This window comes from Polyodon spathula, chromosome 14, assembly GCF_017654505.1.
Source record: "Polyodon spathula isolate WHYD16114869_AA chromosome 14, ASM1765450v1, whole genome shotgun sequence".
Classification (NCBI taxonomy): domain Eukaryota; kingdom Metazoa; phylum Chordata; class Actinopteri; order Acipenseriformes; family Polyodontidae; genus Polyodon; species Polyodon spathula.
Window position 1 is genome coordinate 28664180 of NC_054547.1, and position 126166 is coordinate 28790345.

At 38.0% G+C, this 126166-nt stretch overlaps 5 protein-coding genes across 39 annotated transcripts in view; 2 read left to right on the forward strand and 3 right to left on the reverse strand.

Annotated features, from left to right (window-relative positions):
- The first annotated feature begins 27362 nt into the window (after window positions 1–27362).
- On the forward strand, window positions 27363–76196 carry anos1b (anosmin 1b). The gene is made up of 14 exons (XM_041269971.1): window positions 27363–27682; window positions 39583–39630; window positions 57294–57356; window positions 59230–59437; window positions 59702–59886; window positions 62158–62287; window positions 65356–65561; window positions 68691–68826; window positions 69334–69489; window positions 70198–70286; window positions 73194–73362; window positions 73887–74116; window positions 74500–74641; window positions 75132–76196. The coding sequence occupies exons 1-13, from the start codon at window positions 27500–27502 to the stop codon at window positions 74638–74640; spliced, it is 1944 nt and encodes a 647-aa protein (XP_041125905.1). The 5' UTR covers window positions 27363–27499; the 3' UTR covers window position 74641; window positions 75132–76196.
- A 2252-nt stretch (window positions 76197–78448) lies between these two features.
- Window positions 78449–88305, forward strand: LOC121326792. Of its 2 annotated transcripts, XM_041270297.1 has the most exons (10): window positions 78449–78582; window positions 79462–80899; window positions 81011–81116; window positions 81417–81564; window positions 81897–81944; window positions 82462–82539; window positions 85154–85291; window positions 85641–85724; window positions 85951–86001; window positions 87319–88305. In XM_041270297.1, exons 2-10 carry the CDS (start codon window positions 79480–79482, stop codon window positions 87427–87429), a joined length of 2184 nt encoding a protein of 727 aa, XP_041126231.1. In that variant the 5' UTR covers window positions 78449–78582; window positions 79462–79479; the 3' UTR covers window positions 87430–88305. The 2 variants fall into 2 exon arrangements, with proteins under 2 accessions (XP_041126231.1, XP_041126232.1); XM_041270298.1 differs by lacking the exon at window positions 85951–86001.
- LOC121326793 (nuclear cap-binding protein subunit 2) lies at window positions 88222–93992 on the reverse strand. The gene is made up of 4 exons (XM_041270299.1): window positions 93263–93992; window positions 92696–92877; window positions 90672–90810; window positions 88222–90362 (listed from the first exon to the last, which is right to left on the reverse strand). Exons 1-4 carry the CDS (start codon window positions 93332–93334, stop codon window positions 90294–90296), a joined length of 462 nt encoding a protein of 153 aa, XP_041126233.1. The 5' UTR covers window positions 93335–93992; the 3' UTR covers window positions 88222–90293.
- Window positions 93993–100886: 6894 nt separating this feature from the next.
- LOC121327145 (melanotransferrin-like) lies at window positions 100887–116423 on the reverse strand. Its single transcript, XM_041270988.1, has 16 exons — window positions 116152–116423; window positions 114171–114325; window positions 113476–113575; window positions 112289–112474; window positions 111961–112120; window positions 111316–111383; window positions 110808–110995; window positions 110322–110505; window positions 109417–109568; window positions 109067–109163; window positions 106839–107033; window positions 105167–105323; window positions 104884–104951; window positions 104279–104466; window positions 103906–104095; window positions 100887–103248 (listed from the first exon to the last, which is right to left on the reverse strand). The coding sequence occupies exons 1-16, from the start codon at window positions 116198–116200 to the stop codon at window positions 103181–103183; spliced, it is 2205 nt and encodes a 734-aa protein (XP_041126922.1). The 5' UTR covers window positions 116201–116423; the 3' UTR covers window positions 100887–103180.
- Window positions 116424–119770: 3347 nt separating this feature from the next.
- Window positions 119771–126166, reverse strand: part of LOC121327141 (disks large homolog 1-like) — a 187648-nt gene continuing 181252 nt past the window's right edge. For 33 of the 34 annotated variants that reach the window (XM_041270955.1, XM_041270969.1, XM_041270967.1 and 30 more), the window contains 4 exons: window positions 125502–125674; window positions 124959–125068; window positions 124422–124513; window positions 119771–120879 (listed from right to left, as the gene is read on the reverse strand). In XM_041270955.1, the coding sequence (XP_041126889.1) occupies window positions 120773–120879; window positions 124422–124513; window positions 124959–125068; window positions 125502–125674 (482 nt within the window). In that variant the 3' untranslated portion in view covers window positions 119771–120772. The remainder of the gene's footprint in view (window positions 120880–124421; window positions 124514–124958; window positions 125069–125501; window positions 125675–126166) is intronic. The other variant, XM_041270986.1, reaches the window with a different exon arrangement.

Below are 126166 nucleotides of genomic sequence, written 5' to 3' on the forward strand. Positions count from 1 at the left end.
GCTTCTTGGGGAATTCATTGCACTCCAGGATCTTCTTTATCTGTGGTCCGACGAAGACACCGGCTTTGACCTTTGCCTCAGACAGCTTAGGGAAGAAGTCTTGAAGGTACTTGAAGGCTGCCGAGTCCCTATCTAGAGCTCTGACAAATTGTTTCATAAGGCCCAATTTGATGTGCCGTGGTGGCATCACCTTCCAGGGGTCCACCAGTGGCTCCCACTTGACGTTGTTCCTCCCCACAGAGAACTCGGTCCGCTGTAGCCAGTCCCGCCTGTGGTAGTATGCCTTGGTGTCCCTGCTGTCCCAAGGCAAAGATAGCAGGGAAACTTGGTAAAACCGCCTTGGAGACCCATCAGGAATGCTACCATTGCAGCCTCTTGATGCCATCTCAGAAAAATGCAGATATGTATCCACTTAGGCAGCTGGAACTAAACTGAACTGGTAGGCTTAAGGCCCCTGTATTTATACTACTATTTATATTACTGGAAAGTTCTAGAAAGTTCTAGAAGTTACTCCAAGTTTACTCAGCACTGAATCTATCTGGAATGTTCTAGAAAATAGGTAAATTTCAAAATATCACTGTCCTGGTCACAAAAGCAAAGTTTGTGGGGAATAATAGCCATTTTCTATACTTTTGAGGCATAAGCAATTAGGAAATAACACTCACTACCCAGGAACCAAAAAAAAATAAAAATAAAAAAAAGATTGTTACAAGGTGTAACTTTTGACATGTGTCTCTATTGGTGGTACAAGTACTTCAGTGGGGCCAATACCCTCTACAGGGCCCTTTCAGCCTGATCCACATGCTCAGGCCCTAAAAGGTTCAGAAAGAGATTACCAATGAATTTCAGTTAAAGAAATGTAGTATTCTGAGTCATTAATGTTATTATGTAAAACATAGATATAGAATATCCTCAATAATTATTTTGATAACTGTTATGCATACAAAAAAGTACAAGTTCCAAAATTCTATTTGAATTGTTTTCTTGTTTTCAAGTGTAGAAATGTGGACAATAAGGAGGGGGTAGTGGTGTTGTCTTTTCCACAGTGATGAAGAAGCTGGGCTGGTAATCACTAAGTACAGAGCTTGTCCCACTGTCTTGTCCTCTGCATAGTGCTACACTCGATGGTGGCAGATATAGTAAATTAAATGAAAAAATTCAGTGACAAATAAACTACAGTTCATTCTCAATGTCTAGTTTGTCATTGAGTGTTTGACATGTCCTTTAGCATAACTGAATTCTAAAATTTATTTTTGAAACACATACTGTATTTCTAACTTATATGATCATTTCGCATTGTTATTTCACCTTTCAAATTATAATGTGGTATAGGACAGGTCTAGTCCCTGTAGGACATTAAGGTACTGTACTAGTACCTCAGTTAAATGGGTTTGCTAGAACAGAGCATAATATGGTGATTTAGGTCCTCAATTTCTTCAGTTATTTATTTCCTCAAGACAGGTTTCATCTGAAATGCAATTCCTTTGTGTTTATGTGTAATAATACAAAAAAACAAGCAATGGACTAACATTATAGAATAGTCTTTATTTTAAACCCACATCAGTGGCCTTGCATTAAAATAAAATGACTCTAGACATGTATCACAGTTTGTTACTTAGCAATTAAATGGAGGTGCAGGGAATTTAGTAACTATAGCACAAAACGATGAATTGCATTATTTCTGGTGGATGATTTTTTATATGGTTCTATAGTACAGTACTGTATTTTTTTAATGTGTAAGTTTGTCTGTTTATTTTAATTATTTGTTTGTGAATTGTAATTATTTGTGTCTAGTTTTGCCTGGAATTGTGGTTCATAAGAAATTAGTTTCCTCTGAAATGCAAATACCAATTTTGCAAACTTGCAAAATTTAAACTGTTTATCTTGGCATAGTTCTAAAGTATTGTGCCAAAATAGTAATACATTAACAAAGTCAAGTTTTATATCTAATGGAGATACAAAGTTCAAATTTTACATATATGAAAATGTTATTTTTGTAAGAGCCCTGTTGCAAGATCTAGCAACTGCTGGTGAACTTGTCATAAGAAAAGCATTTGAATGCCTGCTGGATACCCAGCTGGTAGATAAGAATAAACCATTTTAATATTAGTGCTGAGACAAACAGGGGACTTTCATGTTTGAATATTATTTCACAATTAAAATATTTAAAAATCTTGATTTTGAATAAGCTGTAAAACAAAAGTTTAATTTGTACCACACTACAGTAAAAAAAAAATGAAACAAGTCTTCAGTACAACAGAATGTGTGTTACTTTCAAATGTCAATGATGCATTGGTTTCCTTTGCATGGTATCTTTTTATGTGCAGGCCTTTTAATTCTGCTATATGAACAAAGATGTATGGAAATGAAAATGTAAAGAGGGGAGCCCAGTTAACAAGGTTTACGTTTTCTATAGGTATCAGGCTTTTAAAGACTGTCACCCACACCTCTGATGTGAATAAATCATGTAGTGGCTTTGACACTGACTCAGGGCAATCTGTGAAATGAATTAAGTTTGTCCTTATCTAAGAGCTGCTGGAGAAGAAGCCTGTTTTAACATTGAGAGAAAAGCAGAAGCAAGCATTTCATTTAATTAAATTAGAAAAGTGTTCGCAGTGACAGTTGTTATCAGAAAGCTACTAACTTTAATTGGAAAATAGTCTGTAAACAAAAAACATGGAGCTTCTTAGATATTGCAAATAAAAAGCAACTCTTTTGACAGGATTATATTTGAAACTAAAAAAGCCGCAGTGTTGCACTTATTTCAGTTTTACTGTAATAGAAAACAGAATTATTTATTAAAGGGAAACTGTTAAGTTTAACATTGAAACAATGTAATACAAAGCTGTAACTTGGGCTCATGCATAAAGCTACAAGCTTTTTGTCGGTAGATTTACTGCAGGATACTCCTCAGCTCTGTCTGCCTGCTTGAAGCAATATTGGCGCATTGAAGCTGGTTTGCTGGCCAGTTGCATTTCCCATTCAGATCCTATGTATAAACTGTTATATTTTACTAACAAAAAGTATTGCATGAGCGAGGCAATAATGGACCCTAACAGATAAGGGAAATGAATCTTGGCTCTCAAGCGCGTCCACAGTTCAAGTTTTTTGCTATGTATAAACTTTTAAATTAACTAACGAGAAGTACAAGAAAAACAAAGTTAATGTTCATTACCTCATTATGTTATAAAATTAATGAGAGCTTGGTAGTTGCTTAAAATTGAGATGTGGACCTCTTATCTGTGGAGACACCGTTCAGAGCCCTCAGATCTGGTCAAAGCATGCAGTGAATTTGGAAAAGCGCTGACAGTAGAGTTTCATATTAATTAAAAGTAAACCACTTAGAAAGTGGGCTTCTTCGAGTCTTAATCTATAAATTGGTTTATTGAAGCAGGGGACTTTTGGCTAAAGAGAAGCCAAGTTTGTTAGACACATTTATACATAGGAAGAAATAAGTTTATACTAAAGGTAATATATTTTAGACCAAGGCTGGAATAATTAAACAAAGTTGGTTTATATATTAAAAATATCTTAATAAGTAATAAGGTCTTTGTGGTACCGGGAAATATGTTATTAATATTACCTCACATATTTTAGAGATTACAAAAGGTGGCAGACGTGAGATCATATCCAATTAATGTTAAAGGAGTTACCGGCACTTTTAAAATATATTATTCATTAAAAAGATAAGAGTTAAACCAAATAAATAGATCTAATTGGGTCTTCTGACACACGAAGCAGAGAAAAATCTATATAAAAGTTGAGGCAAGACTTCAGTCAAGCATCATTCAACTTGCTAACCACAAGCTGATTGGCTATCTGAGGATACTGAAGAATTGCTATTGGGTTGGGAATTTTATTTTAGCTTTAGAGAGTAATATATTGGATGCTTTAGGATTTAGCAGTGGGCGCTTTAGTGTTTTGCATGTCTGGCCTAAGGGCAAAAACTTGTGATAACCATAACTGTATTGAAGTATCAATGCTGTTAAATCTGTAAGGCAATGGATCGCCCCGATTGCCTATTAGCTGGGATCTGACGTGGTCTGTAACCGCTCAATCCATTTTTAAACATTTAATAAACTGGAGGAGCACTAGTGCTGCTCTGATTCATTAAAACTTCAAACCTGAATGAGCCTGTGTGATTTTCCTTATTACTTAAAACTCGGTTGGATATATTGTAAGCTCAGTGCACAAAGAAACCACTTATAGCGCTCCAAAACATCTCTGTGTCCTCCTTAAATGTCTCCCCTGAGATAAAAAGAGTGTGCTCTGAGCATATATATATATAATATCTATATATATCATATATATAGTATATATTATATATATATATATTAAGATAATCATACTCAATCTGACAAGGTGCTTCACGCCTGATATCACAAGTAAATACTGCACTTTTGTTCCTGAGTCTTCCAATGAATGGAGGTATGACACAGGCCCGGTTTTTGGGATGGAACCGCATAACAGACTTGCATTTTGATTGGTCCTTGTCTTACTTTTCTCTTTCAAATAGCATATCTGTAATTGTTAGCGTGATTTACTTTAATTGCAGGGTTCTGGGCCGCTTTGCTTTTCAGATAATGTCCCAAATTCTGGGCTGATTTCCACCTGTCCCTGCAACTGCATTTATTGTAATAAAACCTGGACGCCTGAGTGGCGTTGTCAACTGCATCCCTCTGTCTCTCTCTCGTCATCCAGCGGACGCCCACAACAAAAATAACAGGTACCCAGACCCCCTGTTAGTCACATACATTGTTTTAATTGTGAGTCTATTTAATGGAAGATGTTATACATATGTATTGTAGCGATGTCAAAAAACAATCCAGATTCTTGTAACAGGTCCTTCTTCTCCAGGCTAACCCCGTGGTCCTGATCACAGCTCCTTCTATAGGGTAGCTAGAGGGAGGGACAATACCCTGCCTGACAGTTGGTGATGGAAAGTACAGACTGATGGCGATGGGAAACTCCCCAGCCCAGAGATCCTGGAAAGTCCCTGCCTGGCAGCTGCGGGGAAACTCCCCAGCCCAGAGACCATGGAAAGTCCCTGCTAGGAGAAGTTGGTTGCACCCGCCATATATATAGTACTGTATTTTCTAACAAGAAAAAAATATATTTTCAATAGTTTAATTGGTAACATGTCCCAGTAAGTAAGTTTTCTTAAGAGGAAAAAATGTACGTCAAAGTGTGCTCGCTCACCGGGGGTTCACAGTAGGAGTCACAAATTCCAAGTATGTGGCACATCATAAATTATATCTTTCCAATTCCTGTGACTGGAGGTAAGAAGTATGCTCTGTGTTTGCAAATGTATTACATTTTGCTGTGTAAAATATCATTTTTGCATTAGTCGCCATGGTTGTTTTGACCGCCAGTAGCCTGCTGGGGTCACGTGACTGCAACCCCTCACATGGATTGTTTACATCACGTGGATATGTTCGTTTGTCGTCAGCATTATTCAAATGCTGGGGACAAAGTAGAATGTACAGATTAAACAGTACATTTCTAATAAGATAGTGAATATGGTTTAAACAACTAATGTATGTTAAAGAAATTATTATTTCATATTATTTCATTTGAAATCAGTAGGAAATCATGTGTTACTTACATTGGAATTGCAGACACTTATTTTAAAGTGTTACCCTTTTGTTGTTTAAGTAACTATAAAAATTAATAACAGTGCCTAGTGTGGTAGAGTCTTCTGTGTAATGGGACTGTGACCCACACCAACTGGACAGCATCTTTGCATTGAAACTGGCATGGGATAGTGCTCGAGTAATGAAAAGAAAGACACTATTGAAAATGTCTTTTGAAAGTCGACTTTCAAAATTTCCACGCAACCTCTTAATTAAATGGGGAGAAATTGACATTCAGAGGTGTCATTGCTTTTTACCGTCCTACCCTTTACCAGTTTGCCAATGATGTCAAGTTTGTTTTCTGTCAAACGGCACTGAGACACTGCCCTAATAATAGAAACACAGCACGCATAAAAAAAAACAGCACAAATAACACTATTCCGTTATTGTAAGGGGGTTGAGTGATGTTACTCCCCTAAAAAAATGTTTTAATAGAGTATCTCAAAAAGGATAATAGCACAAATGTTGGTTTGAATGGCACAAACCAGTACAAATGTAGCACAAACAAATGAGACAAATTTGGTTCAATTCCGTTATTGCAGGGGGAGCTGAGTGACGTCACTAAAAAATAATCATTAATATCTTAAAAACCATAGTGGCACAAACTTTGTTTCAAGGGCACAAATGTAGCACAAACAAATAATATACGACTCAACGTTTGTGCTGTTTGTAGGGGCCCCAACTTCACAGAGCTGGGCCAAACTGTATACTCACACCCCCTGTCAGAAAAGTGCAGTGGTCATGGCCCGACTGGCCCCAGTGGTGGCGGCACCCCTGCCATGCATGTCTGTTCTCATGTGTAACAGGTGAAGACCACGCAGTTTCCATGCTAGCATCTTAACCACTGAAAAAAACAAACAAACCAAAAAAAAAACTACTATATCTACCGGTATGATATTTTTGTCAAGTCTAAAAAATGTGAGGTCTTGACCACATACAGTATAGAAATGCTATGAGTTTATAAATTTAAGAGGAGGTAGATACCTGGTGACTTCTTAGCCAATCAGATAGCAGAACCATTCTTCACTGAGGTATAATAGTTTTTACAAACCCGTTCCTGCAGATTCTGTTCAGACTGAACTTGTAGCTGTCCTTTCTGTCTTCATTAATGTAGGTTAAAGCCAATTGGGCTACCCTCTCCACACTTCCAGCATTACAGGGGGCTGGGATAATACCAGGGTCATGAGCCCAATAGCATAGAAGCTGTGTCCATGTTAAAAGATGGGGAAGCATCGCTATGAATAATAACAATTCTGTAGATCGTTGTAAAAAATACATTTACATTTTGACATTTTTCTTTATTCCTTTTTATACTCACTGTGTCAGGAAGGCTCTGTTCATTGACGTTGATGTGGTTTAATCTGGTGCATTGGGATGCTTGCCACCTCTCGCTGCTCTACTTAGTGTCTGGGCTAAATCCCCCCAGAACTGAACAGCTGTGAAATTCTACACATAATTGTAGATCCATATTGAACATAAACTGAATGAAAATGCATGCACTGAGGAATAAGCACCTATGTCTGTGTTAATCACATTACAAAAAATAATGTTCTTGAAAGTACATTTAAAAATGAAGCAGTTGTTTACGTTATTTTAACTGTTTTTAAGATTTTGAGAAAAATGTCGGGACACTGGAACCTTTGATTGAAAAGCGGGACTGTCTGGACCTCTGGTCACCCTATTCTTAGTTCATCTTAGGTTAGTCACACTCAGGTTATGTTCATCTGAGGTTGTGTAAACTCCTCTTAGGTCTGCCGATGATACAAAACTTCTTTGTTCTGTTTACTTTAGGGACCTTTTGTTTGATATCTGAATTAAAAAGCAAAAAACAAGAGAATGATTATTGAATGTTGGCACGGGGACAATATAGATAGAATTTGTGAAGGTTAAAGTTCTAGAACAAAAAAGACTAAACAAAAAAAAGGGCAGTACAGTAATTAAGCATAAATCACTTGAGTGCGGAATACATAGCAAGAGTGTGTGCAAACCTCAAGTTACAGATATGTATAGACCCACATGTTCAAAATTAAATTCTACAATATCGGTAATAAAAACGTAAAAGAGGTAAATGTTGCTGTCCAGTTTCATACACCAGACATGGGTGATATCTTTCATTGTATTTCATTGTATTAATGACTATTGGGTTATCATATTCATGTTGGATTATCTGTTCTGAACACTGGTCTAAACCCCTACTAGGTAATAATGTGTGACGTCCACAAGGGGGCAGCGCTGTCTATTGAGTGTTTTATTTTTGGATGTCAGCTGTACACTGTATGTGTAGACAAACTGAATAATAATTTACTTAAATAGCGGACACATTATAAACTTTAGAAAGTGAACAGCCAGTGTCTTCAGTACAGACTGTTTTAGCAATTTAGAAACAAGTATACTGGAGAACGCTGCAATGTGTATCACGCATAGAATATAGCTACATACATCACTGGTGTCTTTTAAACTAACTGTCCTAGTTACTACCTCAAGTACATCTAAAAATATACATATATTTTTAATTGTGACTATTACATATCTGTGGTATAAGCAGGGTAGTGAATGAAAACTTGAACTGGCAAAATAATTCAATTCCAACTAATTTTTATTCACGATCATCAATTTATTTAATATTAATATGTATAACCTTTTAGAGATCACAAGATTCTTCAGCGGCGAGGAAACCTCAAAAATCAACAACTATGATTCTGGAGCTCATCTTTAAAAACAACTTAGGTAGCCTTTACCGGGTTATACCAAAAAATTAATAAAACTTCAAATTTGAGCAATAGCACTCACAGCTACTCAGAACATTGGTGAGCATGATAAAGGAAAAATAAACTGTTAATCTGGTATTTGAAGCTAATTCCACTTTAAAGCATGCATTCTTGGCAGGATGTTGGGCACAGCTAGAGCTTAACTGCAAGGGCCTCATGAAATTCATGATTGACAGTGATAAGCCTATTAAAGCTACTGCAGGATTGATCCAGCTGGCATGTAACAGTAGCCTTTTACACAACACAGATTCTGTTTATTTATGTATTAAACTTGAGCCACACAGCACCCCCTATGGGACAGTATATGAAGTCTATGTTTTTTTGTGGTTATAAATAAAAACAATGCTAATAGTTTTTTTATTGACACACTTAGTATACAGCTATACACATTTTACTTCATAAAAATAGAATGAAACCTGCCTAATAATGTTATGTTAACATATTGAATTACATGCCACATTGCGGTTTTCCATATACTTGACACACAAATTGAAAAATGTGGCATTTCGAAATCTGACATTAAATAATGTACTATAAGAACAGACATTTCAATAGCGGTTTTGCAATACAATTTTGTAGTTTATCTGACTACATGATGTTTTGTAAATTTAATAAATTATTGTATCATATTATTATTATTTTATTATTATTATTAATAATAATATTATGTCTTAACCTTAACATTCTAGGTGATGCAAAACTTCTGATGAGACCAGTTTCAAAGGAGGTCAGCACCAAACTGAGGGAGTCTCGATCAGGTGACTATAGAAGATAAAATTGTATATTAAGTAGATACCCATAATCCGAGGGATTCTTAAAGCTGAATAGAACACTAGTAAATATTTGAGCAGGCCATTCTAACATTTAATAGTTCAATCAAAGTACAGAAAACAAAGAAAAACTTGCAGTATGGGGGGGGGGGGTTGGAAAGTGAATCTCTTCGGTAGAACTATGTAATTCACCTGACCTAGACAACAATCTTCTTATCATGTATACCCTTAAAACATTATATTAAATTATGGAAAAATGCAGCAGGGTAACCATAGCAGACTGGTTATTAATTCGCTGAAGAAAATGTCTGTTAGGAGTAATATTGTAAACTGGGAACATTACCAGCAGTACCAGTGTTTTGTTTCAATTGTCAAATCTGTATTTTTACAATTTTGCATATTTCTATCAGAATAATGTCTACAAGAAAAGGTTCCTGAGCATGCTGTAATGAACCTTTACTAGTTGGCTACCACATCGTTAAGGAACACACCAGCTACTGGGTTAAATTATAGAAGTAACCAACTTTGTGACATGCCTGTTATAGAATGGAACTGTGGAACTAGGCTGTGCATGGTCTGAAGTATCTGACTGACAAAAGTGGCTCTATACTGCCTTCTGACCTGGATTAGAATGAACCTGTCCATTGTTACAGCTCTTACAGCTTCTTTAGGTCTTTCTCTGGAACCCACTGCATATCAGTTTAAAAGCATTCTTATAAACCAAATACACTATTCGATACAGTATATAAAAACCAAAAGGTTTGAAACAGAAACGTCAATTGTTTCATTTAAACCAGGCTGCAAGCTAAACCTTCCTCATGGAATCTTTGATGTTTTTTTTTTTACTATTATTTTGTTTTTTTGCTAAACGCATTACTGAATACAAAACACTCTGCTTTATATGAATGGTTCTTTAAAGAACCTTAACACTATAAAGGTTCCAGAAAACCCCCCCTAGGACGCATGTGCCTCTATAAAGAAAGTCCAGGATGGTAACCTGTGCTTCTAAAAGTGTAAGCAATCATTTCTTTGCAAACTGTAGCCAGTTCGTATTCCATTACAGAGTCTATAGGGCATTCTTTTGGAAGTAATACATTCACAAGCAGCTGTCTAGAGATTGTAAACATCTCAATCCTGCTTTAGAAGGGTTTCTGTTTTGTGATTTGTTAGCTACAGTTGGTTAAACATTTGGAGAAACATATTTAAAAAGAATCTGTCTTGTATTGCATGCAATACAATATCAAAGCATAACATTTTTCATACCTTTCACACAGAGAGAGGACTAAACATCAATGGATGTAGCCCTGTCATAGCTTTAGAGAGTGCATTCGAAAAGTGAAATTCTTTAAATGACACAAACATACCAAAAATATGTATTAGGTCAGCCAGTACATAAGAAATAATACTATTTTGCACCTCAGATGAACACACAGCATTCTGTAAACTGTAATATTTGTGTACAGTTAACAAAACAATCCTCCCATACCTGTATGAATTACAATGGAAAAAATACACATTCTTTCATTATGAATTTCTAGCTAGTATTCAAATGTGGTAAAACTTTAGTCAGTGAACATCCATAGGCTATTAAACAAACAAGGGTTAGATTAAGGCTTTTTACGTATGCTAGGATACATTTCCAAATTAAACAAGCCTGGATTTACAGAATCTGACCACCAGGTGCCACTGTGTGATGTGCAAACAACTATTGAAGTGTTGCTCCTTTGAAAGTTATGTAAAAAGTTTTTCTTTGTAGATCCCCTAGAGCAGGGTATCCCAACCCTGGCCGTGGGGGACCCCTCTGCCTGCTGGTTTTCATTCCAACCGAGTTCTCACTTAATCAGACCCTTAAGTGAACAAATAGTGTGCTTACGTAATTGGATAGCCTGGTTTTACTATTGTTTTGTACTGAGGTGACCAAAGCTGGACACAGTATTCAGAGTTGGATCTAACAAGTATAATGGTGCAAAATAGTTTCATAAAATGTGTTTGTGGTCAGGTGCAGTGAATAAAGCAGGTCTACACAATCTTTCTCCCAAAACAGTGCTTGTTTTAATGATAACAAAAATAATAACAAAACAACACAAATAAGTCCACCCCTTTACCAGCAATGGTATTGGGGGGTACGCAGCAGCTCTTCTTAGTTGAAAATAAAAAGTAAACAAAAACAGGACTCTGTCCGTCCCCACGTTCTCCGTGCACGCAGTGCTCTTGGTGCTGAGAAGCGTGATGCCGTGAGTGGTGCTGTGCTGTGCTGTGCTGTGCAGTGCAGGGACGTGCTCTGTGTTTTACCGGTCCGCGGCTTGCTCCTCCTCTGCAACACAAAACACACGTAATCCCAAAAACAAAGCAATACAGGCTCCGGCCGTCTATTTTCATTATCAGCGTAAGGGGAGGTTTTAATGTAGCAGCTCCCCTTTGTACCCAGCAAACTCCTCCCCGCAGTCACCGCGTTGCCATGGTTTCCCTAATAGAGGACTGCCCCGCAGCTGACTGCAATGGAATCGTCCCGAGTACTTGCAGCTACGCGCCCCTCCTAATATGGTCACCTTCCGGTTTCCACCTACCACAAAGGTGGCAGCTCTAGGAGGCAGTTTACCTTCCCTCTTACACAGCGCCCTTTCTAATCGGGAGGGAGATTTACAGCATCGATCCTTTCTCTCTCTATCACATATCTCACCCCTCAGAGTGATGCCGAAGGAACACTCGGCCAACACTACATTCCCCAATGGTCTCCCCTCCCTTGGAAAAAAAAAAATCTGCATTTTGATGCTCCACCCGCACGATGTTTCACTGTATACTGGAAGGGTTGCAGCGCTAGATACCACCGAGTTAGCCAAGCGTTATTGTCCTTCATCGTGTGTCGCCACCTTAAAGGAGCATGATCAGTGACAAGAGAGAAAGAACACCCCAACAAGTAATAGCGAAGAGCGTGAGTAGCCCATTTGATGGCTAAACACTCCTTCTCAATGACGGAGTACGTAATTTCACTAGGAGCCATTTTTTTGCTCAAATAAATGATAGGGTGTTCCACTCCGTCAACTTGTTGGGACAGGACCACCCCCAGACCAATGTGGGAGGCATCAGTCTGAAGGATGAACTCTTTGCTGAAATCTGGTGAAATCAGAGCGGGGGCTTGACAGAGTCGCTTCTTAATCATATCAAATGCTTCCTGACACTGCCCTGTCCATTTAACTAATTTTGGAGCAGCCTTTCGGGTGAGATCGACCAGGGGGTTGACTATGGTGGCATACTCGGGGATAAAACGGCGATAATAGCCGGCTAACCCCGAAAGTGATCACACCTGTGACTTGGTTCTCGGGATAGCTGTCTCCACCAGCGCCTCGACTTTCGAGGCGATAGGCTTTACCCGGCCATTACCCATAATGTAGCCAAGATACTGGGTCTCTTGTTTGCCAAATGCACACTTGCCCAGCTTGGCTGTTAGCCCGGCCTCCATTAGAGACTGTAGGATGGCTGAAAGCCTAATAATATGCTCCTTCCAGGTGGAGCTAAAAATCACTACATCAATGTATGCAGCTGCGTACTGATGATGAGGAGCCAAGACCTGGTCCATCAGTCTCTGAAAGGTGGCGGAAGCTCCATGCAGCCCGAAGGGCAGGGTCCGGAAATGGAACAAGCCATCTGGGGTAGAGAAAGCAGTTTTCACTTTTGAGCTCTGAGTGAGTGGAATCTGCCAGTATCCCTTCGTCAGATCCAAAGTCGAAATTAACTGCGCCTTACCCAGTCGGTTGAGGAGCTCATCCACTCGGGGCATTGGATATGCATCAAACTTAGAGATGGCATTAACCTTCCGGAAATCCACACAGAACTGAGTGGAGCCATCCTTTTTGCCCATCATCACGATAGGACTGCACCACTCGCTCAGGGAAGGTTCAATGACTCCAAGCCCGAGCATATCCTCCACCTCCTTGTGAACGGGACCCCTGCGACTTTCCGGGATCCGGTACGGTCTCTCTCGGACCCTGAAACCTGGTGGAGTAATAATAGCATGAGAAATAACATTAGTTCTGCTGGGCAAATCAGAAAAAACATCACTAAACCTTTCCACCAACTGGAAGAGCTCACGTTTCTGATCCGGAAGTAACCGTTCTCCCATTGGAATGTTAGTTGTAGCTAATGGATTGACAGTGGGACCAAAATCCTCTTCTAAACTGTCGCCAGCTATAAACAGGGCCTCCCTTTCGTTCTAGGGTTTTAGCAAGTTAAATTTATATATTTAAATTTAAAATAAATTTCTGGTCTTATTTTGGCGATTGGGTTGTCTAATTTCATAATTCACATTACCAATTCCCCGTATCACCTCATATGGCCCCTGCCATTTTGCATACAACTTAAACTCCGATGAAGGAAGTAGCAGCAGTACTTTATCACCTGGCCGAAAAGTCAGAATTCTTGCTTGTTTATTGTACTGCTGCTCTTGGCGATGCTGAGCTAGTTTTAGGTTTTCTTGTGCCAAACGACCAACCAATTCCAGGCTGTCTCTTAACAGGATTATGTATTTGACTAGGTTTTTGGAAGTTTTTGTTTGCTCCTCCCATCCTTCTTTCACAAGATCAAGAATGCCCCGTGGTTGCCTCCCATACAGCAGCTCAAAGGAAGAGAACCCAGTCGAGCTCTGTGGCACCTCTCTCACTGCAAACATCAGGTAGGGGAGGAGTTTAGCCCAATGTTTCTGCTCTTGGGTGACAAACCGCTTCAGCATCTGTTTTAAAGTCTGATTAAAACGTTCCACCAAACCGTCTGTCTGTGGGTGATAAACAGAGGTTTGAATGGACTTAATTTGCAACAATTTATACAATTCTTTCAAACATTGTGACATGAAGTTCGTTCCGTGATCAGTGAGGATTTCTTTTGGAATCCGTACTCTCGTTATATCGTTATCACCTCACTATAGACTCCCATCCAATAAAATCGAGCCAATACTCATTCCCAAGTCTTATCGCTACCTAAATGGCCCGAACATGGGACATCGTGAGCCAACTGCATGATCTCATGTCGAAAAGACTGAGGAACAAGTAATTGTGTTACAGTCTGGCTTGTGCTCGTGGCTTGAGATACCCTATACAGCAAATACCCGACAATAATGTGGTGAGGATATGCAAGCGGCCAGTTATCCTCTACATCCTTCCCTTCGATAGACCGAACCTGCCCCCAGATGTGTGCCAGCGAAGGATAATTTTTTTGTTCCAACGCTAGGTCCACATCTCTGTCCCAGAACTTCGGGATATTGAGGGAGCTACAGTAGCTTCAGCACTGGGGGCCTCAGTAACCCGCCCCCGCAGGTCACACTGAGTCCCAATCCCCTTTCCCTTACATTTAACAGACTCTGAAGTTTCCCCCACCAAACCCCAGCCTTGTCTCATTGACATTCCTTCCCATTTTTCGACCCTTCGCTCTTTTTTTTGTTTTTTTCGGGCAAAAATCGGGAATGGAACAAATCAGCTTGCAGCGGGAATATTTTCCAAATAGTTTTCCCCGCTGCTCCCATGGTCTTACTGGAAACTGGCGCTACCGTTTTTTTAATCAGTTTCAAAATATGGCCAGTCTCGACCTAAAATAACTGGATATGGCAACTTTGCAGCCACTGCCACGATTACGCAGCGGGTATGACATCCAATCGTCACATCTAATTTAGTGAGGGGGTAATCCTTGTTATCCCCGTGAATACAGGAAATGACCACCACCCCGCATGACCACCAAGGTACCCCCGCCAACAGAGCTTCTTCAATTAAAGTCTGCCCACATCCTGAGTCCACCAACGAGTGGGTACTCACATCACCAACCCGTACATCAACAATGCAAGGCCCCTCCCAATCATTACCCCTGGACTTACCTGGTGCTGTTAGTAAGTAATGAGAGGCCGCACCACATTCCATCGCCGCTGGACAATTCCGCGCGAGGTGGCCGATCTCATGGCACCAGTAGCATGTGGAGTGAAAGGGCGCCCACGGAGCTTGTATGTCCCGCTGCCAATTTGACAGTGGGGAGGGGTTCTCTGCTCTCACCCCGCTGGGGGTCGACCTCGCCCTCCATTGGGGTGGAGGAAGGCCACCCGTGGGGTGTCGATGAGAAGTAGCCCCGTGGAGGGAGGGGGTGAAGCGCTGTGGGGGTCCTGTCCTTGGACTCGCCATCCGGGGGTCGGTTGGAGGGAGGACCGGGGGTAACTGCCATGGGAGCCGATGCCGACGCATCCTCATACCCCTCAGCCAATCAGACTGCTGCCTCTAGCGTGGTGGGTCGATGCCTGGTGACCCAATTCTGGGTGTCCGGCCCCAGCACCTTCAATCCTGCTCTATAGCAATCAGCTCTGTGATCTTCTCTGCACTGTTGGTGCCGGGGCAGAGCCACCGGGTCACATGATCCACTAGTTGCTGGGCCACCACGCGGGGTCGCAGTCCTGGGGGTCGCTGGTACACCCGGAACCAGCGGCGGTGTGTCTCCTCTGTGATGTCAAGCCGCTGGAGAATGGCCTGCTTCACCTGGTCGTACACCAGGGCTTGCTCATGTGTCAGGGCTTGGTAGGGTGCCTGGGCCTCTCCGATCAAATTTGGGCCCAACTGGGTAGCCCACCACTCCCGAGGCCACTGAGCTGTTGTTGCCTGCCTTTCAAAGGCAACCAAGTAAGCCTCAGGGTCATCCTCCAGCGACATCTTCACTACCCTTACCCTTGGTAAGGGTACTGCTGGTTGAACCGCCTGTTCCCTCCCCTGATTGGCCTCCAGGAACAAGCCATGCATCCTCTCCATCATGGCCATCAATGATTGTTGATGCCTCCGCTCCTGCGCCTCCAACAGCGCTGCCAATGCAGTTGGGTCCATTATAATCCCTCTTCTTGACACCAAGTGTGGTCAGGTGCAGTGAATGAAGCAGGTCCACACAATCTTTCTCCCAAAACTGTGCTTGTTTTAATGATAACAAAAATAATAACAAAACAACAACACAAATAAGTCCACCCCTTTACCAGCAATGGTATTGGGGGATACACAGCAGCTCTTCTTAGTTGAAAATAAAAAGTAAACAAAAACGGGACTCTGTCCGTCCCCACGTTCTCCGTGCACGTAGTGCTCTTGGTGCTGAGAAGCGTGGTGTCGTGAGCGGTGCGGTGCGGTGCAGGGACGTGCTCTGTGTTTTATCGGTCCGCGGCTCGCTCCTCCTCTGCAATACAAAACACACGAAGCAAATACCAAAAACAAAGCAATACAGGCTCCGGCCGTCTATTTTCATTATCAGCGTAAGGGGAGGTTTTGACGTAGCTGCTCCCCTTTGTACCCAGAAAACTCCTCCCCGCAGTCACCGCGTTGCCATGGTTTCCCTAATAGAGGGCTGCCCCGCAGCTGACTGCAATGGAATCGTCCTGAGTACTTGCAGCTACGCGCCCCTCCTAATATGGTCACCTTCCGGTTTCCACCTACCACAGAGGTGGCAGCTCTAGGAGGCAGTTTACCTTCCCTCTTACACAGCGCCCTTTCTAATCGGGAGGGAGATTTACAGCATCGATCCTTTCTCTCTCTATCACAGTGTTATATCATTCTTCCATCCCATTGGTGAATGAATCAGACAAGACATCTTGGACATGGGTAGAGTCCAAATCTTCTGGAAAATATGCAAAAAACTGCAGACATTTTAAGTAGATATCTATCTTCTAGGGAGCATCTTATGTGTTTAGTATTTGTATTAATAATGGTTATAAGTAAACATAATCCTATCAAACAACGTCTGGTTAAGGACTTCCAATTTAATATATCAAGCATCTTGGTCAGTAAAAATAACAAATCACATTACGTGTGGCTTCTTATTGGGCCACATTTTCAGATCCTTAACTCCAGTCTTTAGTTAACTCCAACTTTTTGAAGGTGACAAAACGTTAAACGTTAAAATGTTAATAATCTGTTAATTTAACAAGACTAGAACCGAACAACTAAGTTGTATATTTCAGGTTACTTTAGCAGTCTGTTTATGATAATTATGAGAATATGGTGAATCTCTAGAGATGGGTCAACAGAAAGCATGGTCAACATGCTGCTTGTCAAAAGAATACAATAAACTCCAATCGTGTTACATTGCTTGTTTCCAAAATCAACAAAGCACATCTGGACCCACTCGGTGTGGTAATAAAATTAAGAGGACGGTTACATATTTGTGACCCAGACTAAATTTCAGGTCATACACATGTACAGTGTATAGGTCAGATTTACAAGCTTTCTCCCCAGTGCCGAGTCTGCACCTTTTTTCTATTCTCAGGGAAAACCTGTAAAACTGGGCCCTATTTACAAAGCTGTGTTTACCTAAAATCTGTTTTGATGAATTAAAGAATGGTTGATAGACTTCTGTTGGTTTATTTTTGAAAAGGACAAACTGTCACTTGGGTATCCTTATTTGTTTATTGATGTATGTAAAACAATAATGTTTATTTTATCACAGATTAAATTCTCCTTTAAAAATCTGGTCCTAAAAAGTTGACCTTCCAAATTATTTATATAATAGTGTAAACTCCTCTAAAAAATGTTTAAAATAAAATAAAAAATAGACACCACGGGTTGATTTCAAAGCTTGTCTAAGTTCAAGGCTCTTCTAAATGTAAATATATTTTGATTAACTCTCCCTGGACTGGTAAAAACCAAGGCAGTGAATTGAATTTGTCAAAGTGTTTATTCCCTCTGTCCAGTTCAACTTGACTATAGCAAGTCTACGCAGCAGTTTATATTATACAAAATTAAACTAATAATAATAATAATAATAATATAATAAATAATAATAATATTAATATTAATAATAATCGTGTTTGAGGGTAGAAATTCTGGTCGCTGTAATTCATGAGGTAATAGTTATGAATATAGTCATCAAGACGTATACGGAATAGGCTTATTTCTCTCTACAGCAGTTGCTGCATAGTGTAATATTTCTTAATGCTTGTCATTTAAGGTTTAATAATAATTACATAATGACTGAATAATAATCAGTATCAATGAATTAGTTATAATATCATAGTTTTTTAATGCTTATTTTGTATTTATAAATTTATCGTGTGCCAATATGTATACATTTTTTTAAGTATTTATTCATTGGCACTCAAATTGTTTCAATTTTTAAAATATTTACACCCAGCTGTGTATATGAGTACCTGTACTTTTTTGTTGAGAATGTCACCCCTAATAATAATAATAATAATAATAATAATGGCAGACACATCGAAACAGCTATTATAAATCCAGCAAATTCGAAATGGATTTGGACCGGGTCTGGATGGGATATGTACTTGGACTGGCTTCACAACATTAGACTGGTTCAAACTGGAATTCAACAGCCCTTGATTTGGAATACGCTTTAAAAATCCAGGGTCAGACGTAAAAGTCCACATTCTTTTACTCGGTAGAACAGGTTAAATTGTTAATTTACTATCCTAACCTACGAGGGCAAAAAGATTTATCAGTATCTGACACAAGTCATAAAAAGCACAGGTCTGTGTAAGCCATTAGAATGGTTTGTGTTGAACCCCAGAATGTACTCTGCTTATATTATTCTTTAGGTGAATTCTGTTGGTGAATTATGTAATGGAGAATAGGACTTGTTAACGTTGGTGCGTCTTGTGATTTGAAGCAATACAACAACCAGGACATTTAACTTAATCAGATTTTTTATAGATGTTTCTCACGGGAAAACGGCTGAAAAGTGTAGTGTTTACATGGATGGTGAAACATTTAATAGCATTTACAAAAAAAAATCCATTTAAAATGACATTAACCATCTGCTAACTGCTTTATGTAGTACTGCTGACTTTCACTAAATGTCTAATATATTAAACGATTTGGCCTTTTGTACCCATTAGGAAAAATAATGTCAGTTCTGTCTTCTTCTGTTGGATGTCTCATTACATCTTACTCAGGTTAAAAACACTGAGACAATTGAAGCTGTAGGCTTTGAAATGAGAAAATGATAATCCATTAGGGTAATGTAATTATGAATAGGGTAGACATCAACACAACCAGATGCAACCTTATTTTTAAATTCAGGTTACAGCTTACAAGGACCATAATCAGTCATACCCATCTATGAATGCTTTGATTATTTTAAACACGTTTCATTTAAAGCTAGGCTTCTATAGGGTTATTTTTTTATTTAAAAGGATCTTTAGAAAGCAAAAAGCTGCATTTTAAATGTTGGAAAGGATCCTGCAGACTTAACATCATCAACTAAAATCTAATTAAAATCGAGGGACAGTGAAAGTAAAGTGGTCCCAAGATTTTAAGGAATATGCTGTGGACATTGGAGTCATAAAACAGAAAAGATATAAAGGAGAATGACCATTTGTATATTCAAACCAAACGGTGATCTGTCTGTGCACTTTGCCTTTTCAGACAGCAGAATGTTTCCTCCCAAAATAGCTGTAGAAAAACAAGCTTCCTCGCTCTTGAAATCTGCTCGCCCCGTGCATGGGAAAAGCACAATGAATTTCAGTTGAGTATAAAAGGAACTGCAGTGCTTTGTCTCTGTACACTCTGTAGAGTAAGATGCATCCCAATCGACAATCAACAAACAAAGCATGTGTGCTCTTTAAAACCAGTCTGCACTGGTTAGGAAGTATAATATACACCAATATAAAGGCCTGCACACGTATTGCCAAACAATTCCTTATTGCTTAAGCCAATACTTCAAAGTTTTCCATAGATACAGAATGGAAACTTTTAGATTGATAGTGTCTTATATTAAAGAGTCATAATTGCAGGAAAGAAAAATGAAAACATAGCAACCTAGCCCAAATGACAGAGTTCACAGCTGCTTGTTGATTTGCTTCATTTCCTTCATATTTACTTTCAGTGTGTAATGCAATTATGAAACCAATTCTCTTTTTGTGTTTTCATAATGCTTAAAGAGTTATACTGTAATGCAGCCTGCGGCACGTTCTGTTAACACAGCAGATGCAGAGGATTAGATAGCATGCTGATGTTTCCTTCCTTTCAAATAACATTGCACCTCTGCTTGAATTGCTGTACTACACTCAATTTGCTCAAAGGTTGAAGGGTTGCCACCTGTAGGAAGTGTTCTTCATTGAATTATGTTCTTGAACAACTTGATTGTGTTCCTTATTTTCAAAGCATGCCTCAGGCAACTGTGAGAGCACAGACTGAGTACAGTTACAGGTCAGCCTTTTAAAGGGTCAATATTGCACCAATTCTACCAATTATATAACTCACACTTGCTTTAACTTACCTCAATTTAAAAAAAGAGGTACAAACTATATTTAAAACAGTGGTGAAGGTATTATTATTTATCTTCTTGAGTTTCTCCTAGCTTTACCTCAGTGTTTATCATTTAAGTAATGACTGAATGACTGTTGCATTCCCTCTATTCGAACTGTAAGGATCTGTCATCTATATACAAAGCGATGTTCAGCTTCTGAGAGGCAGTCTTCTTAACTCCAGACCCCAAATATTCCATCTATTCCATCTAGTAATTAATGTAATGGCCAGGGGTAATGTCATTCTTTACAAAGGGGGGGTTGTTAGAATTTTCCATTCCACTATTGTGATTTGTCAGCTGACCAGGTGTTCCTTATTGTGGACCTCCAGAGGTGGAAGCCATATTATAACAGTCAACAAAGAAGATTTAATGGGTGTCTCTTGTCATCAAGCAACTTTGCTTCTTGGTGGTATGAGAATCAAATTAAACTTGAACATCATTAGTGGAGGGATGAATCAACCATGTTTGATGAACTCCCAGATTGGAGTTCCCTTTCAATTCAAAGATGACCACCAACCAATACTTTTGGGATATGCCTGCCTCAGGTCAGGTACTTGCTGAGCATTTTATGTCAAAACTGTCGATAGGCCCCGCCAGAGAGTGACGTCCTCGGTCCCACCTCCCGAGGGAACAAACAGTCACTCCACAGAGGTCACTTCTTCTTTTGCTTCTCACATCAGGTAGGTAAGGTGGGTATACTAACCTCTCCAGTTGCTGTGATTGAGCCTGTGTGAAAGAGCTCTCACTCCAGTTTTTCTGGAGTAATTGCAATACTCTGCAATATTTCTATTGCTAGAAGTCACATCCCCGGAATCAGAAACTTGGCATCTGTGAATTGAGCTATAAACGCTGCAAAACGGTGCTTCGTTAAATATATTTCTCTCTTTGCAACAGCCTGCATTGCTTTGAGATTGTAGTCTGCTTTCTAACTCCGCAGCATCTGCTGTTGTGTGTGTTTTTTCTCCTGCTATTGCAGCTAAAAAAAGAAAAAGAGATGTGTGATTTCCTCCGCTGGATTGTCTCGAAATGCTTGGCGTGGTGACTGTTCTATACCACTGCTATAAGAAAATATAAGAAAAAAAGTCACAAGCAGTAAATTCGCTCTACTCTACTGCAGCTCTTCAGCCTGTGCTCCACCCCGGCGTATGATACACACTGCACCTGGTTGTGTGTGAGTGCACGCGGTCCAAATCATTTGACCATGCTGCACCCTGGTGCAGTACCGTGCTTTTCTGTACTGCTCTCCTGTACCGAACCGCAGCCACTCGAGCCTGTGTATCCACCTTTTGTTCCGAAGACGGAGTTGTGAGTCGTGATGGGTCCAACCATTTGGCGTATGCGTGCTTGCACTGTCGCAGGTTTCTGACCATGGCAGTTAAGGACAGGGCAGCCTGCCAGTCCACCTTGTCCGTATGCTTACACCTTGCCTGTGGCTCGGTGCGACACGTATAGGGCATTGGTGCTCGGCATCCCCCTGCTCTAGATGTTCCCCTGCCTACAGTTCTTCGGTGCCCTTGGAGCATCATGGCCTCGGTGACTTGGTGCGTCGCCGCACTCAGTGCTTAGACGCTCTGTGACCTCATACCCTCACGCGCCCTTGACATACGTGACCTCGGTGCTTCAGCGCCCTCAGAGCCTTGGTAGCCTCGTGCCCTCGGTGCTTTGGCGCCCCCTGTGCTAAGACGTTCCGTGCCTTGGTGCTTTGGTACCCCAGCACAGCGATAACCATCTGCATTTGGTGCCCCAATACTTAAGTGCACCAGTGTTGTATTCCCTGGTTCCTCTGTGCTTCGGTGCCTTTCGGAGCCTAAGAACCTCAGTGCACTTGGTGCCCTCGATCCCTCTGTGCTTCAGCTCCTTGGTGCCTTAGAGGCTACCTGCACTCAATGTCCTCTGTGCTTCTGCACGCTTGGTGCCTGAGTGCTTCAATATTTGGGCAGCTTTGGTGCCACTATACTCCAGTGCTCCACTGGTTAACACCCTCTGGTATTTTCAATCCCCCTTGGCCATATAGACATCAAGCATAGCTAAATTACATGCTTGCACATCTTGCAGAGTGAAGCTTCCTTCAGAGGACAAGCACCTCCTCTGCATCCGGTGTCTGGGCATGCAGCACGCTGCCCTTGGAGATGAGACGTTCTGTGCTATTTGTGCCGCAGGTGCTATGCAGGTGACTTGATAAGTTTACAGGTGCAACGTCCCCTGCTAGCACAGCTGAGTCGTCCGTGGCACTTGGAGCCCCTCCCTCCCCCCTCCTCAATCTGTCCCTGAGCCCTTCACAGAGCATTCCCTGCACTCAGGCTCAGGAGCCTCGGTCTCGCACTCACTCTCAGTCATCTACATGGAGTGATAAGCGGGCCAGACACTCAAGACAAGCACAGTGTAGTACGGACTTGAAAAACTAAATGGCCAAAGACCTTGAGTATTTTGCCTGGCAGCAGGCTCAAGCCCCTGCTCTGGCCCCGGCTCAGCTTATATACCGGTCACGGAGCTGACCTCACCTGCACTCATCTGATCCTGCAGGTACCTTGGAAGGTAATGCCAAACAGCGCTGATCATTTTTTAACATTGAGCCTCCTACCCCTCCACCCCCAGCCCTTTCCATTGTTCCTGGACTTCTTGGAAGAAGTACAGTGCAGTTGGAACCACCCGGCCTTGGTGCCGAGCGTGCTTAAATGGGCAACCCTGCTTGCTTCCTTAAAAGATGCGAGGGCACTGGGCTTGGCGGAATTTCCACCAGTGGACTCGACCATCACGGCCCTGGTGCAAGCCCCTCGAGTAGGGGGTCTACCTAATGACCCTGCATACCCTAATGGTCAATGTAGGGTAACAGAGACCCACTTAAAGAGAGCATATGCGGCGGAAGCACAAGTCACACGTCTGGCTAATGTGGCAGGCCTCTTGATGGCATACCAAGATGGAGTACTGCTGTCAGCACCCATACCTGAACTGGTGGCTTCAGAGCTGTGCCTGGTTTCGAGAACGCTACTCCAGATCTCTGGCTTCCTAGGACAAACCCTGGGCCGGAGCCTGGCAAGCCTCGTGGTAGCTTGCAGCAGCTTTGGCTGAGCCTAGTGAGGGTCCCTGATGAGGACAGTCAGTGTTACTTTTTTGGATCAGCGGTTGAGGAATTGCTGCAACGCTCCTACCAAGAATGCGAGGCATCTCGGCGGGTAGCCTCAATGCTCCCCCCCCGTACTGTGGTATGGGAGAAAACAAGACACTGGCGTCCACCTGTGACTCATACTGTGACTCAGATGGTCCCGCTCCCCACAGCCCCACGTGATGACCTGAGGCACCATCTTTAAGCTTCCACAGTCGGGCCCACCTGCAACAATTTCTCATTAGCAATACAACTCATTAGAGTTCTCATTAGCAATACAACTCACAACACAATAAGCAGCAGATCCAGCATGTGCGCGGTGAGGGAGTAATTCCACAGACGGAATGGCGGCAGGTCCTGAGTCAGAGACGGTGCAGCGCCGGTGCGGATCTCATCAGCAACAAGATGCAATAAAATAATATAACTAAATACACCACATCCAACAATGATATCACACGACACAGCCCCAGCAGAGCCCCTGAAGGCTTGCGGCCTCAGACCCAACCCTTCAAACAACATAAGCTACAGTATTGGCGCATTTGCACCTCAGACAACTAGGTGCTAGCCACCGTATACACTGATTACGTGCTTCTGTTCCATGCAGGTTCTCCTCCCTTTCGAGGGATCATGGTTATATCTGTGAGCAACTCTCTCCAGGTCTCAGCCCTCAAACGAGAAGTAGCTTCATTACTTCTCAAACAAGCCATCTGCCTTACAGAACCCATCTCCCAAGATGAGGTTTTTTTTTGATGCCAAAGAAGGATGGAGGTTTTCACCCCCACCTCAACGGGTTCTTGAGGGAGAGGAGGTTCCAAATGGTCACACACCATCACATTCTCCAGTCTGTCCAGCCGGGCGACTGGTTCACTACTGTGGACTTAAAGGACATGTATTTTCACATCCCTATTCATCCTGTGCACAGGAAATATCTCTGCTTCACTTTTTGGGGAAGCGTCTTTGAGTTTTTCGTGCTGCTATTCAGCCTCTCCTTAGCCCCTCACGTTTTCAAAGTGCATAGATGCCATCCTGGCCCCCTTGCGCCTGCAAGGGATCAGGGTGTTGAATTACCTGTAAGACTAGTTGATCTATTCCCAGTCACAGGAAGGAGAAGTGGCCCACATGGCAATCGTGACGGAGCATCTGTCGAGGCTGGATCTCGCCCCCAACGATGCCATATGCTAATTGATTCCGGTACAAAGTACGATTTACCTGGGACTCCAGCTGTACTCCCTCACAATGTGGGCCTACCTGTCAGATGACAAAGTGGCTGCCATTCAGAAGTGTCTATCCCTGTTTCAACAGGGATCGATAGTGCCTCTGGTGTTGTGTCAGAAGTTGCTGGGTCTGATGGCTGCGGCTTCATCCCAAACGTGACAGACACCATCAGCTGCGCTGGTGGAGACAGACCTCTCAAATGCGTGAAGGTGTAAGGATGGGAGTGATCCACAGTCGTCAGCTGGTGATGCCAGACGCATCCAACTTAGGTTGGGGTGCAGTCTGGGCAGGCAGAGGAGTCTACGGGTCCTGGACAGGCCGTTGGACATCTCTGCATATAACTGTGCTGGAGGTGCGAGAGGTTCACATTGCTCTCCAACATTTTCTTGTGTTGGTAGTGGTGTACATGTGGGTAGTGGTGTATGTCAACCGCCAGGGATGACTTCGGTCCCCAGCGTTGCATCACACAGCCATTAAATTGTTATCCCTCTGGGCTGTTCATCTTCCTGGAGTGGCGAATTGGGCAGCGGACCTTCTCTCCCAGCTGTCAGAATGGCGACTCCACCTTCAGTTGGTAGAGCGCATATGGGAACGTCTCAGGAAGGCCAGGGTCGATCTCTTTGCCACGGCAGAGACAACTCACTGCCCCTATGGTTCTCCCTCCATCCACCTTTCTTAGAGGAAGTCCGGAGAGAGAAGGCGACAGTTCTCCTGATGGCCCCAGATGGCCCAGGAGAATCTGGTCTTCAAACCTTTGCCAGCTACTGCAAGGCCAGCCATGGGAGATCCCACTACACCTGGACCTCCTCAGTCAGACGAAAGGCATTCTCCAACTATGGGTCTGGCCCCCAACTCAAGATTGGTGTCTGACCAAGGTCATGACCCTATCTCTTGCCCTATATTGGTCATTTTACAATCCCTGCAAGAACTGCTAGAGACGGGTAAATCCCCTACTACGCAGAAAGTGTACTTGGCAGCCATATCTGTGTGCCATGTCCCCGTAGACTTGATATCTGCAGGCACTCATGTCCTGGCAACCCGTTTTCTCAAGGATGTTCGGCTGTCACATCCTCCTAGAAAGGACACCCTCCCCGAGTGGAGTCTAGATGTGGCTTTTGGAGGCTCTCACTAAGGCCCCTTTTGAGCCATGCATTCCATAGAGTTGAAATATCTCTCTAAGACAGCCTTTTTGTTAGCCATCATTTCCACTGAGCAAGTCAGTGAGCTACAGGCTCTGTTGGTGCACAGCTCCTGAATGCATGTTTGGGACAATGGAAACAGGGTGGCTTTCCACTTGAATCAGCCAGTGGAACTAGAGGCTTTCCATCCCCTTCATTTTCTTCAGAGGAGGATCAGAGACTAAACTCCCTCTGCTGGGTTCGGGCATTGAGATGTTATGTTAGCAGAATGAGAGCTTGGCGTCAGTCGGACCAACTCTTCGTCTGTTATGCTGTAAGGACCCTGGGTCAAGCCCTCTCAAAGCAATGACTGTCTAACTGGATTGTGAACACAGTTTCGACTGCATATAGTATTGGTTGGTGGTCGTCTTTGAATTGAAAGGGAACGTTAGGTTACAGATGTAACCCTGGTTCTCTGAAAGAGAATGTAACCACCAAACCTTGCAAGGTCCCATTGGTTGCTTCCATGGGTTCGATGCAAAAGAAGAACTGAGCTCCATGGAGTGACTCTTTGTTCCCTCGGGAGGCAGGACCGAGGACGTCACTTTCCGAAGTGGCATAGAGGGGCATAGAACTAAATTAAGTCTCTAATTCTTATGTTTGGGAGTTCATGTCTCTTAGTTACTTTTGACATTTGTTTATTCTTCAGGTTTTTTTGGGATTCTTTTTTTTTTTTTTTTTTTTGCTCAATATAACCCTTTCTTGGCTTTCAATATTGTATGAAACGTTTAGCAACTGCAGTGTAGCAACTTCACTTACACCATGACACAAATCTGAACCTGTCAGCTATCAGAAATACATTACAGCTAGGTGCCATTTCTATCATTCTAACTGGCTGGTTTAACAGCTGACGAAAAGTATAAACTTCCAGCATAACACCGTACAGAAATATAAAAGTTGGGCTATTAAATAGGTAACATTTCAAAATCTGTCTCATAAAAGGTAACATGCTCCTGTTTCTCCTGCTATTAGGCATTTATGGGAATAAGAATATATGACTGCCTGTTAGTGCTTTAATATAACTGCATTAAAGCATTAACTACCACTCATATATCCTTATTGAGCATTCATTAAAGCAGGATGTTAAAACTGACTCTGCAAATTAGTTATTGAAATTAGCGTCCATTAGTCATTGTGCATTGATTTTAAATGTACGTTTTTTATTAGGTAGCTGGTGGTTTGCGATAAATCACCATTGCGCACATGCTTATCACGGACAGTTAATTGGAAGAGTTACGGTTTTATTGTATGAGTTGTTACAAACCACCTAGTCCCAGCACCACCCTTTCCTTTTATGTGTACCTTTATGCTTCAAAAATAGATGTCCTACAAAAAGTTTTTTCTCTTTTGGCATCTGACAGTGACACACGTGCTGATGGGGAGGAGTATCCGCACTCAAACAGGATTGCTCCTCAGAGGCCGAGCCACAGCGCGGCTTTTAAACTGACTCTACTCAAAGAAAGCCCAGAGAGGAATTGCAATATAGAATTGGACGCAAAAGTACCACTCCAGATTCAAAAACACGTTTTGAAGTGAGACGTGCATTATATCTTGCATACAGTATTGTAATATGGCTAGCACTTCGTGGACTGCGTTTTGTTTTTCAATGCTTTGCTTTTTTGATGCCACCGCTGCCCGTAGATCAGCTGCTGAGGACGGCGAAGTTCTGGAGAAAGTAAGCAGCGCCAGATGCACCTCCCGCTGCCTAACCCTGCACATCACACAGCTCAGCGCTTCTTTCAAAAATCTACAGGTAAAGCAAAGCTGCAGAGTAAAGCTGCAGTCAAATTTCGGCGAAAAATATATATATATATATATATATATATATATAATATATATATATCTATATATTATATATATATAATATATATAGCCATTTCATTTTTCGCAGAATATCATATAATATATTTTAATTATTATGTAGATCTATTTATGACCCTTACCATGGTTGTACAGTTTGTAAAAAATTTTTTATCATCGGCGAAATTTTTGAAAAGCATGCTCATTTATATTGTGACGTTTGTCTAATACTGTTTGTGCCAGATTAAAATATGTATTATTATATAAGTACAGTAATTAATTAATATATACATTTATTTATTTTGAAAGAAAAAAAACTTTAAAAGTTGGAAAATGCAATCAAGTTTGTCAATCTGGTTATCAATAGGGCAATGCCCAATCCCCTTCCAAAAAGTTTTACAAACATTTTAGACTCTAGTTTGCTAGTCTAAAATTAAGCATTTGTGGTACCGTGTGATTTATGTTATCAGCTTGAAATTACATATTTCTATAAAGCATTCACTATGCATTGTTCCCCTAGAGATTTCTCCCAATAATATAGTAATTGGGAACCACGTCAGAGGTGTAAGTAATTGCAAAGGATTAAATAAGTCATTCACCATATGTGTGTGTTTTATGTCCTGTTCTCCTTTTTATTATAAATGCATAGGCGTGTTTATCATTTACCAACTTTTCCTTGTGACATTTGAGTGCCCAAACCTATAAAGTTTATTTTTAAATTATTAGTGTATCATGTATGTGTTTTATTTTTAAACATAATACATATTTACATAAATATACATAATAATCTTTTGTACAAATGTATGCAATAAAAAAAAAGAAAACAAGGAGTAATTGGCTTATAAAACATCTGTGTGGTTTGGAGTGTCTTCTTGTGTCTGTTATTCCAGATATTGTAGTTTGTAATTAACAGGAACAAAATGTGTATTGTATTCTTCCTTGTGTCTTTCCAATTCATATCTCTTTACAATTTGTAGATTATTTTTTTTTTGGAGTGGGTGGGAAACTAGTCCTTCAATCACATCCTGACTGAAAGGAATTTAATTGTGGGTTCATGTACTGTACAGTACTTGCAAAATTATTGTACACTGTACCCTGTAGCCTGGTGAAAACGCAGTGTACGACAGTTAGGTGGACATTGTATTTCATATGCCCAGGGAATTATGTTATATCACAGATTTGTATAAAATATTGTCAAAACCCTTCTAGTACAACCATTAGTAGAGAGTGGGTGTGAACAGAGGGAAGATCTTCAGATTATTCTCCAATTGAAAGGGTCTGAAAGAGTGGTCGGAAAGACAAAAACTGCAGTTGAGGGTTTGAAAGCAAGGGAACTTATTTAAAGCTCTAAAAGCTCTTAATAGAGGTACTGCTAGCAAATTTTTTCAATGTTGCTGCTCTAGTTTTCATTGATAAGGCTGCTGTTTGTTTGTGATAACCTCGAGCAAGGCAATCAGGCCAGAAACTTTGATTTGTCGATTTGTATCAAGATTGACTTCTGTGTCACGGGTGGGTGAAAGTAAGTTCAGAGGTCACAGCCACGGAGTGTTTCTATTGAGAGCTCAGCTGGCAACCCTTTCTTGATCATATTTTCTGCTCAGTTTCCATCTTGTCTGGGGTTGTTGATTTACTTCTTGATTGAAATTAGTGACCCGTGGGGATAAGAGGGCAGAGTGCCCACAGGTAAACCCCTTTACTTGAAAATCCAGGTGTGAATTTATGTGCGTTGTATATTATTAAGCAGTGGAAATATTATGTATGTATATCAGGTATCAATGTTTGCTCTACCCTCCACCAAGTACTGTGACAGTACTTGTTGTAGGCAGTCTGAACCTCTATTAATTAACCATAACTGTGTTATTTTGAAGTCCCTTCATTAAAATTTGCAACCATTTTAGATACAATTTTCTTTCAATATGTAATTTTTCTGAAGTAAAAGCCATGGGGAAAACATTTATATATATATATATATATATATATATATATATATATATTATTTTTTTTCTTTTTTCTTATATTGTATATACAAAAATGATTTTTTTTATTTGCTAAAAGCATGTCCTTTTATATATTGTATATAACTATATTCATATAATCATATATATTTGGTAGTGGAAAGTACATTTCTGAATGCTTGTAATATTGTATATACATAATCTTTGGTGTGGTCTTTAAAGCCAGCGAAGCATGTCCTTTTCCACAGATGAGTTGTAATAATAACGATATTCATAGAGCAGTTATTTGAGGTAGCTGGAAAGTCAGAAAGCTCATGAGCAGTAAGAATAATGAATCCGGTGTGGCTAGACTGCGGGGGCGAGATAGAAGGCAGCCATCCCTTCATTTTTCTGTTTCCGGGAGAATTAAACTCCTACATCCCTCTCCTTTGAGTAGGAAGCCAACAAAAGTAGCACTGTAGTACCAGGGTCTGGAATCACTGTCTGTCAGTCTTGGTCTGTAAAGAGCCTTTAATGATGTATTATTTCTCGTTCACGCTGTAGATGTCAAACATTCTTGAACATGAACTCCCCAAATGAGAACTGTTGTGCCTTTACTGATAACATGATCTGCTACGGCCGTACACAGCAACAGTATATCACTGCAGAATGAAGGCTCCCACCAAGTAGCTCACACATGGTAGTGCTGCATGCACAGCTCATAAGCTACATAGTGCTTCATTGACCCTCAACACCCCTACCACACGACCAATACCCCATGAACTTTAGGTTTAGGGTTAGGTTATTGTTATGAAATAAACTTTGTTTTAATACCAAAATGTATCACCCTTATCATCTGATCAGGCTGTATCATGTAATGACGTCTATCACGAGCTGCGCTCGCAGCATTACCCTGTGTGAGCTACCCTGTGTGAGCTACGCTGTGGGAGTCTTCGTTCTGCAGCAATACCTCTCTCATACACAGAGGAACATTAGTTAATTGCATTGTACCGCAGTAACTTCACATATTAACAAAAGACCCATGAAGAATCCATGTGCTCTGCACTCTTACACCTGTGAACCAACGGAGCATTTTGGGGAGTAAAGAATTAGAGACAGCTCTGTTTCTTTCAAACAAGGCTTTGCTTGCAAACAGATGGTGGACGTAGGTTAAGATGAATTCCCATTTTGTCTGGAGTTTGATCAGCCTTATTTAGCATGAAAGGGCAATTCTTGATTACAAGAAATTGAAGCTAAAGAAACTTTTTAAACCAGTAGACTAATTTTTCAACAATTTTGAACAACCGTTGCAAATTTTGATACCAGATTCCTAAAACATAATCCTTTTACATCGTGGACAACATTTTTAGTAATTTTTTCATGATGGTTGTAATCATGCTGAGTGATGCTTAATGCAATTATTCAAATAATGTGGTTTTTGTATCTGTATTAAGGTGCTGTGAATATGAGCCCAGGAGCTGCCCCAATTCTAGCTGCCTGTCACAGACATGTGCAATATATGATAAAAGTGTCTTTATATTGATAAACTGTCTAGTGGACAGCAGTGTTTTGCCAGAAAACAAACATACTGCACTCCGAAGTGGCAGATCACTGGTTGGAGCTAGCGCTATCCTATATCTCTTTCAGGTCCTGGGTCCACAAATGTGGATATAAAATTGTTAAAAAAAAAAGTCTAATTATTATTTTTAATTTTAAGGACAAATAAAATGAATATAAGGGATATAAAGACACACTGGTTAATTTGGTCTGTATTACTTACCGTATCTATGGCAGGCAACTTCAACTGAAGAGTGGAACGTGGACTAAGATGAAAGCATGTCAACACAGGATAAAAAAAATCATTTTAACCCAGTATGTGACTCATTGCAATAAAGAACAATTCTGAATGAAAATATCACACAATGGCAAGGGCTCAGTAAAAAATAAATAAAATGAAGGTACGTACTCTTTAATACGTATAATGTAGAGATTGATGTAAGTTGACTGGTGGTTTCATGTTTACATAGGACCGATCTTGAATTGATTTGTACTTCATGTAATTCAATAAGATACTGTATTATTCAGCGCTAATATTTGCCCACTGCTGGAGTGAAAAAAACAAACAAAAAAAAATGTTTATCATAGAATGGAACATGCTTGTCCTTTCAAAACACAATTACCTCAAAGAAACTGCCATTTGAGAGTCCTATTATCAAGGAAGTAGGCAGAGTCAGTCACTCCCTAGGGACCTCCAACCTCACCTGGATCATGCTTCATTTAGCAATGAAAAAGATTAAACAGGATTTTATGTGGGCTGCGTCTTAATGTCAGGAGCACCTCCTCCTAGAATTAATAGGGTTTCAACGTATGGAAATACAACACATGCGACTTTCACACAGATGTTCAGATACAGTGCAAGTCATTTTAAGATCCCATGCCATCTTTAATGTTGAAGGTTTTCTTTTCAGGAGTAAGGGATCTGTAGAAAAGGGACTGAAATAAATCCATTTGCATCCATCCCATTTGGAATCCACATAGGGAATGATTTTAAGTGGCTGAGTTGTCATAAAGGATTCTTGCCTTTGCATTCAGGTGAACTTCAAACACTTTGGGATATTTTTTTTTTGACGACTTTCTAAGTTTACAGCTGGCAGATGTTTTGTGTGTCTCTTTTCTGAAGGTGCTTAGCAGTTAACTCTTTGAAGGTGTATGATCATGCAGTATTTGAGGAACGGTTTAATCCATGTACTAGTGTGGGTAAATTCAGCTTTTTGAGTCAGTAAGTCCTGGATATCAAGAGCCATTCTCCTGCTCTTTTTGAGCTAATGATATTGTCAGTCTTAAGCCCACCGTTGCACATCCTCAAATGACCCTTTTTTGCAGATCAGATTGAATACCCTAGGCAGTATAATGTTTTGGGACAGAATAAAGTCAAATAAATAATTAAGGTTCTCCTACCAGCTTTGATTAATATAGATTTATTTTTTCTTACTAAATAGTGTGATCCTAAACACACACAAACAGGTAGCATCTCCAAATCTTGTTTAAAGTATTTTTGGTAATGTTAAGTACATTTACTAGTAATTAAGCGTAAAAATTTTTCAGGTATCAATGTTTGCTCTACCCTCCACCAAGTACTGTGACAGTACTTGTTGTAGGCAGTCTGAAGCTCTATTAATTAACCGTAACTGTGTTATTTTGAAGTCCATTTGCAACCATTTTAGATACAATTTTCTTTCAATATGTAATTTTTCTGAAGTAAAAGCCATGGGGAAAACATTTATATATATAAAAATTTTACTCATACAAAATCACATACATCAAGCTACTTTGACATTAATTGTTAAAACAACCTACTAAATCTTATTAAACGGTTATATTTTGAAACTGGCATAATAAGAGATTTTATAATATTCCAGTGCACATGTTTGTGTGTCGGATCCAATAAAAAGGAGTATATACTCAGTTCTTTATATCGTTTTCATTTCGGTGTAACATTCTTATATACTCATTAGTCATACAAGGTAATATGAAATGTGTGAAATGGGTGTTCATTCAAGGTGTGCCGTGTTAGACGACACGCTGCCTTAGGTTGCTTCCTTAAGCAATTCATTTAGTCTGCCTCTGACATCCCTTGTGTTCTTGCTTTGTCATGCATTTAAATCCTTCCTCACATGTTTGGGCTACACAGGTGTGCCAAGGCTTAGAAATGAAACATTTAAAAAAATGACTTTGATAACAGCATGCTGAAATCCTAACACAAGCAGATTATTCCAGATAAAGCATATCACACTGTCTCATTAGGGGTGAGAAATAGCCAGATAATGTATTTACGAACTGCACCTCCCTACTAGATTGTGTTGCGTGCTATCAGAAGAACAAAGACTCCAAGTGCTGTCATCACCCCTGAATTCCAAGCTGCGAGTATTGTGAGACCATGTGTTTATCTGACAGAACAGGAATTCATGGATTTGATAAGAAATAGAGAAGCTGGGATTGGATGGTGCAGCAGGTTCCTTCACTAGTCTCTCCTGACTTTCTTTCACCTTTGGCCTGGGTTCAAATCCAAGCTGTCCTACTATAGCCAATTACCATTGTCTCCTACCTTTGATTATCTGTACACAAGAAATACAGTCAAAAAATGTTTTACCAGTCTTTCAGGCTATCCATTGAAGTACCCCATTTTGGGAGGGTTAGGGTTAGGGTTAGGGTTAGGGTTAAAGTCATTCTGCTGAATTGGTAGTAAATGTATAATGTTTGGGATACCGCTGCACTGAATGTGCAGGGATAGAAATAAGACTCCTACTGCATAGCAGTTTGAGTCATCTCTGATTTTACCTGAGCTTGTTACCTATACACTTTGGCTAATCAAGATCGTAGTAAAACCAGGATTAAACTGCTATACAATAGGAGACTTATTTCAATCCCTGATGTATTTGAAGATTAAACAAATATTAATCCAGGGATACCAACGATGTACAGTATATAAATTTCCTATTCACACTTCCTAAATACAGCAATGCACCCTTATCACGTTTTGAATGTGAACGAAATTAATGCAATCAGGTGCAATATTTATGTGTGTGATACAGGTATTATGGGGGGTGGGGGGTGGGGGTAATTAGTGCTGGGACGAACACATAATTTCCATGTTCGGATATTCGCGCATAATTTAAATATTATATAGTTCGGATATTCGTTAGTTTTTCAAAAAGTCATTATATTGCTCAGAACGCAGGCGGAGACCGCATAGAAGCAGTGGCAGGGGACGTGGCCTATGTGTGTGCCTTTATTTTATAGCAGGACCTTACAATATGAAACACATTAAAATAGAAAAATATCCCAGGAGTAAAGAGGAATTACTTTACCCCCAGTGAATTAACTACAAAACAACGGATGAGGTAAAATGGGCGGAAAAGACTCCTCCCATTTGTGATCTTTGCATGTAGTTAGCAGGGAAGTAAAGTAAGGTAGCACTTTACACATGTGTGTATAACTATTCCAATTACAATGGGAAACTACGACCTTTTAAAATAGGGATTTATAATTGGATGTTCATAAATGCCTTTGTAATTGACAGCTAATCAGCCATTCTGAGTTTCTCCAGTTCAATATAAATGGATTATTCCTATAGAAACAGCAATACACCCAAATACACACTTCAGAGGCTGAGATAAAATAAAATACATGGAAAGCCGCCTGCCATTGGTTCACAAAAGCCAGGCAAACACCATTATAAGCAACTTATCCCATTTACTAATCTAGATAATAGTGGAATTATAAAGTAAAGGCTATTAACCATATTCCCAGGAGACAGATACTTTGTATTGCAATCCTTATGTCTCCCGGAGACGCACATCCAGTATATTTCAGCGTTTTTGCTGTCAAATGCCATCAAGTCTGTTCAGATTTGTAAGATTGTAGTTTGCAATAGAAAATGAGTTTGCCTTAATTTTAAGTACCTAAATAGCTATGCATTTAAATTGAGCAGAACACAGGGAGACTTTCTGACTGACTGGCAGACCGAACAGACCGACAACATTTGAATTGAGATCTCAAATCTATTATAGTTGGTACAATGCCACCAGAGAAGACCCTGTCTCTAGTGGCTAGTTTGTGGTGTTCTTCTGTTTGCATTGGTATTACTTTGTTGCTAGAAAGCTTCAGGACTTCCTGTTTATATAGTTTAAATAGCAGAGGATGCATTCCCATGAATAATATTTAAACATTTTGAACTCAAACAAACCACACACACACACATACAATATCACATTTGACTCTTTCTCCAATCTCCAAGTACCCTGAAGAAATAGAAAAGGCTTCAAATAGTAGCCAATAAGCAGAGCTGACACTGACAAAGATATATATATATATATATATATTATATATATATATATATATATATATATATATATATTAGCTCAAAGAGCCAGCTGCCCAACGTTTCGATATGTTGTACATATCTTTCTCAAGGGAGCCTGTGTTTGAATCAAAACATTGGAGGTATTTATAGGTGTTTGACGGCATGACAACTACTTGTTATTGTTTATATTCAAATCCATGATTTATTCTTACATGATGTAATGGTGTTCTATATGTGACATCACTTTTACTTATATCTTTAAATCTATATTAATTCTAATTAACATTATTTTATATAAACTTATATTTATATTATCATGCAATGCTGGCTCTGAGGATCATATATATGTAATATGTGGTGGTAGAACACATAACATATAGACTATATATATATATATACGAATATATATATATATATAATATATATATATATATATATTTATGAAGGACTTATAGTCCGAAACACCCTGATAATTGATTTGTAAATCAACTATTCTACCTTTTTAAGTACCTAAAATATCATTTTCTTTTTTTTGTTTTTCTTATTGATCATGTTGGTACACAGCACTCTTCCTTTTTCTCAAAATATATATATGTACAGATATATATTACTAAGTTATTTTTAGTATTGCTGTATATTTTTTACTTAAATTTATGCATGTTGTAGATCTGCTGTATTTGAAAAAGGAGTTGTATTTTTTTGTGATTTTTAAATCCATATGTCTACATGTAGGTTGAAAACCTCATTCTGCATATATATATATATATATTGGAGGTAACATTGGAAGTATTTATAGGCATTTTGATGCCATGGTAACCACAGGTTTATTTCTCTTTAAATCTAATGTCTTTGTGATGTCATTCACTATGTAGCTAATGATGTAACAATCAACTGTTCCTTTCTATTTAAACAACAGGGTGTGTGGTAAGACAATTATTACCACACGCCCTGGGCGCGTTGTGAGGCCATAACCCTTCAACCACCAAGGAAGTGTGGTGATAATTGTCTTACTGCATACCCTGGATTGAGTTATTTCACTTATAAAATGGCTAGATTTTTTTTTTCTTGAAAATTATTAAATAAACTAGCTTTTTTAAGGAAAAAAAAAGAAATGTATTTTGTATCCTTCCACAAAAATCAATCCCTAAGGACCGTTTCATTGTGACATATTTTTAACTTTTTTTATTTACCATCAAAACATTCAATTGAATATTGCCATTTATAGTAACATTTCGAGATCAAATAGCATTTGGAATTGAAAGCAGACTGATTTCCCACATCTGAGGGAGGATTCACAGAACAGCCAAACACTGCACTGGCACTTGGGGCCGACCTAAAAGGTCAGAATGAACTTGTGGAAAGTCACTCATGCTTAATTTTTATTATTAAGACGTAGTAATATTAATAGATCCGGTAAGTGAGTAGGTCTATGATGTCATAGCTGTACAGTAAGACAATTATTATGGCACAGTCTTGTGATCTTGTTCAGCCAATCATAGCACTTAATTTATCTAAGTCTATTTATCTATTTATTTTCTTTTATTCTTCTATATTATACATTATCTAACTTATTTTTTTCTAAAACCACAAACTTTAGGTCAGCCATGGTGTGTCTGTTCCTCGTAAAGTTCTGAACTGTTGGTTCATTTTCTTTTGTATTTCTTATATTTGTATTTCCCACTGGTTATCTTTACTGATGTATCAATACTTCAGCCCCTTGCATAGTAATGCTTTCTGTGAGGCTGTTAATGTTTCATCAGATAAATTAAATACTGTGTCCACTTCATAACCCTTAGTCATCTTCTCTTTGTTTGTTTAAACTTTGATATTGTTGTGATATTATGTGTTTGTTTTTTATCATGATTCTGATTCCTTGCAGTTAATATATTTGATATGTATCTTATGCTATTACATTTAAATATAATTCATTAAAAATGATTATTTTTGTATAATAGATTAATTGGATCTCCTGTACATAGAACTGAAGTTTCTGTTCCATCATATCTAAAGCATTCCTGGCCTACAACATTTAAGTAAACATGTATTGGTCTATTTATAATATCTACAGCAGCAACAACTTCTGCCTCGTTAGCCCAGGTCTCTGTGTTACCTGTGCTTAATTTCATTTTCTCGATGTGTTCTTTATAATCCTCATCAAGGTAACATTTGTGTCTATTTTCATTTCTGCTCATGTGTTCAGTAATATTCCCCCTTACTAATCTATTATCGACTTGTGTTTCATCCAAAACTCTACTCAAACACCTAAAAAAGTAACTACCATCTTTCTCTGTCCTCAGTATTTTATTTCCATATTCATCATTGTGGCACTGATCTTCAGCTACCATATGAAGGTGCATATTTTCAATTACTTTTAAATATGTATCATTGGTTATTTGACTCTTGTGTACATTATTACATGGCATATTTGAGGAAATTATTTTTGTACATTTTTTCAGATTTCCTGTCATTTAAATACCTTATTTTTCTTGAAATACTCCGCTTATTTTGTTATTTATCTTATTCCTGAAGGCAACAGTTTACAACGTGATTCATCTGTTATTTTTTGGAATTTCAAAACTAATTTCTCGAATTCTTCTAATTGATTTGTTTCCTGCATTACTTTTTACAATGTTTCTTTAAGGATGTTATTTACATTATTTCTTTCTGAATCATTCGTCTTCATGTTTATAGCTAATTTTATCTGAAATCCGAGTGGTACAACGTCACTATGTATCCATCCAAAAAGATATTATGAGGGGTATACTTATCTCTCTCTGCTCTCTTAATCTCTTAATTTTTGTAGTATTGGCACAAACTGGACTGTTGTTGAAATCCAGGCCTCTTTCTTCCTCCGTTCATATCCTTCATTGGAGTTTGTCTTCATATACCCTACATAAACCTACAAATTGTTAAGAGCATAAAGCTCTTAGACACCAATCTGTGTGGTCAGGTTTGAGACAATAGCATTCTGCTAAAGCCAAGACACCTTTTTGAAACTATCCATCTCTACAAAGTCACTGAATTCCTCCCTTAGGCTGTGGATCTGGTGCTTGCATCCAGGTCTTTCCCTGATTGAATACTTCACAGGACAGACTTGGTGGTGGAAGCAAGAGTTGGGAAATAGGAGTTCAAAGTCTTGGCTCTTGTATCACCACTTTAATCAAATGTATTTGTGGTTGGCATTAGCATTGTATTCCTTTACTGAAAAGTTTTGACTTGAAGACAACAACCTGTCGTAATGGCTTCTTGATGGCTACGTAATATTGCAGTGCTTAGGAAACACATTGTATTACTTTTGCTGACTCCTGTGTACTCTACAGAGGTAGATGGAGTAGATCCTGTTGCCCCCCCCCGACATTTTGTTCCACATCACTACTTATTGAACATAAGCTTTTTTCTCACAACAGTAATGGTGGTTGAGAAGGGCTTTTGTTAATTCAGCAGCGCATGGCAATACAGTATTTTGATGGTACAGGTAAACTGTGAAGTATTTGGTGATTTAATGACTCGACATGAAAATACAAATAAAAACATTTAAAAGAGAAATGTCTAGCAAGGCATAGTTCAAAGAAGACAGCCACTCTCAAGCTGAGGGAACACAAAGCCACTGCATAGCACACCAGGAGAGACTTGGGGTTTGATACAGCAAAGTTCCCTCAAACCAGATCTACTGAAATCAGGTTTGAAGCCACTATATCTGAAAAAGTGGCTTTATGTTCCCTCAGCTTGAGTGAGAATGTTGTAAAAGTCAATGGCTGTTCTGCATCACTTAAACATTTTACAAATCTATAAAGATGTCAGTGGCAATGGTATCTGATGGCTGTTATTTATATAATGCAGGATCGTTTGCAGTAGATTGTACAGTAGGTGAAAGCTTTATGGTACATTAACCATTTTTGTTTCATTACAGGCTATAAATGTTATAAATTGTTTTTCATATTGTGGGAGTGGCAACATAAATAAATATATCCAGATCTTTCGAATGTTGTCACAGTTAAAATGTACCCGGTCATTTCCTATGCAGTAGTGACCCATTTCTGTGCTCCTGTCTTTCAGAATGATGAGATTCTGGAATGGTGTGAAAATCACAGACGATGCTCACAGGTGAGTGTGTTTCTCCCTCTAAAGCCACACTGCAGAATGCATCATGTGTGTCTTTCAGGGTGCACATGATGCTCTTTAGGTCCCTGTATTGGCTACTATTTATGGAATCATATTGATTTCACAGTTTTCACTGGTTATGTTCTATGCCCTGCCTGTGCCCCTGGCCGCAATTTCATACCAGTAAACACAAATCGTTTGTTCGTCCCTAAATTAATTATAATTCTAAAACAACAACAAAAAACAGCTTAAGACTAATTAAAAGTCCTTGAATTATATCAAATTGTTTTATTTCCCACGTATTATTTTTAAATGTGTGGTGTGTGTTTTTAGTTGCTGGAAAGACTGTAACAATTACGATTTGTAATATGTAGCCCAATATCTACAAATATCCTTTTTTGTACAGTAGGGTCATCATTTGACCACTATAAATGATTGTGTTTAGCTCAGCTGTTGCCCTGGCGCTATGGCTATACCTGTTTCTAAAATCACCTCTAAAAAAAATGGCTGGGGCATTTAAAAACATAAGAAACCTAATATTTCTCCCCCCCCCCGTATCTACTGAACTCTGTGATACAAGGTATTTATTTGTACTTTGAGTTTGCAGTCCCTTGAAACGTCTACAGCAGTAGTTCCCAACCTTTTTCAATGTAGGGACCACCTTGGTGTTTGGATTTTTCCCACAGTCTACTTGCCGCATATTTTTTCACATCAGCATTTTGAAACTACTTTTTTATATGTATATGTATATGTACTTGTAGAAAGTAAAGTTTTTATATAACATACCTAACTTCATGAGATTCCTGGTTTTGGATCGTCGCTACCAGGTCAGCAAGGAATGTTGTCATTTTGCACATTGAAAGTTGCTGATGGCAAAGTTCCTGTTTCTTTTGTTTTTTTTTTTTTTTTTTTTTTTCACATTCTGAATGCTTTGTAGATAAATGACGTCTCAATTATCAGGTTTAAGAGTTTTGTTTGACAAAACCTCCTGACAAATAATGCAATGGGGCTTGAGTCATCCTAGGATCCAGTAAATGTAAATACGTGCTGGTCCCCGCAAACTGATACCTTGTGTTGCAAATTAATCTTATCCATTTCTAATGCAACTTGTTGCTTTCACTGAGTCACAAACCTCACTCCAATGTACATACAAAAACACTGGAACAGGAAGACTGGAATAGTTTTTAAAATAATGCTAAAGACAGATGTGCTTCATAATGTGTAAGTTGTTTAGTTAGCATTTGTTTCACATTAAAAAGCTGTTTCAGTTAATGGCGGCTTTGAAGGATGCTCGGTATTGCATCAAAGAGATCTGTACTAAATATATTAATTTATAAACACACCCGTAATAAAAGAAAACAGATAAAAGGGAAACATGCAGACTACAAACATATTGTATTATGTACCACATGGTTAAATGAATTTTGATAGTTGTTTGCAAACTATCTGGAGTTTACTCATGGACCACAGGTTGGGAACCACTGGTCTACTGTATTCCCAGGAAATGGGACATCTGTACTCAAAATAAGTGAGGGACTTTCTTTTTTTGCCAGTATAATGAAAGCTGATGAGAATAACACAGTATTGTCAAGCAACAAATCTTCAGTTCAAATATGTTTTTCGACATGGCTCTCTTCCACAAGACAGGGAAAAACCGATTTATTCTAAAAGGCAAAAAACAGCCAACGGTTATATGAAGTAACGGCATTTTCTGTGGATTTTAGTTACATTTTGGGCCATTGCCTTTCTTCTTATGGTATGACACTTTTATGTGGTTTGTGAAAAAAAGCAGGTTCGTGTTTTGTAATTGGTGCTCTATGAGAGCGATAAAAAGCGAGAGTCAAAAATTTAACTGTCTATAAAATATTTAACACACATACTGTATGTTCTGCTAGTCATTAGTAATAAGACAGGTGAAAAAATCCAATATACACCGGATTTAGTAGGATCATATAACTCTAATTTCGAGGTATTACCGTAATAATATAAAAAATGTTTCTTTAAAAATGTGTGGACAAGGCCGTGCTTTCCTGCGTTACTGATAAGCTAGTTTTTCATCAGATACAGAAAGCTAAACAAAGGCAAACCGTGCCTTAGAACAGTTTCCTCAGATAAATAGACTTTGCAGTCTCTCAGGAAAATGTTTTCCGGAGAAACTGATATACTATTCTAACTGCTTTTTTTCCCCTTTTTTTAGTGGCACTAATAAGAGCATAAACATTATTAGCTCATTTACAATAATTGCTTAAACCAGACGTCTTTAGCCAACCCCCCTCCCTTGCCTTCAGGGACCGAGGTTAAAAGTGTCAAATCTAAGAAGCCAGAGTCTTTCCCTATGAAGGCTATAACTCTCACACCATACTCTTAGCTGTTGTAATTGCTTTCAGATGGAAGTTCTCCTCCCATACTCTCAGGAATAATAGGAAACGTAAATGTTGTGCTTCCAGTAAAAAATAGCTACAGTTATTTTACATCCTCTTGGGTTTACCTTTCTGTTTCTTTATATATATAAAAACAACTGCTATTTATAGGACAATCTATCATGTCAACAAGTCTGGCTTTTTTTTTTATCTAAGCAAATGCTTTATAATTATTTTATAAATGACCAGCACCATGAAAATACAATACCTCCTTTTTCTATTTATGCGTCAAGTCACGGATAAAGCATTACACTGTAGGTCTCTATAATATCTTATTATGTCTCTGCATACCAATGATAGTGGTCATACACTTTTCCACATATCCGTGTTTACAATCCATTCCATCAGAGAAGATAATGAAATTGTTCTTTTGCTGGATTGCATTTCAACCTGTCTTTTATTTGTGACTGAAAAAAAAAAAATAACTTAAATAAGTTGTAAATGGGGTCCATTTGGTGTTGATGTATTGCTGTTTTCACATGGACTCTTTTGCTTTAGCCCAGTTGAACCCTCTTTCATAGTCCTCTCCAGCATCACTAGCTGAAGATTCTGGGCAGCTGTGACCCAGGCTCCTCCACACCCCGACTCTGCTGTCAGCATTGTGCACTCTGCTCTGGTTCCTTCCACCCCAGCATGTGACTGTGGATCCTGTGAATTGACCTGTAGCTCAGAGCAGGAGGGCGTGCACAGGACTGACCGAGTCAAGGGTTGGTCAGTCCAGCAGCCGCTTGCTGTCTGTGTGGGCAGAACACTTGATCTCCCAGCTGCGAAACTGTGGAGACGCAAGGGTCCACTCAAACTGAAATGTACATGGTCTCGGTTTGGTCCTTTGGGCCAGATCTTTGAACCGTTTGATCTGGTGAAAGTAAAAACAAAAAAAAAATACTTGCACATGTTACAAAAGTAATGTTAAAATGTATTTTCTGAGTAGATTTTAAACATAAGGGTCCAGATTTATTACTAAAGTCTATATATGAGGACACAAAAAAAAAAAAAAAAAACGCTAGAAGCAACTTTATTGTGCAAGTGAACTTTTTTTCTGAAGGGAATAATAATGAAATAATTTCTACCTGACTAGCACTAGTCTGGGGCAACATTACAGGTAACTTACCAGAGATCATGCAATCGCAAGCGAGCGTCTTCACCACTGTGCAAAAAAGGGCTGTTTTGCAGGTGGGTTATAGCGCTTTTAACATAGTGTCCCAGACAGGCCAGAATCTGCAACAGGCATGGCATCACATAACACTGTCCTACACAAACCGAATTCCTAAAACCGGCAGTGTATTTCTGTTTAAAAATTATAAAAAAAACAAAGCAAAAATTAAAAAAAATATATTTTACTTTGCAACTTCAGGTTCAGGGTAAAAAAAACATGGTGACCAAAACCATTTTATAGCAAAATGAACTTGCTACCCTTCTGTGTGATTTTTCAAATGAAGTGAAGAGAACACCCCCAGCATACTAGAATTATAAGCTCGCTCACTCTCTCTCCTCTCTCTCTCTCTCTCTCTCTCTCTCTCTCTCTCTCTCTCTCTCTCTCTCTCTCTCTCTCTCTCTCTCTCTCTCTCTCTCTCTCTCTCTCACACACACACACACACTAAGGAATGCTTTATAATTAGGAATGCTTTATAATTAATATTAATATACATATGTGGCATGGAGAACTAATCTACTGCTTTGAAAAGATTCACGTGTTACCTCAAAACACACATCGTCTACCCCCAACATAAATCATGCTTAGTTACCTTTTTACATATTGAAAGCATGGCCAGTTACCTTTTACAGCTTGTAAAAATTGTTTATGGTGACCGATTCATTTGAACCATATGAAAGAGGACAAGCTTTGAGCACTGTGCGGTAATACAATATCTGTGGAATAGGTGCTATGCTACTTTCCCTTTGATTTAGTTAAGGAGTTTCGTGTATATTGCAGTTCTGTAGATCTTTGTCTGTTTTATCTCCATTTTAAGGTTATTTGCAGTCATTGTTTTCTTTATGGCTTCCGTTTGCACAGGGACTGTTGTGTATGACAGTGTTGTTTTTGAAAAGTAATACAAATGCAGTTCAAAGACATTCAAGTTCCTTGACCACCTAATGTAAGTCAAACATGCACACATATATACTTATACCATACATGAGTGTATATAAAACTTCAAATAAAAACCCTCAAAGAGAACCGAAGTAGACTTTATTTTTTCTATATAGGTTACTTATGGCCTCAATGGTTACCCTGAAGACAGTTAAAGTTTTGAAATATTTTTCCAAAGCATTACCATTGCACTACTTGTTGCACTACAATAGAAAGTTAGAATATTTATTACTTTGAATTTGGGGACTAAAGAACCCTGTTCTATGCATAAAAACTCTCTATGATTTCTAATCTTCTCATTTAAAATATTGTGTTGCGTCCATGTTAATCAAAGTCCTAATAATAGATAAAGATAACCTGATTAAACAAATGACACAAAAGCATGATACTTTTTCAACATTTATTTAACCACAAATGATTCAACATTCAATATCCATGTGTGAAAAAGTATGTGAACCTTTAGATTCAGTAACCTGTGACACCCCCTTGAGCAGCAATGACTTCAACTAAGCGTTTCCTGTAACTGTTGGTCAGTCTCTCTCGTCATTTTTGAGGAATTTTGGTCCATTCCTCTTTACAGAACTGCATCAACTCAGGGACATTTGAGGGCTTCCTTGCATGGACAGCTTGTTTCAAGTCGATGAGGTTTGGTTCAGAACTTTGACGGCTATTCTAAAATGTGGAATTTCTTCTTTTGCTGTCATTCTTTCGTAGATCTGCTTGTAAGTTTAGGATCATTGTCTTGCTGCATGACCCACTTTCGGTTCAGCTTCAGCTCACAGATGGACAGCCTGACATTCTCCTCTAGAATCTTCTGATACAGTGCAGAATTATTGGTTGTGTCAATGATGGCATCACCATGCTTGACGGTTGGGATGAGGTTCTTATGTTCGAATGCAGTGTTTGGTTTTTGCCAAACATAACGTTTCTCATTGAGGCCAAAAAGTTCTACCTTTGACTTGTCTGTCCAGAGAACATTGTTCCAGTCTTGTGGATCATCTGTGTGCTCTTTGGTGAACTTCAGACGGGTAGCAATGTTCTTTTTAGAGAGCAGTGGTTTCTTCCTGGCTATCCTTCCATGAACATCATTCTTGTTCAGTCTTTTTCTAATTGTTGAGTCATGAACACTCATATTAGCCAAGGCGAGAGTGGCCTGCAGATCCTTGGATGTTACGCTGGGATTCTTTGTGACTTCCTTGATGATTTTCTGGTTTGTTCTTAGAGAGATTTTGGCAGAACGACCGCTCCTGGGTAGAGTGACTGTGGTCTTGAACTTTTTCTATCTGTCTGATGTAGAAATGGTTTTGTAACCCTTTGTATTCCTCAGATTTCTTTTGATCGTGGCATGATGTGTTTCCCCATGATGTGTATCACATATATTTATTAAAGCCCTGGCAGGCAAGGGAGGCCTTATTTGTAGTCCCAGATGAAGTAGAGGATGATTTAGGCCCCTGTATAGGGACATCTAGCACTAAAGACATTTACTGCTAAAGACAGTTATTTCCAGATCAGAAACAAGAGCTGCACAAGTTAATTGAAGAGTTTAATGATGGTTTTTTCTGTCTTGCCAGGTAGAAGGGCTGTTCCATTTCACAACCATGCCATTTGGGCTACATGGTGCGCCCGCTGCCTTTCAGAGACTGATGGGCCAGGTCTTACACCCACATCGTGAATATGCGGCAGTGTATATTGACGATGTGGTCATTTACAGCTCCACCTGGTGAGAGCATTCGGCTAGGATCATGGCCGTCCAGCAGTCTCTTAGGGTTGCCCGGCTGACAGCTAACTTGAGAAAATGTGCATTTGCCAAAACAGAGATGTAATATTCGAGATTTGTAATGAGGAATGGAAGGTTGAAAGCAGTTTTCACCAAGGTCCAGGCTTTGGTGGACGCGGCAGTCCCGAAAACCAAGGCTCAAATGAGGTCTTTACTGGGCTTAGCCAGTTATTACTGTCGATTCATCCCAGATTATGCCACAGTGGTCAATCCCTTAGTTGACTTCACCAAAAAAGAGTGCACCAAATTCAATGAAGTGGTCAGTAGAATGTCAGGGGGCATATGATACTATCAAGCAGAGACTCTGCAAGGCCCCCACTTTCATTACACCACATTTCATCAAGAGATTCATCCTCCACACCGACGCGTCGGAAGTTGGTTTGGGTGCGATTTTTTTCCCAAAGGTAGACGGAGTAGAATACCCAATAGTGTACCTCAGCAAAAAGATGCTCCCCCGGGAGCGCAACTACTTTGTGGTTGAAAAAGTGTTTGGCCATTAAATGGGCTACTCACTCTTTATGATATTACCTTCTGGGACATTCATTTGATCTCGTCACAGACCACATCCCACTCAGGTGGTTAAGCACAGTGAAGGACAGCAATGCCCGAACAACTCGTGGTATCTGGCATTACAACCCTTCATGTATCATATTATTCAAGGAAAGAACACCAAAATGCAGATTATTTTTCCCGGGAGGGGGAGAAATGGGAAAGGTAGATTCAGCCAATTGTTCCTTTAGCTCCACTCTGAGTGGTGGGATATGTGACAGAGACTAATTCTTGGTGATAAATCTCTCTCCCGACCTGTGAGGGTGCTGTGTAAAGGGAACAGAGTGCCCTGGATTGAATGGCCAGACAATTCATTCCCAGGGTTAAAAGGAAGTCAGTCATCTAGAAAGGGGGTGGAGCTACGATACACTAAATTATCGACCCAGAAGGGAAATGATGTGGCAGCCACGGATTGAAGGAACGGTTGTACTAGTTAACCAAGGGGTCATGATTGACGTTACAAAAGGGGGCATAGCAAAGTGATCTGTTCCTTGTTATGGTTAAACGCTGAACTGGAAGGAGACCTGTATTGTAATTATGGTTATTTTATTTGTTCGTTGTGTCTAAAACTGTTTGTTGTTATTAGACGATTAACACGATCCAGAGCTGTCGCTAAAGGCCAGCACTAAACCCGGACAACACTGCACCTTGTTCACGAATAAATTGTATTTACAACACAAGCACTTTAGTGCTCACTGTGGACTTGTGTTTGTGTTTTGTGTTATGTGTGGGTGTTTAGGAACGGGACTATTAGTATTTCGGGAATATTTGCTGCTGCATTCCTGCACCTGTACACTGTTAACCACTTTGCCACAGTGCCTCATCTAGCTATTAATTACATTTTCGTTGTCAGGGTATGAATACTTTTGAATTAGAATTTTTTTAAAAGATTGCTGAAATAAATAATCTTTTTCTTGTAACTTTTTTCCTCATCCACAAAAGCAAAACTTTTGCTACAAAATATTTTTCCCATAATTCTTTGTTTTGGGGTATGTAAACTTTTGACTGCAACTGTATATGTGTATGTATATATTTACAATAATAGCTTGTTTTAAAGCAGAACATATTTACTTAAAATGTGTTTTAATGTTGATACATGTTTTGCTTCTTGGAGTAGCTATTTTCAGGGCAGTTACATTCAGTACCATGAGTGTACAATGAAAATGCAGTTAGAGTGTATCAGTGATGAAAATAAAGTATAGCATTAAAGTCTAAGGTTTCTGACAGTCTCTTGAAATGGTTAGGATAAATTGTTTTAACCTGTTTGGTAAACAGCTTTGTATTTTCCCTTGTATATAAACTGCTGTGTGGTTTGGCTATGTATTAAGTTGAGTTTCACTTGATGTTCACAGAATTTTGAGACGCTGTTCTCAAATGAGGGATACTGCTTCACATATGGTTTCTTTCATGGTGAATTTTCATTCCATGAAAATTTGCATGACAGCATACTAAATCAGAAAGATGGACTCTTCCTTTGATTTGTCTACATGAAGTACAATAAAAATGTTTAAAGTATAACCCTCCAGACATGTCCTTTGTTAGGCCCTTTAATCTAACCCTCTAGAAAATGTATGTTTTTAGAAAACAAATTTATGGGCTAAAGTTAACTCTCAACATATTGGAACCCAGGTGTGTTATTGATTACAGAAAAATAAACTTCCTTACACTTTGATTTCCAGTAGAAACATTGTTCCTGCTGTTATACTAACCAACTGCGATACAGGTGTTTATAACTAAATATTGTGCCTTTTTAGATGTGCTACAAATACAACAGATGTAAACCATCTCTAGTCTCAATATATATTATTTATTAATCACAATGTTTTTGGTTGCCATTGCTCTGCTCTTAGTACAGTATATACTACGGACAAGATTCTCAAAACTATTTACGCCAAACTGTCATTAAAGTTATTAAAACCCCTATATGAAATGTCTGAGTTGTTTTTGGCAACTTTATTGGGTGTGTTTTTGCTTTCTAGAAGTACCTTTTCAATGACATTTTGGAGTAGTCACCTTTGAGAATCTAGCCCAGAGTGAATTAGTGACATATATCAGATTTTAAAAAGATATTATGCAACCTACACTTAGAACTGAATTAACTCACTGCTACCCTTATAAAAGCACCAAATAACAAACACTATGTGCTTGTATTTAACAATAACACCATATACATGCCAAATACTCAGTTTGTCTGTTTAGTTGGCACTTTTTAAAAGCACTATAAGGCTAACAAATGTAGGAGAGCAACAGAAGTCAAAACGCTATTTTAATATATTTTAGAAATGCAGTACTTGCTTCTTTAAGCATAACTTCAAGGAGCCATGATGATCACACAACTCTCAGGACGACACCGTGGTCAACCCAGGTTAACCCTGCGCTCCCAGGTGCTCGTCTCCTTGGCGGTTTTAGAATTTAGAATTACTGTGAAACTTGGACAATTGTAGCTGCTTCGCTCCTTGGTTAAGCAGGCTGTTTATAGTAGCTTTAAACTTTGCTTCTGACAGTGACATAGCAAATCTAATTAAAGGTATCTAAATTAGACACATAGATGACAGGTACTGAGGGGCCTAATGAGACTTAGAACACAATGCTGCCTTCCTTAAAAATACCCCAAAGGTGATGGATGGGTTAGGAGATAGAGTGGACCCAATGGTGTGAAACAGCCTGCTGCTTTTTCAGTTGCACTGCAGAAACGTTACCCTCACCCCCCCAGGCTGCTTCCAATGGTGTGAATAGTCCGAAGTGTTGAGGTGGAATTTGACAGCTGAAACAAATCTCTTTATGTGTGCCTCAGATGTTACTTTAAGAGGTGATGTGCTGAATGTCCAAAAAGAAGGAGTCAAAGTGGGGTCCTTTTTGAAAGACATAACAGGGACTAGTGTCGCAAAGTTATGTGCGGCTCTGATGTGACAGGTTTGTTTAAAAATGTGAGGGTGTTTTTCCTTCCCCAATAAAATGTGTATTCTACAGTTCTTGGGTTAAAGATAGACTGCGCTAACAATGAGAGTCTGGACAGTTCATTTCAAATTTTAACTAATAAGGGAATAGGATATTTGAATTGCCCCTGAATTGAAAGTGTCAAAAATCCTTTCACAGAGCATTTGTGTTTACAGTATCAACAGTTTAATTTGGTGACTGGTTAATTGCAGTAAAATACCATATTGGCATTTCTGCAGTTTCTCCTTGAAAAACTGTTCAATTATAAAGGTACAAGTTTGACCAAAATCCTGAATTTGGGTTACATTATTATTGTCCCCTGCTGTAAATGCAAAAAAACTGGAGTATGGAGTCACCCCATCTCGCTTTCTACCTGTATGTCACACTTATTCAATTATGATTAAGATGAAACTTGGTCTGGACTTAAAGCACAAATTAACGAGAGGATCAATATGTGAGTAGAAGGTGGCATCTGTCTGTGTGTATGTGAAACTTACATCTTTACATGTACAGTGGATGTTGGTCAATTACATGGTTTTAATTCTAGTTCTGAATCCTTTTTTTTTTGTGGAATACAATGTTACCCTGCACGTTCAAATAGCAAGTAACTTAATGCATTTTCCCCATTTAGTTAGAACAGTAGTTTGGAAAAGGAGTGAATATGTTGAGAGAACCCCAACAAAGTGAAGGCCTGAGGCTAAATGAAGATTTACTGCAAAGCATTTTGAGTCACTGTAAAAAATGGTGTGTGCTATATTTACCCTTGCTTGAATTTCAGAATGATAGCACATCTGAATGAAATTACTGCCGAAAGAATCTTTATATACATTGCATGATTAATGTGCATTTCTCACCCCAAGATACAAAACCAAGCAACAGAAAAGAGACCTAAGCACACTGTCTAGAATGTCAGTGTTACTGTCTGCAAAAGAGTTAACCTGTCATAAATTTCGCTGAGCCAGCACATTACCTTTCAGAGGCAGGATGCAGAGACAGATGTATTATACGGTTTGATTGGGATAGTTCTGTTCTTTCAGCAGAGTCCATCTGCAATGGTTTGTTATGTTATGGAAGGGAGACTTTTATCTTTTTTGATCCATATTGCCTTGATAATTTTTTTTTTTAAAGTAAGTCTGGATGTTATGCTAGTACAACCTGTGACACAGCAGGGGTGCTGAAAGAACAGCTTTTTATATGCCTGCCAATTGATAAATATCTAAATCCTGCACTGATGCCTATTACATGACCATTTATCATCCATCAACATTTATATCCAAGCATGGGTCCCTTTCACCAGGGCTATGCCCCACATTGTCACCTAATAGCGCAGTGTAAAACTGTATGTAGCTCAGAATGAACCAAACAGTATATCTATTGTCTAATGTGAGGCAATAGTTTATCAGCATCTCCTCTGTTTTTAGAATACAGTTAATCTAGCAAAGACTCATTTGTTTTCTGTATATTCAAGAAGGTTGTTACTATATAAACATATAGACTTTGAAGATGTCATTCTTCATGAACTACTGTTGTAGTAGCAAAAGCATGTCTGTTTGTTCCACAGGGTAACAGAGTATCAAACAGGGTTCAGATGGGTAATATGTTCCTGACTATGTAATCTGGGCTGTTAACAGTACGTGTTACGGTAAAGTAGAGTGCACAAGAGGCTACACCATGGTATTGTTTAGTAAACTGAGGAAGGGGTTCGATTTTAGTGTAAAATTTCGTTTGATTGAGGGTCACCGCATCTTTAATTCAGAATGTCTACGGTTCTTGAATTAATTGAAACAAAACATGTCAAGCCCGAGGGCGACATTTTAATTAAGGCTCCTCCACCCTAAATGCAGCTTTTCAAATATACAAAATAACAAGACAGTCGGCAATTGTGACAAAGGTAAGTAATGGTTTTTGGCATTTTCTGCAGCATTGTCTCTCATTAAATAATTGCACACAGTTATCGTAGTTTTTGTTCATTGTGCCATCATTGTACTTTAACCCTAGGGAAAATATTTTTCATTACCTACTAATATTCTCCTCCCTCACCTACCAAGCCAGTTCATAATTACTAGTGATTAGCTATTTATTGGGTGTTATTGCTTACAGTATTTATATGGATTTGTATTTTGTATAATATAAAATATGGCCTACATTTCAAAATACAGGTATATTAACTACATAATAGCTATGCTATACTGTACATACAACACCATGATTAAAAAATAACTTAAATTCTAAATACATGTTGTTAATGTACATCATCACAATCACAGAATTTGTGTAAATGCCTGTAATAAATAAATTGTAATACCATAGTTGTTTTACCTGTATTTTGAAGTGTATCCAAAAATGCATATATAATAATATTGTTTGTGAATTTGCTTTGTATTTGCTTTATAAAAGAAATGCTATTAAATAGACATAAGCCAACTGATATATTACACATTGGTTTAAAGCAATGTAAAAAAAAGATTATATTTTTTGACTTTATTCAACTTTATTGAATATTTTTAATTTGCATGATTTATAGTCTAATGTGCCAAGCTGCATTAAATCCAGCTTTTCCAACGAGGGTAACAGTGACTAACCAGATCAAAGTTTTGGTCGGCACCTCCTTTGGGGCTCGTTTGCAACTTCTGTAAGAAGTCACATGGGAGCCATCCCATCCTGCTGTCCATTATTTTGCAATCTATCAATCACATGAAAGTGCGTCTCTTACCAGAAGAATATAATATCCTGTGTGTAAATTGTGCTGACTGTCTGGCACCACCATGCTCCAAACACAAGCAACGGCAGGGAGTCTGTGCTTCAGTGACGTGCAGGAAAAAGAGGACTGTGAAGGATCAGAAAAAAGCAGTAGGGTACTGAAGCAATAAGAGTGGCAAATGATGTACCTCATTGAAATGGAGGATATTGAAGTCTCCACAAATAACATTGAAACAGACTCATGATTTCCATTACATGAGAGATGTTAAAAACTTTCGCTTGTTTCTAAATAAGCTTTAATGCAATAACTGACAATGCTGTAGGACTTAATTTACCATTAACTTGCTTGTTATATAAAATGTCTAGACTGGTCAAATAAAATGACATAATGTTCAGAACAACAGGTCACCTTTTTACAAGCAGCTAGAAGAGACCTCCCATACTGAAAGAAAGGGTTGACCTGTTGAGAGCAGTTGGTCACTTTCACACTGTATTATACTGCAATGTGAATGTAAAATACTTCCCCTCACAGCTTTGGAAATACACTTCAATTCTGACCTGAACACCCCTTACCACTCAGTCCTGGGCAAGCCAAGACATTTTACTAAACTGTGGAGGCAGTGCTTATAAAAATGTCTTTCTGCAAGGGTGACTGCCAAGATATTTATCATGTTTAATCGTGTAGCAGTCTTGGCAGTCGCCATGACAGAAACGCTTTTTTTGGGGTGGTCTGAGTGGGGCTATATATGCTGTCCCCAGGTGTTCTACATGTATTTATTTGTCCCTATTTGTCCCGATACCTTGTTGTATGTATGTGTATATATATATATATATATATATATATATATATATATATATATATATATATACACACACAGTGCCTTGCAAAAGTATTCAGACCCGACCAATTCTCTCATATTACCGAATTACAAATGGTACATTGAAATTTCGTTCTGTTTGATATTTTATTTTTAAACACTGAAACTCAGAATCAATTATTGTAAGGTGACATTGGTTTGAAATATTTTTAAGAAAAATGAAAAACTGAAATATCTTGCTTGCATAAGTATTCAACCCCTGTGCTGTGGAAGCTCCCAGTTTGCACCGATGAAAGAAATTGCCCTAACGAGTACACAGTTACCTTACCATTGGCCTCCGCCTGTGAACCATTACAGTTGCTGTCACAGTTTCTGGATAAAAACCCCACTGTTGAAGGATCATTGGTAAGGCTGTGAATCTGAAGGAAAATGAAGACCAAAGAGCATTCTACAGAAGTTAGAGATAAAGTAATACAAATGCATAGATTAGGGAAAGGGTACAAAATAATATCCAAGTGTTTGGATATCCCAGTGAGCAAAGTTGGATGAATAATCAGGAAGTGGAAGCTGCATCACACCACCCAGGCACTGCCAAGAAAAGGCCGTCTCTCAAAACTCAGCGCTCAAACAAGAAGGAGCCAACAATCACTTTGTAGGAGCTACAGAGTTCAGTGGCTGGGAGTGGAGTAATGGTGCACCAGTCAACCATATAAGAGCTCTGCATAACACTGGTTTGTATGGGAGGGTGGCAAGAAAGAAGCCGTTACTCAAAAAGTACCATCTGAAAGCATGTCTGGAGTTTGCAAGAAAGCATGAGAGTGACCCAACTGCGATGTGGGAAAATGTTTTGTGGTCAGATGAGACCAAGATAGAGCTTTTTGACCAAAACTCAAAGCACTATGTGTGGCGCAAACCTAACACTGCCCATGCCTCAAGATACACCATCTCTACAGTGAAGTATGGTGGTGGCAGCATCATGCTGTGGGGATGCTTCTCAACAGCAGAGACTGGGCATCTTGTTACAATTGAAGGAAGAATGGATGGAGCAAAATACAGGGAAATACTGCAAGAGAATCAGCTTCAGTCCGCTAAAAAACTGAAGCTTTGGAGGAAATTCACCTTTCAGCAGGACAATGATCCCAAGCACAAGGCCAAAGCAACATTGGAGTGGCTCAAGAACAAAAAGGTGAATGTCCTACAGTGGCCCAGTCAAAGTCCTGATCTCAATCCCATTGAGAATCTGTGGCACTATTTGAAAATTGCGGTCCACAAGCGTCGTCCAACCAACCTGAACAACCTGGAGCAAATCTGCCAAGAAGAATGGGCCAACATCACTCCGACACTGTGTGCAAAGCTGGTACATACTTACCCCAAAAGACTTCAAGCTGTTATTGCAGCAAAAGGTGGCTCTACCAAATATTAATGTGTGGGGGTTGAATACTTATGCAAGCAAGATATTTCAGTTTTTTATTTTTCTTAAAAATATTTGCCAACATAAAACCAATGTCACCTTACAATAATTGATTTTGAGTTTAAGTGTTTTAAAAAAAAAAATATTGAACAGAACGAAATTTCAATGTACCATTTGTAATTCAGTAATATGAGAGAATTGGTCAGGGGTCTGAATACTTTTGCAAGGGTCCACATGAACATACATAATATATATATATATATTATATATAAGATATATTATATATATATATATATATATATATAATATATATATATATATAACCTAGCCATGGATAACCTTTATCAAAGTTGGTAGGAAAAAAAAAAAAATCTTAACACCTAATTTTAAAGATAGGGGTTGTTTTCTTTTGGTCAGTTATGGAGATTTATGGGCCAGTCTTTGTTTGCAGTATGGTATGGATTTATAGCAGCAATTTTTCCATTTCATTCTAGTCTGGTCCAAGAATGTGTTGTCACATTGATAGCCCGCAGACATGTGGTAGCTCTTTTGCCACCATTTGAAGTGGTGACTTAAAATATCTGTCATCACTGATTAGATAGAAACTGCATATCCTGGTCTGGCCTGGCCTTGACAACATCACAAACACCAGTGACGAGGGTGCTGGATCATTTGAGATGTCAGCAGGCTGATTTACAGTGACATCATTCTTCTTACCGGTACTTTAAAAGTGTTGAACTGTGATTCACCTGCAGTATGCATGGAAAAAAACAAAAAAAAACGTTTTTGCACTATTATGCTCTTGTTACTTATAAGAAAGGTGGGCTGAACAAAATTATTTGTTGCTCGCTATTATTATTGCAGCTCGTGTATTGCTTATTGTATGTTTTCTTGTAAGCACTTCAATCAATTGTGCTTGAGTAGATAATCTTGTACCAAAGTTGGTTCTTCCACTCCCAGTCTTTGTTCCAACCCTGTTTTAAATTAGTAGTTAATTATTTCATTTGACCTCTTAAACCTGGAGTGGAATGGCCCCTCAGAACGGTGATTGACCACCCCTGATCTAAGAGGGTTATGTCTGTATTTACAAACGTACATGGTCACATTAAGTAAACTTTGTAAGGACATTCTTTAGCACAAGTTACTGAGAATATGAATCTGATGATATATGGAGGAATCTGACGTTCCATGTTTACATACTGTGTAAATGTTTCTAACTCCTTTAAAAGGCATGTGTAATTTTTCTCTTTTTTTACATTTCAGGTTTAACCGGAGCGCTGTCATGATAAATTAAGAGATTGCTCATAAGTAGCAAGCGTTGGTGGTGGTGGGTGCTTCACCACCAGGTGTTTCTCAGCAGTAATTATTAATGTATCAGTCGTTAGGAAAAAAAATGTAAATCCCATTTTGTCTGTCCACGACGCTACTGTTTATAATGAAAACTGGACAAAAGACACTGCATTGCACAAGGGTTATAGACTGCTACTGTAATCACGGTTTAATTTCTTTGTGAAATGGTATCTGCATCTGGTTATACCAGCTCATTCTTTACATCATGAAGCACTGCTCTCTTTCTCTGGGGGAATACAGTATTGGCCTCCTCCTCGTCACACTTCTCATTCAGCTGCAGTGGAACAGATAATATTAACATTAAACATACGTTCACACCAGTAGGAAGCGTTTCGATGAAAATAAAAAATCTGACTTTATTGAAACAAGGTCAGGTCAGGGTTTTGTGATATTCATTAACTTTACCTTGAGCATTCCTGTAGCTTTTTGGTTTCATTTCAAACATATGGACCATGTGTATCTGAGAGAAGCTGTAACAGCATGTAATAGAGGTTGAGAGAGTTCCTGTTCAGCATTCTGGAAACACTGGCACAATTAGAAAGGAATTATTACCAAACTCTTCTGGCTATAATGTGGTTCACTAGTGGGGTCGATTTTAATTACACAGACACGCTTGAAATAAAAAAAGAAAGACTATTTATAGAATTGGTAACCCTAAATAGAAATGGGGAAACAAAATTATTGTTGAAAAACATATTTACATATTTACACTGTCCACAGAATTAGTTAATAAAGCACACATGGTATTAAACAGTTAAGTATCCCTTTGATACTGCCTGGTGTTCTTTTAAACATTTAATTGATTCTCATGTACATGGAAGGCAACAGATGGCTGGATGATCATTTAGGTAACACACAACAGATGTCTTCATATTCTCAAACACATTTAAAAGAATCATACAAATGTACATTCACTGAGGGGGGTGAAGAGCCACGTTGTGAAAAGACACATTTGATGAATTAGCCCAAAGCTGTGTGACAAAGCTGTATTGAATTGGGAAAGGAGAAGCACGAGAGCGCTCTAATTGTAGTTGCAGTGAGCATGTTCAAGTGCAATTATTCACTTCCAGAGCCGATTGTTAACTGAAACCACAGCATGATACATTACTTCCATTGCGAGTTTAAGCTGGATGAGAAATTTTTAAACACAAATTAACTACTTTTAATGTCAGCAAGTATACATTTAAAAAGTCTGTATTTATGAGCAAAGCTTCAGGAAAAAATAGCATTATTTATTTGTATATTGTAATGGAAATGGTTAAGTTTGGTTATGTTGTCTGATCACATGAATAAGTGTTTGGTATACAGCAGGACTGTCCATCGGATAACTCCTGAGCTACATTTGCATACCAAAATACGTCTCTTTTGATTTTTGAGGTCAAATATACCTCCATCTTTCCTTTATCCCTTATGTAAAAACAAATACTGCAGTATACCATGGTAGAAGCATAGGGAAAGCATGTTAAACAATTGACTGTCATGGTAAATCACAAAAAAAGTATGCTAAATCACGATTAACTGTGGTAGAGTACTGTGCATTTAAAGTATAAAACAAAACTGCTTTATACCATGGTTAACAAGCTGCTGCTAACCTGTGAACATTGTCTGTTTATAGTGCTTACAACCATGCAAAGAAATGTGGGAAACCAGGAGAACTCTGTCCAACAAAACATGCGAGGTAAGTTATACAAACCGTTTGCATTGAGCTTGAACTGCATTTTCTGTTTTGAAACCGGTCTGTGTAGATAAATGAGACAACATGTACCTAACAACTAACTGATTGTTGCACCATACTTGAATGGTTGCAAAAAAGAGGAATATTATGTGCCTTTGACAGTTCCATCCTAATGCAAATTACACAATCCCATGATTAGGAGAAGCCTGTCATCTTATCATGTTTCAAATTGTTTTTAACAAAGTATTCTCTTTCAAGTGAAATTATTTAGTCTTTTATCCCTTTTATTTGTAGACTCTCCTCCTAGAAAACCCTTTTGAGCTTGTTAGATGATGACCTTCCACTGGAATGAGGAATGCATTAGAACAGAGACCATTTAATCCCACTAAACCCGTAGTTTACACTTCTGGATTAGGTCGTTATTAGTAGGATATCTAAGCCGTGTAGTCCTGTGCTGACAAGACAAAGTCAGTCTGTTCCATCAAAACATATGTAAAGTTTGAAGCCAAGTATACTTTGGAGTGAACAGAAGCCTAAACAGAACAATGTTGTAAATATACAACAGGTATTTTTATTTTGGGTTTGTGGTTTTAGATTTTAACTGGAAACAGCAATAAAACATCCCTACAAAAAAAAACAAAAAACAGGCGTTTTATAAACACAAAAAAATACTGGCATCTACTACTTCACCTCCAACCATAGTTTATGATGTAGTTAGTGTATTTTGTTCAATACAGGTACTGCGAGCACTGTGATTCCCATATATGCTGTTACTTTATTTGAACCAGTCTCAACATTCTGTAACGCATCAGAACTCTAAATTCCTAGGATACTCTTCGGCAAAACCAGAAAGAACCGGTCAAATAACTTTTTGTTCAGTGTAATAAAAGCCCTGATAAACACATATTTTTCAAAAAAGAAAATGTAAATGGACACAGAGAAAGAGAATAAATAAACAGTGAAAACCAGAAGCCCTAATTATATTATAAAATCTGTGGGCCGGACCCTGTAGCTTTTAAGTACCAATAAGATATTACATTGTGTGTATTAATCTTCAAGAATAGATTTCCTTTTTTCATGTATGTATTATAGTTTGCTTCTGCGCTGTCACTATGTCTTTTTTTTATTAGAGAACTGTGTGGTTTGAATTGCTGATGCTGTTACCACCATTCCATTGCGCATTTGGTAAAGAAGTCTGCAAACCATCTATTACAGTACGCTGGAATGTGCAATGGCACTTTGTAAATGAAACGTCTCTCACCACCTGGTGGGGGTGCCTCTTCTGTTTTACTGCAGGATGCTTCCTAGGGTAACTAAGCTGTCATTTAGGAGATTGCTCTTAGGAACAGGGATTGTTAATGCTCAAGCTGAGGGCTTTATGATCATTCTTAAACTTGGAATTACACAAATAGCATTATCTAGCATCATTTTGCTCTTTGGTGGACGTAAATTCAACCAAGAAATGCACATAACGTCCAGTCTATTAGAACTTAAGGATGGTTATTTTAGAGAGTATCTTCAAATATTTATTGTCCGCTTACCTTTTTATGAGGTTCAAATTCCAATTATTGTGTATATAAAGTCTTTATTAATATGCAATCACTTGAAACTGCTCATTAGTTCTAGTTGGCTAGATTAGCTGAAGCGCCATTTAATGATCTGCCACTCCTGCGCCTATAGTCAAAGCAACTTAACTACAGTTACTCTTTAATCAATTGTTAAGTAACTGGACAATGGCAAAAGCTTGGTTCTATAATACTTGATTAAACCCTCCCCCTGTTAAGAAAGCTTAGACAAGATTTCCAAGGCAGTGCTGCTATTGACAGCAAGAAGTTTTTTTGAATGCCCTGAACATTTTCATACTTGTTTTCCTTAGAAGCACCATGAATGTGTGACAAGCTCGGAGTTCCTGAAGTCTATCTTGAATCTGAAGCAGGGGGACTGCCCGCCGCCTCAGAAGGCCTCCGGGTTCGCGGCAGCCTGTGTGTTGAGCTGTAGTGCCGACCGCGAGTGCCCTGGCTCCAAGAAGTGCTGTTCCAATGGCTGCGGGTACACCTGCCAAACCCCAGCCAACCTGTTCAAAGGTATGTGTATGAGCAAGGACAACATATATAGAATGTACGATGTGGAAAAAATTACCAAAATCAAGTTATATATTATTACACTTGTACCAAAAAGACCAACCCAACCCACCAACAGGCCTACTTGTGTAGGCAGAGGCTGTTCTATCATCCAAGAGCTTTCATTGCCTTGTTTTCCTCACAACTGCTTCACTTTCCAGTCGACTCCCCTCACTCCAACATGCGTCATTTATAGTGATTTTTAAGATTTAAGTTTTGCTTTTTCAGGCGTCCCATTAAAACCCAGGAAAGACTTGGCCTTCCTCGAAGATGAGAGTGGGGTTGTGGAAGTTTCCTGGATGTCAAAGTTCAACGTTTCTGTTGAACCCGTGTTTTATGTCCTGCAGAAAAGATGGAATTACGGCATACACCCCAGTGAAGATGAGTCGACAGAATGGCAAACAACAGCTATGGTAAAATAAATGATATATATATATATATGAGTGTGTGTGTATGTGTGTTAAAATCAGTTATATGTAACATTACATTTGTTTTACAGTTCTGTGAGTAATTGAACAAATGAACAGTTTCCATAATTTGAACTAATGTGTTTTATAAAACACATGACTAACCTTTTGCAGGACACAACTGCAATATACTGATAGAAAAAAAAAAGTTATGCAGAATACAATTTTTAAAAAGCAAATAACACAAGCTATTGATATGCCAGCAGTCAGGGTTCGTGGAAGTGCATCCTTACAACTATTGGTGGTGACTATAAACGCAGTAGTCAGGGTCCACAGGAGGCTAAACCGCAGAAGAACTTAGTCGTTAACTGACACCAGAGAGTTATATTTTAGTGTGAAATTGAACATTGTTAGACTGTGGCAGATTTAATGTTAGACCAAGGCCACCCCCATGACTCAATTAGCTTGCTCTCTTGCAGTCTCATTCAGTGAAAAGCAGTGATTTATTCGTTACAATTAAGCCAGGCTTGATAACTGCAAGCTCTGGAAGCAATCAAAAGCAACTGTGCATGATTTCAGTTGTTTCGGCATCATAATCAATTAGTGGCAATGCAATCGCAGTATGCTGGCTTTCAAACAAGTATATCCGAGAAAGAGCTACACATGCGTAAAAGGTAAGAATTAAGGTTATTAAAGAAACTGGCTTCCAGAAATCTAGAATCCTTTGGTGGATTCTGAAATTGAGACTATAATTAGTTCAACTACTCATTTCAGGTAACTCAGTCAGTGTTAACAATATGGCAACTTGTTTCTTTCTCTCAGCTGTTAAACAGACCCTTTCCTTTCATCCACATACTAAAAATAAAATGAATATTTAGATCATTAATACACACCCCAATATGTATGTTGTGAGATTCAAATTTTTAATTTGAACACCTGTTTCTGTTCTCAAATATTAGCACGTTCGGATTGACCCGTTGTCCTTTACTGATAACGTTTGACATCGTCAAGGCTACAGCTTAAAATGTGGAAGTCTGGCAGTCTGCTAATTCAGTTATCACTTCAGGCTCTACAAAGCAGCCCACCAGGACTTCTTCAAATGACCCCATGCTGACCAGAAACTGTAACCAGCTGCTGTTTTAAAGGAGCGAAGTGGTTTGTTTGGGAGATAGAAAGTGCTTCTGAAGTTTCTTACCTGTGGTACTATGCTTGAAGCCACGACAGTATGAATGAATCCTCAGTATGTGCCTGACTGTATCCAGGGCTCTTACCTTTCATGAGCACTACATTCTAATTCAAATAAATAAATACATTCAATAAAATAGTTTCACATTTTATTTTCTTCCTTTACCTTTTTATAATGTTAACAGTGGTTCTTACTACAATTACTGTTCTTTTTTTTAACTGATAAGTCTGTTTTAAGTCTGTGTTTAAAGCTACTCCTGAGATATCATTGTCTTTCACAGATACGTGTAAGCTAAGCTAGATCAGCCAATGTGTCTTTATAGAAGTTTCCTTTAGTTCTGCTGGTAATACACAGCTGCACTCTAGACTGTGCTGGCTCCTAGGAATATAAAGACACCTGTTGTAATCTCAATGGCATATTCTAAACTATTTTATTGTAATATATTAAAAAGTTTTAAAGGCAAGCAATGATAGGAAATGGGCAGCGACAATGGTCTTAGCCATGGGTGGAATCATAGTACAGTAGTAACATTAGTTGGAGCACAATTATTTTAACTCACACTACTGGTAGTCCATTTCAGTACTATATTACTAAATCCTTACCAGTGTAATACTGCATCAGATCTACAATACTGTGACCTGCCAGTGGTTTTTCCATATATCTATAGCAGGCAGGCAAAGCTCTTAACACAGACTTAGCAAAAACTAAATATAAAAACACAATATTTGAGTAATTGCAATAAGAACCACTAGTGATACATGCACAAATCTAAAAAGATAAAGGAACAGTATATATATATTTTTTTAAATGTAGTTTGAAGCTATTTACTCATATCTAAAGCAGCCTCCATGCTGGCTGTGTTAACATCACAACAAAAATCACCTGGAGTTTATTACAACAAAGGTATAAAGTGCACTGTTTTGATTGAACACTCCTATCTCGTCTGCCAGTTTTGGTGAGATCTATGTTAGTCCTTCATATGCTTGCATGTTTCTTATCACTGGAAACGTGGCATTAGAGGTTATGTAGCGGTGCACATTGAAAACGTTAGCTGACAATTACTCTTAATTTCCCTTTCTTGAAACCCCCAGACAACAGAGGATCACAGTCACCTGAAAGACATAAGGCCAAACAGATGGTACCAGTTCCGAGTTGCTGCAATCAACGCTCAGGGCACACGCGGCTTTACAACCCCGAGCAAGCATTTCCATTCCTCTAGAGGTGAGAAACTGGAGAATCATTATTAAACTCAAAACCCTTACTGGGAACTATTCCTGCATGAGCCTGGCTAAGATATTAGTATATATGCCAGTGCATAAAAGAAGGCAGAATCTGAAAACATACCTTGTATATTTCATTATAATAATGTTTCTTATGCTAGATCTTTAAAGGCAAATATAATTGTATTTTCTTAAAAGTAGGTTGCATATGATTACTACTGATAGGATAGGACTGCAGAGGATCTCATAGACTTATTTGAGTTTACTGACCCTTTGACTTTAAACTCTGTTGTCAGGTATAATAGCTACATCTGCACAAAGTTTGGAGCATGAAAAGCAATTGGCCTGCGCCACTAATCTCATGTACAGAATGTCTCAAGTGCAGTGAAGCCTGTCTAACCCTAAACATTAAGCATTCGTTCTAATTTCCAAACATTGCAGCAGTGCCACAACACTTCTGTGTAGTAAAGACTTTTTGACTGTCCTGATTTGTTTTTATTGACGGCAATGTCAAGTCATATTCAAGTCATCATCTCTTTTACAGAGCAGTCCAATTGGTGGTTTGCAGAGCTTGTGAACAGGGATATTGATCAAATAAACCCCAGTTGCTGGATTGTATAAATCATACACTCACGGTTCCACTTTGTTCGGCTTTGTTTTATGAAGTGTTAACAATCTCCTCGTTGTCATAGTGTCTGGTTTATTGTACCTGTCGGTTCATGTATGAACTGAATAGCAAGTGAACATAGCTATCACTGTATGTTAGATAAGGAGAACCAGCTTTCAGAGCCACATTAAGTATTTATGAAATCATTTTTCTCCATTAGGTTTATTTGTCACTGAAACATCGTTTAATAATGAAACGTATTTATCAAGTGGCCAGTTTTTAGGTGATAAAGAATGTCGGGGTCAGAGGTCCAGACGCCTAGCTGCCATCACATAACGAAAGCGTCAGATGAAAGCAAACTCTGGACTGATAACACCGTGAAGAAAAATCAAAATGACAGCTCTTCAGTCTTGACCAACAACTTGAAGGGTTCTTGCTCTTTTTGTGAAGTTCCTCCTCTTTGCTTTAGAACTTGGAGCATTTTTTGCTATGATGTAGAACGTCACAAGATGAAACATACATACTGCAGTTCAAACTGCAAGATGGAGGCAAAGACACTGCTTTCTGTTACCTTCTGCTGCTAGGTACAAATGTGTGAGCCACTGTATCTGCTGTAAATCTCAGATTGTCAAACCAAGTTCAGGCAGGATATAAACAAGGCTCTTGTCTGTCACTCTCCGTTTTCATGTAGAGAATCGCCATTGTGAAGACACTTGGTACAGACATTGTTTAGTTCTTGAGAGTATGTGAAGCAAGTATTAAAGACACATTTCATTTATAGTTCTGTATTCATAGTTATATAATGCTCTCTTTTTATGTCACAATTTGATAGTGTACAATTAATTTAATTCTCTATCTGACATTTTCTATCAATGGTTTTTATCAGCAATAGTTGTCGGAACAAGATGGCTGAGCTCACAGAATGACACGTAGTCGTGACAAGCAAGTACCTAGTGAGAAAACTGCTGGGGAATGCAAACAAACAAACTGGACTGTCAATAGAACCTGTCAAGCATATTAAAATAGGCTTCTCCTTACACACTAGCATCATATAGAGTTTAATCTTAAGCAACAAGTCTAGTGAATAGAAAACGGGCACACCATGCTGTGAGCATTGGGCAGCATGTGATTGATGACAGGAGCATTCGTCATTTTGCAATCAAAGATTTCTGAGCCTATTCAAGCAATGTATGTGCTGAAGTGCTGGCCTGGCATTATCCCCACCTAATTGTTTTAAGATCATGAAGACCATATCAGAGGAATTAAAGGGTAGTGAGGTTAAAATCAAGAGCAGGACCAAATAGCTGTCTAATGAGGCAGAAATGAATGCATTCACAATAAAGTCTTTCTATACAGGACTCTGCTTCTTGTTTACTGCTGTTTTTCACAGGGGTCCAATTTTCAAATGACTTCACAGTTCATTCCATTTCACCTCTCTTCATGAAGTTCAGTCCTGTTCCGCTTAGCTCATTCCTAGCAATCAGCGAAGGCCATTTGCGTTCATGTGCATTGTCCTGTTTCTTTATTTATTCATCCATGTCGTTCTCCAGTTCTTTGTTTCATTTTGTTCATTCAAAAACGAGTATCAGTGCACAAAGTCGTACTTCATTGATATACTGTAGAAATACAGGAGTGTGTATTTCTGTGTCTATAAATTGTACATACAGTAGATAATCTCTTTCTAATATATAACATATAGTGATTAATACTTAATTATAATTGCGAACACATTTTTTCTTGTGTAGGGCTGACAGAGTTGCTTACATGCTTGTCTTATCTAACCAATGCAGAGCGCTGAATTTTGGTACTGGCACAATACAAGCAATTTTTTTTAAATAAATGCTATTTTTTTTTACCTTAAGCGAGTTGGTGAGTTGAAAGATGTGTCACTAAATGTCTACATTTACTTTTGTGGGGACAGATATTCCTTTAAATCAGTGGTAGGCATCCTTGGCTGTTCCAATCCATTCCACTGCAGGACTTTGACCCTGTTGGAGGTCAATTAAATAATTAAGGGTCTGGTTGGAACAAAGTCCTGCAGTGGGCTGGATTGGAAGAGCCTAGGTTGCCTACCCCTTAAAGGGATAGGTTTGTCATACTTTAGTGTTTCCAAAGATTAACAAAAACACTGTTAGTACAATATAAACCACACCAGGAGGTTCCATAAAGGCTCCATTTAAATGCATTTTAGGTTCCAGAACCCAAAAACCTATAATTTATTCTTAAAACCCAAACATCTATTTATATGGATAAAAGCAACAGAGGAGATAGGGGCACCTGTTGAAGCCCATGTAATATGTTTAATTAACATTTGCATCAGTGGCACATTTTCACTCCTCTCTGCTCTGCACGTGATCTTTTCATTTTAAATACCCTTTCTTAACATAACGGGACATTGAAAACGGGTTGTTAAACTGTAATTAAAACACATGAATTCAGCTACTTATTTCTTTTTGTTGCAGATCCTGTGCCACCAGATATGCCAAAGAACGTAAGAAATGTAAACTTCACAGTCCGACCTGACGGCACTGTAAACGTGATGGTCTCCTGGGATCCTCCTCAGGATGAGGACCTGTCTGTCCACCACTACAAAGTCTCCTGGAGTCAAAGAGTACCGAAAAAACACATGCTGCTGACCAAAAGAGAAAGCTCAAAACTAACTGGAGGAGTAAGTATAGAAGTGTCCAATAAGATGTCAGGAATGGGGTTAATCCGTTCAACACAATGGCACAACATTTGGGTAGTACATGTGCATGTAAATCTAAACATGGAAAACAGTAACCTTTTATTTTTTTAAAATAATACAATCTCTGGTATTGTAACACCATTTGAAAGAAACCACTTTTTTTTTTTTAGTTGTTGCCAATGGTTTTTTACCCTGGTTTTCTCCCCAGTTTGGGGTGCCCAATTATTATTTTAACCCTCCTGGTGACTCGGGAAACAGATTCTGAAACAAACACCCTCCGAAACGTGTTCTTTCCAATCCGTCATTTTTTGCACTGTAGATCCACAGTGAAGCCACCAGACCTATAGCGCTGGAGGACAACACAGATCTGAATGGCTGCACTGCAGACGTGCAGGTGCCCTATCAGCCACAGGGGTCACTGGCTTGCTGTGAACTGTGGATTGCCCTGCTGACCTAAGCCCTCCCTACCTTGGTGGCGCTCGGCCAATTGTGTGCCGCCCCCTAGGAACCCCCAGTCATGGTCGGCAATGACCTGGATTTGAACCTGCGATCTCCAGGCTATAAGGTGCATCCTGCACTCCACCTTCTGAGTATTTGCACTGTAATTTTTATGAAACGATAAACTGGGATATCAAGCTGGACAAGGCAATACATTGCTGGAACATCTGGTTATGTCTGATGTGTTAAGCAGTGGCACTGCTGACAAGCTACAGAACAGAGGTGAGATGTCAGACAGCTCGTTACTGTACTACAGGCCAATATTGTTCGGCCTGTGGATAGGAGACTTATTTTGTTTATAGTAAAAATAAGAAAAGTACATATGTAAAATCTCTAAATCAAATGTGACAGGCATGCTATTGCTGGAGTCTATACTTTGGGAAGAAATATCAAGGTTGGTTCCATGGATAAAGTGGGTTTTCGTGAGATGTCTTCAGTGGCTGTAAATCTAAAGGTTCTGGTCTTAAAGATGACAGAATGGTTAATGTCTCTGATAACTCACATATGACTTATAGTCCTAGCTTTTAGTGGATTTATTTTAGCACCAGTGTTAAACACAAGGCTTTTGATGGACGTGATATTAAAAAGGTTTCAGGTTTTACAAGCCAATGTAGACCTTCACATTTTCCAAAGCAGTAACATACAGTGTCATTTTACATTAGTGTATGCCAAACATGTGTAGCCTATACCTACCTGGCATGCCAGTCATGTATATTATGGACAGATTAATTATTTTGACTTTGTGTAAACTTACTCAATTCAATAATCACTTAATAAACAAAAACAATAAACAAAAGTGGTGTGGATAAGTTTAATGCATCATCTATATTTTCTTTAAAAGGTATTTCAAAACTTAGAGGTCATTAAATTGGTCCTTTAGCATATACATATTTCATTGCAGTGAAGCAATTTGTCTTGTATGAAAGCATCTAGGGAGAAATTCGTGTTTAATTCCAACACATACTGAACTAGATTACCTTTCACTGGCTAACCCAGTGTATATAGTCAAAAACAGTTTGTGTTAACTGAATACAGGTCACATTCTGTTAGGATATATTTTAATGGGGTGTTGTAATAATAAGGGGGGCATATTTAATCTTACAAGATAGACCCCTAGCTTTGTAATCAGAAGGTTGTGAATTCAAATCCCAACATCCCCAGTGCTGAGCAAGAAAATGGCCATTAACTTTATAAGGGAAAGTGGCAAAGTCTACAAAATATAAGCATCCTTGTTTGTTACAAGAGCCAGGACTCCACCACAGGAGTGTGGAGCGGGAAGGTCTTTGTAGTAGTTTGTACCGGACAATCTGTAATTGTTTAAAGGCTGGCATGCACAGATGTAGGGGCTTTGGAAAGTACCGGAAGATGAGGTCTCGCGGGTGATGAATAAAAAAAAGGCAGTGGCTGTATCCAGTTATAATCATTTAACCTGTCATGATTAACATGGCAGTCTAAACGAACATTGTAGGATTAGCAATAATTTTTACAAGGTTCCCACGACATTCTCTCTAATAGGAGCAGCTTCAGCACTCATTTACCATGTTCCAGTTTACCGTCAAGGCAATTAAAAATAAGCCTTTGCAGATTAAGTTAAATGAGGACGTGTAAACCCAGATTAGGGTTCATATTGTATTATATTGTTTGAAACTGTTTTTAAAAGGGAGAAAAACTATTTGCGATAGGTAATATAAATACAGTATGTATTTGCCAACGCAACAGGTGTTTAAGGTATTTTTGGCCATGCTGAAATCTCATTTGTCAGAAAGTCTGTGTTTTTTAGGTTTTTTTTTTTGCTAATTTAAAGGTGTTGGGGGCAAGAAAAGGATATAAAATGATGTGAAATGAAAAAGCCATCTGGTTGCAAATATCTAGTACATGTGTATTTAATTGTAAGTGATAAACAGGTTAACTTAAATCTTGTTTCCATACACTGACTGTTCACACTGCTATTTCTATCTGTGCTTTTAATATGGAAAAGAAACATTTGTAAAGCATTAGCCCACAGGTAAGAAACTTCTTAATCAGCACGCTAATGCTTTAGGAACAGTGTAGAACATTTATCTGCTTGGCAGCTGGCCTTCTGATTTAAGGGCCTATTAAGATGTATCCGGTGACAGATTTGAATGCAGCACTAGCACATGTATTGATGTTGGAACAATGTGAGGTATTACCTGGATTCAGTGGGTTTTAACTAAAATCAAAATAGCTACTCTGATAACCGAGGGTTTAAATTGTCTTACTTCTTAATGGCACTAGCAACAGTCAGTGTTGCTCAGACTTTGTGGTGTGGATATTGACTTGTATCGTACATTCCGGGCTATTAGGCATGATTTGTAATATTGTACCTAAATAGTCCTTTCTATAACACAAGCAGTTAATACTTAGAGAAATTTCATTTGTTTAATTTAAAGCACTGCAAACACAATTAGGGGATGTTTCTATCAAACCCATACAGTTTGCGGTTACCAAGAAACCGGCAAAGATTCTTCCTTTATATATTTATCCTCATATATATATGAAGATAAAGATAAAAAGGAAGAATCTCCCATCCATCACTGGACAATTGGAAAGCATTTTTAACTTCTGTGTTTTCTTTGTTGGTTTAATCTACAGAATGCATCTGAAATACTCATTGAACAGCTCCAGCCCAACATGGATTACCTGATACAGGTACAAGCGATAACGTACTGGGGACAGAAGCGCTTGAAGAGTGTCAAATCGCAGCTCGTCCTCACTACAACTCACACAGGTAAATATGCGTAAAGAGATCGGTGTATTGATATCACATATGGACAATGTGTAGGCATGCATTGTATTCTCATCCAGAACAATAGGGAACGCCCTCTAAGTCTGGAATATTGTTTACTGCACTAAATAGAAAGAATAGTATGTGATTGGTTTTTTTCTGTTTTCTGTTCGCTTGCCTTTTTAATTTTGTTAACTAAACTGTGGTGGTTCAGTATGTTTATGCATATAGTCTGCTACACATGCATACAGTACACATCCCATCTCATCTGTTTCTTTGTAAAGATTTTTTAACATCCATTGTGACTATTACAATTTACAGTAGCCTCATGTAAAACATTTTATACTCAACCTGGAAAGAACTTCATTCTGTACAGTCATCGCTTTGCTAAGTTTGCTCCATTTTACTGTAAAAGGGAAAACAAAACTGCTAATGTTAGAGAGCTTGCAAGAAAGTAATTTGAAGCTGTTTAAATGGATTTTGTATGCCCTTTTTCATAAGCAGATACAGACGCCAACTCTCTCCATGCTAGCTCAACTGGGGAAGTGTCTAATGAATTGCCAAGTACTCATGTCGTACCGAGCATCAGGAGACTGGAAGCTGCAGCTCCACACTATCACAACAACCAGCTACAAGTGAAGGTCTTCTGGAAGAAGGCCCAGGAAGGCAAGCTATATTATTTCATTAGTCAGGCTGATGAAAGAAAGCATTTCCTCTTTAGTTGCTGGGTTTCTCTGGGTCAACAAGTTGAACCATTAAAAGAAAGCTTATTAATTGGCACAAATCAATGCTGACCAGGGGTTTTATGTATCTTAGCTTCTCTGCGGAAAAATAAAATATCAAGGATTTGCATTTCTGAAATAATATGCGAGCGACATCATGGCAACAGGGAAAGTATGTTTAAGAAACCACAGAAAACCATAAATATGGAGTGCTGATTTACTGTTATCTTAAAAAAATATATATATATACGAGAACAGATTTAATAATATCAATATGGTTTATAAATGAAAAGCAGATGTATTAAAAAAAAAAAGACAACCTGGAACTCTGTGGGAGATGTTTGGAGTATGTTTTGTTACTTAAGTACAGAATATACGAAATGTAAAGAATATATACCAAAAGTGAAAAGGAAATGATATATAAGCTTTGTTTGTAGACTTGCCAGTTTTTTTTTTGAAGGGAATGTTTAATAAAATTGTAAAATTTGACCAGAAGGTAGTCAAAGTTTGTCTGGTCCATCTGAAATGCTGGTAGTTCAACTTACAAACCTACTATGTGAGTGTCTTTTCCTAGCATTTTAACTACATCAGTATCTGTTCTGGTTATAACTTTCATCGTCACGTTAACACCCTGAGCTTCTCTTTATTGCAGAAACACTTAAAGAACCATACCTGCTGACCTGGTCCCCAGTCGTCTGCTCGAGAAATAACACAAAAACAGAAGAAAAGGCAAATACACTGGTGGGTGAATGTCTGTTTGCGGTGGTCTTGTGATGTGCATTCATACTTTGTGTCATTTTCAAAGTTGAAAAGAGCTGGCGGGTGTGCTTGCACTTGCCTTGTCACTGCTTTTTTTGCAACGTCTGCATAACATCCACCATTATATATTTATTCAAAGTTTTTAGAAACAGAGGCTCGTTTTGGTTGTAGGGGTGGGTGGTGCTATAGCCCACCTTTGATGATCCCATCAGTGGTTAAATCTAATTACATAAATATAGGGCTAATCTTTCAAAGTTGTTTTGTCCCCTCTGATGTAGCAGTAGCCCACAAATCAGAAGATCTGTGGTTTTCATCACTTATATTTACCTCTCAATTGTCTCCACAGAGCTGTGGCCTGAACTGTACAATACAGCCTGGGTGACATTTTAATTACGGGATGGATTTTCAGATAGCAGCTTCAAAGACCCAAAGAATAAGCAAAAATAAGCTGGTGCCCAATAGGCCCTTACCAACTGAAACTCTTTGTTTTTTGTTTTTTAAGAACATAAGAAAGTTTACAAACAATAGGAGGTCATTCAGCCCATCTTGCTCATTTGGTTGTTAGTAGCTTATTGATCCCAGAATCTCATTAAGCAGCTTCTTGAAGGATCTCAGGGTGTCAGCTTCAATAACATTACTGGCGAGTTGGTTCAAGACTCCCACAAAAAAAATTGTCCCTTATTTTCTGCTCTGAATGCCCCTTTATCTAATCTCCATTTGTGACCCTTGGTCCTTGTTTCTTTTTTCAGGTCAAAAAAGTCCCTTGGGTTGACATTGTCGATACCTTTTAGAATTTTGAAAGCTTGAATCAGATCGTCACGTAGTCTTCTTTGTTCAAGACTGAACAGATTCAATTATTTTAGCCTGTCTGCATAGGACATGCCTTTTAAACCTGGAATAATTCTGATTGCTCTTCTTTGTACTCTTTTTAGAGCAGCAATATCCTTTTTGTAGCGAGGTGACCAGATACAGATGCTTCGCTGTAAACCAGTTAGAATGTCATGCCTTATAATAGCAATGATTTTGTACAGAGCAAAAAAAAGCCATTAGATTTAGTGTCCCACACTTCGTGGAAGTAGTGGAGGCGGTCTTGCCCATGTCCAACCGTCTGTGCAGTAGTATGTCACACTTATGATTTGTACATGTCTAGAGAACAACTCACCCAACTGTGATGAAACTTGGTTAGGACATTCAAGGTTTGAGAGTTTCTGAATCTGGATATAAAATAAGTTGTATATTTAACTTTCATTTTAACTTGTGTAAAGAGGACCATATATCCATTTGTAATATGATTTTCAACATTCTTTCCCACGTGTTACTGAGAGTATTACAGTGGGAATGCATGGAGTGATGCAAATATGTATAACATGTATGTGTATGGCATGTACACACCAGCACAGGCTATGGTGATCTGTTTTTTCATTATATTGACAGCTCTATTGTTGCATTTACATGGTACTAACATACAGTGCCTATTGATTTTTTTGTCAGTGATTTACCTGTGGTAATCATGGGATCACATTGCAATTCCATGTATGATCAAGGCATTTACATCTTGTGTAGCACTATTTCTTTTAAAACTATCTGAAATTGATAGATATCTATTTTTTAAGTAACTCAAAATACGTAAAGTGATGCAGCTTTTTATGCTGTGCAGATTTGGCTGAATAGCTTAAGCAGTCAAATTATACAACACAGTAAACCACATATCCTGCTGTAAAAGTCTGTTTTAAAAAAGAAAGAAAGCAGCGATCACCCTAGAGTAATCTCATTTTTATTTTTTATTATACCAATGGCACAAAGAAATTGCAGTTGTTGGGTTTTGCTTTGTTTTATGGGATCTGATATTTTGAAACTGAAACCTGGCCACACAAGTCTTTTTAAACTAAACCCTGTGTTGTTATGTAGTAATATAGAGGGTGCATTCTGGGGGTTGTGTTCCTAGAGAAATTGCTGTAGGAGTGCTCTCTTCACAACAGTCTGGGCAGGGTTCTGTCATCACCTGTCTTCCTTATCTCACAACTCCATTGGGCCCATCCCTTGCCTTAGTGTGCCTCTATAGATTTAGGTGTAGGATTTCAACTTGACAGACAGGCTTCATAAAACTGTCAGTCTTTGAGACATTTGCACAAAGATCTTTTTTTTATTTTTTTTATAATGCTTCATAAAACCTTCAGTACCAGCTCTACTAAAATAAAGTAACTTTGGTTGACAACACCCAGCTGAAACTTTTATTTACTTGAATTTTGTTCATTTGAGTTTCCATAATTCTAACCCTTACAAACTAAAACATTTTTTTTTTTAAATTTGTGTTCAGTACATTGTCAGCAATTGTAATCCTTACTGTTGTATGAAAAGTAAAACTACACAGTAGTATTCCACTGTAAATAGTGGCACATGCATATTTTTTTTCCAGTTTGCCTTCTTTTAAGTCATGTTACCAGTTAAGGGATAATACGACACAATTGTACAAAAATTGTGATTTATAGCATTTGTGTGACCTTACTAAATCAAATGAGTCATGCCGAATAATTACATAACACTGAAAAATATCTTATGAAACGGTCTGATTTGACTTGATAGAAATCTTTTAATGTTCTATATAATGAAATAATTATTAGTATTCAATTGTAAAATAGTTACCATAAATTAAGTCTGTATGTTAGCTGGAGAACATTCTGTTGTCTGCAAAAATTTGTCATGTATAAGTGCAGTGCTTTAAAGCAGCTCATGAAGATGTGTGGAACATAAAGCATGCTGCCCGATCAGATAAAACAGTCCCTGTCACCCCCATGGTTGCTAGGGATGAGACGTTTGGTTTATTAATCGCTTTGCTTTGTAGCTGCTGTTTGAAGCTGACAAGTTACAGTTTTTTTTCTTTGACTCCAGGGCACACACTTTGTTATCACTGGCCTCGCATTTGCCTGCAAGTACAAAGTGACAGTGCAGCCGATCTCTGTGATGGGCCGAGGAGCAGAGGCTGTGACCTATGTCACCACCCCGCAGTGCAGTTCAGTGAAGAGCAAGGGGGCTAAAGCTCTATCCTGCTTAAGAGACGGTAAGTGAAGTGTAAAAAGAAAACATCTGTAATACATACACGACCAGTACTTTTAACCAGTACTGGGGATTGACTGCTTGTTTCACATTGTATCACACCCCTTGCATACTTGAGATCCCTGAAAAGTTAATTGACTATGGATAGGATTGAAATATTGGGTATACATGAGACCAGGACAATTTTACATATATTTCTATACTACCTCAGACTGTGACCTAGGAGTCCTGTGAGATTCCGTGATTTCCAACAGCATGCGTTAAGGTACGCCACTATGATAAGGTGGGCCCTTGAGCTCCTGCCAGAACTGAAAGGGTTAAATAACTGACAATTGATAACAATCACCTAATTTTGACACCTTGTTGATCTACTTTTGTGCAAACACTACTGTACTTCATAGTTTATTATCAGATATGGTATATTACAGGGTTAAATGTAGCTTTTTAAAATATTTTCAAATAAGTTTATTCCTTCATTTCCAACAATCTTTTTGTTTTCTTTCTTTACATTTTTTTTGGAAATCCCAGAGCGCCATCTTCTGGCCAAAAAAGTAATGCGTAGACCAGAAAAACTGACAGCTGCCTTCAAGACTGTAAATGGGTCGATCCTTGGAGAGTTTCATTGGCAGGTGTTTCAGAACCATCCCTTACAAAAGTCTGTGACTGGTTACCAGTTCAGCTGGACACAGCTCTCCAGAACCAGCAGAACCAGTGCATCACCGGACACAGTCATCTCCCGAACCCAGATACTGTCACCTGTAAGTGCAATAACATATTGAGATGAGACAGAATGTCTAACTGGTATGATAACATACTGAATTTACATTAACACAGAATTAACAGAAAGCTGTGTAGCTAAAACAATAACTTGTAGGTGGCAATTTTAGTACAGTACTCTGGTTTAGGGATACATTTCACTAGCTATTGGGAGGTAAAGGAAGTACCCTTCTGTTACAGCTTTCTTCATCAACAGTTATTGAGAGTAACAAAATCTAGGAATATATGATGGAATGTTTTTGTGTGTCTATACTTATGTCATTTTTATGGTGGATGTAGGTCAGGCTGATCTTTTTCATGATACCTAATATTGTAATTCCAGCTGTAAGTAGTTACTAAACACTATGTTATCTTGTTTCTGCAGGACCAGCCTTTCTTCATAGTTGAACATCTTCAACCAGTGACACTCTACAGAGTCCACGTTCACGTGCTTTCACTGGTTGGTAATGGACCAGCAACTGTCAAGACTTTCCAGACCCCGCAGCTGAACAGCACAGCCCAATGAGGTACACTTTTAGATCAATGTCTTTTTTAATGATAAACTATAGCAAGTTCCTTTAGCTGTACTTAGGTTTTATATCTGTGTGTTTAAAACAATATTTTACATCATGTCCATGTTTCTAATATGTTATTTCTTACCTGACATGCGTGTTCTGTGTGATTTATATTATAGTTTTTTTTTTTTTTTTCTTAAGTCATTATTTGCCATGCTTATTGCTTACTATTCCTGCAAAAAATGCTGAATAAAAGACTTAAGGCAACTGCGGGGAAGCATATTAGCATTGCACAGGTTTGGGTATGCAATGTTTTACCTATGAGCACAGTGTAACCCTAATGTGCTTCCCCACCTCCTTAACAAAGCTGCATCATTTGGTCTGATTCTCCCAGCAACTAGGTCATTGTCTTTGAACTATAAAAGAACTATAACTTTAAGTAGTATAGTGTATATTATATTAAATCTGAAATATGCTGTGTTTTAATACATGCTTTTTCTAGTATTTTTTAGGGTGCCTTTCCCCAAACATCTGAATGAACATTTCTGAACCTCCATGGGAACCTGTCACTGTATTGAACTAAAGCTTCTTTTTAGATACTGATATTAAACTGACGTTGATGATTACTGACATATATACTGTAACAGGGCCATTCCATGAAAACTGTGTGTTTGTTACACAGAGAAATAAATCAATATTTTATCAACAAAAAGCACCAGGGTTGCCAGTAGTCAGATATTGATGATTCAAATGGAATGGCCCAAAATGAAAAAATTATAATGTAGCCAAAAAAAGCCTTACGGGGTCTAGATACATTTTATATTAAAAATGATGTTGTATTAGCACTGAGGAATTAATACTTTTATATTTTAGTCTTGCCAAAAAAAAAAGAAAGAAATACAGTACTTGCTTAAGAAGGTTACACAAATTATCTTTATTGTTCCACAAGATTGTACCTTATTGCGACAAAAGAATACTTTATATATTTAAATCTCTATGGTGTACCTTACACTATCCTTTTCCTCATGGAAATGTATTAGATCGGCCATAACAATTATAGAACACATATGGGTTTTATTATTATTTCAAACATACCCCCACTGGCTTTTAACACGACAGTATCAAAGATAGTTGCTCCCTTTAATGGACTTACCATGGAGTTTACCAGGAAGTGTAATTCAGAAGAAAGTAGCAAACCTCTTTCTATTAAATTTATCATAATGGTTCAGAATCTAAACACAGTTGTCATTTAAATCATTCAAGAGTGTGTGATTCGCTTAAGTGTATTTTAGTGTTCTGAAGTAAAAATGAGAGGATTGGAAATATTTGAATATTTAAATGGTGGGGGTATTTCGATCTGTCATTAAAACGACTTCCAATGGTTCAGGATAAAGTTCAGTTGAAGTCTTTCTCTTTAAGACCATACTGAGAAAAGCCTCTATGCTACTTTAAATTGTCTTACTGCATTTTGTCTAATTGAGTGCATTTTGCTGTGAAAAAGGATCCCACTAACCATCTGCATGTTCTGTAAATACAAACAGTGTTATCTACAACATGAATCTTCACAAGATATTTTGTCAAGAATTATTATACATAAAATATAAAATATATATATTTTAAAACTTAGCTAGTGTCTTTCAAAGAATAGTTAATATAATTTTAACTATATTTAACTAACACTTTTCAAATGTATTTATTAGAAATATAGTTAAAATTGTCCAATACACTGTAGTATTGGTCCAAAAGTAGAGATCGCATGTATTGTCAAAATATATTTTTAAAAAAATGCATCCCCCTTCCCTGTAATTGGAGCTTGGTTGGTAGATGCTTCCATGTCCCAGATTAATTACTCAGGACTCTGTAGAGAACAGACTTTGATGCAGATATCCACCCTCAGCCTCCCTGATGGAGGGGGGTAACCCCAAGGAATAGTCTAGTATCTTATCAGATCACCCCTACAGTTAATTCAGTGCTGCCCTGACTGCCTATGGTCACCCTACACCCTACTGACAATGTTATGGCAGCTGTTTCTGCTTTGTTTTTGTCCAACACCTTTAGATTGCAAAAAAAAAAATAAAAAAATAAAAAAACGTATTTTCTAGTAATGGTGTAATTCTATACATGTACATACATTTTTGCATGCTCTGGTGTAAGACTGAGTGAATTGCATGTATAAGATTACAATTTATGATGCTGCTTGTTGACTACAAACACATCAAACAGGGTTATTTTATGGTGAAGTTATATTCTAAAATGTCTTACATTGTCGTGTTGGATTTTTAATAAATATGTTAATCTGTTATAAGGGCCTTTCATATTTTGTAATACCTCATGCAATTTGTAATATCAAGTATCTCACTGTGTAATAAATAAAGCAGCAGTACACAATGTGACATGGCCTTCTTATAAACATGTTCTGCTTTAAACAGAGCCTTTGAACGCTGGTACAAGTGGATATTGCATCACGTGTTTCTTCCATGTCTCTGTGTTTATTCTGACTTCACATGAAATGGGTTTGTATTATAACACATTTTCTTTTTGTAAATATTGTTTTTGCTGTTATGTATAAAAGTGTACATCGATACCTCAAATAGTAATAATAATAATAATAAAAAAATGAAAAAACCTGGAAATGTCTTATTTTGCATTAACTAAACTACTAGACTGGAGATTAAAGGTGTGGAGTTCTCAATTAGGCAAAGGAGTGGATCATTTATCACAGACATTGTGCTACTGGGAAAGGAAGATCCTATAAAATACAAACCTTATATTCGACCAGAAAGCTATACTGGCTACAAGACAGTGGATTATTGTAACTCTCCTCGCTGATCTCCTTCGGCATTTCGCCCTCTTCAATGCATTCAAAATTCTGCTGCTCGTGTGGTATTTTCCCAACCCCGCTACTCTCACGCTACCCCTCTGCTTCGCACTCTCCACTGGCTACTTATCTCTGCTTGCATCCAATTTGCCGTTATACTGTTCCTTCCTATCTCCAATCCTTTGTGTCTCCTTATGTTCACTCGTCCTCTCTGCTCATCCTCTACTGGCCGACTTCTATGCCTTCTCTTCACTCTCCTCCTCCCGTGCAGTGTTGCTAAGTCTAACAAGCCAAACCAATTTCAGAGGGAGGGGAGTAGGAGTGTTTATACAAATTCCGTATATAGATAGATAGATCTACATTTGTGTGTAGTTACATAATAAAAAAATACTTTTTAAGCGGACTTTGGCAACTGTGCACCCGTGCTCTCTGCTTCTCGCCTCTCGCCCACCACCTCCCGGTTATCATCAGGGCTGTTACAGCATTTCGCCGTCTTCTCAAAACCAACTTATCAACCTTTATTTGTAAATTCCTACGTATATATTTTTGTATTCTCTTTATTTGTAATGGTTTTTAATATATTGGATATAATGTGTTTGTTTTGCATTTGTATTGCCTGTAATTTATATAATTTTATATTTTGTTTAATTTGCTGTAAATCGCTTTGGATTATCTATAATGGACACATAGAACTCAAAACATATTTCAGACGTCATAAGAGGAACTGTAAAACTTCGCCATGTTATAACTAAACTGATTTAAGACATAGGTGGTACACTGTATATTTCAAAACGGCTTTCTACTAAGGACATTTTGGCTATTGCACAACCGTGCAATATTTTCTCCAAATCATCTGTTGCATTCAAACAACCAAAGCTGCAGATGGCGGAATCGGTTTGATCGTTCTCTTGATTCGACTCAGACATGTCTGTGATTTGGACACTTACTGCTAAATGATGTCTATGGTACGCGTGTTCGTTCTGTGACTCTGAGGTATTAAATAGGCGACGGGACGTATGATGAAGGGAGGAGGAGTTACTGAAGACATACACGCTGATTTAATGGCTTGTTCATACTGTATGAACACTGCGTTTACCGTTGTGTGATTTTTGTATTGAACGATGGCAGGATTTTGGTAAGGTATTTGGTGTTTTAAAAAGTTTAGGCCTCCATTGATGTCGTTACAATAAAATGCAAGAACGGAGTTTGTTTTCTTACTGCAAAGAGCAGTTAACATGCAGGGGGGAAAAAGTCTGTTTTTGGTGGTGCCGGGATTGTTATTTTCATGTAATGTTTAGAATATATAATCTCAATAGCCTTAAATCGTACGTTAGTCTTTGGATGCAGCATGTACGAGTTAAGGCTATTGATATTATATGTTCTAAAAAATTAAGATTACGCTGACGTTTGTTTACTTGTTTTGTCTAGACATAAGTTTGTGATAAAACAACGCTTGTTTTAAATTAACAGAACGTCTCTTCATTTGAGATATGTATTGGCATCTGGAATACATCCTAATTCATTCTCGTTTCAAAGGTCATCGTTCGCAATATCGCAAGTGTTTTAGTTTTAGGATGCAAATCATTTTCAGTACAAGTCATTTCTTTATTTTAAATTGTGTTTTTGCTTTCTTTGTTGGTCATAACTGAAAAGGCAGTATACTGCAACACATTTCCACACGATTAAAAAGTGCCAAAATCTAATTATTTCACGATGCTGTGCCATTTGTCCTTTTCAGATCGAATTTATATAATATTAGCGTAAATGATGGTTAACATCCCAGCCAGTCGGTCGAAAAAAAAACAAAAAAAAACACCTGATGTATCTAGCACACTTGTGCTGTTTTCGTCCCAGACATGGAGTCTAGGTTCACGAACTGTAAGGCAACTGTAATTTAAAGTCAATTTATTATCCGTAATGAACACAAGGTTGGCCATTTTGTCAATATAGTAGAGGTTCTGAGGTATGTATTTTGTTTTAATTGACTCCCTTTTGTTTCCCACCCAATCTGCAGCTTTCTTCATGGGTCATAATGCAGCATAAGAATGTGAAAATCCGTCAAAGACCAGTAACTGGGAAACAGAGAGGACTTCCCTTACTTTGTAGGAAGCTTGTGAAGCATAATGGATTTTGGGGAATCCTGAAGCACCTCCGATTTCACCCGAGCTGCGTCTGTTTTTCAAACTGCAATAAAGGAAGAAAGAGCCGCTTTCTGCATAAAAAGAAATGGCAAGGCACCCAATGTAAATGTTTAAAGGGTGTGTTGAACAGAAATTCAACTTCTAAAGCAAACCCAAAGAAATGCAGTACACTGATATCAGCAGGAATTGTCCTAGAAGAGTTAGAAAATGGTAGTACTTTACCTGAGGAAACTTTAACATCAAACCCACAGGCAGAAGTGTGTGCTAAGAAAGAAACTGACAAAGAGTTGTCTGTATTTCCTAATCCACAGATTGAGCGTTCAGCTAGTGATAGACATTTTCAAAGGCAGATCGATATTCCTAGTGAAGACACTTCGCTTTTGTCTGTCCAGAAATGCAAATCCATAATGAATGGGAGAAGCATTCACAGCAACAACAAAGCAGCCAAGGTAGCTAAAAGCAGTTATAAGAAAGCACTTTTAAAGAAGCCACATACTGTCAATAAGAATACAAAGCATTTGAGATCAGGTCTCAAAGACAAAAACGTTCCTTTGTTGATGCGGATTACGGAGTCATCTCTCTTCAGATTTGCACATCGATGTAGATTCAAGAACTTGCCAATAAAAAGGCACAGAAAAGCAGAACGAGCTAAATACTTGTCAAGGATTTCCACCCTCAGACAGAAAAAGCTAAAAGGGATAGCGCTTAACTTCTTATCTCAGTGCAATAGGGACTCAGAAGAAGTAATGAAAGAAACAAATAGTTACCGGCTGCTAAAATTAAGAAAGTACAAGAAGCCTACTTTGAACAAAACTAGGGAATATGGGGTAACTCATTCAGATCTAGAAGAAATGAGTTCACAGGACACCTCAGTCCCTGTAGAGATTGCATTGGTGGAAACAGCTGAAAATGACCCCAGTGTTGAGCCTGTGGATCAGCTGTGCAACTCTGCTAGTAAAGTTAGTAGTGAATGCAAACAGACGTTTGTGAAAAAAGCAGTTTCACCCAAAAGTGGAAAACTAAAAGAAGATCCAGGGCAAATAGCTACTGACCAGGTAGAACACACCTTCGTTAATGGCACAGGTTGCACAGAGAGTAGTAACGCTGCTAAAAACACTGACAAGGAGGTTGGGCTTCCTGTTTCAATCTCTAACCGTTTCCAGACCCAGTTACGGGATCACGTGTATTGTAAGAGTCGTACTTCTATAGCTGGAGATCTTACTGATGAATCTGATGGAAGTGAGAGTATAACAAAAGTGCAGCTGCTGACATCCATGACTGGTGATGAAGAAATTACTGAACTTATTCATGGTACAGTGCTTTCACACTTTTTTTTTTTACATTTTTTTTTTCAATAAACTCAGAGGCAGTGTATTACTGATTTCTAAATACAGTTTTTTTTTTTTTTTCTTTCTGTTGCAGATTATCTGGAGGAGTTTTATGGGAAATATGGCAGTTTCATTCCTCTTAGCGAAAATGATGTGCTGGAAAATCTACAACAGGTTTTAAATCAAGATGTTTCTGAAAGGTAAGCTGCAAGGACAAAGATCGTTCTGTAGAAATATCGATTTTTGTACATTCAGCAAAAATACTTTAACTGCAGTAGTACCAAGTGAGCCAGCAAATTTGACAAGATGATGCTATCCTCCCTCCATCAAGTGCAGATTTTTGTTCCAGTGTTTCCAAACTGTAATACAACTGCATATTGTAAATGCTGCAGATCAAAATGTAACTTTGACCTCCCAAAATCTAGTTTTCAGATGCAGGCTGAGAATATAAAATGGGTTGTAAATAATTTGTCTGTCCGTTCATTCCCCTCTTGTATTAGAAAACTTTTCATATTCATGGAAATCATGAAGTATCAGGCTGCACTTGCAAGTGCGCCAATGTTCAATTTCAAAGTGTCCTATAATAAGCATACCTTGACTTTGGAGGATCTGTCTACTTTAGATGGTCAGAACTGGCTGAATGATCAGGTAAGAATTGGAACCCCTTGTACGTAACCAAAAGTTTGAATGTGTCAACAATATTTAAAAATAAATACTTTGCCTTAATGAGTGGATTATTATTATTATGTACTGTAAGAGAATATGATTCAAAACAACTTCTACACCTTTGAGATTTGTTATGCTGTTGTATCATTATTCTCAGTCACTGAATTTTATTTCATCTCCCAAAAAATAAAATAAATAAATAATAATACTTGTTGGAAATAATGTGAAGTTGGCTGCAGATCTGCTGCAGCTTATATTGTCTATATTCTGTAGTTTGTAGTGTTTTTTTATTGAACTGCCCAATCTGTTTGTAGGTTATAAACATGTATGGTGAGTTGGTTATGGATGCAGTACCTCATAAGGTGAGTTTTTAGTTTCATGGTAGCCGTTTGACTTTGCTTACTGTAGTGTGCAGACACGCCCACTCTTTTGCACAAGTTCTTGAGGGTATCATTGTGCAAGTCATGGTGGCCCATTATTCTGGCCTGATTGTTGGGGATAACACAATTCTAAATATTCAAAACCAGTTTCTGGCTTTGCAGCGACTTTTTCTGTGCTGGTGTCTGAGTGCTTGTGTCCATTTGTTAATGCTATGCATGAGCATAGGCGTGCATGCATGTTTTACTGACAAAATTTTGTGTTTTAGATTTAAACAGACTAGGCACCCCTCAGCATCCAAAAACATATGTGCTGTCTAACAAGTGGGTCTGAAATCTTATTGAATCGCATTTCATAGACATCTTTAGTTATTTGTGAGTCAGATTATGAAGTGGTTTCTGTGGTATTTTTGTCTTTGTTTATATATATATATAAACAAATGTAAGATGTTGAAGCAAAGTACCGTTACCTGACTTCTATTAATTCATGGATCATTTGCAGGTTCACTTCTTTAACAGTTTCTTTCATAAACAACTTGTAACCAGAGGATATGAAGGAGTGAAGAGGTGGACCAAAAAGGTAAGGTAATGGTAGGTCTTTGTTGGTTTTGTTTTTCAGAAAGGAGCATGCAGTATCCCTTTATCTTGAAGACTCAAGTATACCAAGAGTTTACAAATGGTGGGGGAAATTATTATTGAAACCCGGAGAAGCAAGACTAATAATCAGTCAAAATGCAATGTCCAAATAACATTTGTTTGAAGGCTATACGGTATGGCATACCAATATTAGATGATCAGAAATGCTTTTGATCAAGTGTATTGTTGACTAAGCATGTTTTTAAAATATTACAATATTCACTTACCAAATGAAATCTTCAAATGTTAAAACCATTCAGTAGTTGTGGTAGATTTATAATATAAAATGAGCATTTCCAATTTTATGGAGCCACACCATTGAATACAAGGATTCCACACTCTGACCTCAGAATAATGATGCTGCTGTCTTGTGATGGCGATGCCTAAAATAATGTGTGTCTTTTGGTTTAGCATTGTTTATACACTTATTTTAAAGTGTATCTTGCAGGGTTTTTTTTTATTATCACATAAATGGATATAAGTGTTTATTAAGAATATTAGCATTATTAAAAAAAAATAAAAATTATAGGCCACTAAAAAATAATAATAATAATAATAATAATAATAATAATAATAATAATAATAATAATATGGTGAATATGTGCGTGTGTGGGGGTTGCACGAACTCCAACCTGTCAGGGCACCGGGTGCATGCCTTTCCAGGGAAAGAGAGTGCAGTATTTCTCTCCTGGGTGAGGTTTGTCAAAGAGAGGACTTCACTGCGAAATCCGCTCACTAAAAGAATTCTGTCGTTTGTGACGTGCACTGTCTCGACAGTGAGTATCTGAAGGGCGACTTACTTGAATATAGCAATGGATTCAGAAGCAAGCAATGAGTCAGGTTGAACTCGCAGGCGGTACCTTCAGTGCACGTCAAATGTGTTTGTTTTTTTTAATTAGTTTTTTTTATAAATATATCATTGAGGTTTTATATGAAACCACCATGAACACACACCCACTGATATAGATATAGGTGTGTGTGTGTGTGTGTATATATATATATATATATATATATATATATATATACACACACACACAAACGTATTAGCCTAAATATAACACACGTGTTTTTTGGGGTTTTTTTTTTATGAAAATAAGATTTGAAAAATACAACTTGCCTTGTCATTTCAAGGCTGTTGCAGAAGTGCATATTGAGTACAGTATACAGTAATGAAAATCGATAAAATTAGCTGCAGTGATCATGTGGAAAATAGTGGATTGAAAAGGGGCAGTATCAAAAGGGATTACAAAGAAGTTATGATGCAATTTTTAAGATTGTGGTTATCAGAAAAGCTGATTCATCCAGCAATTACCGTGCTGCTGAAAAATGTGTCGCGTAAAACAATACAGGAAGAGTCAAAACAACTGCTGCTGAACACCGACTCGGAAGACATCATTTTGTGCACTGTGGGTTGTGTGTTTTTTAATTTCCTTGCTTACCTAACGAGTAAGTTACAGTATTTCAGCTACATTACTATTTTTGACAAACTTACGGTCATAATATCGGCACTCACTTTTAAAATTATATAGAGACTTTAATTATTGTGTGTGCATCTTCAGGATACAAAACATATAAATAGGTGTTATGGATAACCATATTGGAATATAAACCTGTATTTCTGGATTACAAATAACTATCCGAACTTTACTGCATGAGAAAATGTGTACCACTGACGTAATGGTGAGTAAAGAAACGTTTAATTTTCCATATTCATTGCGGAAGTTTGTTTATCTGCTTTATATAATACCATCTTATCAGTCCTTGTCTACTGTACATTATTGTAAATCTTGTAATCTATCCTCTTTGAAAAGATTTGTGTTACTGTCAGTGGTCTGCTGTTCCTTGGCCTGTGATCACAGACAAAATATGACACACATGAGTGTTATAGGCCATTACAGACAATTGCTAAACTGTTTAGAATATAGGTACTGAAGCGTATGTTATTGGTAATCAGACCAAATTTTGGAAATTACACTCGCCATACAATGTTGACGATCTGCCACAGGTTTTGGATGGCCACAACACTATTTGTCGATCCCCATTTAGTCGCTGCCTCTGTTGATCAGTGGGATCCCACTGCCTCGCTGTGGTTAAACAATGTAGGGTCGTGGCCCCTGATCGCTAAAATGAATTGGGTCTTGACTTCATCTTCGATGTTTTCAGCAGCAGTTGCCGTGAGTGTTTAGTGTTTTATTCCGGCCAGCGTGATTTTTGAGTGGGTGTGGCCATACACCACACAAAATCCATCATATCTTTGTTGTTTTAATAATATATTTTTAACTGCATAAAAACTATTTGATTTCTATTGATGAAATCTATACAGAAATGTATTGGTGTGTTTGATCTGCAGGATACACTTTAAGTGTGGTTACTTCAGGAATTAATGCTGTTTTACTGGCTATACCCATAGACCAGAGTACTACAGGTTGCCAGAAGGGCGTCATAGTCTTGTGAGAATGATGCTGTAAGATGATTTTTTGGAAAGAAACAAAGCACCTGATACTGTGAGGGAATTACCCTAACCTTTGAATCTTCTTTTTTTTCCTCTCTGTCTCCAGGTAGACCTGTTCAGTAAATCCCTTTTGTTGATTCCTATCCACCTGGAGATCCACTGGTCTCTGATCACTGTGGATATGCCTAACCAGCACATCCAGTTCTACGACTCTCAAGGAATTCATTTCAGATACCCTGTTGAGGTAAGCCCAAGTTTACTAGGGGCTGAATCTGTGTAAATATACAGTAACTAATTTTTCACCATATCCTGGTACTGTAGCCATCAATATTAAGTGCTGGCTATGGCTAGATTCAATGATCTAAAGTAGCATTCATCTCACTGTATTTGAAACACATTTTTTTAGTTTAAAGGTGTTTAAAATTCTGACCCATAAGTCTCTCCACTTCTTATGTACTAAATTTGTGAGGCAAATGCATAATCCAGAGTTAAAATGTTTAAGTGATTAGTTACTACACATTTTAAGTAAGTTTAAACCAAATGTTGCAGTAGCCCGTTGCAAAATAACTTTGTGTTTTTTTTTTTTTTTAAAGAACATCTTGAGATACTTGCTGACTGAAGCTAAAGAAAAGGGCAAGCCGATTTTCCAGAAAGGTTGGAAAATGATCGTGAGCAAGGTGCAGTGTTTAAAACAAGTCATTTCTGTAGCGCATATACTATCACTTTTGTCAGTAGGTGCAAGGCGATGCTTATGTGGATCAATAATGTAGCTATGTCCCATGTGTCAACACAAGACTGATGTGTTTTACATGGGAACCTAAAGAAAGTCTAGTGAAGAATTTAAAACTATTCCTATTGGTTCGTGTCAGACTTTTCATTACTTTTTCACATCTTGTTTTTCAGTGCATTCCACAACAGAACAATGACAGTGACTGTGGCGTGTTTGTTTTACAGGTAAAAATGTTATTCAAAGAAGTGCTAACTCAGATTTAATTAAAATCCATTTTTGTATTTTTTATTTATTTTTTTGCTCTTAATATTATCACTCGCCATGTTTCTCCTGATTAGTAGCATTTGTATTTTGTGCTTCAGTTTGGAATATGCATGTTTATCAAAGACAATATGCTTCCTCCTGGTACCTTAACACTTAGTTCCGACTTCACAATAGCTGAAATCAGAACATGTGGCTTAACCCCTTTGCAGTCCAATTATTTTGACTTGGTCAGGCTGGAGAGGTCTTCTTTTATTTGGAGGAACAAAATAACACTTTAGATCATGTGCTGTTCAAATTGAATTCAAGTGACTATTATTTACGTAAAACACGTACACAAAAAATACACTGAAGAAAGAAAATTAAGAAAAAAAGGTTTTATTCATTCTTTTTTTTTTTTTTTTTTACTATTTATGAGGAGAACATTGCAAAAAATCACATAAGTTGTTGGTTTTGCTGAACTATTAACTTTAGAGCAATTACTCAGGTTTCAAACTTATTGTAAATCACAAATTTGAACCAACAACAATTATAGAACAAATATAGCTATGTACATGCTATTCACAGATGTATCTAAGTATTCAGTGTAATACTTTTCACAGCAGACACCTGTCCATCACAAAACTATCTGCGCTTACAGGTGCGTGTCTTCACCCCACATCCTCGTCTGGCTCGTCATGATCGATTTCTTCATTTTCCTCCTGACTTGTCACTTTAAAAAATGAATTTCTTCTTCACTGGATTTTTTTTGAAATCTTCATGTAAACTACTTTCATAGTCACTGACTACTTCTTCCATCATCTCTGCAAGTTCTTCAGGCTGCCGTGTCTTTCTCTGCCGTCTGCTCTCTGCCATGTTGCTTCTCTGTTCAAATTGTTTTTCTCTGGTTTTTGAAGATATACTCAGCTGGTTCCGCCTTCTTTCCGATCAGAGACGATTGGGGAACACCCTCTGTCGGTTTTGTCCGCTCAGATCCAACACATGACCTGTTAACAGTTTTTTGGGTTTTTTTGCGATGTCGGACCTGAACAGGATTTGTGCACTGTCGGATCAGGTCTGACAAAGGACCGCGAAGGGTTAAGGTACAAGAACGCAGCATGTTGTTTATAGCATTGGAAATATTTGCATATCCAGATTAAAAACAAAACAAGTAATAAAAGATTCCCCGTGTGATCATAATAAATCTAATAAGAGGTTGTGGATTTTAAGTTTTTGGTTAACTTATAATTGGCAGACAGTATACCAACAATGTTTAACAGTGCAACTTTTTCTCCCCTCAGTACTGCAAGTGCCTGGCCTTAGGAAAACCTTTTCAGTTTTCCCAAGAGGACATGCCCAAAGTACGGAAAAGGATATACAAGGAGCTTTGTGAATGCAGGCTCTTAGAATGAGAGGGAACCACCAGTGGCATTACTTCCTTCACGTTTTACTTTGTTTTGTTTTCCGTATGCCACAAATGTGTGTCTGCATTAGTGGCGAATGAATAGGGTACATGATTTCAGACCAATTACATTATGGAAATTCAACTAAAACTGTGTGAAACTTCACTGTAAAAGGTTACTTGCGTGCTCACTTAATAGCCCAGTCTAAAGATAATACATTTAGCAGGAGAACCATAGGGGAGGGGGATTCTTTGTTACTGGTAGATGACTTACTTTAGGCTCTCGTATGCAGTGTTGGTTCTAAAACCTGTCCAGCTAGGCCATACATCATAGCAAAAGTAGTACTGTTTATAGGAAAAGGTCTGCTAAGGTGAAAACCTACTGTTACCTCAAGTTAAAGTTTATAATTTGTTTACAATCAGTTGCAAGTAATTACCTGATCATTAGTGTGCCTGTACTTAGAAGGCATGTAAATGTGGCAATGAGTTGATCTGGGCCCTGTGCACAGTAGTACACATCTTTAAAGCTGTTGTCACACTTCTGTGTGACGAGCTGATTTAAGTTAATTATAACCAAATTGTGTTTATTGTATTGTTAGAGCGTTTAACACATTTCTAGTTCACTTGATTAGTTATTAAGCTATATGAAACCAATAAGGCTTGAATGGATATTCAATTTAAACATATAGTGTAGTTGCACTATAAATATGACTGATTGGGGGGTGGTAGTGATGGGTTGGTCAATGGAATGGAAGGTTGCCTCTATGGACAATGTGTATTTTGGGACAAATACTTGCTTTGTTTTATTTATATATATATATATGAGATATCTTACACACACACGTGCTGCCAGGTTTTTCTGCGAGCTCACCCCCCCCCCCCCCCCCCCCCCCGGATATACAATAGTTGCATTTCAATAGCTGTTCACTTATTTGTTCCATGTTCCCTGTAAATGCATGGTTACTGAAAGCTTATTCATTTTGGTGCATGCTTCAGTTTCACTGAGACTATATGATCAACAATGAGCTAAATACCTCAAACTAGCAAGTTTTTATAATAAAACTGATTTGTGTTACTTCTGGTAATAAGGAAATTTGTCAATTTTAGTTAACTTTTGCCGCCTTAAAATTGTCAATTTACCGGTGTTTACACTGACGTTACATTTTATGTAAGAGACGTAAGTCGGATGACATAGTTATTTAAGAATGGCTAGGATAGGCACATAGGCACATAGGATGTAATAAATGCAAACCTGGGATTTTATCAATAAGGAGAACGATACAGGAGTGTCTGCATTCTGTTACACTGACATGGTCTTTTGGAGTTAGTTGAGTTTTAGTTTTACTTTGAGCCAGCTCATTTTTCAAGGGTTTAAGTGGAACAAGTATAGGGAAGCAACAATTCAGATGTATATTTAGAGATAATATTGTGTTTTGAACTCTTAAGTTTGCTATAGCAATGTTTACGATGTAAATATTTGCAGTTTAAATGATGGAATAATATGAATAGCTGTAAAACTACTTGAACTGTAAACAAAAGAAGAAAAAAAGTTTGAAAAATAAAAGTGAATGCTTTTCTCAAAAAGTTGGACTCTAGTGTTTGAACGTTTGTTTGGGTGTTATACTGTAACAGTACAATTCAGATGTTTGTCTTTGGTACATTTGTACTTCTGAATTTACATTACATTTAAATTTCTGTCCATTTATTATCCAATGATATGTGTTTCAATTTTTTTTCAGACTCACATATTTAATATTGAAGGCACCAACATATTTTGATTTTTGGGCAGTTTCTTAGCTAGCCTATGGTGGAATTTCTGTCATGAGGCTGGTGTAAAAATGTTTAATTTCTTGATGGTTTGCAATGCAAAATCACTAACAAACTCACTGTTTCAGTGAGAAATAAGTTACACGTGCACATCACAAGTGAACATTTTTATACTGTCTTTATTTTTGTCATCATCATCATCCTGGTAACAGTATGACCCATCTAATTGAGTGAAAATGCAAATTGCATTGAGTTTATTAGAGCATTTGTTTTCCTTTTCTCTTCTTACTGTACAGCAGGCTTTGGTCCAAGGCAGCTGTACACCACTGTCCAGGTGGTCTGCATTTTGCAAGGTTGGATTTTATTTTGTATTTGATCAGGCTAGTCTTAAACTTCAATCTGTAAGCCTTTTTTTCCAGGGGGGGGCTTGTTTAAAATGAAACACAGTACCACCTAATGGCAACCTCAAGATCAAGCTTGTTTCAGTCCAAATAAATAGTCATCTCCATGTACAGCAGGATTGACACTTAAAATACTCAAAGTATGTCTTTAACAAATTTCATCTCACTGACAGTGTTGTATTTATTTATGAAGACTTTAAAAAAAAAAAAAAAAAAAAAAAAAAGCAAATCCTTTTTGATGCAATTCTTTTTCCTGCTGATATAGTTCTACAAATTATAATCCTGGCTGTTATATATATGTATGGGGTATTTGTTTATTCTACAGTTAGTGATGTTCCAGAATAAAACACCAATACTTTGGGAAGCCCCATTTACCAAGATAAGCAAAATCCACCTTGCATCCTTTTTATTGAATGAAAAAAAAAAGAAAATTGAATTTCAGGGTTGTGACAGTTAACAAAACAAGATAAATTTAATTTGTATTTCATGTTTGTTGTGGTCTCTTCCATGAACCAAGTATGAAGCCTAGATCAGGTTTATTTCAAAATGTTGGGAAACAAAAAGGAATACTTCACTTCATCAGCCCCTTTGTAGGATGGCGATTAAATATTAAAAAAAAAAAAAAAAAAACACACTAAACCCTTTTTACTAATTAGTGCCTACACAATAAAAAAGTATTAAAACAAAAACAGCATTTACTTTTGAATTATTTCTTAATGATCTTTCCATATCCACCTCTGGCAGGATCATAATCTTGTCTGTATTCATCTCTAACCTAAAAAAAAAAAAAAACAATCTTAACAAAAACAGCACTTCCTCTTGAATCATATGTATGATCTTCCCATTTTCCCTCTACCTGGATCATAATCTTGTAAGTATTCATCTCTGACCTGCAGAGTGTCATTTAGAGATACTGGGCATTAATGCTAATGTCATTTCTTCTTATACCCTGTATAGCTTGATTTAAAGATTATTTACAACACTTTTACCTGGGTGGAAACCCAAGTTGTTAAGTTTCAGGGTGGCCAGTTACATTCATACCAAAACATCCAAGTAGAAGGCAGGCCATCTCAGTCTATCTTACCTGCCCACCAGATTTGCCACGGCCATACTGCCTGCCTTCTTTGAAGCCAGCATCCCAGTCTGTCCTGATTATGCGATCATCCAATCTTGTGCCATTAATGAACCTCATAGCATGCTCTGAATCAGCACGAGTATAGTATCTTTTGAAGCAGTTAAAGGGGGAAAAATAAAGGTTAATCGTCTCATGTTCATTGACCCATAAAAATATAATAAAAAATATAATTAACACACACACACATTACCCACAAAATATATATATATATATATATATATATATATATATATATATATATATATATATATATATATATATATATACACACACACATATACACACAGGCTAACTTCACTATATCGAAACCTTCTTATAACTAACACCCGTTTTTAACGATCCCAACAGCAAGAACCAATTTTTTCAATTCAAATTAGCCCTATTAGAACAATCACGTACAGGATCGACCCGGATACAATGATCTCAGTCCTGACTAACATGAGTACCTTGTCACAATATCGTTTAAATGGTGGTCAATGTGAAGGAATCTTCATAAAAGTACTATATATTGATGTTCAATTCCAATTTGCTGTTTAGTTATTACTCTGGTACAGAAAAATGCCAAACCCTAATATAGTGCACACCCTGATATAACAAATATTTCTCCAGGTCCTGGGGGGGTCATTATAGTGAAGTTAGCGTGTGTGTTGTGTCATTCATTAATTCATCCATTTATATATATATATATATATATATATATATATATATATATATATAAATACATACATACATAGTTGTAGTGAAAAGTGTACATACCCCAATGGAAATTTATAATTTCTAGAAATTTCTCAAAAACAAATTATAGGAAAAATCTTTCGTAGCAAGTTTTGCTTTTGTGTACGAGGAAAAAAAAAAAAAAAAGTTTTTGCACAATTTTGTAGCGCAGGGTTTCAGATGATTGCCCAACATCTTTTGGAATTATATGGAATCCATTTTACCATGTTGGTACTAAATGTCCACTAGAGGAAAAACAGCCCCACAGAAGAATACTACCACCTCCATGCTTGACAGTAGGTATGTTGTTCTTTTTTTTGACTCATATCCACCATTCAAATGCCGTTTTGCAAACTTTAAGCGATTGTTCTTGTGACGTTTTCCTAAGAGTTGCTTTTTCCTTGTACTGCGAAAAGTGAGACCTTCACCATGCAATGCTTGACCTGTGGTTGACATGGAAACCCCAGTTCCACTTGCAGACAATTCACTTTGAATATCTCTGGCAGTCAATCTCTGATTGTTATTAACCTTTCACAATTCTTCTACTTGTTCTTAATGAGAACCTCCTTTCTTCCAGACCGAGGGAGCACTGTGACAGTACCATGAGTCTTGTACTTCTTGATAATAGAAACAATAGTTGAAATTGGGATACTTGGTGCTTTGAAATCTTCTTGTATTCTTCTCCAGCTTTGACAATAAACACTTTTCTGCCTAAGGTCTTCAGATAGCTCTTTACTTTTTCCAATATTGGCTTATTGGTAATGATAGCAATCACCCTATGCCTAACCCTTTTATATGCTCTAAGAATGTTCACCTAGAATCCAGCATTTTCTAGACTTTTCTAGAATCAGGTTCTGCATTATCTTGAAATTTCTAGCAGCTTGTAGACAATACTATCGTAGCATCAAAGGGTATGAATACTTTCTAATTAACAATTTGAGTTTTCCAAACAAATGCTTAAATAATTGTAGACATCTATTTCTTATATTTTTTTTCCTCATCCACAAAAGCAACATTTTTTCTACAAAAGATTTTTCCTATAATTCTTTATTTGAGAAATATCTAGAAATTGGGGTATGTAAACTTTTGACTGTGCATATATATATATATATATATATATATATCTGAGAAAGTAAAGATCAGAATATGAACTGCACTATTTGCAACAGCAAAACCTTAACATTATAAATATTCATTTGGATACCACCATTTGTATAATGTTCAGCTATTGGTGCAAAATGTGAACACTGAAAGGATACTCCACAAAACAGAATCCACACGCAGTCTTCTTGACTTTATCCAGACCCATGACAATTCGTTTCACATCACCACTTTTGGAGAACAGCTCATAAACTTGTTCTTCTGTTGTATAAAATGACAGATTCCCTACATAAAGCGTGCAGCTCTGTTTCAGTAGTCTCTCCTGTTCATACCGGTTTCCCTGGAATGATACAGATTAGGCTGTAGGTTACATTTGTATAACATTAGAGGCAACCTCTTCAATGAAGCTGTCTTCAGGCAAAAACACGTTCCCTTTTGCATTACAGAGCAATGTAAATGATTTTAAAGCCAGATCACAACCCTTTATTCATCAGGCATTAAAGTACAGTTACTTCAGTGCAAGGTTTCGATTGTCACAAACACGGTTATCTGGCAGTATGAAACCGCTCAATCCATTAAGCTAAATGAATAAATAAAATACGTGGTCACGGCAGGCCAGCACCATTTTACCATGTATTGAGATTTAATAGAAATAACTAGTTTCTGTTTTCTCCGCATGCCAATGAGGGCGGCCGGAAGAGGTTTCCTATCTTAAAATGCCTTACCTTAAAATGCTGGTCTCTGTACTGGCTGATATCAACATACGAGTCACTCCTTAGCGCGTTTAGGATAGACATTTTGCTAGCTTAAAAAAATCGATAAATAACTGACATGCAATAAAAAAAATAAAAGAAACCGCCTAACACACAGGTATAACACGAAGACCTCACACAAACAACAGCTTGCGCGTTGAGAACCCTCAACGGATAGCCAATCAGACTGATCGTACTCATTATAAAATCTTAGTAGCCAATAACAGCTTCGTACAAAGTGTAGCGATCGACTGCAACTAATGCTGTATTGTAAGGTTCCGCATAGCAAGCTTCCTTGTGTTTCTTTTTCTTCATCATTTGATTTGCATGCCCAGATAGCATAACGACATGAGTTTTCACAGGGATACAATCTAAAAAATAAATAAACAGATGCCAGATTATCCTTCCATTGAGAGAAGAAACATCGACAAAAAGCATTTCAAGAGGGCTCGTGGAGGATCACTGAGATATCGATTAAGCACGTTTCTTTACGTACGGTTTTTTGGGGGGTTGCATTTATAATCCGATAATTGCGACACCGTTTAAGATGTATAGTTTTGAGTGTACTAGTTGTGTATTTCTAAATGCAATTCAGTTATTGAAGTGATGGTTTGAGTCGCACAGACGCTGACGTAACCAAAGTCCTACAAGTAAGGCAAGTCAGTCAATAGTGAATCATCGAACCCAGAGGCCAGAAAGCAGAGTAGGTAGAGTATATAATTTTTTTTAAATACTAATATACAGTGTAATACTGAAGTTCAATTATATTTTTAAAATTGACTTTTTTCTTCCTACAACACAGATTGTCATCCAAAATGGTTTTACGTCGACTGCTATCCAGTTTGCTGAATAATCAGCAACTGATCGAGAAGCTAGCAGAGTCCCGACCGATCAGACGAGCTGCACAGGTTACAGCTTTCGCCATCACAAAAGCACAGATCACCGGTAGAGACGCCGCTGCAAGGATGCTGAAGTCAGAAACTCTCCAGCAGATCCGCCAGGAGGCGGCAGGCAGGATACCGCGGGACCCCGGGGAGCTGGGAAGAAGAGCCAGGAGAGTGCGGGATACCTTTGTCAACGAGGTTAAGGAGGGATTGAGAGACGCTTCACGTATAAACAAGGACAAGTAAACATAAGCGCCAGCTCACTGAACCTATGTATTTATTCAAGAGTAATTCTGAATTTTACGAATATAAGGACACTTGAAACAGTGCCGGAGTAGACCACTAAACGTTGACAGAACGATTAGCAACTGCTTACATTACAGAGGTGTAACCGGAAACTTTTATGAACGGACGATTATTGTAGCTGGTTGTTGACGTGAGCGTTGCAACGGCGTGTCAAACGTGGCAGTGCCTATCAAGTAAATTATTTTGGCTCATTGCCTTTTTCTAAGTATCTGTGCTTCTATCGCATACAAGACAAGAACAGAGACACACACAAAAAGTTACCAAGTTGTGGTGGGACAGATCAGTTCAGTCACTTTAAAATATATTTACAGTTTTTTTAATCAAAGCAGTAATGTAGCTCGTCATCACTGGTGACTGTGTGAATGTATACTTCTTAGACGCGTGTAAATAAAGAACATTTTACTGTTTGGATGTATTACGGTCTGGTTTGTTATATATATATATATATATATATATATATATATATATATATATATATATATATATATATATATATATATTATTTGAGAAAACCTAAAAAAATCAGTCCTAGGCTTTTCCGTTAAAGTTGTAGTACTACATATGTTTTGTGTGTGTTATATATTAGTCTTTAATCAGCCCTTTCAACGACAGATGAAAGCAGCAGGACTGGTTGGTAATTGCTGTGTCTGTAATATTTTTTAAGTGTGAAGTTAAAATTGTAAATCTTTGAATTAAAACCATCACATTTAGTAGAAGTCTTGCGATACGACTTCCATGAGGATATTGTTCAGAAAACAATACTTACTTTCTTTTTTTGTAAAAACAAATAGAGGCGGACCCCAAAACATGAATCTCATAGACAACCTAGGGTTGAATATAATGGATCAACTTGCTTAGAATATAAGAACATAAGAAAGTTTACAAACGAGAGGAGGCCATTCGGCCCATCTTGCTCGTTTGGTTGTTAGTAGCTTATTGATCCCAAAATCTCATCAAGCAGCTTCTTGAAGGATCCCAGGGTGTCAGCTTCAACAACATTACTGGGGAGTTGATTCCAGACCCTCACAATTCTTGTCTAGATCATTTTGAATGACCTTTGCTGCTGCAACAGTGTTTGCCACTCCTCCTACTTTTGTGTCATCTGCAAATTTAACAAGTTTGCTTACTATACCAGAATCTAAATCATTAATGTAGATTAGGAATAGCAGAGGACCTAATACTGATCCCTGTGGTACACCACTGGTTACCACACTCCATTCTGAGGTTTCTCCTCTAATCAGTACTTTCTGTTTTCTACATGTTAACCACTCCCTAATCCATGTACATGTGTTTCCTTGAATCCCAACTGCGTTCAGTTTGAGAATTAATCTTTTGTGTGGGACTTTGTCAAAAGCTTTCTGGAAATCTAAATAAACCATGTCATATGCTTTGCAATTATCCATTATCGATGTTGCATCCTCAAAAAAATCAAGCAAGTTAGTTAGACACGATCTCCCTTTCCTAAAACCATGTTGACTGTCTCCCAGGACCCTGTTACCATATAGGTAATTTTCCATTTTGGATCTTATTATAGTTTCTATAAGTTTGCATATAATAGAAGTCAGGTTTACTGGTCTGTAGTTACCTGGTTCAGTTTTGTTTCCCTTTTTGTGGATCGGTATTACGTTTGCAATTTTCCAGTCTGTCGGTACCACCCCTGTGTCAAGAGACTGCTGCATGATCTTGGTTAGCAGTTTGTAAATTACTTCTTTCATTTCTTTGAGTACTACTGGGAGGATCTCATCCAGCCCAGGGGATTTGTTTATTTTAAGAGCTCCTAGTCCCTTTAACACTTCTGCCTCAGTTATGCTAAAGTTATTTAAAACTGGATAGGAACTGGATGACATGTGGGGCATGTTGTCAGTATCTTCCTTTGTAAAAACTTGTGAAAAGTAATCATTTAATATATTTGCTATTTTTTTTTCTTCATCTACGATTTTGCCATTTGTATCTCTTAAACATTTAATCTCCTCTTTGAATGTTCTCTTGCTGTTGTAATATTGGAAAAACATTTTGGAATTGGTTTTAGCTCCCTTAGCAATGTTCATTTCTATTTCTCTCTTGGCCTTTCTAACTTCCTTTTTGACTTGCGTTTGCAGTTCTGTGTACTCTTTCTGTGTACTTTCTTTTTGGTCCTTTTTTAATGCTCTGTAAAGTGCCTTTTTTCGCTGAATATTTTTTTTAATTGATCTATTAAACCATTTTGGCAATTTAGTTTTACATTTAGATTTGTCTACTTTAGGGATGTAATTGTTTTGCGCCTCTAGTACTACATTTTTGAAGAACAACCATCCTTCTTCTGTGGGTGTTTTCTCTATTTTACTCCAATCTACTTCTGTTAGTCTCTGTTTCATACCTTCATAGTTTGCTTTTCTAAAATTGTAAACCTTAGCTTTAGTCATTACTTTTGGGGTTTTAAAAAACACTTCAAATGAGACCATGTTGTGGTCTGAGTTTGCCAGTGGTTCTCTGACCTCTGTTTTAGTTATTCTATCTTCGTTATTTGAAAAGATTAAATCAAGGCATGCCTCCCCTCTAGTCGGTGCCTTGACAAATTGTGTTAGGAAGCAGTCATTTGTCATTTCCACCATTTCTATTTCATCCTTCGTGCTACCCACCGGGTTTTCCCATTTTATATGGGGGAAGTTGAAATCCCCCATTAGTATGGCTTCTCCTTTGCTACACGCATTTCTAATGTCATTGTATAACAGATTATTTTGCTCACTGTCTGAATCTGGCGGTCTATAGCATGCTCCTATTATTATGCCCTTTGAATTTTTGTCCGTTATTCTGACCCATATTGATTCGGTTTTATTTTCTTTGTCCAGGTTTAACACCTGGGCTTCAAGACTGTTTCTTATGTATAGCGCTACCCCTCCTCCTCTTCTGTCCTGCCTGTCTTTCCTATACAGTGTATACCCACAAATATTATATTCGTCCCCATCACTCTCAGACAACCACGTTTCTGTAACACCTATCACATCATAGTTACCTGTTAGTGCAGTAGCTTCAAGTTCTAGAATTTTGTTTCTGATACTTCTAGCATTTAGATAAATACATTTAATGGTTGTCTTACCTGAGTTGTTGTTCTTGTTTTGATGCGGTCTCCCTTCTGTTTTTTGTTGATTTCTCCCCCCTTCCTTTCTAGTTTAAATGCTTCTGAACCTGCTCGAGGATCTTTTCTCCAAGTAGACTGGTTCCCTTGTTATTTAAGTGCAGTCCATCCCGTCTATACAGATAGTCCTCATTGTAGAATGTGGGCCAATGATCAAGATAGGTGAAGCCTTCCCGTGTGCACCACATCTTCAGCCATGCGTTTTGATTAATTATTTCCAGCTGTCCATATGGTCCTTTGCAAGGTGCCGGTAGTATACCAGAAAATACCACAGTTTTGTTTTTCTCTTTTAATTTCCTTCCTAGCTCTCTGAATTTGTTTTGCAGGGATTTTGGTCTGTCTCTTCCAATGTTGTTTGTACCGATGTGGACGACTACTACCGGGTCGTCTCCTGTTCGTTCTAGGAGCCTGTCCACGTTCTCAGTGATGTGCTTGACCGAGGCTCCCGGAAGGCAGCACACTGTTGTAGTAAGGGGGTCCAAACTGCGAATTGAACTTGCTGTGTTTCTCAATATGGAGTCCCCAACAATCATGACCTCCCTTCTTTTTGCTGTCTGGTCACCACTGTCAATGGGGTCCTGGATGTTGTTCAGTAAAGCATTACATATCCCTGGCAACAGATATTTGCACATTACTCATGTACAGAAAAACAAACCGCTTTTGTAAATAGTGTAATATATTTTGCAGAGAAAGGTCACACGTGTGTGGACAGGGCTCATATTATGTGAGATAGTGTTAGTATAGCAGCCAAACTCGCACTGTATATTTGAAAACAAATTTAAAATTAAATTCATATGAGTTAGACTTTTAAAAAGGTGCCCTCAAATCACATAATAAACTTATTTTTCACATTTAAACAATCTTTAGAAACTTCAATTTGAATAGCTAAGGGGGTATGGTTAACGTTATTGTTATAATTTATACTTGTATCCTATAAATGGTATATTTCTAAAGATTTTACTATATAAGTTTTCAAAAGGAAACAAACAGTTATTGAATACACAATGAGAAACAAGCAAGATTCCTAAAGAGTGGAAGTACTTTTGCTTCAAGAGTCATTTTAATATAATTTTTCACATTTCCTTAGTATTTTATTGTTTGAAATTATTCAGAGTGGTTCTAGATTCTGTTCCACATTTAAAGCAGCTAGTTACCCTTTATTTAAAAAGCAAGGCTAGGTTGTTTTCTCATTATGAATTGGGTCAAAAAGGGTTTGTGCTACAGACTTGTGGGATGTGACCTTGGGGCGAAACCCCAAAAATAAGGATTTCTCAAAAAAAATACGAAAATCACTGTCTTGGCTTCGTTTGTGCAAAATTTCAGGAAGGCTATATTTTTGGTTGAAAAAATCTAAACCTAACCTGAATCCCCCCCACCTCCCATTTCTAAGAAACCTAAATAATCTTCAGGTAACAAACATTTAATTTGAATCAGGTGACATGAGTAAATGAGTAGCACATCATCAGTTTATCAGTCTTTTTGAGATCTTGATTCTGAAACGTGTAGCCTCTTGAGAAAGCCAAAGTGATTCTAGGGCATATATAACCCTGCAAAGAATGTTGCCATAGGGTACCCAGCATTTGTCACCCCTCTCTGGCCAGCGATACTGCTGTGATTTCCCACCAGGGTGCATGAATTGGATATAAAAGTCCCCAAATTCCTCAGACATTTTCAATAATACCTATCCAATACAAAATGGGATGAATCTATGCAGGTGTTTAGTCTCTTTTATGATTAATGCAGACATGAACCTATGTTTTAAGTGTTCAGCATTGGCCATGATGTCTTTTCCGGCTACAAAGATGAAGGTTATGCTGTCAGAGGCAGTCTTGCAGAATGAACACTTGTCTTCATGGGTTACAATCTGACCATCAGTGGGAGGCTGCAAGCTTGATCTTGCAGTCTTTTGCTTGACTGTTCTCCCAATACCATTGCAAGGGCCTTCGCCATTTGAAGTTGCAAAATTCCTTTCTGCACCCAGGTGAAGAGAAATGTTAATTATACACCTTGCTTATGGTGTCCTTCAGGTGGGGTAGCAGTGTTAAAGGTGTCGGAATCGCTATTCACTATTGTTTTACGGGGTCAATTCTTCTAAAGGTATATGCCGTATTATAAGTTCAATAAATCCCTCGTCCATTTTACACTGCTACCTAAGCTCAAGGACATATTGTATGTTCTTAATGTTATCCAAATAAATAATAACACCTCAAGATTGTTCGCAATAATTCTGAATGGTCCTAACTGCAATTACTCTCGTTTCTTTTTTATAGTCTATTAATGTGCTTTGACCCAAGTTCTAGTTGCCAGATTCACTTTCATTATAACTGTATGTAACACAGGTTAGACTAACCTAATTGTCTGAAGAATGGTAAGAGCCAGCCTCATCTATAGATCAGTTACTGCCACCAATACAACAGAAACTTGGATTCACATATGTTAAAACAGATACATGTCAATTGGGTAATATAGCTGCACATTGTGATGTAATAAATACCTTTATTGCAGTTTTGGGGTAGTTGTTATTGCGATGCTAGGTAAGTTCACTCTGTTTGCAAAGACCTTTGTATTTTCTTCAATCTTATCTTCAGTCCTATTACATTATATGTGGCTAATGAGTTCAAGGTTTTGAATATCTTTTGGCAGAAAGAAATGAGGGTCAAGCCGCCTTCTCCAGGTTTAAAGATCAACATGTTGTCTTATGTAAAAATCAGCAGTGCAAGCTGAACTTTATACACAGCGCATTTTTCAAGTGGAAACAGATAATGGCTTATCAAGTGTTGAGGATTTCATTGGTTTGGACAACCACATTTCACACGTCCAGTGAAAGTTTTCTGCAAACGTTTCTATTCTTGCTGGTCACGTCGGTCAATGCAGACACTGTGTTACAGGTCATGCTGTTTATATGGGAACCCCAACCTGTCCTTGTAAATGCACTGCCATGCCTGTGCTTTCCTGTTATTGTTTTTTGAATAGTTGTTTAGAACCCGCACCAACTGAAAGCCAATTGAAATTTCACGTCAAAACAAACCTATTAATTACAGGGGATTTAACTTACATTATCTCATTTTTTGGTCTGTCAGTGTATTTCTCTGTCAAAGTTAATTAGTAATCTCCACCATCATCCAGATCTCCACTCCTGCAGTTACCCTGGAACAAAATGTCCAGTGGCCAAGCAGTATTAAGGCCAACACTCACCTAACATGAACAATCACAAAGAAATGTGTCTTTCAAGTCAGTCAATTCAATAAATTATTTCTCATTCTTTCAGTTTGTGGTTGTCCTTAAATACTGGCACAGGTTACTGTAGATATGTTAAATGCATTTATTGTTGGTTCAAAATGGGTTATTTATTGGTCTTAATTAACACATTACATGCAATATGTAGCTATACTTAAACAGACGCACAGGCCTGGCAACTAAAGATTAGTTACAAAAATATAGGTAATCTCATTGTACAATTGTACAAATTTATATGGATCTCAGCACAAGCAGTCATATAAAACGAAGTAGTTGTTCAGCACATATACACTGACATGGTATCTGAGCACCTTATACTAAGCATAAGACAATGGAACATGTCCAATCACTAAAGAACTCAATGATTAGATTTACAATAGCACTCAAGTACAGTAGACGAGCATACAGTGAACACTGTGCTTTAGCAGCATAAGCAATAGCTAAAAGCTTAGGTGTCACATACTGCCAGTTCTCTTTAATGGTAGATCATACAATTGTATTATACTGTTGTTGCTCTACAAAAACTACAAATCACTTTTTCACAATGTTTGTGTCAAAATGCAGTGTTCTACCCAAGCTTGAATGGAAATGCTGCTTATTCTAACTGTTCTGCGTCACTGTAGAATGTATGCAAACAAATAATTAAAACTTAGCATACTATAATTGTGATTTCTTAATCGTCACTTGTCATTAAAAAAAAAAGAGAGAGTTAATTAACTTTTTAAGATCATTCCGAGTTGTTCGTATTGCAATTACACAAATATTGCGTTTTTTTCAGATTTAGTTGTATATTACCAAGGATACATTTGCTAAAATCTCTTTAAAGAAGTACAGTAAGAGCCATCGGCAAACAGTATAAGTGACGTAGCGAATCTCTACGGCAACAACTAGAACTGAAGAGCACCTCCTGAACTCAGGTAGATGAAAAAGTCAATCGGAAACTACATGGTCTTTAATTGAACTGCATTATTCTTTGTGCTTAGGGAGAACACACCATTATTTCAGGAAAAGCCACAGTTAGCACCTTTGCCTGTAGTGGGTAAGGGATCATGAAGCCAGGCAGAATAATACTGTAATGCATATTCACTGATATGGCATTAGCTTATCGAGTTAGAGGCTACAAAGTGCAAGACTGCATATACCCTGATATGGCATGTGCCATCAAATAGTTCAAAAGAAAAAGCTCATGTAACAGGCAATGCATACTCACTGATATGGCACTTGCCTTTAGAAACCCTAAAGGAAGATGCAGACTACGTAACAGGCAATGCATACTCACTGATATGGCACTTGCCTTTAGAAACCCTAATGCAGACTATGTAACAGGCAATGCATACTCACTGATATGGCACTTGCCTTTAGAAACCCTAATGCAGACTATGTAACAGGCAATGCATACTCACTGATATGGCACTTGCCTTTAGAAACCCTAATGCAGACTATGTAACAGGCAATGCATACTCACTGATATGGCATTTGCCTTTAGAAATCCTAAAGGAGCATTCTAGTACAACAGGCAGTACACACACTCTGATATGGCAGTTGTCTTCAGAGAAGAAATAAGCCCAGATTTTGTAATAAAATGGGTCTAACAGGCTAAGATTGAAATAAGCAATAAGAATAGTTGGCATTAGGGATGATCCAAACTCTCATACACACACAAGGTGTGTGCTCCTGAACAAACACCAAATCAAGCTCTTTTGAGTGTAGCGCTGCAGAATGTTTTAAGAGTTCAGGTCATCCCCATAAGGACTAAAGTCCTGCTTGATGCTTATCAGTTTTTAATGAAAGAGAAGGAGAGCTCAAGATGGGGGAGTGAATGTTAAATGATACAAATGAATGCCTTTGGAGCAGCAAGATTTATCTTAATTAGACAGCCATTTGAATAGGTTTGGTGGATAATTACAGTTGCATACTGTGAAAATAAGCAACTATTACAAATAGTGCACAGTGGTCTGGATACTGCAGCACACTGGTATGGATTTTACAGTGTCACACTGTAAAAGGGGTAAACAAAAGTGTGTAACTGATTCAAAGCCAGCCACCTCTAAATAGCATCCAACTGTATTCACTTGTTTCAGTTACATGTCAATCCTTCCCCAAAACTGATCTCCAGCTATTACAAAAGACCTGAAATTATATGATCCTCCCCAAAAGTATCAAAATTCTGCATTTTACATTTTACTTTTACAACAGGATTATAAATGCCATACAGGCATGGATTAGCTTGAATTCCTTTGACACATGTTTTAACACCTTCAGACCAAGCAAGCGGAACTGGAATAGAGAAGATCTGTGAGGGGTTTTCTTTTTCTTGATCACAGCGGGCAGTCCTGGTGGGGTCGTAGGTCAAATGCTGTAACACGTCAGGAAGAAACTCAGAGCAGTGACGAGGACAACTGAGGCGGTGGAAACAACTGAGGAACAATAGCAAACAGCTCATAAGTGAAACACATTACCAGCAATGGCAACACAATGCATTTGGGACAAACATTGCACAGTGATACAGCATCGGTCCTCACAAAAGAGGATAAAAAATGGTTTATGGATTCAATAACACAATCAGCTTTTCTCCCAAAAACGTTTATAGTCACTGTTATTCAAACATCACTAACACAAACATCTCTGAATCTTGTCTGAAACATTTTTTTTATTCATGTAGGTCGCAAATGCTGTCGATTTGTAGGCTAGTTATAGTGTACAGTTTACCTGGGGGTACCAGGTTGGCCACATCTTGCACCCAAGGGGCTGCTTGTTGCCCCCAGACTACAGCTTAACACTTGTTCTGATATGGTACCATGGTACTGCATTTGATTATCACTGTGTTTTAGTTCACAGCACCACTGATGTGTCAAATCCTAAAAACTACAGATGTATTATTCAACCTGCTCGTTTGCTGCCATTACCTTAGTATTAATTCACTGCCATTGTCATGCCATTGATGATAGTTTGGTATTATTGCTGCATATGTTTTATCTCTGATAATATTAGAATCAATCTGTATTTTTTTTCTTGGTTGTTGTTTTGTTTGCTATCTACCAGTAATAAAAGAATCAATCATAAAAAATACACACCGGCGGCCGAACACTCCAGCACTTTCAAAGACGCCATGTAGCCTTGCCCAAGCCATTTGTCATACGTCTTTTTCTCCCCAACACCCGTGATCTGGAGCGTTGAATCTTTGAAGATCAAATCCGTCCCTTGATACTTGGAGGAATCGAACATGCTGAATCCGTTGGGATTGTTGTCATTTCCAAAGAAATCCTGGATAGGAAGAGCAAAAATGTTGCCTTGTTAAGAAGAGCAGTTAGAAATGCCTTGGAGTCCCAAGAGGTGAAAAAAAAGTGAATTCAAAGCTATCGCAAGAAGACAATATCATACACATAAATTGTACTCACTTTGCTATTCAATTTGTATTTTTTTAGGCCCAGCTTAACTGAATCTTACCTGAGCTTTACTGAGGAGTCCATACACTGCATAGGTGTTCATTTCTGGGTGGACCATGACTGCATGGCCAGGAACTAGAGCTAAGTTACACTTTGCATATTCAGTCACTGGTGCACGCGCTCCGTTTGGACATAGAAGCTCGAAATCCATGTGCCGCAGGCCTGCTGCCCAAGACTCAGTGTTTTTACCTGATAAATGAAACGTTCAGTAAACATGAAAGACAAAATGACACAGGGTCATTCTGAAATTGCTTAAAAACTTGTAAACATTCTTAAAAGCCAACCTTTTTACAACTGGGCGCTTGACCCTGCAGGTGTCCATCTTAGCTCACTGAGCTCCTTGGCTGTATGGACCGCTGTAGCCCAGTGAAGACAAAAAGTCCCTACAGATTTTACCTCCCTAGCCAACGGGCGTCAATGTGACACTCCCCGTGGAAACCCCAAAACACAAGTCAGCTCTAATGAATTCATTTTGATTAATAGAATCTTAGTTAGAAAGCTAATGGGGAATATTTTTTTGCATTATTTTCTTAAGAGCAGTGTGATATTATTTTGCATCGAAAATAAATATGTAAGACACAAAATAAAAGCTTTTCAGGAACTCACCATCAGTGTTGTCAAAGACTGTGGTGTGCTTCACAAAGGCAACTTCCCCGCTACCTTCTGCCAGACACCTGCCAAGAGGGAACAAGGGAGTCTGCTTATGTATAAAAACAGACTCAACTGAGATATTCAATTGACTGTTGCTTACAGAACACATGGTATGACAACAATACATTTTTCAACATGTAATGTGTTTGTTGCGAACCCTACAGCATGTTATGTAACGCGTTAACACACATTCCTCTGTTAGTCAATAAAACTCAAAATGCTGTTTGTTTTCGGTTACCTGAAAGCTCCATTGTAACCATAGTAAAGCTCGTTGTTGCTGCGTTCACACTTATTATTCCCATTAGTATCCCCCTTGCAAAGTTCACACAGGCTGGACGGGAAGCCTGGCTGATTGGCTCCAGGCACACAACTGGCACTGAAGAAGCTCCCAGTGGCTGAAAGGAATTGATAAACAAAATGAAACCCAAACAATGACTTGAAGCTTTTCGCAAGCTCAGTCATCAATAAACCAGCACTTACACAAGGATAAGACACAATAATCAAGGCATTAAAAGGCATTCCCTCTAGTTAACATTGCAGTCAGCGTACAGTTTTTCTGCATTACGTCAACCTACAGCCTCGATATATAAGACCACCCTATGGGGAAGACTAACTAGGTAATGCAGGGAAGTAAAGGTTGTGTAATTTACATTTTCGATTCAAAGAAAAAAGTGGGCCAATTTGGTCACGCTTGCATGAGATAATTAAACATAAATCAGGCTTATCTAGAACAGATAATTTACTTATCAGAATACAAGAATTCAACTTCTTATAAACAAACCATGCTGTAAGGGGTTATCGCAGGTTAAGGCCTTTGGGCTATCACAAATTGCGCAGCCCTGCTATGACTTACAAGGCCTTATTTAAAGCAAGGCAAAGGAATACTTTCAAAGAAGAAAAAATAATTGTAATGCTACCAATGTAAACAAACATTGATCCCCCTTAATATTTGTTCCCACCAGCAAATATATGTGTTCCACCCCACATACACGTTTGTTATTTAACTGCTTTTTATGTAAATTGTGGATGTATAATGCTAATAAATGTGAGCAGTGCTTGTGTGTAACGTTCTAGGGGAGGCTGGACCTGTCAGAGAGGAATGGATAGTACAAGTTTAGGGCTAGTGTTCGGGTTAGAGAAAGTGGTTTTAAGATTAAGGATTTAGTTGGAAATGCATGGATATAGACTTATACGCAAAGAAGGAATTAAGAGTCAGGCGGTATAAATATTACGAAGGGAAACCAACATTCTCAAATATTGGTTGCAAGGGGGAACGAATATATTTCCTGGGGGAACAAATATTCAGGGAGGGGGCATATATTCTCTGACACTAGCGGTATTCTCACAAAACTAGCGGTAAACAACTCAGAACTGCTTACTGCTACACATTTATTTCAAGCCAGTTTTATACTGTTACCTTTGCCTGTGCATGCAGGGTGTATACTCTGTGACAGGAAAAACTTGTCTATGAACCCTTATTTATAAGGTGACCATATGGCTCTGTGTTCAGCGGGACAGTTTTGAATAGTTCAGGCTTTTCAACTTGCAACCCATTGCATTCTGGTACATTTTACCTGCTGTCTCAGGTACCATTCTTGCCTTTAAAGAGAAGCAGGACTACGTTTACCAGGGTTGTGAGGTGAAAAGCCTGAACTATCACAAACTGTCCCACTGAACACAAGGCATATGGTCACCTTACTTATTTAAATGTTATATTGTACATACAACTTGTCTGCATGATACCAAAAAGGTAGTTGCTGTTGTTTAATGAAAATCAAAGTGTTAATATGAGTGTGAATATACAACATCAGAAATATTGACTTTATTACACCATTATTCAAGAATGTTTTCATATTCTGTATGGAAAAAACACAGTATTAAAATAGCATACAGTAAGACTTTTGGCTTACCTTTGGGGAAGTCACAGTTATCAGGTCTTATAAACCCATTCTCTATAAGAGTTCCTATAGGAATATTCCAGCCAGCTGTCCTCTGGTAGCCAGTGTGGCAGGACTTCCTTCCTTTCAGTTCATTGAATGTAAATCCGTCGTGGCCGGACCTCTTTACCACCGCCACAGCATAGTATGTACCCCCCTGCACATCGTCTGAAAGCAGAGAAACTATTCAGTCTTTAAGCCAATATTCTTTTAATACAACTGAAGTACAGAGACTTGTGGATAAAGCAACCACTACTACTTAAAGAAATCCTACTACATTAGTTGTGTGGATGTGACCTCTATATATACTGTGTGTGTGTGTGTGTGTGTGTGTGTGTGTGTGTGTGTGTGTGTGTGTGTGTGTGTGTGTGTGTGTATTCATAGAGACAAAGGGCACATAGCGAACAGGTATATAAATGGAACCTTTATTCAACAGTGGACACTAATTAAGCAAGAGTGATTGTTCAGACCTAATTCAAGCATTCAAAATTCTAAAAGGTATTGACAGTGTTGACCCAAGGGACTTTTTCAGCCTGAAAAAAGAAACAAGGACCAGGGGTCACAAATGGAGATTAGACAAAGGGGCATTCATAATAGAAAATAGGAGGCACTTTTTTACACAGAGAATTGTGAGGGTCTGGAATCAACTCCCCAGTAATGTTGTTGAAGCTGACACCCTGGGATCCTTCAAGAAGCTGCTTGATAAGATTCTGGGATCAATAACCTACTAACAACCAAACGAGCAAGATGGGCCGAATGGCCTCCTCTCGTTTGTAAACTTTCTTATGTTCTTATGTTCTTATATGGTATAAGAAATAAAGTACCTGATTCATTAGTGTACTCACATACCTCACTTTCTGGAGTTTATTTGGTGTTCTTTTTGAAGTACATGGACAGGTTTATTTATAGTAGAGCTGTGTGAGGCATTGGCTTTCCAATATGCTCAGGTAAACTAGCCTGCCTGATTTCTGCAGTGGATAAGATGGTGGCTTGGAGGGTGCATGGTTGCACATTTCTGCCCAGCATCACTCCATTACAATAGGGTATGACAGTTTTTTCCTAAAAAAAAACTCCACCAAACTTTTTTTTTTTGGTTTTCAAAACTTGTACATGTATAAAAGTGATTGACAGGAATAAGGTTTCTACTGTAGTTGTGATGAGAGATATCGGGAAAACTCCTGTTCCCATGGCAATTTTAGCATTATATACAAGCTGGGTTTGCCTCGCCTCTGGGGAGGTAGCCAGCCAGCCAGTCTGACTCAGTCACTAATTTTAGTTTGGTACAGTAGATACTTGGAAAACTAACCTCCAGTACTGTAACACCCGAAGGTATCTCACTGTGAGGAAATATTTCTGTAGTTAGTTAGTTAGTATTGTATTTTGTAGCAATCCTGCCTACAAAAGCATCTTTGTTATAAATTCAAACCCTAGTTTTATGTTTACCTAGCAATTAGCCTCCTTCACAAATTAAAAATATTTGTGCAAAATCCAAAGCAAGTGCTTTATTGAGGAACATAAAATATTTCTCTGTGAGTCTTCCCTTTTCTCAAATGCCTCCTGTTTTATGTGCAGGGGGGTCATCATTCACTAACACCATAAACATGAAGCACAACTTCTTGTTAGAGACTGTACGCCAGAAGGTACGCCATAATATATATTCCAAGAAAAAATCTGCTCTTTGCCATAGTGCTGTGTACACAGTACACACATCTCCCAAACAGATCAATTAAAATTGTTACTAGTTTGTTTTGTTTTTTTTAGGTGGAAAGTCATAGCTATTTAAAAGATTGCCTTAGTAACATAAATACCAGAGTGGTTATACTCTGCTTACTCAAACTCATGAAATCCCCTCACTAAGCAAGATTGCCTCTACAGTCTTAGCACCTCCTTTTCTGTGCTGGTTATGTAAGCACTGTTTTTATTGTGGCTTTTGGAAAAAAAAAAATCTTAGTCTAAATCTACCTTATAATGCTGTATTCATCACACTATCCATTATCTCTCACTGACAGAGCTGATGCAAATGTCACGCCTGGTTTATATTGTGTGATATATAAAAAGCTGCATCTCCCAGTTCAAAGTCAGTTGTCTTTTCCCACAGGCTGGGCTCTATATCTGTTTGAGGTTATTAGTAGTTTCATTTATAAAAGCTTGTTTTTTTCGTCCCTTATAATTTTCTTTAAGCAGATTATAAATAGACTTACAAGCATAGCTCTCTCCGGCAGCTGGAACAAGGCCATAGGTTTTTCCTGCAGTGTAAATAAATCCACCGTCCAGTGTAATTGCATCAACCTCCTTTTTCTGCAAGAAAAAACAAACGTTCAGGAGTCTAGGAGAGCAGGGCACATGAGGTCATCCTGCCAGGCCACACCAGTCACAGTGAGACCTGTGTACACAGAACCAGAAAGCTGTTTGGGTTTGCAAAGCCTGTTAGCAGAGTGCTAAACTCTCTACATTACAAATGAAGCTTAGAAACACACAATTAACAAACGTTCCATTCCCCCCCATGCACTGTTTTGGATTCACTGTATTGCAGTGGTGTTTAAGGTCATACCTTAATTTTCTGCATGCAGTCTTCAGGAGAGGCCCCCGAGACACACTGAATCTTTGGCTTCAGGTTTTTGTTTGAAAAGCTCAGAGCCATATCGGCACATTTTAACAGCTCACCACGGGACAGAGTGCACCAACGCAGATATTCCGGCAGTCCTGAAAGTAAATAAATATAATACTTTTTTTATTTATTTATTTTTGTAAAGTGAATTTTTTTTTTTTTTTAATTTTAAACTGGTTTACCTAATTAAACAGTTAAGCTACACAACATATACTTTATTTTTGCTTAAGATAATGTAACCTGGCAAAAACAAACAAACAAAAAAAAAAAACACAATTATTTTCTGTTGTGTGTAATTTGGGTGTAATGATTCATTGTGTACTGATGAATCAGGATGCTTTCTTTACATAAAATATGACAGTGTAACAGAGCTATGTACTATAAAAGATGTACTACAAGCACTACAGGTCACACTACAAATGGTATGCCTGGAGCCGTCATCCTGCATAAATGTCTAATATAGTAATTGAGAAACATATAACTTTAAAAGGCATTCAAGCAGATATTATTAGAAACTCTATTAAAAGCTGCAAAAACAGGCTTTTAAGCATGTCTAATTAAAAACTCCAACATGCCCCATGCAATGCACAATAGTGTTAATAACGTGTAGGACTGTGCAGCTGGACAGATCAGAAAGGAAAGTTAATTAACAAAATGATTTCTGGATAATTTCAGTATAGTTCTGGCAATGGAATGCTGGTAGGTTTAGATTTGCTAATTGAGTTCCATAATATGACTAGTCAGTGGTAAGTTGTTAGTTTTTAGCTGGGCAAACATGGTTCCGTTTTAAATCAGACATATTGATCCTGTGCATTGGTGTTAAAGTTCTGAATAGAGTTGTTCCTTACTGTCTGGGCTGCAGTCCAACCCACTCAGAGCATGTAGGTACTCCTCTCCCAGCCAGTCCTGGTAGCTCTGATTTTCAATTGCAATCAGCCTAATGGTGGAATCTTTGAACAAAAGATCTTTACCCCCATAAACAGAGGAGTCAAACATCCTGAAGCCAATATTGTGATCGCTACCAAACTGCCTCTGAAGGTAAGAAAAGGGGAAATGTTACTCCTCTAGTACAACTGCGGGCCCTCTTCAGAAAGCTCTAACTGCTGGGTTATCATGTGACAATCTGCCCTTTCAACTCTGCTAGCCCAGAACCACTCCGAATGATTGCCAACACCACTGAAAATAGTAAAAAAAAGTGTTTTAAGCAATTCAAACGACATTTGTAGTGACTTACTTTTTAAACAATAGCCCAGAACATTATAATCCATCATTAAATGGATTGGGACCTCAGCCTACTGAAATAAATTTTAAGTAGTAAAGAGAATTCAATGGACCTGCCCAGCCTGCAACATCCTGAACACCTCTTCACCATCAGTGTCAGGTCTGACAACTACTGCATGGGCAGGAACCTTAGCCAAGTTGCACCCTGCGTAGCTGTTAATCTCAGCACGCGACCCATCACGACACAAGAGCTGGAAATCATTTAACTTCAGGTCCTTGGCCCACGCGGCTGGATTTACTCCTGAAACGCAAAAAATTGCAGATCTGTTGGAAGGCTGAATAGACAATTTGTGGCAAAGGGCCTAGTTTATCTTCATACCAAAATGCAGTTTTCACCAAAACAGTACAAAACACCTTCCAAAACAAAATAAATTCAGCCTGGGGTAAAACACACGAACAACAGTTCCCAAAGTCATTGGTTATTGTAGAGGACCACCATTCTCTGAACAAACGAGATGAATGATACACCTGCTTGTTTTAATGATATTATTCATTCATCACGTCACATGTTTTAAGTGACTGGGAATAAGAGAGCTCTAGTACATAGTATCTTAAACCTACCGTTGGTGTTGTCAGCCACAGTTGTGTGCTTGACGAATGCAACATCACCAGCACCTTCAGCCAAACACCTGTGATAGAACAGAATTGTGTTTTTTAATGTAATTCACCAGCAAAGTAATATACAGTAAAATAGCAACTACATTAGACTTGCTAATCAAAACCAGCTGGGACCACGCCCTGTTGTGATAAGTGATTTGGCTGTAATCTGTAATCGTACTGAAAAAGTTTTGTCTAGTCTTGTTATGCTAATACATTATATACATTGTCTGAAAGCACCACGAAGCTTGTTATGTTATTTTGTACTTATAAAAAAATATATATCATTCTAACAATTAAGGTATATTAACTCTTCTTTTTTATTATTATTCGTTTATTTAACAGACGCCTTTACCCAAGGCGACTTACAGAGACTAGGTTATGTGAACTATGCATCAGCTGCAGAGTCACTTACAACAACATCTCACCCAAAAGACAGAGCACAAGGAGGTTAAGTGGCTTGCTCAGGGTGTCACACAATGAGTCAGTGGTTGAGCGGGGATTTGAACTGGGGACCTCCTGGTTACAGGCCCCTTTCTTTAACCACTGGACCACACAGCCTCCTTGGGGGAGGACAAGCTGCAACATCTTTTATCAAAATTCCCTCACCTGAAAGCACCGCTATAATCAGCATATCTCTCCTCCTGAGAACTTTTCGCACATCTGTTCCCCCCATTTTCATCACCTATGCATAACTGGCAGAGGGATGGTGGGTAGCCGCTAACACCAGCACCAGGGACACAGCTGGCTGAGAAATACTCACTCACAGCTGCAAAGTGATAAAAGAACAGGCTTAGCACTCTGGGAGAGTGTTAAACAATGTGGTCCTACAATTCACCCAAAAATGGAACTACAAAAACAACACCTCCATTTTAAAGCTTTATACTAACAAAAAGCAACAAGAAGAAATTATCTCCAAGGTTAGACAACTCCTTACCCTGTGGAATATTGCAGTTCATCACAGACATCCTGCCGCTGTCAATGAGATACCCAACAGGGACATTCCACCCTACAGTGCGGCTCAGCCCGGTGTGACAGGACTTCTTCCCTTTCAGGTTGTTAATGTTGATTTCAGTATTGTTCTTTCTGACCACAGCCACAGCTAAATAGGTGCCTTGTGATACTAAAGGTGTACAAGAACAAATGTAAAAGTTAAATTGTATGTCAATCTAAAAATGTATTATCCCTGTATCTCACTGGGATAAACTGTAGTCCAATTTTTGCAGCACTGGGGAATCCCCTGGATTGTATTTGTGGTTATTCACAGATCACATCTAAATAAAATTAACAAAATCCACAGGGTCTTATCCAAGGGAGGGGGGGTCTGATCAACCCAACCTCCAAATAACCTTTAAAAGACAAAACCCTAATGACAAAACTTACATACAGTCAAGACTATATATAGTGGAGTTCTTTTTACTGGTCTGCACTAGCCGTCTGTCGTTTTGAGTGGTTATTTTTCCTAGACCTTTTTAGAGAGTCTTAAAAAGTGATTTTCTATTATGTCGACCCCTTTTTCTTCATTCCTCTGAGATTACCACTTTCTCTTCATTTCTCTGAGATTATGACTTCTGTCATTCATTAGTTATGAATATACCTTAGGTGTGATACGTGAAGCAAAAATCAGTGCCTTAAACACATCTGAAGTGTGTTACAAACAGGCACACAGCTTGTTTACTGTAACTGTGCTTCTAAAATGGCTGAGCTGGCTAAGCAATGGCAGGTGTGATGGCAGGCTATTCAGCCACTGCAGTCTTGGTTGGATTTTTTTTACAAGGGGTGAGGAATCAAAGGATTGCTCGGTCCTAAAACTGCAAGTAAACTGCCTTTTTAAAGTTATAAATGGTTTAAATATCACACTTGAAGTTGTGTGTTTTATTCAGTAATGATCTCTACTCTGGTGTTTTAGTCGTGCTGATATCTGCACATAGCTCTGTTGTCTCGTCATATCAGTTTTTTTTGTAGATAAATCGACATTTCATGGAAAAATGCATTCATCGTGATCCTTGTGATAACATATCTCAATGCACCGAGGAAAAGTGGGTGTCTCAAATCAATCGTCTATGATTGAGATATATTTATTTATACAACCCGTCCACATTCAGTATATCAAATTCAAGTTACCTTCGTCATACACTTCTCCAGTCACGGGTTTGAGGTTAAACTTCTTCCCAGCTTCGTAAATAAATCCTCCATCCAGTGTCACTGCGTCTGCCTGGTTAGTCTGGAGGTATCAGGAAAGTAGGTTCATGTATTAACTGAAGCACTTCAAGCAGGACATAGCTGTACTAAAACCACAAATAATTCTCTCGTTGTTCACAGAGTTTGTCTTGCAGGTTTGCTGCTGGCTTCATTGTAAGATCATCTTTTGAGCAGGCAAAGCAACCACCTAGGCACGAAATCAGAAGCATCACTTTGTCTTTTAATGAAATGTTGATGGCAATGTAGGTGGTGCCCAATTCATAGTGTCACCACAGCAAGGGCTGCATGCAAACAAAGGCAATTTAATAAGCTCTGCAGCAAACTTCACTATCCACTGCATATGTTTTACTGCAGCTAAAATAATTTCCTTAATTTAAGAAATTGACAGCTTCTGTACTGTAAGTTATGATGGAGGTTTAGTGTTGCTACTTTTGTTTTCTGCTACTTTTTTAAAATACGCTATAAGGATGAGCACCACAAATAAAAACCTAACCCTGGGGTAGCAGCAATAAAGTGGCTCAATGACTTTATCAGCTCTTCGCATAGCGAAGGTCAATATGAATAATCATGTTTAACTTTTTTAAATACATTTCCTGGACAGCTTCGACTATGCTTACCGAAATGGAGTATGCACAGTTTTCTGAGGAGCCCCTATTCACACACTCCAGGGCAGGTTTGATATTGGCATCACTGAAAGCCTTCATCATGTCTTGGCATTTTCTCAGTTCTAGGTCTGAGGTTGTACACCATCTCAGCTTGCTCAGGCTAGAAACTAGGAAAACAAATTGGCAGAAAAGTATTTAATTTATCATATACTGTATATAGAATTCATAACTTCAGAACCAGGTGTAAGACAGTTTACTAATTCCCTACACTTTTCGCTCCAGAGCAAAGGAAAGTCAAAGGAAACGTACCGTTACGAATCCTTTACGAAATGATTCAGTGCATGTAGGGTCACTTTTAATAAACATTTCGATATGTTTTCTTATTTTTTGTTAGTATTTCTTTTTTTGGTACTGCTGTGTATTTGTAAATATGGCCTTACAAAATGGTTTACTGGAGTATGCTGCACAATTGTAATAAAGCAATAACGTGCAATCATGGGCGACCGAATTTACTAAACAAAAAAAAAGTTAGAATACTGGTACCCTACCAGCACGAGGCAAGTAATTGACTCCTAAGTTGAAAATTAAGTTAATTTTAGTTAGTGGTATGCAGCAGTACAGAGGAGTGTCATCTAGTCAGGTGATGAAATAATGTTTTTGAAAGCTATTGGATTTTTTATTATTATTTCAGCATACATACAAAATAAAAATAAAAAATGTTAATCTTATGTGTACATGTAGTACTTAATATACTTTATAAGGCTTAATTTGAGGGACAAGCACATTGTAAAATCATATTCAGTGAGTATCAAGGCCGTAGCAAGCTAAGGCACTCGAGGCACGGGACTCGGTAAACAATTTATAGTAATAATTATTTATCTAGGTTATTTCACATGTTGCTTTGCCGCAAAATAAAATGTATTTAATCCGTCGTTGTGTGCATACATTAATCCACAAGTCCCGCTAATATTTATATGTGCTTTTCAAAATCTTTACTGTCTATACTTATGTAGAGTGATGCAAAAGTGAATCCTCGAGTTACAAATGGACATGAGGCATACAAGTGCAATAATTTTGCGATACAAAACCAAAACCACTGCCCCCCAACTAGTTTTTAACACCTAGTTAAACAGCTAAGTCCAACGTTACTATATAATTCATTTGTATCTACATCTTTCAAAAGTTTAGCCTTTAGTACGCATTGCTGTCCAAAGAAACCAGGTATTTCGCTGACCTTTTCATTATTACATTTCAATACAAAACAACTGAAATACGACACACTTTGACAGACAAGATTCAAACATGGCGAAAAAAAATAAGTAGGCATGCGCTCTGACTAGTTGCGACACTTCTGATGACACTATTCGTCTAACACAGCAGGAGCTTAAAAATAACGAACAGTAAAATAAGCACCTGCCTTCTTTTAGTTTGAAAACTGGATTTCAAATGATCTAATCTGGACTTTAATTATAGACAGCCATCATAATCATGTTAAAGCAACATTCCCATAGTACCATGCCACAGTTATTTTATCGTTTCTAATTGTTGCTCATATATATGTTTCTAAATTCTTAAGAGGAAATTACCTTTTGCTAGGATTCATCAATCAAAGCATCCGCCAGTAACGAAACTCACAATAAATTGTTTTTATAAACATGTTTTACATTTGTGTTTCTATATATATATATAGAGAGAGAGAGAGAGAGAGAGAGAGAGAGAGAGAGAGAGAGAGAGAGGCGCTATTTTGCGGTATATATATATATATATATATATATATATATATATATATATATATATATATATATATATATACACAAAGTTTAAATTAAAAACAACGTTTGATAATGAACATTAATCAAACTTCCGTTTATGATGACTATCTAATGAAACGCTGTTTTGGTTACATTCAAAACAAATTACCCTGTCCTATTACATATAGCCTCCCTACACTTCAAGAGCTGGATTATTTTGTGTTAGGCTATGATTTACTTACCTGCCTGTAGCGTATAAAGAAAATAACATAGAACAGTGCACGTCTTCATGGTGATGGCTGAGTCCGTTGAACGTTACTTTTCAGCTCCCTCTTAGTTTTATACCTACTCGATGTGTTAATTTAAATCCAGTGACTTTCGGGGTTAAACTCCAAACTCCAGACATGTAATTATCTGAAATTTACTTATATGATATCCCTACCATTTAACATCTCAAGACGTCATCTTCACAGTAGCTTTTTGTAATAAAAGTTTTCGAATGGAACTCAAGAGGGTGGGCTACACCTGAATATGACACGTCAGAAAAATTGGCTGCACTTCAAAACGGTTCACACAAGGAGCTTTTATGTGGCCGTGGAAGGGTCTCTCCTTATTAAACATAGGCATGTCAAGTTAAACAGACCTACCACTTTAGTTTATCTAAAGGAGTTTTATATAAAGAATAACTTTGTGCCTCAGGCTACACGTTTTATTTATTTGATGTATGCTGCCTTTTTTAAAAAAAATAGAAACGGTAATTGTTTGTAAACAGTATGTTCACTTACAATAAACAAATCCACTACGTTAAATTACAAAACAGCAAAAAACTAAAGTTAAAGTTTGGCACATCTCTACCGGTAGGTTTATGTCCTATTATACAAGGCAGTAGGAAAGAAATGCAGCAGTAGTATAGTAAATAAACAAATAACTTGGGACTTTATTTCTACTGTACATTTTAGTCATGTAGCCATGAATCCAACAGGTAAACATGTGTGTCTGTCACCTCAGCCAATGTAGTTAGCCAATGAAAAATGGATGCATATTTCAAAAAAGCAGTAACCCCATTAACCCTTCATTAAAATGTTGGTGTTTTTTGTGTTGCTTCCCTGCACAACAGAGGACTTTGCAGGTGATAATGTAACCTCTTCTTGCTGCAAGGAGGATGCCTGTTTCGTTTCCACAGGAGCGAAGGCTTCAAAGAAGCGCATATGCCTGCAGGAATGCAAACAACCTAGCCAACATGGTCTGCTTTCTACGAAAGTATGTTGTGCACAGAATGGTAAAACTTCAAAGATTTTGTGACTGTCTGTTGCAAGTGGAATCTCAATGAATCTCAACTTAACCCATGCATGGAAAAATATTTACAAGCTGCGAGTTTTACTGTAAGCCATTGCAAAATGCTTTGACAGCACGTCCACACGATCATATGACCTTCTCCTAGAATTAAGAATACAGCACATTCGTCGTTTTACGATTCAATTCAAGGAAAAAAAAAAAAAAAGACAACAATATCACACCATTGCCTTCATGGTAATCTTTAATTTTTATCTAATCAATAAAACATGCATTTGTGTTATCTTCATGTTATAAATTACAGCTGAACCCTCAGTAACAGGTCATGAGGTCTACTTTAAATCAGGTTTTTTGATATGTATATAGAGCGAGCGAGCGAGAGAGAAAGAGGGAGAGGTTTTACAAGTCTGCTCAAATTGACAAATGCACTTGAAACTGGGCACTTGCATATTATAAACTCAAAAATGCATACTTTGCAGGTCTCCGCTGGGAGAGGGGGAGGGTGGCAATGGAGAGAACACAGGCACTAGCCTGTGAACAATGCCTGGTCCATATAGCAAAGGGGGACACATGTCTAATAAAAGTCATTAAATGAGGGAGATACCACTTTTATTCTGGCCTTCATATATAAAAAAAACCTCTCTTAGTCGATGGGCTTTGATTCCACTTCAGAATATACCCGAAAAGCTATTACCAGTGGCTGTAGCGGATAATGGTGCAGTTACACCTATACTCCTGACTGACAGACAGCTTCAAAAACACACCTGAAAAGCTATGATCTTCCTTTTAAAAGCAAGCAACAGACTGGATTGGCATATGTATACAAACAATTATACATAAGAAGTGGTTAGAATATAAATGTGTGACCCTTCAATGTTGAGACAATATAGGGGTGCCATCTTCCACTGGCGGTTGGACTGCTGTGAAGTATCTTTAAATGGACAAACATTATTTACAATGAGCTCTTACATTAATACTACTTTTTCACTGACTGAAAATACACGTTTCACCAAAGGCATGGCCCTTTATTCTTTCATGCATTTTTCTTGCTTTGTCTTTGTAAAGTCTTTGGCTTACCTCTAGTGGTAATACACACCAATGTATGTGAAATTTTTCCAGCTTTGCAAATCAGTCCTCAGATTTCAAGTTATTTATTTTTTTAAATTTCAGCTAGTTGTAACTACAAAATGTAATGGAGATTTTCTTTAAAAGATGAGAGGTTTGTCGGTGCAAATGACCAATTAATAGATATAGTAGGTGTGCTTAAAAGTCACCCAACCCTGCCAATTGTAGTTCATAATGAAATGCATGCAGATGTAGATACTAGATCTGTATTGCTTATTTAAATTATTTATTATTGACTTTTCATTAAATTATAAAACACAATATGGTGCTGATAAATGATCCAACTCTGAACGTGGCCTGATCTAAACTGTTTCGGATTAGCGCGAGTCAATATATGTGTCAAACTACAAAGTTGTAACTATTTACCTTAAACCTCCTGAATGACATTGACTTTTTCAGATAGTTCATTTAGGTGTTACAGTGTGGAAAAAAACAATAATGTACACTTGGTTCTGATTTCCGACCTCTGCAATAACTCCACAGCATCTTCAAACCGGAACCCTTCTGCAAGTTATAAAGGGATTATGGAGAACCGTGAAAATGTTGGTAAAGTCATTTGCATACCAAGTTATGAAGACAACATTACTAACATGCAAGTCTCTTGCATTCTTGTCTTTAAATATATGTAAAAAAAAAAAAAAAAAAATAGAGAGGGTAGGCTATTTTTTGATTATCAATTAGGCAGTAACAGTACTTAGATGAATTGACTGGGCCAAGTGTTTCCCTGGAGTGTTTTTACCCTTTCCGGATTTCCTTAAGCAAGATGCACACTAGAGACAGTTGTATGGTAAAAGTTTATTAGCTGTTCTCCTCTTTTGACAAATGGAATGAATATAGGTTGGTAGTTATTTACAAATTCCAGTCCCAGAATGAGTAATAAATCTGTAATGAAGTTAATAAGCAGATATTCCTATATAAAACAATCCTCTCCAAAAAACATGACATGAGTAGATTTATCAGTCAAAGCGCCTATGATTTAGGATTAAAAGCTTTTTTTTTAATTTTATTTCATTTTTTTAATTAAAGAACAGATCTTCAAACTTGTTAAAATATAATCTTTCCACACAGACACCTGTACAATCCAAAGTACAGCTATAATGGAAGATATGGTAATTGCTATTTCAGATGAAAACATACACAAATAAGAGTCCAGATTAACTTCCTTTTACAATTACCCTAGTTGCTTAAAAACCATGCACATCACATGAAAAATCTCACATAGAACTTACATGGGAGGAAAAGAGGAGAACTAGCTGCTTAATTTGCGACGGCTTTATACCAAACACTGTTTTACCTAACCACCAGACCCCATGTTTCAGATTAATTAAGGATGAAAATCTCTAAAGGTATATGCAAAAACAAAAATGCCAAAGGAGTTGGTGGTAAAAGTAAATAAATTATATATATATATATATATATATATATATATATATATATATATATATATATATATATATATATGTGTGTGTGTGTGTGTGTGTGCAACTATGTAAAGAAAATAATTTAGTGTTAAGTAAAGTTCAATTCAATAGTCTTTTATTATAACAAAATAGGCAGTTTACTGAGGGTTAAATATCTGTTAAAATCTCAAACTGTGTACAACAGAATCCTTTTGTATGGCTCCAAAGCCTTTCCATTAATATATGGACTTTAAAAAGTGACACTTTCAACACCACTAACACAACCAGTCATTCCTTACTTAAAAAATGAACTCTCCTGAACACCTAAGATGATTAAATCTACTATCGTTCAGTGACAAAGCAGTTTTTAATGGTAAGACACTGATTAACTTTTGAAGAACCCGCTTAGAAACACTAACAAATAATTAACAGACGTGTACCTGAACCTTTTAAAATGGGCCGATCTGAGGTTGTGCGAGACAAAATGCATGTAAAAACAATAGAAAGGAGGCTATGATTAATGATTTTGAAAAAACTTTAGACAGCAAAAAGAAACCCACAATAAAATCATAAATCATCCAAACCATGCTATTAAAGCTAGAACGTGCAAAGTTTTGCTTCGTGTTTTTCTGACCCAATAAATGAGACCGCATATTCCTTCCTTTACCATGAAAATAATCCCAATTTAAAAGAAAAAAAAAAATATATATATATATAATGCATCTCTAAAAAGTCACTGCCCTTAAACATTAAGGAACTGTACCATAGAATCCTCCTATTGTAGCTGGTCAGCCCATATCCCCCCTTCTCTGTAGAAAGACAGTGGTGATTAAACCAGTCATTTCTATGCAACAGTCTCAAATTGACAAGACACTGGTGTCAATATGTGAGAGAGAATGTTGAGACACAAAAAAGGGGTTGTGTCCCCTATGACGTACACACACGGGGAGGAAGTGGACTCTGAAAGACGGGGTGGAAAGCCATCGAATGCAGCAGAGGAGATTGGTTAAAAAAAAACAAACAAACAAAAAAAAAACCAGCATCTTCACAACTTCTCCTTGGCTGGTACCCAGATATAGGGGCCAGATTGCTCCTCGATGATTTGTTTAACCTGGTTGTATATCTCCTCTAGCGTGTCCCCTTGAACAATAGCTGGAAGACATAAGGGGAGGCGTTTGTCAGAAAATGTTGGAAATTCACTGTTTGATGTGTAAGTACATTCTAATCACATACATAAAAACATTCTAAGTGGTTACTATTGCAATGATGTTATGAGCTGCTAACGTTCTACAGTTCTAGTTGCCTGCAATAGGAATATATAAGACTCTTTACTGATATATATAGTTCTCTTTAATGACATATATCATTCGCGGTCGTAGTGCACACACATGCACACATATTATATATATATATATATATATATATATATATATATATATATATATATATATATATATATACACACACACACACACACGTATATATATATATATATATATATATATACAGTACCAGTCATAAGTTTGAGTACACCTGCTTGAAACCAGGTTTTTCATGATTATCTATGCTTTTAACTGTATAAACTTGTCTATAAACACTTAATATTTCATTATATGATACATGTACTTATATAAGCTGATAATCAGAAGTGAATTGCATTTAAACATGTTATTTATAAATGAAAATGTAAATCTTGTCAATTTCAATGAAATGGTCACCCAAAGCAAGGGGATTTCAGTCTGAAGCCCAAGTCAGTTAAAAGTCTGAAATGTGTATAACATGGTGTTAGAACACTGGCCTAAGTATAAAAGTGTCTTTGTTAGATGTTCTTTGAGTTAACTTGCATGTTACCTAATTAACCTTTTGTCACCAATTATTGTTAACAGGTGAGGGTCCATGATTACTATAAATATAGGTAGCATAGGCACACGTTTGTCATTCATGAATGTAAGGGAGCAGAAAATGGTAAAATACGCTCAGTTAAGCAAAGAAATAACTACTGTGGCCAAGACCATCAAACGATTTGAAGAAACTGGCACTCATGAGGACCGAACAAGGTCAGGCAGGCCAAGGGTTACATCAGAATCAGAGAACATGTTCAACTGGGGTCACGTATGCAAAACCAGCGATTAACTGCCCCTGAAATACAAGCTCAGCTAAATGCTACTAGAAGTACAGATGTTTCAACATCAACTGTTCAGAGGAGATTGTGTGAAGCTGGCCTAACTGGAAGAATTGCTGCAAAGAAACCAATGTTAACAGTGCAGAATAAGAGGAAGCGACTTGCCTGGGCCAAAAAACACAGAAGCTGGACGTTTGAGAAGTGGAAGTCAGTCTTATGGACCTATGAGTCAAAATGTAAAATATTTGGGTCCAACCGCCGAGTATTTGTAAGACACAGAGAGGGTGAGCACATGAGTTCTGCAGGTGTGGTTCCCACTGTCAAGCATGGGGGAGGCAGTGTCATGGTCTGGGGTTGCTTTGCTGGTAACAGAGTTGGTGATCTTTACCAAGTCCATGGCAAGCTCAACCAGCATGGCTATCATAGCATACTCCAGAGGCCTGCCATCCATCAGGATTACGGCTAGTTGGGCAGTCCTTCATTCTTCGGCAAGATAATGACCCGAAACACACCTCAAAGTTGTGCAAGAACTATCTGGCGAAGAAGGAAAGTGAAGGACAACTTAATCTAATGACCTGGCATGCCCAGTCTCCAGACCTCTATCCCATAGAACATGTACGGGATGAACTGGACTGAAGAGTCAAAGCAAAGCTACCCACCTATCTGGGAATTGCTGCAGAAGAGCTCGGAAGACATGTCAGGTGATTTCCTGCTGAAACATGTTAACCGAATGCCTTGTGTTTGTGAGGCTGTTATTAAGGCAAAGGGTGGCTATTTTAAGGAATCCAAGATTTAGAGACAATTTTCAATTTTTTTGAACATTGCTTTGATACTCCTTATGTTTTGTTTTGTATATTGTAACATGCGTTTTCATTTTCAAGTATTTACAAAAATGTATACGACGTAAAACATTGTCAATTATGAAAAAAACCTAGTTTCCAGCAAGTGTACTCAAACTTTTGACTGGTACTATATATATATATATATATATATATATATATATATATATATATATATATATATATATATATATATATACACACACACACACACAGTGCCTTGCAAAAGTATTCAGACCCCTGACCAATTCTCTCATATTACTGAATTAGAAATGGTACATTGAAATTTCGTTCAGTTTGATATTTTATTTTAAAACACTTAAACTCAAAATCAATTATTGTAAGGTGACATTGGTTTTATGTTGGGAATATTTAAGAAAAATAAAAAACTGAAATATCTTGCTTGCATAAGTATTCAACCCCCACACATTAATATTTGATAGAGCCACCTTTCACTGCAACAACAACTTTAAGTCTTTTGGGGTAAGTATGTACCAGCTTTGCACACAGTGTCGGAGAGATTTTGGCCCATTCTTCTTGACAGATTTGCTCCAGGTTGTTCAGGTTGGTTGGACGACGCTTGTGGACCGCAATTTTCAAATAGTGCCACAGATTCTCAATGGGATTGAGATCAGGACTTTGACTGGGCCACTGTAGGACATTCACCTTTTTGTTCTTGAGCCACTCCAATGTTGCTTTGGCCTTGTGCTTGGGATCGTTGTCCTGCTGAAAGGTGAATTTCCTCCCAAGCTTCAGTTTTTTAGCGGACTGAAGCAGATTCTCTTGCAGTATTTCCCTGTATTTTGCTCCATCCATTCTTCCTTCAATTATTACAAGATGCCCAGTCCCTGCTGATGAGAAGCATCCCCACAGCATGATGCTGCTACCACCATACTTCACTGTAGGGATGGTGTGTCTTGAGGCATGGCCAGTGTTAGGTTTGCGACACATAGTGCTTTGAGTTTTGGCCAAAAAGCTCTATCTTGGTCTCATCTGACCACAAAACCTATTCCCACATCGCAGTTGGGTCACTCTCATGCTTTCTGGCAAACTCCAGACATGCTTTCAGATCGTACTTTTTGAGTAACGGTTTCTTTCTTGCCATCCTCCCATACAGGCCAGTGTTATGCAGAGCTCTTATATGGTTGACTGGTGCACCATTACTCCACTCCCAGCCACTGAACTCTGTAGCTCCTTCAAAGTGATTGTTGGCCTCTTAAAAAACATTTACCCAAAGCATAACCAACAAGTACAGAGTAACATCATCTGTAATTGACAAACCCAGGACTGGAAGACCCAAAAAGCTGTCTAACAAGGTTTAATTGAATACTTGAAGATAACATAAGAACTGGCAGAAGGCACAGGTGTCATTGTCCTTCAAATCAACAATACGAAGGTCACTCTTGAAATCAGGACTTTAAGGATGTGTTGCATTAAGAATACCTCTGTTAAGTAAGGAGAACAAGACTAAAAGGATAAAATATGTCCAAGAACATAAAAATTGGACTATGGAACAATGGTCAAAGGTGCTTTGGACTGTTGATGGATATAGCTTGGAGATGTCTCCAGTGCATTTATACTAACAATCATATCTTAAGATGTTATTTTACTCTCAGGTCAGGCAGTGGGAGAGACAGGTGTAATCACAGTTATTATTTTGTAGTGCTGTACCTGTGATTTTCTCACCTGCCTGTATGAATGAATGAAACACATTTTCTTTCCGCTGTACAAACCTGTGAAGTGCTCTGTGAATTCCTGCTCCAGTTTCATGGCTCTCTCGAAGGTCTTCCTGCCTTGCTCTTCTGTCAGCCGCTTATTCATCTCCCTGACGTAGCAAAAACAACGGACACAGTTCATATCACCCTCATTTTCATACAGATTCTGTGCCTATCCAGGAATGAGAACGTATTGCCCATTAACCCAACACGTCCCTGAATAGATGATAAAAAATAGGATTTTAACAAGTCATCCCACAAGTGCATTTGAGTCCCACATGTTAATTTATTACCATGCAGAATTACTGGGTGGGATAATTGTCCCCCCCCCCCCCCCCACCAATTACTGCACAGCAATGGGTTTCTGCAATGTTGACAATTCAATGTGCTATCTATGCAGAAGTTAGTTGACAGTTTTAAGAACATAAGAAAGTTTACCAACGAGAGGAGGCCATTCGGCCCATCTTGCTCGTTTGGTTGTTAGTAGCTTATTGATCCCAAAAATGAGTGTCTTGCGAGCTACATTTAATATCTGGAGAATTTCTTTTTACTTACATAATATTTTCTATAGATTTTGGTTTAATGAAAACAGCAATAGGATAGAGCAGTGCTATCTGTAGCCTCTTGATAGCATTGCCTGACACGTCGAGGATACAGTGCTTGCCCTGAAGAAAACAAATGTTGCGTTACATTAGTCAACATAAAATTAAAAAAAAAACACGCTGCTGTTGATTTTGATACTGCTTTAATATATCATATCTAAAAAATAACTAGATTAAACAGTCTGGAGCAACATATTTTCAATTGAGAATACAGTATCAATCATACTAAGTAAATAAGGGAACATTTCAACAGCTGTAGCAAGACAATCGAGTTCTTCCTGTTCAAAAGTTCTAGAAAAGTAGTGATCAATTACACATCTAAGTTCACAGTAATATTCTGTTACTTTGCAATGCCTGTACTATGGGAACCTTTTACAAGGGTTGTTTGTGGGGATTTTCTCATCTTGAGATACCATTTTAAATTGACAGCAAACCAAACTAATCTCAATTAGTGTTTTTACTCCTAACCCTGAAATAACCACCTGTTGCTCCATACCTTTTCTGCGACCTCCCGTACTGACTGTACACTGGTTCCATACAGGTGGTTGTTGTACTGGCCGGCCTCGATGAACTTGTGATCCTGAATGTCCTTCTCCATCTGCTCCCGAGATATGACAAAGTGATAATCCCTGCCGTCCACCTCATAGTCACGCTGTGGTCTAGTTGTGTCTGGAAGACAGAGATTCACATGTCAGAAAAATATTAGTCTATATTGCTTTGCAGTATTACTGAAAGGTCTTAAGGACATGTGTTTAACTAATGGATGATATTGACTAAGAATGTACAGCAGCCGTTTATACCTCAGACCTGGTTATATAGCTCCCATCCCCACTTGCATTCTTGTAAGGTGGCGGCACACAAAGCCTCAACTATGGTTCCCGACTAAAGCAATATAAAAAGCTACTGTACTTACTTTGACTAAAATCAACAATGTTGCAAGATTAAAATAATGAGGAAATAAATTAGATCTCTGTTTTACTCCAGCAAGTATGGGGACAGTATAGGTACACAGGGATGTACTACAAAGATATTATAAGGACAAAGCTACTGTCAGATGTTTTGCTTCAGAACACAATTGCTTTTTGTGTAAACTTTGAATTGCACCTCAGGACAATTCACCCATGGTGGTTGTAGGCAGCATAACGTTTATTTTTTTTTACT

Coding starts and splice junctions, on each gene's coding strand:
- LOC121326792 (XM_041270297.1), top strand. CDS start 79,480: ATGCAGCATAAGAATGTGAAAATCCGTCAAAGACCAGTAACTGGGAAA. Junction 82,540..85,153: donor TGAAGAGGTGGACCAAAAAG/GTAAGGTAATGG, acceptor CTCTGTCTCCAG/GTAGACCTGTTCAGTAAATC. Junction 85,292..85,640: donor ATTTCAGATACCCTGTTGAG/GTAAGCCCAAGT, acceptor TTTTTTTTAAAG/AACATCTTGAGATACTTGCT.
- LOC121326793 (XM_041270299.1), bottom strand. CDS start 93,334: ATGTCTATCCTAAACGCGCTAAGGAGTGACTCGTATGTTGATATCAGC. Junction 92,878..93,262: donor ACAGAGACCAGCATTTTAAG/GTAAGGCATTTT, acceptor GTATCATTCCAG/GGAAACCGGTATGAACAGGA. Junction 90,363..90,671: donor GTGGCAAATCTGGTGGGCAG/GTAAGATAGACT, acceptor TTTTTTTTTTAG/GTTAGAGATGAATACAGACA.
- LOC121327145 (XM_041270988.1), bottom strand. CDS start 116,200: ATGAAGACGTGCACTGTTCTATGTTATTTTCTTTATACGCTACAGGCA. Junction 109,164..109,416: donor ACTGCATGCAGAAAATTAAG/GTATGACCTTAA, acceptor TTTTTCTTGCAG/AAAAAGGAGGTTGATGCAAT. Junction 104,467..104,883: donor AGTCTTTGACAACACTGATG/GTGAGTTCCTGA, acceptor TTCATTTATCAG/GTAAAAACACTGAGTCTTGG.
- anos1b (XM_041269971.1), top strand. CDS start 27,500: ATGGCTAGCACTTCGTGGACTGCGTTTTGTTTTTCAATGCTTTGCTTT. Junction 39,631..57,293: donor ATCACAGACGATGCTCACAG/GTGAGTGTGTTT, acceptor GTCTGTTTATAG/TGCTTACAACCATGCAAAGA. Junction 69,490..70,197: donor CTGGAAGAAGGCCCAGGAAG/GCAAGCTATATT, acceptor TCTTTATTGCAG/AAACACTTAAAGAACCATAC.